Below are 144,179 nucleotides of genomic sequence, written 5' to 3' on the forward strand. Positions count from 1 at the left end.
AGGGAGAAGCCACTGTGGAAAGGCTGAGTGGTCTGAGGTGGACAAACGTCTGAACAGAATGTGCAGTGTCTGCATTTCCAGGGAAGTGACTGAAATTAATGACATCCTTTGTGATATTTTTAGACATTCTCTAACCCCTTACTCTTGAGGACCAAATGATTAGTATATTAGAAATGATCATGATGGGAGAGCGCCAACAAGCAAAGCTGGCAGATGCTAAAATTGGAAGCATTGAAATGTTGATGAATGGTGAAAGATTTTAAAGGATTTGAAATTTTTGGATGAGTGTATTGGAAGTCTGACACACTGAAGTGATACCAAATGATTTTATTTACTGGCTCCATTCAAATGACTCAGCTGCATAAAATATTATCCTTGAAGAAGACAAGAGGCCCAGAGGCCCACTTCTACTGTAGTCACAGACTTGCAGAATAGAAAAAAATACAAAAAAAAAAAAAAAAAAAGGATTTGAAGGATTTGTACCAAAAATGAATTTGGACAGAATGTTTTACACAAAAAATTACATTTAGGCTTCAGACTGACTGGTATTTGTAGTAAATTGGTTAGAATTAGGTGATCTTTAAGGTCCCTTCCAACCCATATCATTCTATGTTTCTATGATAAATTGCCATCAAATTCTTTATCAGAAGGAAAGGTCAAGAAGCATATAAAACACTATGGTACTACATAACTCTGAGTCAGTCTTCTGGTAACACTAAAAAGGATTAAAAAGCAGGAAAATATTACATTTGAATACAGACACATATGAAGTCACATGATGTGAACTTCTTTTTTCCATGAAATAAAGCATATGTGCCTTATTACATATTGCTCTAGCCTTGCAGTCAGGCAGGACATCCCAACAGGCTACAAAAGCTGCATATAACTACAAGGTCTTTAATAATAAAGAAAAAACTGGCTTGCTGTGCTCTCACTCTGCACTTTCCATGCTTTTTCACTCCCCAGCTGTTGACTACTGAAAAGGGGAAGAAGAATTCAACCATTCCCTATTGTCTCCCTGTATGACTAGTGATAAACTGTCCAGCTTAAACAGCTTAAAGGTTTTTCTTTGGAGACTCTCACCACAGGACTGACTGCAGTCCTGCATTGATTTGGTGAACTCCTCACTTCAACCAGACTGAGGTCAGTGAAGAAGAGAAAAATGAGGCAACCACCTGCAGCTGAGCAGTCCTTTCCAAGGTGGCTGCTGTGGACTGAGACTGCCCTCATCACTGCTGGTAAACATAACAGCTCCATTCTACAATGCTATTTTTTTTCTGGGCCTCCCATAGAGAGTTTAACAATCTTAATGTTTTTTTTTTTTTTTCTAGATGTTTAAAGTGTTGTAAGTGTTGTAATAAGAGCTTCAGCAATACTACTCAATAGGTTGGTTTCTTTTCTTCTGATCTTATATAAAACTCAGTGTTTGAAACATATAATGTGAGATAGATCATTTAAAAATTTGATTGCTTTTATTTTGGTAAGATTATTCAGGGTTTATTTAGGCTTAGATGACAACAATATGCAGCCTGGCCAAGCATCTGTTTCACATAGCTAAATAGGAGATAGTCTTCCTCAGAAATCCTTTCTGACTGCAAACCAGTAAACACCTTCTAAAATATTAGCCAGAGTCTGTTGAAGGAAAAGGATGAAAGTGAGGAGAGAAAGGGGAAAAATCAGATTATCTATTTCAAGACATCAAATGAATCCATTGAAAGATGGAGATTTAGTTATAGAAGTACTGAAAATGTGTAAATGATGGTAACAAAACTGAATAGGAAACTTAACTTAGAATAAAACGAGCAGAACGAAGGTGGGAAATGAAGTCCAGGGTAGGAATTCACATGCAGAGATTTCACTGACGTAGTAAACACAGAAGGTCAGCAAAGGAAAAAAAAAAAAAAAGAAAAAAAAAAAAAAAAGAGTTTAATGACTTATGGAGAAGACAAACTTTTAAATTGAGAGAGGAGATTTAAGAACTTAGTGGCACAGCAAGAATATTGAAAAAAAAATAAATGTAAAAGGCTTGTTGGTCTCAGCACCCTTTCCTGGTAAGCAAAGTGGATGCTTGTTTAACTCCTGTCTCTGACTGCTTGTACTAAACAAAGACGTTAAGGGCCAGAGAAGGACAGTTGAGTCAGGTAGGAGAAATGCAGCCAAATGAGCTTTCAGTGTAAATGCCCTGAAATTTAGAGAAAAGAACAAGTTACATCAGAGAGGAATTTGAACTGATTTGTCATTTTTCTGAAGTTAGATAGCACTTTCTCCAGAATAAGGAAGAAACATAAAAATGTCAAGAGTCAAAAAAGCATCACAGTCTGGTGAATTGCTTTCAGAGGCCAGGGAAGAGCAAAGGTGATCAAATTATTCAAATGTCTTATGGATGGATTGGGGGATATTTGAAAGTTATTGGGCAGTAGAAGGTAGACAGCTGCAATGGCCATGTCTCAGGGGAGAAGAAAAGGTCAGTGAATAGGAAATGGAATTTGCCAGAATAACCCTTGTAAGCCCTTTGTACAGGATCACACCAAGAAGCTATTTAGCACCAAGAGCAAGCCATTGAAAAGCATCCCAGCACCTGTCTGCGCCATGAGGGAAGGCAAAGAGTCCAAGAGGTGTAAAGCTGGTGGGGCAGCCAAGAGTGTCATGAAAAGGAGAAAGGGGCTGCTGAACCAGTGAGTCAGGACTAGCTGGGATTTGAAAAGTATCACAAGCGTTGAACTCTGCAGATTCCTAGAGGTGGCAGACTCAAAAGGGTCATCCAGTGATGGTCACAATAAGCACACACACATTGTTGAAAAGGAGACTTCAGTAAATGGAAAGAAAAAGATAACTGAGGATCTTTGTTCTGCTTTATTTATTTAATTTTACTTTTTAAGGAAAATACTTGTATGTATGTAGTGGGTCCCCAGGGAAAGGAAAACTTGGAAGGTGTAGAGCTCACCTGCACTACTTGAAAAGACAATAAATATTGTCCCAAAACTACAAGTTCAAGTAACATTTTCAGTTGTTTTCAGTCACTTCACAGGAATATTTTGTGTCTACTGCACTAGACAAAAAGAATCTCTAAGGAAATCACTGCTCAATTGTATTTTTTTTTCCTCCACAGTCTTACAACTCTTATCCCTTCAGCATTCTTACCTGGATCCCCAGGACCAATTTTTCAGTTTCCATTTTTTTTTTTTTTTTATATTTCATTTTTTAAAGAAGTTGCTACAACTTTCAGTACTGGTCTCCTTGAGCCATGCCTGAATGTGAAGGCTATGCTCATTTCCAGGTATAAGAGGTGGTTTCCCTCTAACTTCTTTTACTTGTGCTGTTATCCCTCCTACAGTCATTTGTTTTGTACAGATGAAGCTGTAAAAAATTGAAATATCCTAAGAGATGCCAAATTTCACATGACATTTGGTTCCACCATTGTATTGAATACTCATGCCTGCAGCTTCATCGGGCTGCTCCTTTTGTGTATGAAAGTTGTCACTATTAAGACTTAGCAGATAACACTAGAAACACCCTCCTCTCCACTATAGCTTCTTGGTGAAATCTGCCATGTGGAGCTGTCTTTTCCCAGATCTCCTTATTATTTACTTTCTCATCCATCCCTACTGCTATGATAAGTCATCATTATTTGATGCTGTTCTCAGTTTCTATTCAGATTCCTCCTTGGATTTCTCAGCCCTAAAAAATCAGTTTTAAATCTCCTTCTCTGCCTCAAAGGACTAATAAATCTACTATTTCGTGTATTCTGGCTCTCATTTCTCCTCATGAGTTTTCTTGCTATTTTCTCTCCATTTTATACTTCCCATCAAACCCATTCTCATTTTGTTCTCTCTTTTGTCAACACGCCTTTCTTCCAGATTTCTTTCTTCGTTCTCTGCTCGCTTGGAAAAAAATCCTCTTCAAAACACACTTCTTCTGGTAAAGCTTTCAGTGTTAATGGCACCCAAATGCTAATCCCGACCACAAGACCATTTTGAGACTGGTCTGTAGTTTATTTGCTTGCTTTGTTTTGAAAAAACATGATTAATACTGAGAAAGATGTTCTATACAGCTCTCTGGCTGGATGCACAACCTGCTTCTCAGGCAAGCATCATGAGAGTAGCTACAGACACTGCTTGCACCTGTGGAAGCAGAGGCTGTTGGCAGTAATTAATTCACTGTAGGATGATGAACTTTTTGATCTATAGTACAGATTCTCAAGCAGCCCGAAAAGAAAAAGTACTGGTGCCAAATTGTTTTAGGAGTTCACAGTCAATTGCATCCCGTTATGCTCCGAATCATTTGTAAATAAACGCGTTGGCAAAGAAGCTGCTAAGACTGTTAAGTGGAATATTACAGTCTTCACACTACTCTGTTCCTTGCTGTTTCTAAGACTTGTAAATGACCTTTGGAGTTAGCACTGTGTTTTTGCAAGCATAGAAGTCAAGAAGTGACTTTTTAGTCATTGCTATGACAATCATATCACTTAATCAAGTGATAATCAAGTCACTTCTTGACTTCTATTTAGACTATCATAATGATGATAAAGCCTTAAGCAAAACCCATTGAAGACTGTGGGAAGACTTCAATGGACTGTGCATTGGGCAGTAAGTATGGTACCCCCCGTGGTTGCCTTGTGTTACAGTCTGCAGGATAGGCTTCAAGAAGATTTACTGAATCCAACTTAGCTTGCTTCCTGGAAACTACATTTTTGATATGTTTAAAGTACACCAGCCATTTCATTCAATGTAGCTGGATGTATTTGTAAATTTAATCTGAAAAGGAATAAATCTTGGATAATCTTCAAACCCCGAGATTGTCTAAATAAGGAAAGGATTGAAAAGAAAGGAAAACACCAGGAAAGTAATGGATTGAGAGCTTCCTGGAGACGAGAAGCAGGTATAGCCAAATGCTGGAGTCAGGGATTATTTAAAATTCCTTTGACCAGTGTACTTCTTTGTGAAATGGATCAAATACTGTTTCTATTAGATGACAGGAGTTCATTTCCTTTCCTTAGATAAACACTTTAAGGTGCCAGACTCCTCTGTGAGATGATAAATGACTTCCTAGACGTCATCATAAAGGAAGTTGTTCCTTATAACTGTTCTAAATCTGTTACATATCAAATTTCCTGTGCATGGCTGCCACTCTGCAATGCTTTCCAAACTGTATTTCACAAATTCTCAGTATGTCTTAAAACATCAAGACACACACTTTCCAGCTCCGTCTTTGGCACTGTTCACAAAACACAGGAGGTCATGGGTTGGATTTGTAAGTTAGTAAAACACATCCTGCCTACCTTGAATTACAAAAAATATACAACTTGGATGAGTGATTTATGAATTTGTAATTACAGATGGGACTGTTCTATTTCAGTTCAGCCTGGTAAAGCTGAGAACAGCTGAAATTTGCTTTTTTCTGTGATAGGAAATTCAAAAAGAGGGTTATTGTCTTGTTTATTTTGGAAAATTTGGATTGTGGTTTACATGTCATACTGGAAAAAACAATAGAATCCAAGAAAAAGGAAATTTTCCAGTTGTACTCCTGTAATTTCAGATCACCTCATAGGCTGGTAAATATCATGTCAGGTCTTTTGGTTCTTCATCCATTTCTTTTGCCAATAAACTGTTAAAATAAAGTTCTTTTTTTTTTTTTTTAATAGCACTTGACATTTGAGAAGGGTTCATTGTCAGAGCATTTGTTGCAGCTCAATTAGTCTGCATGTTATCAGATTCATGTCTTCATTGTCATAAGAGAAAGTGGCAGAGTCAGGAAAGTAGAGAAATTTTTGCAAGATCACTGACTTCCTCTTCATGTATCGTATTTACAATAAGCAGAATGCAAAATACCTGATGACTATCTCATTTTATTTTTTAACCAGCAGATGCTCTTTATGTTAAATTTGAGGCATGTGTCTGTGGAAAGTTATTTTTAATTAAATAACTTCTATGCATTCCTATTCTTGAGGTTTAAGAAAGACACTTGCTTCATGGGTATTCCAGCCTGCTTTTTCCTGTCGCTAAAGCTGTGTGCTTGGCAATGCTCTCTGGTGTTCCTTGGGCTTGAAGGTGGGCTTCAGTAGTCTTCCATTTCCTTCACCAAAAAGCCCATAAGTGTACACTCGTCAAGCATTTCTATGTTATGTCTTCTTTCATCTAGCAAAATAGTCTCGTTTTCTGCTCTTGATCTGATTCTGTAATACTGTCATTGAACAGCACACATCTTTAGGATAGCTTTCTGGACTGATGTGTTCACATGCATTTAGGTGAAACCACTATGAGATAAGCATGTAGTAACCTGAGGCCTGGGAGCAGTCTCATCAAAGTTAGAAACTGTAATTACTTGATTTGCATAAATGTTGGGAGAACGTTACAGAGGAACATAGCTGGAATAGAAAGAAATGAGGGGGGGATAGAGGAATGGAAAATAAATAAATACATTTTTTTTTGGCATGTGTATTTGTATTATTACTTCTGTTTTAGCTTTGAAGCTCTCTGGGACATAATCACTCTACTGCTCTGTCTTTCCGTGACAAATCCAAAGGTCTTAGAAAACAATTGTATAAGTTATTCTGGGCTGATGTTTATTAAGCAACATTTTCAATCACTAGATAAATTAAACCCCAAGCTGGTATGACCAGGAAAAAAATGAGCAAAGTAAAATGTGGATTAGCATCATAAAAAATCTAGCAGTAATGTGATCTGCCCTCGGCTATTATAAAATTATCATTAAAAAGGAGGGCTGAAAACCACCACTGTTTGAATTAAAATAATACAATCAAAACACTTGTTTTTGTACTGTAGAGATCAGAATATTTTAATGTAAGATATATAGTTTTGATATGTGTGGGTACGCAGTTTATCTATCCTTATATTCTGCAGCATTTTGAAGTGCACTCAGAAGATGTTCCTCAAATTCTAAAATTATTGGCCTCATTTCCAAATGCAATGAGTGGAGAAGAAGTAATAAGGAAATCCATATTTAAGCCACTTGTACTGCTGTACCTGGCAGCACTAGAAGTCCTGTCTTTCTTTTCTTTCACTTCCTTTCACTCACCACTGCACTCCAAAATTTCAAAAGGTAACTACCATGTGACCTTATTCAGAAAAAGAAATGAAGCTCTTTTGCCAGTAATATTTTTTTTCTGAAGCTGAGCACTGCACTGGGGTTTGGACAGCAGAATGTTTGATCTTAGCAGGAGTTGTGTAGCCACAGCTACTCCTTGTAAGATACATGCAGAAGCAATGTCAGAGGGGAGTCACAAGCTCCTGCTTTATCTCCAGCCTAATATAGATGAAAACAGCTTCAGCACTTTCACGTCTTCCAGCTCAAAAAGACACAGTTATTTTCTGCACCATCTCTGTTCTTGATACCATAGATGTCTACAACATCAGTTTGTTGTTCTTATTTTTCACATCACTTACAAAGCCTAAAAAATGTCAGGGTGTCAGAGAGCTGGGATCAGGACACAATGAGTGATACTATTTCCTCCATTTTCATTCTGAATGTTCCATATTTGAGTATGCTCTTGTCTTTTATACTTAGATTATAGGTGTCCAGAGACAGGGGCCAGCTTTCTGGACTGTGTGGCACAACGGGTTGGTGACTCAAGGTAATATCTTCTTAGGTATGTGGTAATAAAAATTATACATAAGAAAGTAAATAATAGCAGTGGTCACATCTCCAAGAGTTTTTTCTTAAAAGAGGGGAGGTGTGTGTGCTACTCTATGTCCTCAAATGTAGTGGGAGAAGCAAAACATAAGCACAAAAACAAACATAATTGCTTTACAGGGGGGTGATATAAGTGTCTGTGCTGCTGCTTTTTTTCTTTTGAGTAGAAGAGAAACTTCCGACTGCTGTGGGTGCCAATATGGGAAAGTATGAGGTGAGTGCATGACATCACACCACAATATGGCCAAGGATCCAAATTATTTATTTTTATTTGCATCCTTATAACATCTTTTATCCTGCACCAAAGATTCCTGTAATCAGGAATTGTAGCTCAGGGCTCTGAGTACAGAAAATACAAAAAAGGCCATCCTTTTCCCAAGAAGCTATCAAAGAAATCTATCCCTCACGTGACCTCACTTGGGAGACTGGATGTGTTCCAGCACAGGGGAGATCTCTGAATCTAAAATGTATATAAACAGAAGTACACATACCCAGTAGCAATACAGATCTTAAAAAACATCGGGACATTGTCTTTACAAGAACAGTTGAGGAGCAGGGCAGTTTATCATGGCTCCCTACCTAATATGGGAAGCAGTGAGCAGCAGCAGCACTTGCTAGGAGGCAACACGACTTGCTGGAGCCTTGGTCTGTGTGATAGAGCACCACATATGCTGACATCTGTGGGGCTAAGAGACTACCTCTTAACACATCTGATCTGATAGAACATGTTTGTAAATATGTTTAATTTTCAGTGTGGGAGTTATGGTCTCGTATTTATGATAGTAAAATCTCTTCTGGCATTTCGAAACATCACCAACGCGTCTGCCCTGAAAGGCATCAAGATATCTCTCAGTGCCCTGAGAGGGATTAAATACAAACGTCTGTTGACACGTCTGCTGCCATGAAAAATTCAGCTGGGCTTGTACCTTGAGTTCTTATGTGCCCCAAAAGAAAATCTACCTCAGCCTTAAGCCATATACTTATGCAGTACCCAATGGGATGTAAAAACATAATGCTTAGAACTAAGAATAAACTGCATTTTCAGCTGACTTTATTAATTGACAGATCTATACTGTAAAATGTATCACAGATTTTCCATTTGAAAAATGATGTAGATAATGGGTGAATACTAGCACTAATTGTACCTTGTTATGTTTGGGAAAACTAAAAAATGATTGAAAGAGCAGCCAAGAAAAGCTGAGAAATCACTAACACAATGGATTTAATGATCTGATAAGGCATATATAAAACTCTCTGTTTGTAACTAGAAGACACCTATCATGGTTTTGATTTGTTGCCAAAAGGAGTAAAATTTATAATGAAGAAAATACAAAAGCAATGAAGAATGTAATTTATCTTCTTCACGATCACTTTCCTGAAATAAAATAACTTGTGATATACATATATACGAGTTTCAAAGCAAAAAGAAACTCATACATTGATTTGAATATTACTGTATCGAGAAAAATGAATGGAAATATTTTTCCATATGTGTTAGGGTTATAAATTGCATAATTTAAATTTGATTAAAATCTTATGATGGAAAATAGAAATGGTTACATAACTTAAGCAGCAGGGGCTAAAAAACAAGAATATCAACAGAAATTGATTTATTTATTTCACCATGGCAGAGATGAATGACCCCATGAATTCTACCTCTCATTCTTCTACTTCAGCTTCACGGGTTACAATGTTCACAAAGAGTTTTACAAAACAAACAAACAATCAAAAACAAACAAATAAAACAGGAAAACAAAAACAAAAATATGCCTAAACCCATTGTTTCTCCAGGTGGCATTTTCTATCCCAGTTTTGTGGAATGTCCTTTTGATTGGATATTATTTGTATTCTTTATGCTCTTTAACTTATTGCCCTGCAAATAGAGAAGAAATGGTAACATTTGGAAATCATTTTGTGAAATTAATTTTGTGCCAACTGAGCAGCCATATTTAATACATTTTTATCTTCTTTTGTTTCTTTTCATATCAAATCCTAGAAGCTCTCTGTAGACCCTGTCACTATGCCAGGGAAAACATAATTTTTCTGGTTTATTGCTATTAGGATTTTTTCTTTTATTTTATGTCTTGTTTTATGCATTGTTGTAACATGATTTGTGGTTGGGTTATTTACAACTGTTGTTGTAAATATGCAGCTGTGCAGCGGCAGTCCTTTTCACAAATAGGCACAGATCAGATCTGGACTTCCACTTTTTGGTCACAAGCTGATGTTCTACTGCTACAGTTAACTGATGGGCACATCCCCTACTAAAAAAACACAACATTATATCAGGCTATTTGGATGGTAGACTGGCTGTCATCAGGCTTTCTTGACAATACTAAAATTATTTTCCAGTTCTCCTTTCCACAAAAACAGGACTTAGAAGTGTGGGTAATGGTAAACCAAATTATCTTTTGCTGCTGAGTTGGTTCAAAATGGTGTTTGAAGCCTCTGAGCAGTGTCCAGAGTAAGGGCTGGAGGAATGGAGGAAAGAGTACTTCAGGTGTGTTTCTGTTCTCTAAAAAGGAACAGAAGTGTGCCCAGGATCAGGTTTAGTGATGATCGAAAGCAGCTGGGCTATCAGGTCACAGTGTGTGTGGTAAGTGTGACAGATGCTTGCCAGGGAATGAGCCCAGACTGTGAAATCTCCAGGCCAAGAGAATTTTAAGAGCCCAGGGTCCATGTGCTGCTGTCCATACACATGAGCTCAGTGCATGCTCATGGGAGGGAGCTTTAAAGGGCTATTCATGTGTCTTATGTGGAAAAAAAAAACACTTTGTGTGTTTCCGTGTACACTTCTCAGTACTTTAAAAGAAAGTTCAAGGTGTGCTTTTCAGAAACATTCATTAGTTGACTCATTCAACTAATGTTGACTTGATCTAACATTTCTATATTAAATACAATTCTAGCAGTTGTACCAAACATTGCATATGTCTGAAAGGATATTAAATAGTAATATTGGGAAAAGGAAGATTGTCCGCTCTTCTTCCTCTTCCAAAGTCTTCGGTTGATTTACTGCTTTTTGTAGTGCTGAATGTAAATAGTGTCACAGCAAATAAGTGTTTAGTGTCTGTGGAGTTTATTCTATTGGTCTATTTAGGTTCTTAAGTCTGAATTATAATGCATATAAATTAGTAGGCAGTGAGTGTTGTTTAATTATCTAGAAGCCTTGTCATTGACAAAGTGACCCAGGCTGACTTTCTTGCCAGGAAGAATTGAAGTTGTTATGCTAAACTCTGGACAATTTGGTGTAAATATTTACCCACCCAATAAAGAGGTGCTAAAACTAATTCAGCCTCAGGATGTTAACTCCTGGAGATCACACAAGTTCCCATAGGAAGACAAGCTCATGTTACACAGGGAAACCTCAGATCTTGCTATAGTAAATGAACAGTTGCTCTAACAAGGTGATGATAAAGAGAAGTTTGGACTTGATCATAAGCATGCCTGAGAAAAATTATATACACACAGAGAGGGATCCACCTCACATATGGTGCCCGTCACTGTGTGCTGTCTGACAGGGTGTTTTTTTTCAGTTCTGAGGGTGAAGGTCAATGCAAAGACATAGATCTTGATGCCTACAGTCATCCAGTGCCATCTGAGATGCTCTGAAGTATTCTGCCTGGCCTCCACCCAGCAATCCAGGAGGGTCCCATAAGTCTTCTGGCATGTGGGTACCTTGCTTGGGCCAGGGTGTGTCAAACGGAATGAGACAATGGTGTGAAAGCAACTGAATCAAACCCTTATCTTCATTAAGTCAGAATGATAAATGTCTGTGCAAGGCCTGCAGTTTTGGTCACAGTTTCTGTCAAGACTGAGGTAGCATGTAGCTGGTGATTTTTGTATTAGCAGCTTGTTTCCATATTCCTTCTGTGAGGGACAAACTGCCACATTATTTGACAAGACGAGGAATTTGTATCCTCTTTTTCTTCTGAGATGTGAACAAGGTTTGCTGCTCAGGACAGTGTCAGATTCGGTGGCTTCACATTGCTGCCAGAGAACTCAAAGCACTTCCCTCTGGATGTCCATCATCCGTGATCACGGGATGAACCAAACTGTCTCCCCGAATGAGATAGTCACTGTTTGAACAGCACACTTTTGGACTGAAAAAGCTAACTTTACAGCCTGTGGACAGTAGGACATTTATTTCTGGGCTCCCCGCCCATTTGCTCCTGACCCGGGAGTGACCAGGCATTGCCCTTTGAAGCTGCCTCAGGCCAGTTCCCGGGCTCTGCCGCACAGCACACAGCAGCCAAGTGCTCACAGGCCCACAGGGCTGCTTCTGGATAAGGCTCTTTGAACTTTACACACCAGGCACTTGACTCCCAGGGCCACCATCTGCAACATCCCAGGCAACTCTGCTCCCTTTGAGGCAGAAGTACTACAAAGTCAGGGTCATCTATGTCCCTCAGGGGAGGAGACAGCTGCTGCATTTGGTTTCCATCTGCCTCTTGCCCCTTCTGGTCAGTGAACTCTGCAGAGATGTGGCTGTTATGTGTGGCCTTCCCAAAAATGTTTTCCCACAAACATAGTGTAAAGGACTCCTGCTCACTCCCTGTTATCACCCCCTGCCGCCTCCAAGGGCAGGTCGCACACTGCTGGCTCACACTCCTGAGCATCACATGAAGGATAAGAGGACCACAGGGTTTGCTGTGGCTGGAGTTTCTGTAGAGGCATCATCTTTAGTCAGTGAGCAAGGACTGCTAGTAATGTGAAATATTTTGTAGAAAACTAAAAGGGAATGACGACTATTTTGGCAGCTCTAGGTAGGCAAGCATATTGTTCTCTGTTCTGCCCTCAGTGCCCACAAACAGGATGGTGGGGCTGTAGGATAATTCAGGCCAGAAGGCACCCCAGGAGGTCTCCAGTCCAAGCTCCTGCTCAAAATAGGGTCAAGCTATGAGGTCGAACCTAGTTGGTCAGGGCTTTATCCAGTTGGGTCTTGAAAACCCCTCTGGGCAACATGTTCATCTTCACTTCCACCCATTATCACCTATGCTAGACAGATTAAAGCCAGTACGCATACATCTGTCTATGCTGAACTCACACCTTCCTTTAGAAGCACAGGCTTGTACTGAAAGTTTTTTGTTTTGTTTTGTTTTGTTAAAGAAACTGGGAAACAGAGAAATTTGTTTTCCCTCCAAAAAATTTAAAATTTTCTCTATACATTTGCTGTCCACTGGAAACCAGGCACCAATGTTGTCACGATCATAAAGAAGAGCACATTTTCTCTTCTTTTTTTGGGAAAGAATGTTGACAGAATTGAGGTAGATCTGCTGGGCTTAAGTTCTTCCCAACTTCTTCCAAGAAATGAAGTTTCAAGATTCCAATTTCATCTTTCCAAAACAGATATATTTGCAGAGAATTAAAGCAAGCCCTTTTCTGGGATATTTGTTAGAAGCCAGTACTAATCTGAAAAAGAAATGGTCTGACAATGACTATGTATACACATATTTGGAATGCCAGAAACTGTTTTGCATATATTTAAAAACACTTGGATAAGAAGATTAGTAACTCTGTATGCCCCAGCAGTGCCACTTGCTGATCATAAAAAGCAGAAGTGTCTGTTTGATTTTCAGATAAATAAAACAACAAATAATAGCAAAGGAACAGGAATGGATTTTTTTACCTATGTTAGGAAAATATGCTTATGCTTTTCTTGATTTATTTTTTGACTGTCCTAATGTGGAAGTGGAAGTTAAGAATGAGGAATGTACCCAATGGTAATTTGCTTTCAGGGGTTAATTTTACTCCTTCATTCTTCACGACATAAAAATGTACTTTTACAAGACATCAAAATCATAAATTGACATCACTAGAGACAAGTTCATTTATATCTCCAGAGAATCTGGCTCCACATGTCTCAGATTAGAGCTTTCATTCTGTGACTCTCTCTCTCCTTTTTGCCTCGCTGTTATCTCCCTTGCTGTCTCTTGTCGGCTGCAGAAGAGAAACCAATGGCTCCGACCACCCACAGTGCATACTTAGCAGCTGGAAAACATAGGTGCCAAGAACCAAAATGCTTTTTCTCCAGCAGTGGCATCTCCCACGACTGGTCCTTTGGTTGGCATTAAGAACCAGGTTTGATGACAGCCAGGAAATTTCTTTTAAAATGCAGAAGGATAACATCCTTGTAATGTTTCCCTCAGTCTGAGTGCTTCCTCTTGGGAATTTGCTCCTCTGTTGTATGTACGAGAAGAGGTTCTTATCGGGGTGTTTGTAGGGGGATGTTCTCTGTTCAAGGCCCTGAAGACTTGGATTGAATATTCTCAGTACTTTATGGGAAAACAGCCATGGCCCACCTTGGCTTTTATGGGAGAAAAGGAATGTGAATCAAAAATTAAATTCACATAACTTTGTGGGTGGCCTTCTCTGCTATGCAGAATATCTTTGTGTATGCTCATGTCTGCTGTGACTTTGAGAAAAGAGCCTTTTACTTGTATAGCAACAAACTGTCATAAGCCAGAGTGTTTACGTTCCTAAGTACTATATCATATTTCCTGACTAAGTTAATGAAACAAATTAGACAAAACTCCATACAGATTCCTCTATTCAAGGAAAACTTTGCAAATTCTTACAGGTCCAAGTTACAGTGGTAGCTAAGCATGCTGAGCTTTATTTTGTATTTTCTAAAAATCATAAGCCAACGTGCTTACTCTTGACTTCTGTATCTCAAGAAATGGAGGATTAGTTTATAACACTATTTACAGCTACATGCCACTTCTTTTAATTGTTCAAATGTTACAGTTTTCACCGTGACCCAGTGGACTGGTCAACTTCATGGGGATCTGACATATTTATGACTTAAGAAAATATATATTACAGGGTACTCTGAACACACATTTTCCTGACTTGAGTCATTAAGCAAATGAAGACTTTAATTCATTCAATGAGAAAGTCATAGATATATAAACGTTTGCCATGCTGGATTGTTAATGTGGTGTTCTCCAAAGACATATCATCAGGTTTTAGAAACACCCAGTTTATAGTCAGTGAAACATGTGAGCTCATTCATAGTAAATCACAGAAGCATAGAATGGTTTGTTTTGAAAGGGACTTTAAAGATCATCTAATTCCAACCCCCCTGCCATTTACAGGGGCATCTTGTACTAGACCAGGATGCCCAATGCCCCATCCAAGATGACTTTGAACACTTCCAGGGATAGGGCATCCACAGCTTCTCTGGGCAACCTGTGCCAGTGCATCACTGCTGTCTGAGTGAAGAATTTCTTCCTAATATCTAATCTAAATCTATTCTTTGTTGTTGTTGTTTTTTAAAACCTTTGCTACTTGTCATATCACTATACTCCCTGACACAGAGTCCCTCTCCAGCTTTTCTGTAGGCCCCTCTTAGGTGCTAGAAGGACACTCAGTATAAGGTGTCCCCAGAGCTTTCTCTTCTCCAGGCTGAACAACCCCAGCTCTCCTAACCTGTCCCCATAGAAGAAGTGCTGCAGTCTTTGTGGCCCTCCTCTGGACTCATTCTAATAGTTCTATGTCCTAATTGTGCTGGGGACCCCAGAGCTGAACATAGCACTCTGTCACAAGAGCAGAGTAGAGGGGGAGAATCACCTCCCTCGACCTGCTGGCCACACTTCTGATGCAGCCCAGGATGCAAACAGGCTGCAAAAATTAGTAAATGGGGCTACACTTCTTCATTTACATATTATTTTTCTGATTAGTTTTGAAACACAAGAGAAATGATGGAATACCCATATCTACACCTAAAGAAAAATGTTTTCCTGAAATACAAGTGGATATTGAATTTCAGTCTGGTATTGCATACACAGTTGTAATGAAGATTTAAACTGGTTACATATTTACTTTCTGAGGAAAGTCATTATACTTCTGAGCAAATGTTATTTAGGAGATACTTATGCATTTACCTAACTATGCTCATGCAGTAAATACTTTCTCCAGAAAGGGAGTTCAGGAGGTTTTTCACCCATGCAGTCCCATTGACTCCAGTGGAACAGGTCATACGAGTAATAACCCTAGAGTATAAAGGCAGTTCAGAAACTGTCCTTTTGCTATCTCGCTTCTTTGGTTGTTCATTTAAGAGTTTTGCATTCATACGCATTTTCTACGGTTAGCTAATTTCAAAACTAAAACTATGTATAAAATTAAGACTATTTGATAAATTATTTATGTAGACTATGAATAATAAGTGATGATATTCTTAAATAAATACTTAAGTAAACCAGGTCTGGGAAAATTTTATATTTTAATACTTAGATATTAAAATAAAGATTTTTTTTTTAACTTTCTGATCAGCACAATGATGGCTTATGCCAGCTTTTTGCTGATGTTTTATTTTTGAATATATTTATAATATAATTTACTTAAAATAAATTGAAATTTGCCAATTTTCCAGTCTTCCTCTAACCTCTTTAAACTTTTTCTAACAAATAATTACAATAATACTGAAAATGTGTTTAAAATATTTACCAATATATAATGACAGGAACTATCATGTCACTTCAAAATATTCCTCCAGATTCATGCTGCATCTAACAAAAAGAAACAATTGGATTCTAAACTATGCATATTTTTAAGGGTTTACTCTTAGTATCCATTTTTAGAAATACAGAACAATTCCTTCAGCTTTTTAAATAGCTGAGACTTAATGTGCCATAAAAACATACTGTAAATATTTCTGTTGCTGTAATGGTGTCTCAGTTACCACAAAGAGTTGCTAGGATATTATCTGTGTCAGGAAGTTTGTTGTGCCTTCATGAAGGAAAACCAACAGTCATTTTGATACATTATGCAAATATTGTCCTGTTTTCTCAACAGATTCCTTTGGAGCAATCAAAAAACTCCCAGGCTCCAAGCAGCATTCATCTAGATTGCTGTATTCTGCTGTTAGTATCCATGCAAGTAACACTTCCCCTCTTTCTTGTTTTTTAATGCTTGCAGTAGTAAACAAACTTGTACTTGATTGAATTCAGTGCTAGAGATAATAGCGCAAATGTACCTGTTAAAAGCATTTTCCATTTCAGAAACAGGGGAAACATTTAAAATATTATGAAGAAATCACGTTTGTTACCAAAAATATTATTTGGAAAGAACACTTAAACTAAGATCTCTGTTTAACAGATGGTTATCAAGTATGTTATATTTGATGGAAATGAGTATACACAGTAAAGTGCTGAAGTTAATAATTACAAAAGATAAACATGGTTGTAAAACTTTTGCTGACCCCTATGTACATGATATCCTGAATGAGTCCATGATAGGATTTAATGTTTTTGAAGTGCTTGTAATAAAAAGAGGAAGTTGAATTTTTCTTTAATACACATAATTTCCTCTTTAGTTGTCTTTGAAGTTCCCAAGTTTTCTTTTATTAGGTCTGCAGCAAATCACTTTAGCCTAGCTTAACTTCAGGCAGGGCAGAACTTTGCTGTGTTGTGCTCAAGCATTGGAGAGTGACAACCAGAAAGCGAAGCAGCTATGAACAGAAAATTAAGTTCCCTGAACTGGATTTTGCTGCTTATTTAGGTGTTATTCTAAATAGTCCCTTTACTTGCTCAGTCATTTCTGTTCATTAATTAGTTCGCTGTTTACAACTATTTGAATAATGACTGAAGGAAAGTTAAGTAGAGGCCTTCAAATTATGGTTATTGTCCTCTTTAACTGGAGACAGCCAGGTTAGTCTTCCATTAAAGCTATATGACAAAATGTGGCCCAAATTTTAACTGAATGTACTTATATTTTGTGGATCTCAGCAAGCCTTTAGGTTCATGTTAATTGTTTGCATGCCTGTGCACAGCTTGGTGTTTGTCAGAAGCAAAGGCTGTAAGTGGCACAAGAACATTTAGTGCAGTGTTTCTGACCCAGCTGTGTGAGGAAATGTCAGTATGATGGGAAGGTCTCCTGGGATCCACAGTGTGAATTCCAGGCAAAAGTTATTCAAACAAGTATGAAGTGAATGATGCTAGATCTATTTAAGTTTGTCTTATTACTAATGTGTTTTATGTTGGCAATTTTTGTGTAGATTCAAAGAATGGAAAGGATGAAAGGAAGTATTTTTCTGAGATAATCAAAATGGAAGCCGTGGTAAATCTGTTTTTATTCAGCAATGCATCTAAGTTTGAGCAAGGCACAATAGACTCTTTATAGTTGTTCTTTATAGAAAGAGAATTATAAAGAGGAATTAGACATCTTCACAGGGCTTTAGTGACATGCTTAATTGGAAAGCTTCAGTAGTAAGCTAGGAAAATCACAGCCCTATATCCCAAGTACATGTCCTAAATGCTTTTCAGTTTAGTGTCAGGTGTAGAAAGTTATTCCCATCTGTTGGTATTATGTGACTAATACTGATTGGTCAATCAGAATTAGCCAGGATTTAAAACCTCTGTGCGGGCTATGTTTCAGTAATGAAGGCAGAACATTGTGAGAGGGCTGAGGAGTTCTGCCGGATTGTCAAAAAACAAACTCAAGAGTTTTGATATGGTCAGCAGTAGGTCCTGAGGAAAGCTGTGTGAATCCTGTAGGGCTTTTGAAACTTGCTCAAGTTTGGATGAAGTTTGTGCTAAGTTGGACTGCAGAAACAGCAATCATGAAGGTACAAAAATGCCTTCTCCTTGTAACACATGATACTTATCTTTTATCAGCCTGTATGCCCTCCTGCAGGTATCCTGAGTTTGGGGTGCTGTTCCCTGGTGCAGCTGTGGCCCTGCTATGCCATAGGAATTCCAGAATGTAGATCTACTTGTTGGAGTGATGTAGGTGGTGGTGGTAAAAAGAAGTGAATGAAAGCATCCTTGAGCATGAAATAATCTATTTCATCAAAGGGAAAATGCTTTAAAAGAAAATCTAAGGTGAGAACATGTGAGTACCTGGAAGTGCCAGGATTTGGCCTGCTAAAGGCATGAACATTCAGTCATGCACGTGTGTAGGTAGCTGTATGCTATACTCTATCAGTAAAATGGTCTATTGACTCAATATACTAGCTGAGCCTATGAAAAGTTTTGAGAATGCACAGTTTACTGGCTTTTTTAATACCTTTTAGTTAATCCATGCTACAGGAGCAATTCTGTAGGGTTTTTAATGTATCTACAAAAAACTGAAAATCACAAATACTACTTGAATAGTAATAGTGCCAAGAGACAGCCCAAACTAGAGAATAAGGCTTCCAGAAATCCTGACAGTTTAGCATAAATACCTAATGCTTAAAAGAATCAGTAGACTTAATTTTTTAGGAATAAACTCTTCATACTAAAAAGCATCTACATAAAGGTAACCCAAATACACCCAAAGGTATACAAATATTTTTTATCCATTTACATTGTCTAAAATAGCAGTTACACAGTAGCAGAGTGGGATAAAATGTGTATACTGCTGTTATTAAACAAAATGGCTTATCAAAGGAAGGGAAATAAAGTATATTTTTTTTTTTTGTATAATAGAGAAAAAACTAATACTTGTAAAGGAGTCTGGATACTGTATATGACAAGGGTGTACTTCATTATTGTAGCATAGCTTGCAATACATACTGTTTAATTTAGTTGAGAATGTGCAAGAACTAACATTTTCTAAGTCTACAAGTCTTTAAGAAAATTATTTCATTTGAGAACTGACTGTATTTTGAATGATTAAAGTGAAGCAGTGGTAACATCACATTTAACATTATTTTTAGGGAGTCTAAATATTTCATCATTATTAATTCCTGCATAATCTCTCATTTAATTTAAATGGCCAATTTTCCATTGCATAAGAAATGGAAAACAGAAATAACTTGGTTTTCTTCATCTTTCCTCATTTGTGATTCAGACAAATTCCCTCTCTCCATATAAATATATGTAAGGGAAAATAGCTCCAACCCAGTGATGTCTAATGAAATTTACTTGTACAACAGTCATGTACTTTATTACCAATGGATAGGGAAAACTGAGATATGGTATATACCTGGCTTTACAAGTAACCATGTAATGCCCAGAAAGTGAATCCAGCTTCTTCTGGTTCCTATTTCTACTGTCCTATACTTCTCAGCCAGGTACCTGATTATTAGTGACATGCCAGCTTGAACACTCAGCCTTCAGAAAGTCTGTCCAAGAATTACTTGGCTTAAAACAATTCCCAGCGACTCAGCAAAGGGAATCCTTCAGATTATTTAATAGACTAGATGAATCTTTTCCAATAAATAAGTTTATCCATTTGTATGTATGTTCCCCAGTTAAAAATCTTTGATAGAGATTTTGTTTGCATGTTTTCTTTGTGTCTGTGCATCAAGTCATCATACGAAGTTTAGAAATAGGTAATATGAAAGATTTTTAGGACATTTCATAGTAAGCAATGATTGAACCAAGATCTGTGTTTCACTTTAGTATCAGAGATATCTCATCCTTGCTAAATAAACTACAAAGCAGCCAAGAAACCAATCCTACTCCTGTGTGGTCATGCACCCTTTTATTTTAAGGCACCCCTTCCCCCCCAGTCATCTTCAGTGAACTGAGATTAGCACAAATATAGGTGCATTTCAGCTGTTTACCCTTTATCTGCTCTCAACAATTACAATATGCTAGCTGTGCTTATGCAATATTCCCCTTACAGAATCACAGAATTTCTAGGTTGGAAGAGACCTCAAGATCATCGAGTCCAACCTCTGACCTAACACTAACAGTCCCCACTAAACCATATCCCTAAGCTCTACATCTAAACGTCTTTTAAAGTCTTCCAGGGATGGTGACTCCACCACCTCCCTGGGCAGCTTGTTCCAGTGTCTTATATCAAAAAGCCTCAGTGTCTTTATTTTGGTTTAAAATTTATTAAATTTTGATCTTGCTAAAGCAGACAGTTAATTTTCCCATTACTTTAAAAGGCGGCCACAGGTGTCTCAATTTTTGGTGAGAAAAATTCACATTAAAATCAAATTAAACTCAGCTGTCTGCTGGGGGTGGAAAGACCTGACTGAACCTTTCTGTACTGAAGGTATGTTGATCCTTTCTGAAGGTGATCTGGCTGGTTGAAAGAGGGCATATTTACTTTGTCATACTAAAATATTTTATTTATTCTACTACAAAGTTTCTTCAATTTTAATAGTAAGTTTTATTTAAGGAAAAAAAAAAAGCCAAAAAGAATTTTAGTTTCCTTTTGGACCTGAAGACACCTGCCTTTCACAAAGTAGAAGGTAGGTAAGAATTCTCTGAGCAGAGAGGCTGTTAGGCTGGGTTAAGGATGGTTTTCTGAACATGTGGATTTCTTTTTTTTTACTGCCTGTAGTTTGGAGCAGTTACTGACTGTGAAGAATGAAAATGATAATGTAGAGCTGTATACATGTGAAATAAGTAAAACAAACATTTTTCTCTGTCAGCCTGTAGGCACCAAGTATTGTCTTGTAGGCTTTGGAAGAGTAGTTACTGGGCACCTCTAGGCAGTAACTGAAATAACTTTTTTCCTTTCTGAGGGTAAGTTTGCCCTAGTGTGTCTATTCCTGGTGTGACTCAGCTGAAAGCTGTAGACTCTTACCTAAGGAGTCTGTAGACTCTGTTTATGCCTTTGAATGTTTATGCATTAGTCCTCTAAGAGTGCAAATCCACTTGGAGAGCAAAGAGTGTCAGCAAATACTTTTGTTTGTTTTGCTATGGTGTCTGCAGCATAGTAAGAATGACAGTGGCTCATCAGATTTAAAAATTTCCAAAACACAGTTATATTCAGTCTTTTAAAATTAAATATGCGCATGTTCTCATTTCCTTAGGGAAATGCTTTTAAAAGGAGGCTTCTTTGCAGTGGGAAGAGAATGCTAATTTCTAAGGCACAGTAAATACTGAAGAGGGAACAGTAACTGCCACCTAAACTTCAAACTTAATATTCCTGTATAGCAATTTGATATTAGATTTATTAACATCCCAAATTCTGCTTATGAGCAGTAGGACTGACTGAGGGAAGTATGGGATTATTTTGGGAAAGACACAATGCTAGTATCTCATTCTGACTATATTATGTGTGCAACAATGATGCTTCCAACTTTAAGACTGAGTACAGGAATCCATTCTTGGGCAACTCTTCTGCTAATGCATTTTAACTTCATAAGGATTTCAGATTTGGGTTTTGGGAACTATTGACCTAGAATAGAAAATCCTTTGAACTGTAGTTGATTTAAAGTAGGAAAAAAAAAAAAAAAGAGAGAGAGAGAGGGAGAAAACATCTGAACTGTGTGAAGTTCAGATAGCAAAATATGAAAATATATTCAGCTCATCTAGTTCTGCAGTTTATGACTATCAGAAGATGCAGACTTACCAGGTAGTTTAGAGGAGTTAGTGAACCTCAAAATAATCTAAATTCAATTTTGAGTTCTAAACCTGATTTGTCTCCCAGTCTTGGAAGGTACAATCTGAGCAGAACAAGAATAGAAAAAGATACAGGCAGGGAGAAATACTGAAGGTCGTATATTACGTGAATAACAAACCACGTCCTCTGAGTGCTACCCTGCTCTCCCTTTCCCTGAAAATTTTGCTGTACTCTTAAGATCCCTTTGAGACACAGGATATGGAAACTCCCATGGACTTGCGCTCAGAGACAAGAATAAGAATCTTGAGTAGTTTGCGAACAAAAAGGCCAGACTTCTTTCTTAGCTTCATTCTAAATAATGATCACATTTTAAACCTACTTCATGCAAATTCAATTTCTTTAATTCAGGCCTAATCATGCTGTAATGAAAGCTTTTCAGATGCACTGTTTCCTGCAGTGTGGATGTTGTCATCTTCTGTTGATAGAACTCATGAAAATGAACATGCAATATTTTGATGCCTTTGGCTAAAGGTCTTAACGTTGTTTGTCTGTAGCTTGAATTGACTGGAAATGTTCCTGGGCTCTCAATTAACTACTGCATAGTAGCTGTTGTGACTAACATACGATAACATCCGTATCTAGGGTGATACAGGTGGTCCTCCCTGGTATGTGTGGTACAGCAAGAGTAAATTCACCTACGTAATCAGCAAAGCTACCTTGCACATCACACCAGTTCATGAAATGGTTTCTCAAGAGACTGGTGACCATCCTAATTGTCTTGACCTTCCAAAGTACAGGGAACATATCTTGAATGTTGATTTTGCTCTAATTTGCATTCGTAGCTCTGTGTGCTTCTATATGTATGTTTGTGAATGTGTGTGTATATTATACAATATACTGTTATACATTCTTTTCCCACTGGGAAGATGACGAGAGAACAAGTGTGTGACAGATGTTAATCATGTTGCTTAATTGCTGCTGAAAAGCATTTGGATAAAGCAGCAATGAATGGGGTACAAGAGCCTAGGGAAAAGATGCACTTCTGTGTTAGACCAGTCTATGATGTGCTAAACCCCGCTATTGCCACTGACTCACACTCCCAGGCAGAAGCTATCCAGGAGGAAAATGAGAAAGAAGAGACCTCAGAAGGAAATGTCAGGGTAGTCATTTTCTCATAGGACTCTTCTTGGCAGCTGGAGATAGTGACTCTATAATAACATGTTAGTCTTGAAGGGGGATTCCTCCAGAACGGAAATGTCCTTACAAGGACCATTGCCCTAACTGTATTCAAGCCTGTGGGAAACAGTTACCCTATGACGAGTTCTTCTAAACTAGATAGGATTTATATTTATTCTTAAATTATGGTTTATTTTTGGTAACTCCCCCACTGTGACTTGACATCCCAGAAACAAGACCCTTCAGATTCTCACAAGCCAGTAACACTGCTGACAAAACTTGTTCAGAGTTGTCTTTGTTAGCTCTACTCACTTAATAACTTTCCATTCTGCCGTTCCCTTCTGTTAATTCAGAAATGGCTGCTACATATATCAAAAAAGTTAAAACAGTCTTGTTGGAGATGTATTATCTAAATCAAGAGAAGCAAGGGAAAGAACTATCTGCTTACTCTGATTATATTTCTATTTTATGAGGCTTGGATTTTGCAGACTGAGACAGGTGTTGAGTAAAAGTATCCTGAAAGACAGGCCCAGATTGTGGATGTAATTCTGAGTGCACAATATAAGTTTTGGGGGTACTTGTTTTGCCTAGAAGCTTTTATTCACTCCCCCAAATTTCAATTGTAACTGTCCTTAGCAATGTGATGGTAATAGCTAATATTGTATGGAGCTGATTGCTATGTTTTTTCTTTCCTCTGCAGACCTTGCAATCACAGTTTGAGATCTAAGAATGAGATCAGATTAATTTCTAATTGCACACTTGCACAAGAAACAACAGATTTGCCAGTCTACCCAATGCCTTTAGTGATATTTCTTAATCTCATTGACCCCTGGAACTCTATTAATGCGAAGCATACTCATGTAATGGACCATTCTGCTGATTATGTATAATGTACAAGCAGATGCTAGCTCAATATTTCAGTTGTACTGCCTGTTCAGATTTGGCAGTAACAAGTGGTAAAATCTGCTGCTATTAGATGAAGAGTGATTCCAAGCACACAGTGAGAAGCTGACACTTTTCCAGGCATTTAAAACAGAAGCACAGTTTAATATTGTGTTCAGTACTTGCCCTATAACTCTTCCAGTTCCCACAGAAGGGTAGAAATTTGGTGACTCCTGGTGTTACATTTCTCACCAGACTCATTTGTTGTATACACTATTGGAAAAGCTGATAAATGAACAACTTGGGAGCCTTTTTTCTTTAACTGATGAAATGAAATTCTCTCCCAAGCAAGGGACATGCTGGGTTAGGTACTTCTCTGCACCTTCTTTGAGATCCAAGTAGGAACAAGAGTGATCCTCTGCCAGCCCTCTGCTAAGCAAAGGGAAGTACTCCAGGGAGATGCTTCATAAATGATGTGTTCTGATGCCTGTCCCAGTATGCAGGCCAGAGATTGCAAAGCCTTAGATAAGCAATTTGGATTCCATTGCAATCATAATAGACACACATCCTAGAGGAAAATGCTCCCACATCTCGAGTTTTGTGTCTGAATTCAGGTATTATTACTGTCCCTTATGTCTGAACTTAGTGCCGGCAGGACTAGCTCCTGTACTCTACCACCACAACAAATAATTGCATTTCAATGACCATATTTTTCAGAAACAAAACTGAAAATCTTTCTGAAATGAACCCAAACCATATGCTTTAATGCTTGCATTTGGTTTGGAATCTAGAGTTCAAATTCATACTAATAGCCAGGTAATCTTCAGGTTTATTGTTATAGACATGTTTTTGCATCCCTGTAAGCAAGAACAATTAAAGCAAGTTGAAATCACTGAACTCCCTTTGTTATTGGAATTGAAAGAAACAAAAAAAAAAACACCTTGTTGAATTTGAAATTTTCAAAAAGGGGAAAAAAGGGGGGAGAAGGGGGCATTTTACATCTAAGGACGCTTTTTTTTTCTAATCTTGAATTACTTGTCTGGTGATTATACAGGCATTTATAGAGCCGGGTGATGTCAACTATTAGCAACCTATTGACAAACTTGATCCTTTATGCAAAACAGCAAAAATAACTACAAGTTTCAATGGAAAGGCCTGAGTTTTTTACTTGGTCAGAGCATGCCAGAATGGTGATTCTCTAGATGGTCTCTGGCAAGATTCCAGATCTGTGTTTGTGTATGTTAAGCTCAGATGTCAGTGCCTTAATGCAGGGGTCTGGAGATGAACTTTGACAGTGTTTTTGTACAGGTACAGTCTCTGTTTTGAAATAAAATGCCTTATTGTCCTGTAAAATCCAGTGAGAATCATGCTAGAGAGTTCTTTTTGCTGCCCCTAAAATACTGTGCTTTGCATGAATCTTGAATGAGCAAGGTCTTATTGGGTGAATTCTTTCCTCAAGCTTCCACAATTGTTTTTCATTCCATTTTTACATTTATGGTATATTCATATAAAAATATTCATACATTTTGTTGTTTAACACTGCTAGAAACCAGACCTGACATCCAACACGTGGACAAGCACTGACACGTGTCTTGTGAGATCAGCTTCTTCCTTTTGAATAAATGCCATTAATGTGTTGGGAGTCACACAGTGATTCCTGTCTGAACACTGTAGAGCAGGACAGAACTTTTAAATGCTATATCTGTGCCTAGGCACAGATTGCAACAGATAACTAACCTAGAAAATGGGATGCAAACATCTTATACAGACTAGCCTAGTCACTGAAAATTGCCTAATCTGAGATTAATCGAAATCTTGGTTACAAAGCTTAAAAAAACTCAGGAAGGAATGCCTGTTGGACATAATACTGTCTAATTTCTCCTTTGCCAGCTGTGAAATTCATCTCCTTATTAAAAAAGTCAAAGCAAAGTTTATGGAATATGTTTGCATTTAAAGCTGTTTTTCTGTTCATTTTCAGATGCATTTGGAGACATGACTTGTTATAATACCACTTCCATTAAACATTGGAAGCTTGAATTTTTGGAGAAAAAAAAATCACACAAACATACTGCTCCTAATCCAAACAGAGGGGTTATGAACTGAACCTTCAAACAGAAACTTTCAATATTTGGCTTCTCAGCTCAGTAGCACCAATATAGCATGCCAACCATCATGTACTGTAATTAATAATTGTTGTAAAAAAAGGTCTTTAAGGCAGAATACCCACTGCATATAGCTTGACTGCTTTTTTAACCAAATAAGGTAATAGGGCATTTCACTGTTTATAATAGCTACATGAAATACGATGTTTCAAACTGTTAAAGAAAACACATTTAAACTTTTCCTGCCCATTTCCAAGTTTCTCTAACTTCTTAAAAAAACTGTCTACGAGACTCTGGCAGATTTATAGAAACCTCCATTTTTTACTTTTCAAAACACTTTAACAAAGCTTCAGAGATGAGCAACATATCACCCAAGTTCTGGCACTTATACAAGGATTGTACACACTGAAGTTCAGAAAGAGTAAACATGCAGAAATCAATTCCAGAGACTGACAGAAAGCGGAACTAATTAAAGAGGCCCAAGCAAAAGAGATCATTTTTGAAGACAAACAAGTCAATATTTATCACATAAATAAAGTCAGTGCTGCAGTGAATCCGGTGATATTTATAAATATACATCTGGCACAATAACATTTTAGTAATTATGAAATGACTGCTAATAAAATATGTGTAAATACTTGAGCCCTACAGTAGATGACTCTCAAACTACTTTAGGATCATATCAAAATTTAAACATTATATTATCTGACATCATCCCGAAGTTCCTTAATGACCAAACATTTGTTATTATTCCCACTTACCATTGTAACTTTATTGTCTTAACTGGAATTAATTTCATTATATCAGTGAAAGGAGACAGATTCAGGCCATGAACTCCTCATTAAATGTTTTCTTTTCCTATGTTTCCCTTACCCTGCAAGCCCAGTAGCTGTTTAACAGAGCTACTTTGGGCTCTCCTGGTTGTCATGCCAGTGCTATCTGGTGCTGATTACCCCTTCATTTTGCTGGAAGTGTTCTTGGCATCAGACCCAGGCCAAATCCCCAGGATTTTATTCTCTGCTACCAGTTCATATTATTTTCTGAACAGGAAATTTGTCAGGGGTTTTTCACTTTCACTGAGCAAGGTCAATGGAGTGCTTACAGGATGAAAGGGCGTCTTTTTCAATCATGACAGAAATCCCAAGAGGTATAATTTTTAAATCTTTGCATCGCTGAGGGTGATGCTGATATAGTTCTGGCAGCTCAGGTTGTTCCCATCAGCTGAATGTTTGATGTCCAATAGCAGCAAAGCCATGAACCCTCAGAATGGTGAAATTACCACTGGCCCATCCTTTTTTTTTTTTTTTTTTTTTCCACATACAGGTTCATTTAAGGCAAGGAGTACAAGTTTATTACTGTTTGAAGAGGAGGCAAATATTGTCTCTGTCACTGGAAATGGACTTCTGCACATTAGTGCCAAACACAGAGGGTGGGAAAGTGTGTGTGTATAGGGGAAGGGGAAATGTATGCTTGTGTATGACTTGCATGAGCTCTGTGTGTTTCTGTATTTACTTTTATTACCTTTCCCTGGTTCCCTGGTATATTTTGGAGTCCATTTTATTTGAGGTCTTTAAGTGCTTTTGACTTTTGCACGTATCAAATGCATTCAGGAAATGCTGATTCCTTTTAAACTACATCTCTAGAGCTCATGAGTAGAATTCAGGTCTGCAGGTCAAAGTTCCTTTTGCCATCAATACGAATTCAGCACGCAAAATGGGAAATCTGCAGCAAACCTCTAGAGTATAGGATTGGCAATGTTAAGGTACTTTGCTTTAGCAGCATTATCTTTATCACATCAACAGCATCTTTTCATTTGTTCGGTTGTCTTGGGTAGAAATTTAAATATAACAGAAAGAAAACTATGCTGTTGTTGTCATTTGACTTTATTTCTATTTGGTTAGTAACAGAATTTCTCATCTGCAGGAAAGCTCCATGCCCAAAAACTTGACATCCAAGATGTCAGAAGCATCAGTATTTACAGCAGGGCATTTTCTAACTTTTCTGACTGATTCCCATTTGGGCTCTAGTGCAACCTTTTCAGTTTTGTCCTGAATGGACAAGTAGAACTGCCTCCCACTCCAGACTATCACTAGCATATGTGCTGTCTGTGGTGAGATGGTTTCATCTGATTCAGATGAAAACGCACATGCACACACACAAATAAAATAATTAAAACAACAACAAGAAGAAACCACAACACTTTTTCTTTTTCCTTCAGCTGGTTTAGTTGAGTAGTTTCTCAAATGCTTGGGGAACTTAGTACAGGGGAAGAAGCAAGTGCAGCAATAAAAGGCCCAGAGTGTACAGACAAAGCCAGTGTTGCCACTGAGAAGTATCCATGTGGAGCCATAATCATGATATCATTTCAATATCATGTATGTCATGTATGGACTAACCTGCTTTCCTTAAACAATGTATTCAAACCTTCAAAGGGTTGATTCATATGCCTGAGGAAGATCTATTAAGTACTACACATGGATGAGAAACAGATGTTTTATGTGAATGTTAAAAATTCCAGGACAGCTTTTGCAATGACAGAGATTGCTCTGGTGTCCCTGGCTAGCTTCCCTGGTGTTGTCACATGTATTGTGTATTGTTTGGATATGCTGCAGAGATGGATGCTTCAGTCATGTTTAATGTAAGGCACCTTTCAAAGGTAGGATACACATGTAAAATATCCGTAGATACTAGAGGGAAAGAACATGAATGAAAGGAAAGCAAAAAGAATCAAATGTATTTATCTACAAGAAGAAGAGGAAGTAAATATGAAAACAACTGAAAGAATAATGACTTTTTAAAAGTGAGGAAAACACAAAGAAGTCAGTGAATATTGATTATCAAAGCCCCGAACAGAAGCTTCAGGTGATACTTAACTGGCAGTAGTAGTGAGTGAGATGACTGTCAAATATTCAAGCAACGTAACACAGGAACAGTTCTGTTTAAAGAGATGATATGGAGTTCAGCACAAGTAAAACTTGAGCTTTTGTTAGTCCAGGAATTAACACTGCTACTAGCAGTCACAGAAGAAGGAAAAGGGAAAGGGAAAAAAAAAAAAAAAAAAAAGTATCATAACCAGTTGGAGATGCACAGTGAATACACCGGTATTTTCAAAATTGAGTAAAAAAATAAATAAAAGGTGTGTGTGTGGGGGGGGGGGGGGGGGGGGTGGAGTTTGGCTTACACAACACTTGGACACTCCAAAACTGACCTGCTCCTCTCATTGTCTCCAACCTACCAACTGGTTCAGGTTAAGTGGCTGATGAAAAAGCCCCCTCTTGCACTCCTACAAAGTTTATTAAGCCTAAGACATCCCTGATTTAAGGGGCTGGTAAGAGCAGCTGGATGTTACTGTTCTAAAGTTGGGAAAACACAGCTTCAGTCTCAGGTTTGCTGGAGTGATGGTCTTTTTTTTTCCTAGTAACTGGGCCTGTTGTCAGTAATGTCCAGGGTAAACGTTTAGACATGAGAACTAAAACAGACAAGTTAGCTGACTCATATCCACAAGCAAGGTAGTTAATGGTGTGAAAAGGATTCACATCTCTTGACTCCCTCTTCTGTGTTTTATCCACAAAACCATTTTTAAGTCACAGGATACTTCTGAGTTTACAATGAATTTAAAGAATACATTACTACTTCTTTTCAGGACATCTATATTTACAAAGCCAAAAGAGCTTTCTCAATCTGGAAACCATTAATTAGCAGTTCCACCTACGTGAAGTAGGAAAGAAATAAGAAACAATATTTCCATATCTATAGAGTGGAGGTTATCAGGGCAAAGAAACCTGAGATGTGTGATTATGCTGCAGTCAAGTTTATACCTGTATGCAGTTAATGCAGAGGGAATTCTAGTAAAGATCCCCCTTGCCCAGCAGCACCCTGCCCCTGGCCTCCCCAGCCCTTCTGCCTCCGGTTCTGCACAGACACCTCTAGCTTGGTTTGGGGAGAGGTAATTTGTAAGAACCAGTTATTCCATCTGCAGATCTCATGAGTTGAAATCTGCTAATAAATCCATCTTAAATGTGGCAGCCAGATGAACATTGAGTGTGAGGAGGCAGTTTGTAAGCTATCTGAACAGAGAGAATGGGGAAAACAATTCTGTGCAGGTCCAAACATGGTGAATTATCAGGAAAATCTTAATAGAGAGATCTGTGTCATTGTAGAACCATTTTCCCAGGCAGAATAATAGAAGATTAAAACCTTCATGATTGGATCATCATCATATGAATGGTATGATTGTCCTAGGTATGGTATGACTACATTAATAGCCCATTTTAACTCTATACAGGATTGTGCAGGACTCAGCTGTGATTTAAAATGAGCAAAACCAGGTTGTTGCCTGAAAACAACATATTTCCTCCTTGTGACTGTTATCTGCTTAACTGAGGGTTCTGTCTAAGTGAGCTCGTACTTAAGGAAGTCTGCTTTGAGACCTCAAGTTCACCTGGAAAGTGTTAATTCCTTTGAAAACCAGTTCTACCTCTGTTTGTTTGGGCTGGGAAGAGGGAATGGCTAGCTGGATGATTACCTTGAGAATAACATATAAAATCCGGGAAGAATGTGAGTCTACGTAACAAAGCAGGAAACACCTAGGGAGGAAACCTGCAGTGTCTGAAGTCAAGAAAGAAAAAAATGAAAAAGTCAGAAAGAAAGGTACTCTGTCAGAACCATTCACTGAAGTCCCAGAAGAGCTGTGCACTAAAACATCATGTTCCTTTGAATTTAGCTATCTTTTATGAGCAACAGTTGAAAAATGAGTAGCAACTGATCTTTCACATATGTAACCTTACGACCTGACATGGGATATTTCAGTGGGGCTGGAAAGCACGGCAGAAATTCAGCAGTTTGAAACGTGAGCACTTGGATTTTAAATTGCCCTTTTGTCACATCACAGTTCTGCTCTCAGGATTTGCATCGTGTTGGGTCTCCAGCTCACCCTCTGCGTGGGGGTAAATTCCACTTTTTTTGTATGTGCAGATGTGTGTACTTCAACTGATGATATTATGCTACTTTATTCATATCTTAATTTGTATTTCAAGACCTCCTCTTTAGTCGTTTTTACTGAGCAAATACAAAGAAATCAAAAGGGGACTAGAAATTTGAATAATGCAAACATCATAGATATTTCAATATGCTAGTGGTTCTTTGGCTCAACTTTGCCTTTTTTGGGGGGTGGGGTGGGGCATATTCAGTATTTTTTTCTTCTTAGAAGCTGAGTTACCTCTTTGTAAGACGAAGGAAACAGTATTCCATTTTATGAGTGACCCATCTGTGGTGGGAAATAATCCACTGTCTAGCTAGGAAAAGAAATGAGGCAGCATAATATGCACATGCCAGGAATTTACTTTCCAAATCATTTCAGCTGAAGGAATGACAAAGTATTGCATTTCTTTCATTTAATTTCAAAATATATCTCATTTGAAAAAACAAAACAAAACAAAACAAAAAAAAAAAAAAACACTATCGAGTTGTAACAGTTTCCTTTAATTTACTGTATGTGAACAGTTTATTTCTTGCTCTACTAGCTTGTTGGTGCCCCCTTGTGTTTGAAAGAACATGATAAATATCTATTGTATTTGTCAGTCTTTTAAGACACAAGATTCCTCCTGAAGAAGAACTTAAATAACTATAACTGATCAAGGTATGGATACTAGTGCAGAAGAAAAACAAAACAAAACACAAACAAACAAACAAACAAAACCTTTCAATTCTTAGGAATTGAAAACAGACTTTTAGCTTGCATTTCTTTTTTCAGAATAATTTTTAGATATTTTCAGATGTTTCAAAACCACTGATAAAATAAAGATATTGATAAGTTTATAACAACTGTATTTTTAAAGTATTTAAACAAATGACCAAAAAAAATTGGGATTTTTTCTCTTTATTCTGTTAAGGTACATTGTTCTCATGTATACAATCAATGAATTAGTTGATACTCTTTATTATATGATGGTGAAAGACATCTGAGGACTTGTTTTCAGATGCCATTATTGTAAGGCATATGGGTTTTTCGGTGTGCAACAAGAAGAACAACCATGTCTTTCAGCCCCAGAATGAACACAGATGGATTCGGATCAGCAGGCATGCTGCCAAATACATGTTTTGCTGGGGTCCTGGTTAATGGCAGAAAATAGCATTCATCTAGTCTGTTGTGATTTAGGAGCATAGGATGAGGCACGTCAGCAAGCCAGGAGCCGGAAGAAAACTACCAGACTGTGGCATGAAGTTATTAGAAGAGCAGTGACCAGACACAGGGTAAGTGGGTGGCAACCATCCTAGCAGAGTACAAGAATCCAGAAAACTTGTGAGCTGTTGAAGGAAAATCCTGCGTTTTGAAAGGAAATATTCAAAAGCTGTTTTTGAGATGTTTATGAATCACCAGAAATTTTTGTACCTGCTTCCCATTTTGATCTACATAAGCAACGAACTTCCTAAAACCTCTCAAATTCAATTTTCACCTGTGGTCAGCATGAAGCTGCTGCGCTTTGAATTCCGGGGGGGACAGCTCACCTCTGAAAGAAAATGACTGCATCTGGTACCTCTAGGATTCCAACCCTGACAAAAATAGTATTGATCCATTAATTGCAGGCGGATTCTGTTTGACAGTCTTGAGAATGATCTACAAAAATTCTCAAATGACATATTAACTCTATTAACTCCTGAGTGGTGCAATTAAAGGGATTTATTAAGATTAGGTGGAGAAGGTAGCATTAAAGCCAGAGAAGTGGCCTGGACGTCACACCTACTCTGACAAGTGGCAACAGCTGATCGGTGATGTTCTACCTCAGCTTAGTCATGGTGAATGACGCCATGAGTGTACAAAGACTTACTTCTACCCATTCTCATCCAACCCTCTCCTCTTGTCAACCAGCCTAGCCCATACTTACTGGCTCCAGTGTCACTTTGGTTTTGCTGTCCCTTCCTGCTTTGCTGGACTTCCCACCCTGACTTATGCTGACGGTGTTTTGAGGAGTAGCAGTGGGAAAGCACCAGACCCAGCATCGCCCGTGTGCTCTTAACACACCGGTGTGTGCTGAGGGCTGTCAGAGATGCACTTTGTGTACAATAACAAGTGACGTGACTTTGTTTCTCTTAATTATCTGCCTGGACATAGACAAGCTATCTATATTTACAGATGTATTGCTGGAAAGGATGCTGTGTTCAGTCTGACCAGGAAACAATCACTGCCGCATTATTTTATTTATATGGATTTGAAGCACAACATAAAAATGTCCATATTCTTTCATGTATTCATTTATGTTCAAAACTATGTACATGAACATAAGCCAGTTCTCAAAGATCAACCAAAATTCACAACAACAAAATTGACAGCCATACCTAATTAACAAGGTAAGCACTCATCTACTGTGTGTGATGTTCTGTCTTGCTAAGATCTGCAAACCCTGCCCAGGATAAATACATGTGAAAAATACTCTTTTTAAAAGTTTTCCTATATATGTTTCTCTCAGTACCTGTACTGCAGAAACACAGAAGCTGGAGGCTGAAGAAGTGAGCACAACCATTTCTTTAACCAGCTCATCATCTTTGATTTTTTTCATGCAGGTCCTTGGATATCTGTGTTATGGAAAATACTGGTGAATCTCTGAATTTGCATTTGACTCACAGCCCTAGGCTGGACCCTGAGCATGTTGTTCTCCTGTTTCCAGGGAATCTTCAGAGGGCCTGGCTGAATTCATGATTCATGTGTTTAAAACACAAGTTCCTTGGAAATAGAATGAGGATATTAAAATAGATAACGTAACCAATTAAAACAACAACAGTAGCAAAAGCCTAGCAAACACCTGTGACCAGCAGTTGTAACTGAGTATATGTAAGTGCATAATTTAAATGTACAATTCAGTGATAGTCCTATGTGTAATTTCAGTGCTGATGAAAGGACCTTCTAAGATCTGTATGCTAGCTGGGAAATAATTGCTAGGCATAGACCAGTGAGACTTGTGCTAAGTAGTCAGATTCTGAAAAAGCAGCCATGTGACATCGAGGTGCTCAAGCGAGTCCAGAGAAGGGCGACGAAGCTGGTGAGGGGCCTGGAGAACAAGTCCTACGAGGAGCAGCTGAGGGAGCTGGGCTTGTTCAGCCTGGAGAAGAGGAGGCTCATGGGCAACCTTATTGCTCTCTACAGGTACCTTAAAGGAGGCTGTAGTGAGGTGGGGGTTGGCCTGTTCTCCCACGTGCCTGGTGACAGGACGAAGGGGAATGGGCTAAAGTTGCGCCAGGGGAGTTTTAGGTTAGATGTTAGGAAGAGCTTCTTTACTGAAAGGGTTGTGAGGCATTGGAACAGGCTGCCCAGGGAGGTGGTGGAGTCACCATCCCTGGAAGTCTTTAAAAGACGTTTAGATGTAGAGCTTAGGGATATGGTTTAGTGGGGACTGTTAGTGTTAGGTCAGAGGTTGGACTCGATGATCTTGAGGTCTTTTCCAACCTAGAAACTCTGTGATTCTGTGATAATGTTATCCAAATGTTGTATATGACCTGGTACTGTTATAATGGCTTTTAACTCATTCACGCAAGTCCTAACCTACTACTTTTTGTGAAGTATTGCTGTAAAATAATGGTCTTAAATTACCAGTTGCCACAGCATAAAACACTCTTGTGATGGGATCAGGTACACAGCAATGGCTGCAGCTGGGGCAGAGCTAACGGAGGCCCCAGCATCCTCCCAGCTGTGGCACCTGGGCTGGCTGCAGGAAGGGGAAGTTGGTCTGGGCTCCTGGCTGCCTGGGAGGTGAGTGCTGGGGGGCACAGATACCAGGACTATAGGGGCAATCGCTGTTCCTCCAGGGAGTAAGTGCCTCATGGAGTTGTGAGAGGAGCCCTGGGAGGGCAGGTGGCTGTGAGGAGGGGCTGGAAGCAGCAGCAGGTCCTTCTGGAAGCATTATCAGATCTCTGAGCTCTCATTGTTATAACATAATGACATAATGTCAAAAATGTGCCTTGTAGTGGGCCATCAGCCTATGCAGGGTACTACTTCTACTGCTTCTCTGCCCTGTAGATGTCTTGAATAACACAGGAGCTATGGTCTTCTAGTGTCCAAGCTACTTAAAGAGTGTTAGTTCGAATCATTGTTAAGTGTCTCATTGTATCTCAAAAGAAAAAAAAATACTTTGCTGCTTCCTCTACAGATGGTACAACTGTGGCAGGCTCACAGAAGTTGGAGTGGATCACAAATACTAAATGCATGTCAAGGGAGATGCTGGCTCCTATAAATGTAGAGTGACCTGTCGAGTCACAGGTAAATATGTCACCCTTCTTCCTCTGTATGATTCAAATGGCAGTTAAGCTATGAGACTCACTTCTAGGAAGCAATTTTCTACCTTTTTTTTTTAAACTTCGTTGCTTAAGACCAAAGATATTGAGGCAGGTCATAGCATGCAACTGCAGATTGCACAAAAACATTTTAGGCTGATTCTTTTGCTTTGGACTGTACACCACAAAAAGGAAAACAAGAAAGATCCATGAAAATTCTTCTTAATCTTCCTATATCAGTTACTTCAAGCTTCAGTTCAAGAAGGTAATCAATAGCTGCTGTTAACTGTTAGCCACAGAGATCAAAGAGAAGGGAATGTACATTTTCACGTCTATTGCAAATGGCTATGGATCGATGGACTTGTGCTACAGAGAAAGGGATGGAGATGAGAAACTGATGCAAGGATCATTATATGTACAGCACTAGATTCCCCGGAAGCTTAAAAAAGATGATGGAGATCTCATAAAAATGAACCAGGAAAACTCAGATCAGGAGTAGCTTGAGTCCATTTGAATCTCTCTTGGGATAGAGATGGACTGAACCCAAAGACAAAGGGTTAAAGAAAATGGAGTGGGCTCTGCTTCACTTCCCCACCCCTTCGGGCAGTGCAGCTGGGATAGTGCCACAGCTGTCATAATTTCCTTCCATCAGTAGCAAGGGGAGAATTTGAGACCAACTGTGACTCACATGGTCTGAATCAAATCTTTTCCCTTGCTGTTTCTGTGAACACGGTTTACAGCATCTTCTAATTTAATTTCAAAGTCCTGGCCAGGATCTTGGGTGGTGTTGCCTCCAACTGTAAATTGCAGAGGGAAGCAGTGGGAGGTTCCTCAAACTTTTGTAAAATGACACTTGGAAACTCCAGCAGCATTAATGGGAAAACCCTGCGTGTATCCATAATGGCTAAGAGCAACTAGTGAAAGCATTTCATGGGGAAATGGCAAAGGGAGTAGTTCTCACATGCAGAAGCAGGGTGTTTTGTCTAGAAGTTTTTTCTGCTCTTGTGCAGAAGAACTTAATTTTTCATTTTGCTCATATTGTCTAAAATTGCAGGAATCGGTCATCCCAAATGTATATTCTTGACTTAGGGAATGTGTGGGGACCCTGAATGTGCTTCTGCTGTTGGCATAGGCAAAAAGCTATGATGTAGTGGATGACTTCTGCTACAGACATATTGTTTAATTCAGTCCTTAAACTGCATTCAGATTTGACCATACATTTGGCATACTAGATGTTACCACTTACAAACTGTAATACTGTTCTCACTCACCTTTGGCAAAATGTTAAAACAAAAAGCCGGGAGTATTGAATATAACGTTTAATATAAACATGTACAGAAGCACTAGGAAGATTGAGGCATTGATAAAATAATGGTTTAGCAGTATTTGCTTAATTCCAACACAACTATGTCTGACTTAAACGAGATCATAACAAATTATTTGTGTTTTAGGTACATGAGCTCTATATAAAGGCAAAGCGTTACATAGACAAGAGACTTGCCATACTCTGTCAGATCCGAGGTCCATCCAGCCCAGGACCCAGTGTCTGTCAATGGTAAGTAGCACGGAAAGGAGATAAGAAACAGAACATCCTTCCCCACAAATGCCTTTCCAACAACCAGGGGCTTAAGAGCTTACACAGCTGAAAATTATATCCAGACTGCTTTGTACAGTAGACACCACTGAACCTATTTTTCATGAATGTTTCACATCCTTCAGAAAAGGAAAAAAAAAAAAAAAAGCTATGCTTCTGGCCACACTTGTACTGCATGAAAATCTCACAATGCTTGGCATCCATAGTTTTGCTGTATTTAATGTTATTGAATAATTTATGTAATAACACTATGCACTCAATATGTTAGATGGAAAAAATACTACCTCCTGATTGTCTTAACCTTGCCACCTGCTAATTTCTCTGGGTATGCCTTAGCTTTTATAGTATGACTCATCGTTCCCCCTTTTCCGCCTTGCCTGTGATTTTAGGGCTCTCCAGAACCTCATTCTCTACCACACCCACAGCACGTCCATTAACGTGTTTTTTTCTCTTGTACGTGTGGATGACGGGCAGGGATCATGCTGTGTAGGGTGCAAAAGGCAAGGGGCAAGGGTACGCTGGTGCAGGAGCTTTTTCCACCATCATGTGATTGTGCTCGCGCCGTTTCAGGCGGCTGCCAGGGATGTGGGCTCTTATCTCCGGGTGCTCCAGCCGAAAGGAGAGCTGGAGCATTTCCCTGCCTTCACTGCGCGCCCTGCAAAGGTGTAAGAGTACACAAAAATAGTTTGGAGGCAGAGAGGGGCTGGTGGGCTGCCATTTGGGCCGGCAGGGCTGGTGTTACGCACAAGCATTTCTCCAGTGAACAAGCACCCGGAGCCTTTGCTTGTCTCCGGATCACAGGAGGTGAGAACTGAATTATTATTGTTATGAAGGTACACAGTACATTCTGCAGGAGCAAACTATAAATATTTCCAGCAAATGCACTTACTATAGGTGTGGGTGCCAAGTAGCACTGTCTCCTTCCTAATTGTTAAGAAAGAATTTTTGTTTTACTGCATAGACAAGTAGATCCTCCGTCTCTTTGCCATCCTTCTCACAAGTATGTGTTGAGATGGCACAATGGGTTTATCACACGCTAAGGAAGAAAACTGTAGCTGGAGCCTCTGTCTCCTATCAGCCCAGCAGCCTATTTTAGCTCATGGGGCTCTTGAGAAGACAAATCGTGTTTCCTCTGCTCTCGCACACGGTCTGAGTGGTCCCACTGCTTGATTGTCACCTCCAGTGAAGGAGTGGTCCAACTGATGTCAGTCCAATGCCGACACCCCTGCGCTGCACAGGGAGGAGCCCAGGGATTCGTGGCAGGTCCATGACACAGTGTGTGGACATCTGGAGGAATGGACATTGGGCAGCCTCCATCCAAGGAGGCTTCCCCTTTCTCCTTGCAGCGTGTCCAGCCATGGGCTTCTCCAAAGCATTCAAAGGACCTGCTTGAGCTTCTCCATGGGAGTGGGAAGGAAAATTCTCTTGCCTGGTAGTACAGCTGGCTGTGGTGCAGCCTCTGCAACACATGGAAGTTGTCCCTTTCCATGCAAATCTGTGCCAGACCAGCCCAGGACCTTCTAAACTAAGGGCTGGCAATCACTGTGTTTTGATTTTCAGGATGCTTTTTAGACAGTAAATGATCATTAACACATAAACACCTGGAGTGAGGCAGTAGTGTTAGGTCTACTGCTTTTTTTTTTTTTTTCCTCCATGCATGTGGCTGAAGTATAAATTTAATTTCTGAAATGCTCCTTAAACCCTGTTACTAAATGAGGTCATTGATCAGCTGGTCTGCCTTTGGCTGGGCTTGCAGTGGAGAGTGGTGGGAAGAAAAGGCCACTTTCTGATGAGGATGCGGGCTCCATGACCAAAGCCTGCTGTGCCGGCCCTGAGGTGTGTGTCCAGGCTGGGTTCCTAGCCCAGCTGTAGCCAGTGGCTGCTGACAGAGCCTGGGATCATTGGGAGATAGGATGGTGGAATCCAGTATTGTTTCCAGCTTTCTTTGTGTTTCACGTTCATAAGACAAATATATATGTTGGGCTTGTGCCCACATTTGGTTCTGCTGCAAATCTCCATCCAAAATAAATTAATTGTAAGCAAAGGAAAAAGAGCACTCTCTCAAATGCCTTTGATCTCCAGTTAAGCAAGCCAGTAAGTGAGGCTTCATACAACACGATTCACTCATCTGCTCTTCTGCTAATAATAAAATGAGTAAAGCGCATTTTAAAAATAGTCTAAATCCATACTTTCTCAAAAAAGCACAAAAGTTAAGAAGGAGTAAAAAGATGTGAAATCTAGACTAAAAGCATCCTGGCTTGGCTTCAGAGCCTCTGGGGATTATAGCCCATGAAGAAGAAATCTATACATGTAAATTCCCTTGTTTATGTGTTTATCTCAGCGTGTTTTCTACCTGTCATGTCAAATCTCCAACATTCCCAGGAAAGATTATTTCACAACTTGAAAAATGCAGTCCCATGGAGATACTGGAGCTGCAACCTGCTACGTTTTGGGTAACAAAGGAGAGTAGAGAGTGGATCGAGGACTGCAGCCTGAGCAGGAGCTGTGTCCAGTCCCGGTTGTGCCTTGTGCAGCCCCCCAGGGGCTCCTTTCTCAGGAAGGCAAGAAGAGATTGCTCGGCCCCACAGGCCAGCACAGCTCTTTTGTAGCCTGGGTCAGAGAACCATCAGCAAGATGTGGCTCAGCCATGTCCCTTCTGGGGCTGCCTCAGCGAGCGGGAGCACAGCGCTGGTAGATGCCAAGGGGTTTGTGCCCTGGGAGATGAAGAAGTCTGGGATCTGGGATTTTTCCTGGTCTTGTGCAAATCCCGTGGCTATCCAGCCAGAGGTGTAAAAAGTGAGTGGCAGCTATTCTACACCCCGCACTTAAAAATAAATAAGTAAATAAATAAATGAAGAGTAGGAAGATGGTATTTTGTGAGGTCCCAAGTTTGCTGGTGTGTACTGTGATATTCCCAACGCCCCTTGCACGCTGGGTCTGGGGAGGGGAGGCAGCTGGATGCTGCCAGCAGGTGCTGTCCCCCCGAGAAAGGCGTCCCGTGCGGCTGTATGAGCACGGACAGACGGAGGTGAATGGCACCACACGTGGGGCAGTGGGAAGGGGCGCGGGAGCGAGCTGGGGAGAGACCCAGCTGTGCCTTGGGCGGGGGGAGACCTGTCAGCGCGGCAGCCCCAAATGACGGCATCTCTTTGGCAGGACACCGAGCCATACTTTTTCTCCCCCCCTTTTTTTTTCCTAACAGCAAAGCGCACGAGCTTTTACCACGGTAAGAAAGGGGCCGGGGTGGGTGTACCCAGCTCCGCTTCAGGCAGCGCAGGGGCGCGGGGCTCAGCCCCGGGGACTCCCCCAGCGCCGCGCCCGGGGCGCGCTGACCTTTGGCGGCCGCGCTGCCCCCGCCCGGCCGCAGCAGCAGCAGCAGCAGGAGCAGGAGCAGCAGGAGCACGACCGGCACCGGCAGCACCGCCAGCAGCTGCCGCCGTCGCTCCGGCGCCCGGTGCCCAAGGTCAGGGCGGCAGCGGCGGCCGCTCCGCAGGTAGGCGCGGAGCCCTGCGCGGGCGGAGCGGGGAGGCAGCAGAGCGGCGGCGGCGGTGTGAGGCGGGGTGCCGGAGGGCTGGAGGCCGGCCGGAGGGCTGGAGGGCCGGCTGGAGGGCCGGCCGGCTCCCTCCCCGCCGCTCCCACCCCGCGGAGGGCCGCGCCGCGCTCCCGCCGCCCGTATTTAAAGGCGGCCGGGGGGCGCTGCGCCCTGCGGTGCCGCTCGGCGGGGGAGCGAGCCCTGCCCGCAAAAAAAGAGAGGGAGGGGGGAGGAAAGGGGGGAAAAAAAAAATAGAGGGAGGAGGAGGAGGAAGAAGAGGAGGGAGCCTGGGAAGTTGAGTTTGGTACCAAGCGGCAGCTGGGCTGCGGGGCTCGGCGGGCGATGGATAAGGATGAGATCCACCTGCGCAGGCTGCCGGCCGCCGCGCCCTGGGGACCACGTAAGTCCGCGGCGGGGACGGGGTGTAGGGAACCCGGGGGGCCGTGGGGAACGGGACGCCCCGCTGCCCATCTCTCGACAGCCTTTCGGAGGGGAGCGGGGGTTACAAATCCCGGAGTAACCTCAGCCAAGTAGCAGGGAAGTAAGATAGCTGTCTCCCCGCCCCGACCCCCGAAAGCGTAGAACAGCATAAAGTCCCCTTTACCTACATTCATGTAGCAATTAAAAGCTCATCTGGCCCCGGGATGCCAGTCTAATTATGAAAAACTGCTGGGATGCGAAGTAGATGAGATAAATCCTCGATTTGATGATTGCTCTTAATTCACACTGTGCCGTGGAAGACCGGCAAAGAAAGGTCTTAACCAACTGAAACGGGTCTGTCTCAGGTTGTCAGTAATGTTTTTACAGAACTGGCTAAATCGTGTATCTCTATCATTAACTAATGTGTGCAGCAAAATAAATTATATATATTGGAAAGGGAAAATACATTCCTTGGCTGAGAAGTTACAGAATGTTTAGAGCCAAAGAGCAGATCGTTTAAATGGTAGGGGGTGGGAATTTCCTTGGCTTCCCTCTAGAAATAAATCACAGCTCGGTGTCTGCGTGCATGCATGTGCACCCACATATGCATTTATATAAAATCTTCACGCACACGGACTGTGTATATAAAATCTTCACGTGCATTGGAACACAGATTTTTACAAGCGCTATTTACTGAACACATTTTTCTACTAGTTTAGAGACTATAAAACTAGAACTGAGATGCTAACCAGGAACATGCTGTAACACACTTGATTATCCAGCTGAATTGTATACAAATGAAGTAAATTTAGCATGGCACCATTTATAAATTCCATGCTTTACAATCAAAATTCCAAATCTAACTATTTGCAGCTAAGAATAGCACGGGGAGCCCTTTTCTTTACTCCCTCTTTTTTGGATTCCCATGAAAACCGTTATCCTAGAGTCTACTCATTAAATGGCCAAATATTTAACTGGACTTCAGCCCACTTCTAAAAGAAATGCTGTACACTCATCAAACCATAGGGTAGCCAGAGTGCTCAGAATGAAAAGAGAACTATTTCTTTAATGTCTGACATGAAACAGCTGGGTTTTGTATCTCTGTACCGGGGACGGGGCTTCTGACTGCCACTGCCTGTCCCATGTTAACTTATTAGTTAAATTAAGGAATTTGAACTCTTCAAAGCTGACCATAGGGTAGATTCTGAAATTGAGAGCCGGGAAAGCCCAAGGTGCTGAGGTGTTATCGCAGTACATTAAGGGAGGTATCAGCAAGAGGGCTGAAAGATAGAAATGGCACTAGAAAGCTCTACCATTACTCATGGGGCAGGTGGCAATTTATCATGAGGCAATCACGGCGATAGGACAGGAGTCCTGAGAAGTTGTTGGAGTGACGTTTTATCTGCGAGAAACTTTACAGAATGCTTTGCAGTGAAATTCTCTATTTAATTTACTGAATCACCTATTAGCAGCACAAACACTGTGTACCAGCTTCATTAGTAAGTTCAAGGAGCAGTTTTGTTCTCGGAAGCGTGTATTTGTTTTTCTGTTGATAACGTATCCAAAAAAGCTTGTTTGTAAAAGCCATTTATAAGATGAAACTCCTGTCTAATTACATAATGGATCCATGCATTGCAGTACAATCAATTAGTCCCAACTAGTTCTTGGGCAAATTTTGCATGTATTGCTGGAGAGGCATGTGGACACCCATCCTTGATGTTTTTACATGGTCTTTATACTCAGAAAGCCCTGCTGCAGACAGCTGAGGAAACCTGATGGAATGAGGAGCTGGGGAAAAGCTGGAGTCAGTGGGAGGGTGACAGAAGAGAGGAAGGTGGAGGGGAGTCCGTAGCCCCCTTTCTCCAGATAAATACTTGGAGTTAGCTGCAGCCAAAACACTGTTTTGCATTTCGCTAGCAATAATTGGCCACAGTAACCTTGGTACATTATTTTTGGCTCTATTGGTGGCATGAAAGGGCAGGTGTGCTTGGCTACATCCCTGCCCTATAGACCCAGACATCACTGTTGATGTCTCCCAGCTTATTTGATGCTAGTTCCTTCCTCACATCCTGTGTCAGGGAGTATGTGTGATGATGAAGGGGACAGGGTCAAAATTGGGGTGGGCTGGGGAAAGGTACTGACATGCTGGCTGCTGGAAGGGCCACGGACATAGCCTGGGACATAGCAGGGAGGGTGCGGAGGCGCTGGGACTGGTGCTCACGACGCAGTGTGGCATCAGCAGGCACATCTTCGCTCCCTGCATTTCAGCAGTTAAAAATTTCCCGAGTGAACACTTGATCCCTTTGAAAAACAATGGGATTTTTGATGTAGTCATGCGATTGTCCCAAAAAGTGAAGCATTTTCCTCTTTTTTTCTTCGTGAGACATCGCCTCTGAGCAGGGACTTCCAGCACAGCTCCATAGCTTCTCCTATGCATCGCCCAGCTTCCCGTGGTAGCACTGCAGCTATTTCCATTACCAGTGAAAATGATGAAGCATATTAAGCTAATAATTAATCAGAGATGACAAGGGACTAATAACCGTATTGATTTAATTAGGACTTCTTTTCCAGCTCTGTAACTCGCAGTCACGCACATCATTAACTTAATATTTTAATTTGTACTAATAACTTATTAATTTCTGTGGATGAGTGCAGGCGCTGGGGAGGTCACACTTGTGTGGTTGGGATGTGCAACGTGGTGCCAAAGTAGGGTGCCAAAACAGAAGGCAGGAGGGTGACCCTGGGAAGTAACAGTGTTTATTGGCATTGAGGAGGGAAAAATATCCCTTTTGACTTTAATTGTACCCTTTGGCTTTTGGTGATTTTGAGAAAAGGAAATGCTTGGGGACGTGCTGTGGTTGGAAAATCCGGTTTGCTTTAAATTAGCATCACTTTGGGGAGAGGGAAGAGCAGTGGGGACTGGCGGACAGGACAGATTTCAGGACTTTACTGTGTGAAAAGCTGAGGGCTGCTGAACTTTTTCATCTCTGCCCCCTGTTTTAGTGTTAGTGGGGATGCGCAGCACCCACTGGGGTACACTTGGCATCTTTCACAGTTGGGTCCCCAGCAAGCCACCCGCTGGCCCCCGCCTGGTCCAGGAGGCAGCACTAAATAGCCGGCTTTCCCCGCTGCCACACAGGGAGGGCTCCAGAGAGCCTTTGCAAGGGGCTCAGCACCCTGCTCCTGGTACTGAGGCTCCTGTCCATCCGTTCACCATGCTGTCAAAGGGCTGAGCCCTACGTGCTGGCTCCGTGTGCTGCAGTGGGGTGAGGAGATCTGGGCAGGCACTGAGAGGCTTCAGAGAAGGGGCTGCTCAAAGCACCCAGCCCCATCCTTCGGCATGGCACTGGGAGTCTGGAGCACTTCACTTCACGTAGTTCGGTCACTGTACAGGTGAACCATCTGCCCGGTGAGCTCTGTGAACAGAAGCCACCACTTCTTTTCTTATTTCTTGGGATCACTGTCAAGGATTCTGATAAAGTACCTCTGCATACACCACAGTGTTTTAGTACATGAGCCCAGTTAGGGGTGAAATAGTTCTGCTTGCTTTCAGAGGTCACAGAGCAACTCCTCTGGGAACGGAGGGTGCTGGTAAGGGATTATTTGCCTTCCCAACCTCACCCACATTAGCTGCGAGGCTTCACATTACAGCAGGGCTCACAGCTCCCTCGCAGGTAGAGTCGACCCCCAGGAGTGGCAGCACAAGTGAGCAGCTTTGGGGACCGGGCAGCCTGCGTGCCGTGGTGGGACCCCTCACACCGCTAGGCTCAGCGGTGCAAAGTCACCCCATGCCAGCTGCTGGATCGAAGTCACGGAGCGGGGTGATGTCAGTGGTGGTGTGCAGCTTTTTTACAGTACTTTGAAGAGCAAAAAGGCAGCGGTGCCTTGGTTGTCACCAAGAGGTAATTTATGGCCCACGCAGGCCTGTTAGAGACCGCTGACCTGCCCTGCAGGCGCAGGAAGCAAATCTGCCCGCGCTGAGCTGCATTAGTCACAGCCCCCAGCCTGCATGCTGCCAAGGGAAGCAGATTTGTATTTATTTGGCTTAGCCTTTGGTTTCCTATCCCTCGCCCCTTTACTTCTGAGAGCAGTGCCGCATCCCGGTGGGAGGCAAGCCCGTCCCCGTGCCCCCTCGCCTTCCTCCAGCCGCTATCCGAGGACAGCTGAGCTCTATCTCCGATGGCATCCCTGCTCCTTGCTCACCCCATGTCCTGCTCTGCCACGCCAACTTGCTTTGCTGCCTGTGGTGGCTTGTCCTCAAAGCTGCGCTGCCCCCCCCTGCTGCCCCATGTGCCGCTGTTTTACCTCTTCTTCCAGCTCCCCCAGTTCCTCTCTCGGAGCCTTCTCCTGGCAGTCCGTTCTTCCAGACACTACAAAAACTATTTCCAGACTTGACCCGATGAAAAGATAGCAGTACCGCTAGATCCCATGCCATCTCCTTGCAGTATCTTTGCCTGCTTGTCTTATCTGCATACCTGATTTGTTCTTGGCAGCTCTGCGTCTGTGCTAGAGCCTGTTTGTGCGTTTTTTCTCCTATGAGAGGAATATTAATAATATACTTAATCACTGAATTTGTCCTCTCCGACTGCAGTCCAGAAGACGTAACCTCTTTTTTGGTGAACTGGCATGCACCTATGACTTTTTATTCATGATTGTAAGTGTTCTGAGGGAGTTTAAAAATATGAAATCTGTTATGAGAAGGTTAAGTACTTTACAGGCATTAACTGCTCTTTTTACATTTTATAAACTATTTAACTTATATCTTGGCATCAGTGGTTACAAGTTCTTGTAACAAGTTATGCTTCTGGTTCCTGGTCCTGCTGTCTCACCTCACCTGCTATTTGTATCCTGCTTAGGGGGAAACTTGATGGGTATACAGAGGAGAAAGAACTTTGTTTTCTAAACACATTGCAAATATTTGTTGCCTCTTGTACATCTTCATTGACGTCAGCTGATGTCCTGCTTGCAGAACAAACTTGGAATATGCAGTAGGCATCCGTGTGTTGATAAGGAAGGTTCACCATGGAAAACTGTCCAGGGAGAGAAAAACATGTTTTACAACACTCAGTTATTAAAAAAAAAAAAAAAAAAAAAAAAAAAAAGGGCAATTGAATTATGTTTCCAGTGCACATTCAGGATGCATTTTGAAAAAGTAAATAGGGAAAGTGAGCAGTTACTGACTTCAGCAACATCCTGGAGGTGAAAGTCATGAACATTGAGTCTTCTGAGCTCACTTGAGAATTCTTCTTTTGAAACATGATGCTGTGGGAGTTCGGTGGTTGCTCTAAAGAAGAGTAACAGGAGCCAAGGTGGAAGTTCTGGGGTGAAGGAAGCATCACTCAAAATTTTAGCTTTTTACTCTTTGGTGTAAAAAAAAGTGGCAGAAAGGGGTCCAGTGCAGTGTTAACAATCAAAGAAAAAAACCTGTGCTGTTATTTATGTCTGCTCATTTGTAGTATAGCATCTTGGCTGGCGATGTACCGCAAGATATGTCAATGAGTGTGCTTTGCGATTCTTCCCGGATTTTGGCAGGCAGGGATTCAAAATATGGTATGACTTTATGCTTCTGGTATGATTGCCCAGAAGAAATCTACTGCAGACTGCAAAAGATGGAAGCTTTTATGCAAATACCATTAAATTCATCTTGCTGTTTTGCCGCACTATTGTCTTGAAAAGGTTTTCTACTGATGTATGCATGCTATTTTGGCAACCCAGCAATAGGAGGATAAAGAAGGGTTGTGTGGGCGTACTGCATTTGCTGCTAGGTTTTTTGGAGTCAAGCATCCAGCTCCACATTAAAGCATATATTTGTTTTTGTGTAGTATTGGCATGGTTTACTTCTATGGAGAAACTGGCCCAAGGCTCAAGACCTATTCCCTTGTGTTTAATGCTGTTGATGGATGGCATGGGTATAGTAGTATGGGATGTACCAGAGGGTACCATGGTGTATCCAATGGGAATTAGCAGCTGTGGAGCCACTGGAAGGACAAGATGAACCAGACCATGTCTGAGCAGCCGTACTGTGTGTGGTGGAGGCGCCCATTCCCCAGGCTCGCTAGTGGAAACTACTACATGATTGTCTGTATCCTGTGTTCTCTGGCACTGGCACTGAGCCTGGTCTAAAGAAGGAAAATGTCTTTCTGTGTGTAGTCTGAACACTGGTATGTGGTCAGCAAACCTCATCCAGATGCTTGTATCTTGCTGCATACTTTTGAATGTTCTTTTTTTTGATGAATGGCAAGAACAGGTTTCTAAAAATAAATTAATGGTTTTCCCTTTTTACTTCCTGTGACTTAATATACTTTATTTATCTATATAGCTACTAGTCATCGTCATTCTTCAGCTCACAGGAGTATAAACAGAGATGAGCCTGCGACACAAATGAGGACATGGGGCTGGGTTTCCCAGGTTCCCAGCCAGGTGCAGGAGCTGCAGCTGCAGCCCGGGGACGGAGCGGGCTGGCTCCAGGCTGATGCCGCGGGGCTCTCACAGGAAGCCGGCAGCAGGGAGGTGAGACACTGCCTGAAGCAATAAAACCTGAGTGAAACTCCAGTTTATTCCCCCAGCACTGCCCCTGCTGTCGATCAGGCCGGCATCCAAACCAATGGTTACTTGTCACTTAATCAGCTTGAGCAACATACTTTACATTTAGTCTCCCAGGGCATGTATTCAATTCATCATGCTGCTGATACCGTGCCCCAAACAAATCATACATTTTCATCAAACAGATCTGAAAATCAATTAATGTTATTGGGGTTTTCGGGAAATTATCTTCTTTCTGTGGTGATTGCCTGCTAAAACTGAAGGCCGATCTGTGCTATAGTAACATAACACAGTAATTTTGTTTACTTGTGAGAAATTGCAGTATCTCACTACATATATACATGAACACTACTGTATATAAAACATGCTGAGCATCATCTTCCTTCCCAGAATGTAGTTTGGTTGTGCCTCTTTTTGTTGCAAAGCAGCACATCTGTACGTTAAATATGTGTTAAATGTTAAAGACACCTTGTGAGGTATACAGGACAACTTCAATCTGTGCTGTCTTGAAATTGTGTGAATACACGTACTGCAGTGTGTAGGTATGGCTAGTAGGACTGACTTGGTGTCCTGTGCAAGAAGTGCACTTGCTAGCAGGCAGAATAATGCAGGGTGAATATCAAAATATTCCACTTCTGTTCTCTTTTATCAGAATGACTGGTTGTACAGAGAATGTGAATCTAGTAATTGTTAATTTTCATTTCAAATGATTAAATACATTTAGTTTAGCTCTACTCAAAGTCCATGCAGCATATTGGGATGCAACATTTGACCTTCTATGTAGTAGAAAAGAACATTTACCCTCCTTCACTCCCCTGCTCTTCCCTTCCCCTCCCCCCCCCATGTATCTTTTCTGATCTTGCCAATACACGCGTTTTTGTGTGTTTTGTATGTCTGTATTGCTTCTTATGGGTAGTTTTGCTTCCTTCCCTTCTCTTCTCAGTAACCGTGCTTATCTAGCTTCACCCACTGCTGCCCTTGGAGTCGCTGTGGGACTGCTTGCTGAACATGAAAGCTTCTCTGGGAACTGTTATGTGGGATATTGCAAAAGCTTTCTGTGCATCTATCTTAACTGTTAATTAAAAGGACACAAAGCTTCAGAAAACAGCAAGCTTCCCCCTGGATCCATGTTTGCAGTTCCTCTGAGTTAAACCAAAGTGTTTCATAAGAAGACGGGAGTTCTGAGCAGCCTGGTCTATTGGAAGGTGTCCCTGGCCATGGCAGGGGGGTTGGAGCTGGCTCACCTTTTGGGTCTCGTCCAGCCCAAACCATTCTGTGATGCTGTCAGTACTGAGTCCAGAGTACACTGCTGCAAGGTCACAAGTTTCTAGGGATATGGGGATCAGAGCAGGGTTGTGTTTGTCAGCTCCTTGAGTCCACAAGTGAACAGTCTGCCAGGGTTTAGCATTGACACTGGTGGGGGCATGGATTTGAAGTGTTATTTTGAAGTGTTTGAAGTGTATATTTCTCTTTACAATTGCTGTCAATAACCCCTTTGGCAGATAGCTGAGACTGGCTAAAAGGCCAGAGAGAACAGCTTCAGGTACATTATGAGGACATACCTCAACTACAAGGACAACTACCGCAGGCTGGTATTTCAAATTCAGTCACTTTGTAGAAATATTTCATTCCGCGTGCCCCAAGACACAAGAGTACATTTGGGCTCTCAGAATAGGAACAGATCCTGTTTCTGAACAATTGTGAGGGAGGATGTTCAGCATGTCCTCCTTTAGCTCACATGGTAGGGAAGCCAGGCTGAGAGGCAAAGGCTGCACGCAGACACCCTGTCCTAGCACTTTTGTATGTCCTTTAGAAATGCAGAGTATTTCTTTACCCACTGATCTTAAAGGACTCCGTAACCTTCAGTGAGCCTTTGGGAGAGCCCATTGCCTCCTTTCTCATCACTTTCATTTGCTGTGGCAGAACTTTTGTTATATGCCAGGAAAGAGTATGTTGAATTTAGGGGTTTGGCAGGTAGCAAAAAACAAGAATAGTAATTTTAGTTCACTTGAAATGGACTCATATAAGAGAAGTAATGCTTGCCCAGGACACAGCCACATGTGTTGTGTGGGTGGGAGTGGGAGAAATGGAGCTGTGTGGGTCTGCCTGGATCAAACGGGATCAGATTGTCCTGGGTGCTCCTGTGCTAAGAACTGGATTTTAGTCTGTCGGGCCGTGCTTGGTCACTCAGCTGTTTGTTCTGCAGGGGGCTGCTGAATGTCAGCCTAGATAAAATAATTTAATTTTTAAACATAGAGTCTAGAGCTTTCCTTCAAGAATGAATGACTAAGAGTCTAAGGTCATTAGTGGCCAGAGAAACCATGCACACTGGTGGCATTCTTACATGGCCGTAATAGCCTGTCTGTTGTGTGCCGCAGTTACAGTATTATTAATTAAATATGAGCAATTTAAGTTTATCTGGCAATATAACTGAGTAGTTGGATAATAACAAAACCCACGTACTGATTACCAATGGAAGCAGAAACAGATTTCAGTTTAGATTTTAAACATCCTGGTATCATACCAGGGACATAGAAATCAAATCTGAGCCTTTTAAAGCTAATAGTTTCTAAATGGCAGATGAATTAATTTATTTTCTAAACTTTCTCCTTGTAGCATCTTGTTAACAAACTTCCAGTTAAAACAGCAAAACTCGTTTCCAAAACGAAATCTTTGTTGTCTTTATAATAGAAATTAATGAAAGCTTTTCCTTTTCTCTTTCTCTTCAGTATGTTTTCTCAGAATAGTTCATAGGGACTATATCCTGCAATTTGCTGTGCCCTCTGGCCCTCATCCAGTGAAGCACTTAAGCATACAAATAGCCCTGGTTTTGGTGGAAAGCAGGCAACTGAAAGACCCTCCTGCGTGTCCTGATGGCATCCGTGCCCCTGGATTTTTGAGGGAAATCTGCATTGTGCTTGCCACTCTGCATGGTGTTTTCTCCACCAACCAGTAGCAATATTTTATGATACAGTCCTGCCTCTTCATTGAGTCATCTCTCAAAGGGATTTTAATAATTACTTAGCTGAAGAAAGACATGGGAGATCTTCAAAGGTTGAGCACAGTGAAGCACAGGGCCCCTTGCCTCTCAGGGAGCTTCTCATGAGCTCTGCTCTAGGCCTTAGGGGCTTTGCTGTTCATCTTCATTTTGGAAAGGAGGAGGGGTAGTTGTGGAGTGCAGTATCTCACTTGTTATGGCAGTAAATCTTTAAAGTAAAATCCAGTCGAAGCAGTTCTTGGGAGCTTGCAATTGATTCCAGTCCAGCAATTACTCTGTATTGACTGGCTTGAGCACGCACTCTGTCAGCAGCAAGAGTTTTGTACAGACTCACTTGCGGGAAGCTTTCGCATTTTGCAGGTGGAAAATAAATTCAGGGACTATTTCAACCTCTGTGTGAACAACCAATTTATTTTTTTTATTTTTTAAAGAAAAGTCATTTAAGTCTCAGGCACTGTGTGAAGGGTGCGCAGAGGCTGTCATTTAGTAATTGAAGGAGGAAAATAATGATTTCTCATAGCTAGATAATTGTAGAGGAGGGGCCCTCCTCTTGAGTTTGGTATTGCTGTTGGACTAACGTGGGGAGCTAACTTCAGCTTTTAACAGGTTTGATACCGTTGCTCTTCTTACTGCTTTGCACTACATCCTTTTCCCAGCTGCTTTCCTTTTTACTCTTTTTATTTTTAAGATTCCAAAGGGGGAGAAAAGAGGTCACAGAAATGGAGACTGAACTGGGTAAAGAAAGTGTTTCAGATATCCACAGGCAGGAAATTTGAACTCCTCTGGAAGCTGAATGAGTTCTGGAGCAGTCTCGTTATTTTTATATATTTATTTCCCTGTTTGGCTGTTCAGCCTGCTTTTCCCACGTTATCATCAAAGTGGCCCCAGAAGGGACAGTTGTGAAACAGAAACTATCTATGAGTAGAGAAACAAAAACAGAGCTTTTGTTAAGCTACAGATGCCTCGGTTTTAGCAAAAACAAACAACTTTAATTGCTGTAAGTATTTGCAAATGCTGCTGCTCTCCTCTAGAAGTGTTTTAATATGGGGAAAGTGGGGAAAGGCAAGAAGAGATGTCAGGGACTGCTCTGTCTTGTTGAAACTTGGGTTCAGCCAGTGCACTGATGGTGGTTTCTCTCTCTCCCTACTCTCTGCCCTGGCCTGAATGCAGATAGGTTTGTTGCAGTGGAACTAAAAGAAAAAATAGTTTCTTCCCCTGGTTCACATGAACTGCTTTGAACTGGAACAGATGTGGATGTACAGAACTATCTGCTTACAGCAACTGTTCCATTTATAACCACAGATTTTCTATTCAGGTCTCTTTATCATTTTAATTTATTTTGTGTTTCCACATCCTTTTCCACAATAAAATATTCTTAACTAAATGGGTTTTCAGTTCACATCCAAAGCCCTTGCAAGCACTCTTCCTTGTGTGAACTTTCTATGCCAGTGTTATTCTTCCGTGACTTTTTGCTCATAATGTTGGCCTCTGGAGGCCAGGTCAAGTTTGGATTTGTGGTATTTGTAAGATGTGATTGAGATTACTGGTTTGTTACCAGATTAGGATAGAATCTGGAGTCTGATGTAATGGTGGTAAAAATCTCACAAAAGGTGTTTTTTTTTAATATCTAACTTTAACGTGACATTTCCATTAGGTTTCTGCTTTAGGTTTTCTATTAGATTTCTTTTTTTGAGCACAAAAGTGTGCGTGCAACCCAGACCAAAATTGTTTCAGTGAGTACAGATAAGAGATTCAAGTTCAACCACAAAAGTTCAGGCAATGGCATTGTTTTCATTTGGTGTTTCTCATGATCTCCTGCTTTGGAGCAAGTTCCTTCACTGTTCGATCTGATTAAGTGTTCAATAATTAATTCCCCATCCATTCCATCAAGTAAGGAGGGGAGCCCTGCAGTTCCCATTCACTGTGACCCAGGAACATGTCCTGAGATGGAGAAAAACTACGTAGCCACGGGCAAAATCAATAGTGAGATTTGGTTAAAACTAAGCGGTAATGCTTCTCAAGTTCTGCACTCAGTGGAGCAGACCATGTGGCCTTTATTACAAAATTAGGGATTCATTTTTTTAGAGTTACTTCAGCTTCTCTGTTCTCTAATTTTCTATGGAAACAATCGGTTGTTTGCGTATTGGAGACTGTACGTGTCAAGTTCTTTGTTTTAGTTTGACGGTTTCGGCCTTGACGCAGAAAACAAAAATTTCATCAAAGTCATGGAGGCAGATAGGATTTTAATCTAAACCATATTAAAAGCTGAAATTCTCCATGAGCACAGAGTTTTTTTTTCTAGCCATGAACTGAGTTCTGTGCTACCTTGGAGGATGCTGGAGGTTTTTCTTCGTAATCTGAAGACACTTTTCTCTTCTGGTTGACTCCATACCAGATGTGAAGCTGGATGGCATGGTCCCATGAAGCAATGTTTTGGTGCTTGGGTACTCTGAGGAGCTGTTGAGGAAGGCAGGGTGTCCTAGGCTATGGGTCTGTTACAGCAGTGGGTAAGAAGCATGTGGCTTTTGCCTGGTTACCTTTGCAGCACTTGAGTTGCATTAACTTAAACAGAAGCTGATGTGGTGTAGACAGGTTTCTCATGCTCACCTTGCGGTTGCTCAGCCTTGCTCACACTTCATGTGGTTTCTTCCAGTCTCAACTCTCCTTCCATCTATCCTTACGTTTTATTTCTGTTTGCATTCAAAAACCTACGTGTAATGGGGAGCATGAAGTGGGCTGTAGGCAGACCTGTTAGAGCTGTACTGTCCCCGGCATTTGTCTGCTGGGGACTTGGGAGCTGTGCATGGACGTGGGAATTATCCTCCATCAGTAGTGAAGGGTGTCCTTCTGTGGTCCTCTGATGGCACAGGGCTGCAGGGTCTGGTGGTGGGCCTTCTTGAGAAGAAATGAAGATAAGATCATGGTGATGTTGCATGCTATTCTTGTTTGTATGGGCAAAAGCTATGCGGTTTGGTTTGGTCCCATCTGTCCAATAGCTGTAGCTCGCTTTATTTACTTTTTTTTAATTTTCAAGTCTCTTCTAACAAAAAAAAATACAGCTCTTCAAATGCATGTATTTTTTTCATCTCTTTGAATGTTTTTGTTTATACAATGTATGGGCATCACATAGAAAACCCTTTCCATATTGCCCTCACAGCAGATCCTTCCTCCCGAAGCATCCTTGTGCCACCCTTTTGCAGCTTTAATGAGAATTAAAACTTCATGGGAATGTACCCATTCCACAACCACATCAAAGCTGTGGTTGAAGTCCAGTTTTCAAACAACCCTCAAAGTTGGCCAGGTCTGAATTTTCGGTTTTGATTTGATATGTTATACAGAGACCCTACTTGCAACATTCCGTGAGGGATGAGGAGCAGACACGAAGCTCCCAAAAGCTATTTGCTGTCTGGACTGAGGCAAGATCTTGTTTATCCATTCCTGTAACTTGTCCACATGGGTTGTTTTATCCCCTCTTTCACCAAAGCACCATGTAATTTGTCTGGTTTTAATATTGACCAGTAGTAATTTTTTAATGTGAAGAATGTGCAGTGAAGGAAGTCCAGTTTACAATTATTTGATAGATTGGTTCCATTTTTGTTTGCATCTGCTAGTTTTATTGACTCTGTTTTTAAGGAAAAATAATTATGTGGAGTCTGGTTTTAGTCGAGGGCTTTTCTGTTTTATGTGAGGAACAAAAACCTGCAGCATCAAAAGAATAAAATTAGGTGGGAAAAAAAGTGTTATTTTCCCTTCAACAAATAAATCAAGTGCTTCCACCATACAAGAACATACAGCAGTGTAACAAGTGTGGGCACTAAGGATAAGCAGACACATCAACAGAGGGAAATCTCTGACAAGTTTTAGGTATGTCACTTGGACATGGGATGTATCTTAGGAGACAGTCTGTCACTTTTATTCCCTAATAACTTTTGACAAGAGACAGATAATACCGCAGAGTTTATTTTAAGGTAGATTGTTTAATTTTGTGTCTGTTCTCTTTCTTTCCTCTGGATATTTTTCCTTTTTCATTAAAACACACATGCACACTAAACAACAAAAAAAACACCCCACCCTGGCTCTGTGAGCTCAGAGGCTGTACAATCTCTATCTGCAGGAGAGAGATGACATTCCTGACCTGTTCCTGAGGTTCACATAAAGGTTTTCCTTTTCTTGTCCTTTCTCTTTCCTTCTTCGGCCAGGTGAGTGTGGGGGTGAACACCCCTCTGCAGAGCTGTGCTGCTGGGACCAGCTGCAGCCCTCATGCTCCTGTGAGCCCCAAGCCATCCCTGAGCGGTTTTGTCTCGGCTCAGCAGGGTCCCAAACTGAGCGGTTGTTCCACGGTGGACCGGATGCTTAAAAACATAGATTATCCGAAGGGTGCTTATGAAAAGGAGACTTAAACATTCAAACTGAGTGCAGCCAGCACGTTGCCATCTGCCTATGTGGGGCTACTCCAGCCCCACGCACGGAGCACCCCAAGGGGCGCTGGGTGCCCTCATCCATCGCTTCCCACGGCCGCAGGGCGCCCGGGGGGCAGTGAGTCAGAGGCAGGGCCAGGCAGCTGTGCTGCAGCAGCAGCTCACTGCCCTGCTTGGATCGAGCACTCAGGACCAGAAGAAACCTAAGAGTCCTCTGGGGACCAACACAGGAATGTAAGGGCCATCCAGAGAGGCTGCACCTGGGAAGAAGGGTTTTGTTTCTTTGTTTTTTTTTTTTAAAGGTTTTGAAGTGGGTAAATGTGGATGATACTACTCTGTCTCTTCTAGGTTCCCGTCTTACACAGACTGATGTGTTATGCATCCATGGCACTGCAGGTAGTTAATTAATACTCACTGAATTTGAAGGCTGCAGAAACTGACGTGTTCCTGCAGGCTGGAGGTCCCCAGATGATGAACTTGGGCCATAACGGTTGTAACTGTAGTGTTTCTGAGCCAGTATATTAATCAAGTGTCTTGGTTCCCTTTGTGGCTTGAGAAGCAGGGCTCACACCAGCCTCTGCTCATCAGGGCCACATGGCCAGCCCCGGTGGATTTGCCTCTCACAGCTCTGCAGAGATTATACTCTGTTCTCACCATCCTTGTTGGTCTAGATGACCTTAAAGGTCCCTTCCAACACTAACCATTCCATGATCCTCTTGCAGAAGCAATTGATTGTTTCTGGCTCTGGGACGTGCAACCTTCTCCTGTCCTCGAGCTTGGTGGCATTATTGCTTTTGACACTAACTTACATAATATTCTTACAGTTTAAAAGAACTATCCCGTCATTCCTTGCTAGACACATGTAAAACTTAAACCCAACCAAAAAGTTGGGACAAAAGTAAACAGATAGGTGTGTAATGGGTAATTGCAGAAAGCTCATTTGTTATTTAAGGTAGTTCAAATGAACCAGGAAGGCTGCAAAGGCCTTCTAGCTTGAACAAGTGCTCTCCATTTGAGCCTATTGATGTTTTACAGCTTCACCAACATGGGGAGACAGGTGTCTTGTCTGTTGTCTTCATTTCTACCCCTTCTTTTTGTTTCACAGCTCTCTGTAGTATCTTCTCTAATAGCCTCCTGTAGTCCAGTTACCCCCATCCAAAAGGTGGATCATGCTACGTGAGCATCTAAAACCTGCTGCTGTACTAAACCTTTCCAAAAGCAGCGAGGAGAAGGTCATCATTGAAACTCACTTTACAGTGCTTTATGAGGGAAAACTTGTCGACTGTTCGCTTTTATTTTTCTAGTGGAGGGAAAAAGTCAAGTAAAGACCTGTCTGCAGCAAGTGTAACTGATAGTCACCAAAGCATGTGTTACAGTTTGGAAATGTCTGTGAGAGGCTGTCACTGAGAACGGGCCTAAAAGGGGAGCCTGAAAGAAAAATTAGAAAGAGGGTGGAATGTTATTAAAGCTATAATTATAAACATAGAAGGTGCCCTGATTTTTTATTTTATTTTATTTTTTCAAACTCCCCTGTGAGCAGGGCTTGCTGCCTGGGAGTCTGCAGCAGGGGATCCAAGAATTATTTGTTAGGGAAGAGAGGAAGATGCATGTTGTCTCACCAGATTTACACACTGAGATAATGAATTTGGACAATAAGAGTTATAAACTGTAGGATTTTGTAAACCCTCCTGTTAGTGTTTTCCATTGACTGAAGTTGAGTGAAAGCATGCAGGTAATAGAAGGAAACACCAGCTGCCCCTTCACTGGAAAGTGTTTGACTCCTGACTCGTCCTGAAATGAGAAATCCTTCTTCTGCTCCCTGCGTCACATAGCGTGTGAACATGTTCTGTCATCCAGGATGTGGATGCAAATGTTTTGGAAAGGGCTTTAGAAAAGTATTTCCACCTCTGTTTTCCTTGGTACCAGCTGCTGTTGCACCCTGAAAAGGAATATGAGAGCTGATTCCTTTGCCTCTTAAGGCAAGGGCATGTTAAACCAATGTTTGTGGTGGTATGTGTTCAAATTTCATGTGCCACTTGTTTGGGTGGCTTCAGAAACTTTGTGCATGCAGATTGGCAGAAAGGCTTCACCGAGGTCAAGGGATGGGCCCCAGCAGTCAGGAAGATGTCCCTGTGCCAGGAAAGGGCTTCACACAGACCTGCGCTGCATGCGATTGCCACCATATATACATCCTGCCATTGGGGCTGAGAGGCTGGACCTGTGATGTGACTTGAGTATTCCAACGTCAGTGCCAATCTTTGCACTTGCACAAACACACCCCTTCTCCAGGAGAAAGCTGGAGGGTGCAGGTGCCTCCATGTGAAGCAGAAGCAGCAGCGGGCTCGCAATGGTCGCTCCATGTAATAAAACACTTGGGCAGCACTGGTGTGCAGCAGCTGTTTCGAGAATAACATGATGGAAATGTGTGGGGACATTTTGGTGGCAATAAGCCCATGTGTGCTTGCAACTGAGAGTGCCCTATCTCCTCTTTGACACTCCACCCTGTGCCCTCGTTTCAAATGTCCTTAAGGTTGGCTACATTAAAGAGCACCGCTGGTTAATGTGCTTCACTTTTACAAGCTGCAGTTTGTGGAGCACGTATGTAACACAGGGCACGTGAGCGGTGCCGTTCAGAAGGCTGGGTCTGCTCACGTCCTGTGCTTGTCCCTCGGGCAGTTACGTGTCCACTTGGTCTCTGCTCAGCAGTGAAATTAAATCCTTTCTTGCGGATGGCTTTTGTGCTCACTTATTTAACTCAGTTGTTGTCTTAGAAAAACTTACGATATCTTTTTAGTTAAGTCAAAGGTGATGTTCTGGTGAAGGGTGTTAAAGAATAATTTAGTTGCTAGATGGGAGTATAATAACCTACATTTACAGGATATGTTTAAAGTAGCTCGCATGACTCCGAATTTCTGTCCTTTTGTGTTGTGGTGTTCCTCACCTTTGCTGTTACTGGAACATGGATGCTTTGGGAACGCTTTTTCAGCTTGGTCCTACAAGTTAGTTGTTAAAGAACCACAACTCTCCAGTCTGAGAGGTCTTCATGTAGCTTCAGCAAGGCAAATGGTCTGCTTAAACATGCCCAGGTTTGTGTTTTCCTTGATGAGGCTAGGTGTGCTTTGTCCTTAATTTTACTTACTTTCAGCTTTTGTATAAGGAAGGCCTTGTGGTCAAGTGGACAGAGCAGGAACCAGCAGTCTCATCTGGGTTGCACCCATGACACAAATTGCACTGAATCAACACGCATCTCAGCCGATCCATGCTGCAAACTGAACAGTTAAGGATGACTTCTGCAGAGTTTTGCATTTGGAGTGAGCTTACTTGAAGTGCAAGTGGTTTTAAAGCTGTTTGAACAGGGGGAGTCCTAACTGAAGAGGGCTTTTTTTATTTAATGTGTGTTTGTGTTCTGCTCCACCATGTATTTATTTTAAAATCTGGTTGTGCATCAACACATTCTCAATCTGAAATGTAGATCTCGGACTGAGATGTTTTAAATGTTTGAACTGAATCCAGTTTTAAAGTACCACAGTTATCTAAGAAGTACATCGAAATTTCCTTCAGTATTCATTTCTCATTATTATCTGTTCTGGAGTGCTGACTGTTTTTCAGTATAATTAGCCTATGTGTCACTGTAAGTTCTCTTTCTTATCTTGTATCAGATGTGCTGTCATGTTTACAGAGAAGAATATCATCCAGTATCTATGAAGCTAAGTTTTACTATGTCAAAAATGAACTTTTGCCCTGCTTCCATGATTTTAGATGTTGAATCTATGTACTATCAAGTCACACAAAGTACTGGTGCAATTTTATTTGAACATGTGCACATGTGGTTTGCGCTTCTATCAAATTCAGCAAAGCACCCAAATAAGAGCTAACAGTAGCTCTACTCTTTTTTGTCAAAATTAGGCTGACTGTAGCAGGACAGTTAGTAAAAGATCTGCACTAAAGCCTGCTGATATCGTACTGCCCAGAAAAAAAAAAAATAAAAAAATCTCTTTGAAAGACCTGATGTGAGTGTATTTTACAATTCTACATTTTGTGTTATGTGAATGTGGAGTTTTGGATCTGGTACTAGCAGCCTTACACTTTACATTGTTAAATTACAGACTTCTTGTTGCTTATATTCCTCCCATGGGTTGGGCTGAGAACCAGACAAGTGCAAACTATTCCATCTGGGTAGGAATAATTAGCAGATTAACTAGCAGTTCCTCAGAAAAAGGTTTAGGAGTCACAAACCAAATATAAATCCACATTTATTTTTTTATTTTTATGGGGGAGGAGATTGAATGATGTAGGCAAGAGATGATATAATTCTTCTGAGGGATGGAAAAGCATCAGCTGGAGTAATGTACACAGTTTGGGGCATCTTTTTGTGAAAAAAGTGTAGATCATACAGCCTAAAGCTGAGAGAAGAGCAGCAAAAATTAAAAAAACAAACAAAAAACAACAACAAACAACAACAATAAAATACATCTCAAAAGACAATAGTGCAAGAGCAGCATTTGCCACTGGTTGCACAAACTTCCATTTGGTTTTCTAGGTAGAATTGTTGTATGTAGGGGAATATTCATTATTCTTGTCCTATTCTGAGGTGCTGTATGTTAATGCTGACATTTGTTTGGAACTTGTAGGGAAAAGTCCATGTTACAGGAGGGGAAAGGAAGCAGTGGGAAACCTCTGTGCACACATGACGGCCTGCATGCCAGCTGCTTCAGGAACTCCTAGGTCATCATGTCCAAATCTTTGCTATTTCGGGCAACCACATCACAGAATCCCATTCATAAATTTCTCAAGTACCATTATAAAAATAGTTTGATTTTTTTTTTTTTTTTTTGCCTCCATTGCTCTGACTTGAACCTCATGCATGTTTGTGATTCAGAACCTCATCTCTGGACCATCTTTGAGTGTTTTAAACATTACTGTAGCCATACATGTACTTTATTTGTTCTTCATTTCTCTTTGGCTGCCTGACCATCTGGGGGGAAGGGGGAGGGAAATGAGGATGATGCATGGAATCCATCTAGATAGTTTTCTAGCTTAAAATATCCAACTTCTTTCATCATCTTCTGCAAAGACAAGCTTCTCCCTCCATCACTGCCACAACCTCCTCAGTCATTTTTGCATCCATTTAAATTTGAATTTGTGTTTCTGGAATAGGGGTGATGAGAGCTGCAAGCAGTATCCCAGAGGAACACTGCTGTTGCTCTTTCATCTTTAACAGAAATATTTCGTTCAATACAGTGCAAATTGTCATTTGCCTTTTTTTCTGAGCTGTGCCTCACAGAAGGATTAATTGTGCTGTGATTTACTAACTTATAAGGAAGGAGTCCCAAAGTATCTGCAGTGATAGACAGAGCTTCCATGTGATACCCCTGGAGAAGATTAGGAACAGCCTGTGGTTGAGCAGAATCCACATACCACTGTCCTGAGAACCCTGATGGATTTGTAAAGGAATTAGTCACAGGAAAGATATTTTTGTGGGTGTTCACTGAAACTAAGTCCTGTTGCTTTTGGGTGCTGGGTGACCAGGCAGTGGATGTGCAGTTTGATCACAAAGTGTTAGCCGTGGGTTGTTTTGACAGTGTTTGAATACATGCTATTCTATTCTGAGAGCACTCCTGTGACCACCAGATGTTCTCACCATCGTCTCCCAAGAACAATACAGAGGTGGCTGTGGGAGCAGAGGTGTATTGTGTCAGCAGTCTTACACCATCATGAGGAGTCTCAAGCCATCCAGCAACCTGAAGTTGCTCTTGTGGTAAAACCAATCCCTGCTTGGTTTACAAAGACAAATAGGTTTGGAAGGTTGTTTCCTGGTAGGTGAGAAAGGAGCTGATGTAGCAGATGAGATTTTCTAGAGACTGAGCAAGAAAAATCTGAATTGGTTTTTGGAGTTGAACATCATAAGGCCGCAGTATAAAGACTCAGAGGATTCACAGCTAAAAAACCTCACTTGTTTCAGTAGGGGGAATCACACATCTGTGTTGTGAACAGTAAGTTCAGTTTATGAGAGGAGATGTTCCTTATAGGAGGTTAGGCAAGAGATCAGATTTAGAAACCTGAAGAACTGCTTGATCATGTATAGCTTATCTCATAAGTGCTTGTATTTCATGCACTCTGAAAAGTTTAAAAATGCAGTGTCCCAATGGACCTGGATGCTACCAGCGTGCCTAGTTTGGACCCATTCAGTTCCTGATGAAGCAACAGGGCTCTGCTCCGAAGGGCAGAGTTTTAAGAGGTCATTGCTAGATGGAAATTTTTATTTGCTGAATTGAATCAATATTTTGCAATTTGTAAATTTTACAACTGTTTGATGTGGCTGGATTAATTACATACAAATGGGTATCTGCAAGAGAACATCTCCTTCCCTCTCTCTGTCTCCCCTCCCTCCCCCCAACCCCCCCCATTTTCCTAAGGCATACCTTCACTTTGGTTGTGCTGCTGTGAAGCATTTCCATATTTAAACAGTACTCCAGATTGTTTATTGAAGTGGGTAAGCGATATACCATCCAAACTTCTGGGAATTACACCACAAATTTCCAAAATAAACAGGCATAAGGAGAGAAGCCAAACGGGATACAAGTACTAAAAATCTTCAAGATTAGCAAGATATGCCCCTATCTGTCAAACAAGCAAGTAATTGTTTTGGTATGAGAAACAGCATTTCAGATACAGATTTTTCTATTGTTGGCTGATACTGGTGTTTGGCTTAAATCTTGTTTAAAATATCCCAGGCTGAATCCCTTCTAAGAGCCTAAGGCCTGATTAGCAAGTTTAGAGATTAGCTGAGGAAGCACTTGATATTTTCTTGTCCAAGGAGATCCTGATAGGGTGCTGTAAGACTTTCTGAATAGACTGGAGTAGGTGCAATGCAGCATTTACGCAATGAACATCATGTTCTGCAGTGACAACACTAGTCTGTAGATACATTCGTATGTGAGAGCTAGCACTCCACAGCTTTGGGTCTGGTCAAGTCATTCCTAAGTTTAACCTTGTTCCAATTTTCATTAGAATTAGAGCATCTAGCTTTCTATGTAACACAGTTTTGTTGCAGATTTTAAGCCTCTACTATTGCAGGGTATTAATCAGGAAGACTTTGTGTTCTCTGAAGTTTCCTTGAATCATCTTGTTGGACAGCATTGTCTGGAGTTGTCTTGTAGTGGCATTTACAGTCCTTCCTGTCTGCGGTCACTAGGGCATCACAGGCAAGAACCAGCCCTGCAGGTAGGCAAGGAATAATGAATATAAATTGTTGATCTGAGTTATAAATACTTCCTGGAAGAATGCAATTAGAGATGAATGATATCAGGAAAGAAGTCTTAATTTCATGTAAACAGAAGTCAGCCTCGTGTCAAAATTAGGTGAAGAAAATAGACTCTAAAACCTTACACGTGCTGTATTGCTGAAATATTTCTTCAGGTAAGTATGTGTAGCTATTGATAGAGGTACAGGCACTGTCCACTGTTTCAGAGCACTGATGTCCTAGATATACATGTATATTGGTGGTATGCAAAGCTCTTAAATTCTTTCTTCCTCTGTAGACTGCTGCTCAAGGAGTTTCTTGGAAGGATGTTACTCCTCAGGAAGATCTGACTTAGCTTTCTCTAACCAAGCCCCCTATGATTTCTACCATGTATGGTCTTTTAGAGGCTACAAAGACAGGGAAATCAGCAGCACACACATTTTGTCCCACGCATTGCTGCTGCTTTTTGATTGCTCCTGCACTGGCAGGAAAAGAATTTCCATCACTTGGAGGGTTGTCTTGTTTTTCATGGTCTTGGGGGCCAAATGGGCCCATATTCTGGTGTAAAATCTGTATGTCTTCTGAGGGCATCTAGTGTGCCTTGGTCTTGAGCTGGGATGAAGAGTGACTGTGAAAATAACAGTTTGTGCTTAACCACTTGGATTTTTTTTTCAACCGCTACAACTGGTTTAAATGTTTTAAATATCATATGACTCCCAAATTAATGCTTTGTGCAATAGCTGATCCAGCGTTATGACACCTGTTCCACTGTAACCACTGTTGCTCTATGCCATCACTTCATAGAATATTAGCCACTAGTAATAAAAAATAGCAACAGTTATGGGTTCCAGAAATCCAAGAGGTTAGTGAAACAAACATTTGAAGGACACTACTAGCGAGCTATCTCCATTAGATTTGAAATCAGTTAGAATTGCATCATGTTCATTTATATTTACTTAGTTGCCCTCTATTACTTTAAATACCAGTATTTACATAATTAGTGTGGTCAGGGAGAGGAACTTTTTTCCTCTTAATCAACAACAAATGCATTTCGGGTTTAAAAGCAGTTACTTCCCAGTCACTTCTACAGAGAATTAATAATTTCATTTAAAAAAATAAAAATTGAATATTCATGAGACTTGAAACCTCCCTGGCAAAAATACATCATGCTTTTTGTAAACTGGTTGAACTTATCAAACAACTTAGAGTATGTGTTATTAAAGAGTGATAAAGTTTACAAATAGCAATTTAGAATATATATTTTTAAAAGTTCACAGAATATTAGGTATGCTAAAGAATAGTTTCCAAATAAAATATTGTTCCAAATATTTTGTTAAAACAAGAACACTTTTTTATAAGGAATATTGTTTTTAAATGTTTCAATGCCTGAAGATAAGCAATATATTAAACTTTAATTCTGTTTTATTCCATTGTTTAGTTTTTTTCACTGATCTGATAAACATTTACCAGATAAACGAGCAGAACATTTTCCTTTTCTAAAAAAAAAAAAAACAGCAAGTGAATTGCTTTTCTGTAAACCAAAACAGAAAAACACAATAAAACTGCCTTACACTTATAAACTTAATCACACATCAGAGGAAAAGAAATTCCTCTTTTAAATTCTATAATGAAACCTTGGCCTTCTACAAATAATAAAGTTACAACATTGCTAATGTCTTTGTCAGGAAATATGAAAACAAATTATGTTTTCTCTCTTTCTCTATATCTGCCTTTATGCCAAATGCCGGCTCTTGGCAGGAGCTGCCATTTCATTTCTTACCCAGAGTAACTTCAGACAGACCATCACGGGCTATGGGGGTGTGATACGTTTTGTCTGCCTTGTGGTTATGTTTCACTAATGTCTCTTCTCTGAAGGCTTGTGGTGGTTCAAATACTTTTTGATCATTAATTTTGTTAGCTAGTCCTTGTTCTTTAACAAGGAGCAGTACATTTTATGTGCACAGTAAACATTGTTTGAATGCCTTGTGTCAGAGATGCAGAAATTAAATTTTAACATTTGTTGATGGAGCCTTACATTGTACCGTCCAGGAGAGACTCATACCGTTCCCTTTCTGAACCATAATAGGACAACTAAAATTTGGGAATCAACTGAATATTTGTTTACAAAAGAGAGGTACTGTTTGAAATTGTATCGGTTCCCGTTTCTGTTTGGGTGGGTCTAACCTTTATGGTGTTCAGAGCTGTTTCCTAAAGAAAAGAGGGTTTGTACACAGTTCTGAAGAAACAGGGTATGTCACGGGAAGACTGATGACTACCTGCTGGTTGTTGGTTGTTGACCCAGCTGTTGGTCTCTTTCTTTGCATAATTTCTCAAAGAACAATGAATAAGATAGAAACAGATCTCTCTTTTGCTATTTATCTCTCACTTCTTGAGATAAAGTACTGGACTACAGTTGCCCTTCATTAGTTCTGGTTTCATTACTGCATATTGTAAAGTGTGTGGCATTCAAACGGTTCTTTTTTTGGAGTGTGTCTCTTTGCTTCTGCCAAGATATCCTTGTTTATACACAGGTTGGACATAGTCTTTCAAAATATGTCTGTCTTAGGTTATGATATGAATTCATAGGGTTTTGTGTCTTTTTTGGGGGGTGGGGAGGAGGAGGGAGTGTTATGTGCCCATATAGCGGCCGTGGAATAGACTGCCTTCAAGCAGAAATATGCTTCTTCAAGGCACATATCTTTGATATGGATCCTCATCTCCCTTTGGAAAAGTACTGCTGCAGAACAAACAAATAAGAGTAAGCTGGGAATGAAACCTAAGATTTGGGATATTTTGGCCTAGCTGATTTGACCATCTGCAGCACTCACAGTTTCCTCCACACTCTTCTGACTCTGTTTCTTACCATTTTATAGTCAAAATGAATTTACTGGCAGTTTCCTCTTCTTCATTCTTCTGTAGCAAATGTAGATTGACTGGTGTCCCTTTAGGTTAGACTTTAATCAGTGTGTCTCCTGTTACAAAATCTACAGTGCGGTGTTTTACACTTAGATGGGGTATTGACTGCTTGTTTGATATAGACATGTAACAGATAGTAAAGACTGTCAAAAGCTTGTTAAGGGTGAAAAGGTTGTCAAAAGCTTGGTGAGTCTAGGCTTGGTGCTGCTGTCATTACCAGCTTCCCTGCTGATGGCTAAACTGCGAGGAATGTGTGTCTCTGCTCAAACATTTCAAGTGTGCCTTTCATCTGGGGGTCTCAACATGCCTTACCAAGGGCCCTGGCCCAATTCTTGCTCTTGCCGGCACCCAGGAGAAGCTGGCTTCACTCATGGGTTAGTTCTGTGCTCCAAGAATTTTGCAACCCAAGATGGGACCACCGGAAATCCTAAGCAGAAGTATCTTGCATTCCTGTAGCATGTCTGCATCCTCAGGCACTAGGCAAGCTAGCTGACTGGCATGTGGCATCTCCCTGGGATATCACCTTCTTTGTGGCAGCCACATCTCTGCTCTTTCTTAAAAGCATGAAAGAGACTGCCTGGTTGCATAGTCACTTCTTAGGTCGTGTGTCTCCGGCACGCCTAGGCTTGGTGGATTAAGACTGAGGAATACACAGAATGGCATTCTCTCAAATAGGCAAGAGTTAATAGAGCTTTTTCCCCCTCACTCATTCATGCTTACCTGCTCAGTGAGAGATAAAAACTATTTCAATTGCCAGTGAAATTTTGCAGTGTGTTATTGCACAGAAGTTCTTCTCTGCATCCTAGTTAAAACTGCAGCAGTTTGAAGAATACTTGCAAAAAGCTGAGTAGCATAGCTTCAGGCTTTGCCCATCTCAGGATTTTAGTTTGATTTCCTGTGGAAAGACACCTCAAATAGCACAGAACTGAAGGCTGCAGTGGACCTCGGTTAAAAATCGCTTACTACCATCTCACTATCAAATCAGCTCCACCTGTTTTGGCACACCCAAATAACATACATTAAGTGGAGCTCTGCCATGCAAAACCTGACCCCACCCAGGCTGACTCAGATGGAGAGTATTGGCTCTTTCACTGCAAGTGTAGGAGAGCTCCAGTTACTGAATGTAGTGACTGTAGTCAAAAACATCTTTATTGGACTAGCCAAAACCTTCCATAACATTTAGACTCATGATGAGGTTCAAGGAACTGTAGCATTTCAAGAGGTGTCCTGGATATTTCTGAATATCATAAAAGTTTGTGTCCTATAAGCCACATCATCTGCTGACGTGAGTCTAAGGCCTAAGTCTACGTTATCTGAACACCCTTGCGACTTTGATGAATAGAAATTTAAATGTAAGTGCCAATATTTCAAGATTAGAAAATAGAAACACTTTGGGTCACGAGCAGGTTTACCAGTTGGTATAGGCTATGACCTTGGTCCCAGACTGTCATGTATATCTCATATTTTAACAGTGAAACTTTGGATCGTCATTTTTGTATATTCAGTGTAATGAGCTATGTGTAATAGTCTGGTAAAGGAAAATATGTTTAATTCTTTAAATGTATTTAGATATCTTTAAAAGTGACAAGAGTTTAGATATACATTGTCCTAATGCTAACCAACACTCTTCTCACAGTATCTTCTCTAGTAATTGTTTCCTTTCATTCTACTGCTCCCTTTAGTAACACTTGCCTTCTGTTGGAACATACAAACAAAAATGATTAGCATCATAACCTTTCAAAATGTGCCTACCGGGATCCATAGGATAAAGATGCAGTCTTCCTTCCCTATCGCACCTGCCCGTTCTCATGAGATGCATAACGACACAACATTGCAAAGTGCATTCAAGGAAGTCAGCTGTAGGTGCATTGGAAGGCAGCTGTAACTTGTGTAAGAATGGTACAGCCTTCAGTTCCAGGGCATCTCAGTGAATCACACTGGTGCTTCTGTTCTCATTAAAACTAGTTGAAATGCAAAAAAAAATGTTGCAAGGATTATTCTGTACATGTATGAAAGTAACTAGGAGAAGAATTTTGCTTATTTTGTCTACTTTTCTGTAAAGTGCTATCAAATTACAGAAGTATGTAAATAATTTATAAAACTGTAATTATGAAGAACAGTCTGCAGTGGACTTGAAAGTGGTCTCAAATGCTACTTTTCTTGTAATAACAAAAGTAGCAAATCTGAAATATTTTTCCAGCGTCTGGTGGTAGAAGAGTAAGTGTGCTTGAATTTTCCTATTTTAGAAATATATCTGAGAAGAGATATATTTAATAAATAGTGCAATAACTGTTGGTAATTGGAGGAAAAAAAGTGCACTTTGTCTTACGCAGGGGATGTGGGGAGGAGGCTTTGCAGGTTGTTTTTTTTGTTTGTTTGTTTTTATGAAACGTGGGATTTTCCAGGGTCAACATAAATTGGTAGGATGAATTTCATTACTTGTGATAGAATTGATATTCACTGGTCTTTTATGTGCTGTTGAAAATTCCATTTCACCCCCAAATGTTCATTTCTACTATCAATACATATTTTAAGTAATGTGCTCTTCGTTTTCAGATTTCACAAGGGCAATGTCAGGTCAGAAGTGTACAAACCTAGGCCTGCATATTACAAAGAGGGTAAATTAATCTTTAAAAGCAAAAATAGAAGGGCAGAAATAGAAATGATGCCATAGTTGTCTGTCCTTCTAGCCACCTCTTAACATGTTGCTGATAATAATAGATCAATAACTTTAAAGCTGTGGACAGCCTTCCAGGAAAGCTCCAGCCCCACTCTGGAGACCCACTGTTGATATGTCTATACTGAGAAACATACCTAAGCTGATGTTTCAAATAATCCTGCCAGGATCTGACTTTTCTCCACCCATGTGACAGGGGTTGGTTTTCAGACTCCCAAATACTGGATATAAACAAAGTCTTTAAATGAGCTCCACAGTTCAGTGTAATTGGAAGTGCTAATGAAGTTGTCAGCTTCATATGTATGAAGATTGTTCTGCTTTAGAAGTATTTCTATTCTGCAAAGGAAACTCTTCTTGCAACCCTGTTTTTCTTATTTTTTTATTTTTTAAATGAATTGGATCATACCCTCTTCTCTGTTCGCTTCATTAAAGTAATGCTCTGTACAGACCCAGGCCACAGCCAAGTTTTAAAATAAATGCAGAAGCAAGGAGATGGGCAAGTTCCAGGGTGTCCTATTTAGCAGGCTGCCACAGAAGATGAAAGGGAGAGCGAGTCACGTCTCTGTGGGCAGGTCGAGAAGATGTCGACATCACCGAAAGCATTCATCTCATCCAAGGATAGGTCAGTTGCCGTTTACAGCAGTCCTTTGCCTGTTGAAGGTATTGGTGCAGCCTCCTGCACCTACAGACATGGTCCAGCCAGAGGCAGTAGCTGGTTGCCAGTGGCTGGAGATGCAAGGGAAGGTTTAAATCAGAGGGTCCCAGATGTGGATCTAATCAGTTCTCAACTCCCAGCCTTCGAACAGAACAAAAGTTCAGGACATGTACGAGTGCTCCTTGGAGAGCAAAGTGGTTCCTGACCGGGACATTGGTCTCCAGCCAGCGCCTCGTAAACAGGTGTCAGCCTCCCAAAAAAGAACTGCCCCTGTGCCAGCAGCGGGTATCCTCGCTGGCATGCTTGCAGCAGGATTTAGTGGGTCAGGAGGGGTGACCCATAGGTCAGAAATGAGACACACGGGTGGGATGGCATGTTTGAGGCTTCCTTGACATTTGCTTTGCCTTATTTTTTGTGAGGATGAAGCAGAGATTGCAGGCTCCAAATCTGGCAGGCAAAGCCTTTTAATGAATCAGGAGGGGGAAGGAAGGAGGAAGGGAGAATAATATGCGAGTCAGTTGTGGGATTTTTTTTTCCCTCCTTCCTAGCCCAAGTATTAACCTGTAGCTTTGAATTTGGACGATACAGGAAGTAAAGAAACGGGTAAGACTTTGCTAAAGGAGGATTCTGCTGCTAGGGGGCAATATATATTAAGCAAAAACATGCTGAAGAGTTTTCACTTTGTATCTGTTGAAGTTTAAAAAAAAATTATTCAGAAACTAAAAAAAAAACCCTGACAATTTGTTACATTAGTATTTCTTCTGCAGAAAAAGCATAGCATAAACAAAATATGCAGCCTATATATGTGTAGATGTGTGTGTTCTATTTTGTTTTAACATGCGTGTGTGTCTTCCTTAATGTGTCTTCTCCCCATCACAGTAGGATCACTGTCAATATCAGGGCATATGCACAGCATTTTTCCATCATAATTCATATGAAAGTAATGTCTTCAGTTTAAGGAATCTAAAAATAATGTGCTGGTGTTTCAGAACTCCTGTTGTGGCTCCTTTAAAATGACTAGTTCAAGGAACCTATCCTGAATAATTTTTGAATTTTCCTTCCTAATTCTGTCACTGTTTATATAAGGCAAAAAGATAACAATCTGGACATTAGAAAGTCTTAAATCACATGGTCTTACAACTGTCCTGCTTCTTCCTTGTTGAGAACAACTGGGACAGCTAGCTTAGATGTCTTTTATGACTTTTTTGTTCTAGCCACTTTATTAAACATACTCCCTAAAAAAAGAAAATAAGGATATGAGAAGCCAGTTTCAGCTACATTATGAGTTTCAGGCTGAGTAGTGAAATAGTTGCCTGGTTGTTTATATATGCTTATGCTTGTTTTAGAACGAGGGCAGGATGTTTCTATAAAACTACATGGTGTTAATGCAATTTTCCATTTATTTTAATGAAAAAAATCTTTTTTTCTTTTTTTTTTCTTTTTTTTTTTTTTTTTCCCAGAGAATATTTAGTAGTTGTAAGAGAGGATATTGAGAAGGTAGTCGATCAAGGCTGCAGCTAATAGTGGAAAAAAATCATCTATTTCTAGAGTGAATTATCAGTTCTTGTTCACTTAGTCACTAAAGTCCAATGAAGAAGCATTGTCTAGATATCTGCAGCTTGCAGCATAATGTGCCACATTACTGTGGTAGAAAATTTGTTATTAATTAGTGTTAATTTTTGCAAAACTTGAGAGGAGTTTGCTCATGGATGTTCTGCAGCTGAAGTTTGCACAAAGAAGCAGATGTTTGCGATTATTTTTTAGTAATCAAGTCTTGTTTCCAGTGTTCAGAGTGAAAGACTTATTGGAGGTTCAAGGGAAGAATTAGGTGGACCAAAGATGCAGGACATGCACAAGTCCACTGTCTTTTCTGATCGTGTTCACCAGCTTCTGTCCTCCTGCTTTCATCTTTGTGCTCCATACAAGTTTATCTACTTCAGCTGGACGTAGTGCTTGCTTACATTGTACTGGAAGCAGCATGGAGCCCGTTGTGTCCATTCTCCTGAACCACGTGTGAAAAATACGGTCAGCAGCAACAAATACAGGGATTACCCTTCAGTGCCTGTGGTAAGGAAAGGAAAAGTTCTATACATGTACACATGCACCATTGACCAAATACTTTCTCAAACTTGGTTCAGGGATAGATTGAAATTGGTATCAATTCTTATCAAAATAGCTTTTCAACATTCTGCTCCCGTACAGCATGTATGTGTTTGGAGACAGGCAAGGAATACTTTAAAATATTTCATTATGTAGTGTATACTTGGCAGGGTTTTCTGAGATTCATACCAAACATTAAGAAATGACAAAGCAATACATAACAAAGTGTAGGAGAAGCACTGAGTGGGTCTGATTTTATAACATTAGGGACTCCTGCTGTCTTGAAATCCTTGGGTTTCTAAACAATGTCAGCTGTGGAAAGGGGAGGGTAAATGGCTGGCTGGTTATAGGGCTATGCTGAAATATGTCAAATGGTTCTTCAGGTCTTTGCTGTAGAATTTTCTGGTTATTAAGTAGAAAAGAGTGGGTTAGTCAATGCTAGAAGGCTGCAAAGCTAACAATTTTCACAGTACTCCTCCTCTTTCAGCTCCCAGCAAATAGATTAAGATGTGACTGTAGCTGTATTACGATGTTAATATGCTTTGTGCTCTTCATATCATGTCTACTATCTTGCTCTAACTAATTATGAACATAAATTTATTTTTAGATTAAATTATTGTCCTTGTGTAATATGATCAATGCAAAATAGAGATTTATATGTCTTTAAAATATTCTGTTCCATACCAAAAGAGGTTTTGTATTCTGCAACAGAATGCTTTGACCTCTGCCAAATCAGCATATGTGAAATAGTTATAATCCCTGTGCGTTTGTAATTACCAAAGTGGTTTGGATGGCTTTACTTAGCATTAAATCCTGACATCATCTTTAAGTGCACAAATCAAACTTCTTGTAATTATGACGGTATCAATAAAGTTCTCACATTTTGCATCGTTTTTGAGTAGTCATAATAAAACAAAATTTTATGATTCATTGCCTACCTTAAGCACTTGTTCTTTCAGATATTGCCAGGCTACTGATGTGTAAACAGAAATGTAAATATATGCTTGCGGATGGGTGATTGTTTGGACTTGCACAATAGTACTGAATCACTAGAGCAGGTCTCCTTGCTCTGTACTGTAGACTTAACAAATGCAGTTGAGAAGTGCAAGAGAGCACAGGCTGCTCATTTGGGCTCATTGAAGCTTGTGGTTTTCCATTCTAAACATTTTTCATCCTAACTGTGATTTCTAAACTAGCACTTTTCAGTTCACCGGCCTATTATAAGGTAGGAAAAATGTTCAGATTCGTGAGTCAGTAATTGGTGCTTCTCTTCTAATGTTCCTTGCAGTCCACTTGAGTACCTGGGTTTTATTTTGTACTCGTGAGAGGAGGAGGAAGGAAAGAGGAGTTTTATAGCACTTGAGGTATTTTTTTCCTAGGTATTTTTCAGGCATACTTCCAAATATAAGCATAGGTTGTTATGTGTAAGAAGTTCCAAAAGTTGCTGTATTATTATATGAGTATTTTACAGCTATGGAACAAAGGCATGAATACATAGGATTCTGTGGCTGATCATGTATGTGTAAGTTCTTAAGTGTTCAGGGAGTCGGTGTGTGTATGCATGTATATGTTGGGAAAAACAGGGCATAGATGCATAGGGAATTGTTACAAACATGCTGGTTGCTCCCTAAAATATATAGCTTTTTGGATGCATTTCTGTATTGCTCCATTAAAAAAAATAAAAAGGTTATTTAACTATTATAAATTGTTATTCAAATGATTTGCTGAGTTTGAACATCCTGCCGAAAGATCACAAGGGGGGTGTCAGAATTAAAATTCCATGCCTGGTCCAGGAGTGATTTTCTCTATTTATGAAGTTACACGGAAAAAAACATGTGGGTGGCAGACATCAGATTTGTGTGCTGAAGTTTCTAAGAATGCCTCAGCCCTCCAAGGGAAACTGTGGAGCTTGTAGAAAGTCACTTAAGTCACTTGGGTAGCAGATTTCCCAATAAAAGGGGCTGAAATGAAGATCCACAAACTCGTGGGACTTGCAAATTCTAGAGAATTGGGTCTGACAGTGCCAGATAAGCATGACTTTCCTACCAAGAACACTTTCCTTGAAATGATAAGCCCCAAAAGCACCACACCTTCCTCCTCTGCTGCCGCAGGTGCTGTCCATACTAAGCCCTGTGTATCACTGAGAAGCACCTGGGCTGCAGATTGATGCAATGCCCAACCCCACAGTGTTAAAGTTGGTCAGGTCACACGAGGCCCTGTGCGGTCAAGCTGTGACTGTCTCCAGGGGTGGATAGAGATTTGCAGCTTTGCTGGGCACCTTCCCCATCATATTGTTGCCCTTATTGTTAAAAAATTAATGATTTTTTTTAACGTCCTGTCACAATGTCCCTTGTTGCAACTTGTGCACCTGTGCGAAGAATCTGGTCCTGCCATGCCTGTAACTGCTCAGTGGGTAGCTGAGGGCAGGAGTGGGGCCCTAACCCTTACCTTCTCTTCTTTGCACTGTATAAGTGCCTCTCCTCATATATTGAGGTCTTGACACCCCTGACCACTTTGGTGGCCTTCTACTGGACTTGCTCAAGCTTGTTAATGTCTTGTGCTGGGAAGCCAAAACTGGGCACAGCACTCAAGCTGTGGTCTGACAGGTACCAAACAGGAAAATCACTTCCCTGGACTTGCTGGCTTTGCTGTCCTACTAGTGCAGTCCAGTCTGCAGTTATCCCTCTCCCAGTTATCCCTCTCCACTGAAGGCCTGATGACTCACTTTGTACTCAGCTGCCAGTTCTGCAGAGCCACCTTTCATCCACTCAGCTCCTTGCATGGGACTGGTCTGTCCAAGCGCAGGGCTTCCCAGTTGACTTTGTTGAGCTTCATGAGGCTGCTCTCAGCCCATTTCTCTAGCCTGTTGAGACCCTGCTAAGTAGCAGCCCTACATTCCAGCTTACCAACCCTTCTCCTCAGTTCTATGTCATCTGCAAGCTTGCTGGGGCATGAGATCTTCCCTGTCTGTCCTTGTTATGTCATCCCTGAAGCTCCACCAAAACCAGACGGGTGGTTTGGTGAAGAGGAGTAGCATTCCTTTTAGGCTAAGAAATAGCTGGTTAAAATGTGATGTCTGTCTTCAGCTCTCCCTAAACTTAGTGGCAGCTCTAGGTATGAGGGGAATAGTTTTTCTAATAGGCTAAATCTGTGTAAGGCCTAAGGGCACTGTGTGTAATTTGTTCAGTTCCTGCAGATCCCTGTTCCAGAGATTGAGCTACAGTGAGACTGTTGCAGTCTAGCTGCTAGCTTGTGCTCCTCCGCATGTTTTTGTTTTTTTTGAGGGGGAAAGTTAATTTAGTATCCACTCAAGGCTAAATTCTAAAATTCCTGCTTTATCTCCACTCAGACAAGCAAATTCTGCTCCCAAACAGTTTGAAAAAATGCATAGTGCTGCAGTATTCTGGTTCAGCCTCAAATCTTAGAAAGCTCAGCCTTTTATTGAATGCAGAAATTCACACATGCAAGCAATGGTTTGTATTTCATTAATTATCTGGTTGCTTAGTTTGTACTTAAATTTTTATGTGAGATTCTTTAGCCCGTCTATATAGTTAAATACTAAACAGGAACAGTAAGAGTCTCTGGCAGGGCAAGAGGGAAGAAACCTGATATTCAGAAGACCCTTAAGACTCCTTAAATAGGAAAGGTTCAGCACATCCTATGCAGTACATAGGTACTTAAAGGGAAGCACACTTACTTTTTCAGCATAAACAAGTGAAGTTGCATATTGAACAAGAACATGCATACTGTAAAAGGGGGAAAACACCATGCTCCCTTATTCACCAGCTGATTCTCAGACTACTTTTCTTTTTCCCCCTTTTTCACTCTCTTGCCAAGAGAGAAAATCAAATCTTAGCGAGTCAAAGAGGCTGCGTGGTAACCTAATCATGGGACAGCACTGTGGCATAGGTGTAGGGGGAGCACTCCTGCTGAGGAGGAGGAGGTAGGGCTCAGGGCTGTGGGCTCGTTGAGACGGAGGTAAGGGGTGGGAGCCCCGCATGGAGGCTCATTGGCAGACAAGGGCAGGAACAGGATACGTTTCAGCTTGGGTGGCTCTGGGAGGAGCAAGTGTTGGGATTAAAGAGTCTTGATGAAGTTGTTCCTTTTCCTTGCAGACGGAGACAGTGAGTTTCATGGGGTGGATTTTCTGCCAGACGACCTCAGCGAGGCTCCAGACGAGACAGGAATGAGGGTGAACAAGAAATACTCCTGCCTACCTGCTGAGGAGAAGGGGATTCACATCATCAACATCCGAGCTATTGAGGATATAGGATATGACCAGCACGAAAGCACAGTGAGTAGAGGACTTGCCAGAAGTGTAACAGCTGGCATGCTACTCTTTACCTTATTTCCAAGTGTTTCCTTTCCCTGGAGGCTCTGCAGGTTTCTCCCTCTCCTTTCTGAGGTTTTGAGGAGGATTACTGTCAGCCACAGCACATGCTGATTTGGTGGGGTTTGTACTTTGGTGTGTGGGCTGAAGAAGGAAAGCAAGGGATCCTTTTTTTAACCTGTAGCCTAAAAAGGGGTTGGTTATTCTCAGAGTAAGTAATCTGGCACTAAGGCTGTGGTAACCTTTAAATCTCTTTGCCTGTATTGAGCAGAACAAAAAAGTGCCTAAAACTGCGTTGAAAAGCTATTGTTAGTAGCAGTAACCCTGAACAAATAGTCTGTAGCACGCAACAGAGGTTTTTCCATTGGACGGGTTTCTAGTGTCCTTAATTGTGCCTTAGTTAAATTCTTTATATCTTTATCAGCAGTTTAAAAGGAAGTTAGTAACATGAATACATAATAGGATTAGGAGCTGGCTATGTCATAAATGCACAAAAATAGGTTTATTCAGGTGAAGAAATTGAGGTGGAGTGAGCTATACAACAGATCTTGCTGGAGAAAGGTGCACCATAAAAAGCAATGCTTGATTCATTGTGCTTGTGCTTAATTAGGGTTTAGTGTGGTAGAATAATTGTGTCAAGGCGCACATACCCCTTCTGCTGGTTTAAAACTGAGATGCCCTTTCTGCACCTCGCTTGGAACTAGAGGCACACGGGCCATGCATGGTCTTGGCCAATGCATCTCTCTCCTTCAGTGCAGCAGCACTGCAAGAAAGGATGTGGCCTCCTGAGTGCTTTTCAGCATTAAGACCACATCCTTAAAAGACTCTATTTATTTCTTTAAATGAGGACCAACAGGCTCCTTTGGGTGCATCCCTTTTGTAGTGTGAGGTAACTATTCTTTTCATTAGTAAATGTATTGAGGCATTCGTATCCACAGTGCAGCAGGCTCACCCATACTACCAGCGAATCCCCAGGAGGGTCAGCTTTTCAACAACAAAGTTCAAAGAAATGGGAAGCAGCTCAATCAGATTCTGCACCATGGCCTGATCCCTTCCTGGTGGTGGTGGCAAAAAGAAACTAGTGAAATCGTCATTTTCAGTGCCACTTTCCTCAGCCTCCACCAGAAGGGCACTCCAGGGCACAAGGAGCAGTGGGCAGGGTGTGCTGAGCAGTCTGTATTGCCCTGAGCATCCAGAAACACCCAGCGCACTCACTGCTGTCACTTTCAGGAGCCATCTCCAGTCCTGCCTCTCTCCTGTATTTATTCCTCCCCAGACAGGCGGACAGATTGCTGCTGGCTGTCCCCAAAAAAGTCAGGCCAGTGAGGGTAGGAAGTGCTTGAGGTCTGAGTCTTTTCCTCATTTTATCTTCCTGCATTTACCTGGACATCTATGGGCTCAGCCCAATTTTTCAGTAAGTGATGTTTAGTTAATTGATACAATCAAGAAATCTTTAAAAAGTAATACAATTAGTTATCTTGAAAGAAAACCCAGTGCTCCTGTATCTTGTTTACAGCAATGATATTTTGAAGAGACTATCCTGAAAACATAGTTAGTTTATATTTCTTACTATTCTGTTCCTATAGAACATTGCATACCTGAGTTGCTGGCCACAAACACTCAGCTTGCTTTAAAAAAAATAATCTGGATTAATGCGTGCATGCCATTAATCATGAAGCAATCAGAAAGCAATAGTGATTAGTGATCTGTACTGCAGTTATGTTTAAGAACTAAACAGCAGTGTCTTGATGTGGCACAAACACAGGCAACTTTTCCACGCAGCTGGGGTCGAGTGGCAGAATAACATGGATCAGCCCTCCACAGCTCAGTCCCTTCAATGAGTATGTGGGATCTGCCAAGTAAGTGGCTGTTTGGATGAAGTTTCAGGTGTGTTGGCTGTGATGAGCTCACAGGCTGCTCTTTTTGTCTGTGGCTTAGAAGTTGGGCTTGAAGATAATTGGTTGCTTTGAAGATAATTGGTTGCAGATCTGTTACATTCACAGATTATGAAATACGCAAAAGGAGTGCACATCCCAAGCAGATTTTGACCAGTATGATTTGCAACTGAGAGCTGATTGCTGTCATTTGGAGCAGGAGTCCTTTCCCTGCATGAGGGTTAATGCTCTCCTGTAAAATTAGGAGCTTGAAAATGTCCCTGGTCCTTGGAAAGCCACTCCTGTGATTAGTGTTTTTTGTAAAAATACATGGCAATTGTGTTTTCACTTTTTAAATGATCCAAGGGTAGAATTATGCATGGGCATTATGCTGTTGCAAGCAGAAATTAATAATTGTTAGTACTTTGGTATGTTTCTACAGTTGTCTGGTGCAAATTTCAGAAAAATACCTGAAAATGGGGTTGTGTTTTGAGACTTAGATTTCTGGCGTCCCGCACCACTGCAGAGCAAATTTGCACAGTATTAATTCAGAGCAGGAATAAAGCCTTTGCCACCCGCGGACTGCAAAGTGGCATGGGTTTTATAAGCGGGGAGAAAGGTGATGAACTTGGTCACAACGAACTCGCTTCCCTGGCTGCAGTCCACGTGCATTGTTGGCTGTGCCTGGCGACCAGCTGGCTCCCTTCAGTCTGTATCTGGGATGATCTCTTTCTCAGATGATACAAACTCACAGAGATAGATAAGAGAAGTGAGAAGTGTTTGCACATGATATTAATCTGTTTGTCAGAACCGAAACACAGATGTCCTGGGTGGAAAAGGACAGATGATCTTAGTGGCAATTAACCCTCAACGGAGACAACCAAATCCACCCAGTAGCTAAATTATGAGCATGCTGGGAATTAGATTAAATCCCAGTCATTTTATCTATTTATTTCTGGCCAATGAAATCCCAGCTGGCTATCAGGAAAATTGCAAGTGTTAACTTGCAAAATTGTTTTGTGTAAGTAGCATGTGGGGGCTCCTCCTATAGGCTTGCTGTTTGAAGTTAAGTCCTTGCGTGCTCTGGGACGCTAGGAGGGGTGCTTGATATGAGGATGTGGTCTGCTTGGTGCCCATGTCAACTCTCTGATGATTATTCCTCTCCTCTCCTTCTCTCCACACCCCCTTTCCCTACTTCTAGGTGTTGAACTCCCTATCCAAAAATCCAGATGCTGACTGCAAATACGGACTTTACTTCAGAGATGGCAAGAGAAAGGTGGATTACATCCTAGTTTATCACTACAAGAAGTCCTCATCCGGGAGGGCACTCGCCAGGAGAACTCACCACAATGACACGAGTGCGCGAAGCACCAAGCAGGACCACCCGCTTCCTGGGAAGAGCGTGCAGCTGGAGATGGGGGAGAGCGAACCCCCTGCAGACTCCCATGAAGACGACAAGAGATTTCGGAGGGAGGAGTATGAGGGAAACCTTGTGGAGGCTGGCCTGGAACTGGAACATGATGAGGATGTAAGGAGCTGCGTAAAGATAAGGAGCATGACTGGTGGTCGAGTCCAGGGAGGTGCTGAGCTTGCCTTGGGCAGCACTCACTGTGGCGTGTGCTTTATTGCCACATAGCTTATGGATGTGTTACCATAGCTAGAGGCAAGGCTTAGATGTCTGTAAACACTAATCAGTGGTTGGTAGGTTGACAATATGCCATGGGTTGGATCCTCTGGTAATTCTGGTTCTGATGAGAAATACCTGATGCAGACAGTGAAATTTTTACACCTTCAGCCTTCAGGAGAATCACATTTGTGCGGGGAGTTCTGGTAAATGCACGTGGCTCCATGTTACGGTCTTGCTCTTTCCATTCTCAGCTGTGAACAGTACAGCTTGTAATGCCTTTCACCTGTACTCTGAAAACAGCATATTCTATTAAAAGACCATTAGACTACATAAAAAAATCATGTGTTTGAAGCACTGCCAGTGTGTGATTAGTAGAAATAGCCACAGCCATATTAATTTCAAAGAAAGCTATTACAATTAACTGATCCAACCAATAAGCCTGAAATTCCTGTGAGGGAGGGTGAACGTTCATGTTGGTTTTATTCACAGGATGTAAAAACTGAGGTTAAGCAGTTAGACCTGTGGTCAGAGAGTTAAATAAATAAATAAACCTGCCACATGCAATTCACAAATTCTAGGGAAGGGTGATGGCACAGCATGACAAATCTTCCTTTTCTCCATCCTCAGGTGAAAATACAGATTGCTTTCTGTTAGGTTGTTGTAGTGAACTGGAAACCTGCCTGTGCCAAGTCCTAGATACTGAAAATCCTAAGTGGGCTGGGAGGTCCCCTCCCATGACATGTAATATGATTTCAAACGAAGCAGAAGGCTTGGCATTCAAGCCAGGGCACCACGAAGAAGGAGAGCATGTATCTCTTGGTACAAGGTATCAGATCAGGAAACATATAGAAATGAAAGGGAAGGGGATTTACAGCAGCTTCCATATCCAGCACATCAGAGAAGGGGAAAACCTGCAGTCACCAGAGCTTAGCGAATGCCTGGGAGTTGTGTAGGTGGCCTTACTAACTGCAAAAAGAACAAGGGTTTTGTTCACAGATGATGTTTATTATGTCACTTAAATGCTCTTCTGTGAAATAAATTCAAGGATGGTTTGGAAGCGATGCCTAATTAGAAGGCTGGCAGTTAGTTATGCCCTCTGAGTAATTAATGGATTTCTAGAAGGCAGGTAGGGAATATAGCTGTGTGAAAGCCAGCTGTTAAAACTGCCTGAATGTGCAAAGCAGCAGCATTAGAAAGATTCATTAATGTTTCTTTCTCTTCTCCCCTGCTGGTTTGACATCATTTGTCCAGGGTCTTGGAGGTGGTTTCTTTGGTGGGACTGGCAGGCACCTGTGGATGCAGGGGTGGGCAAGAGCAAACCGCAGCTGGGGTAACTGCTGGGATCCACATGTACTGCTAGTGTCATCCCTGATACTTCTGTTGGTGGTGGTGGTCAATTTTTCCAACCAATTTTCCTAATTAAAACGGTTGGTGTTTTAACATAGATGTTGATGTCTGCATCTGCAGCCTCTGCTCTCTTTTCGTGCTGAAGCTGTGACCATTACATTACAACACACTCAAGAAATTGTAGCATTTGGCTGGGTGCCTGTGAATCAAATTTAACTGGCTTAGTCTGTATTTGTGTCATAGTCATTAGCTTTTATTTCCCAAACAGTTTTTATCTTCTTATCTGTTTAACCTAGTGGTGATTGTTCTAGAAGACAATAGCATTTCTGAGTCACGTTTTATATCGGCTCCGCACAGAGAGGTGCCCAGTGATTGTCCTGTTGTTAGAAACTGGTCGTCTCAAACAAATGAGGTTTACAGTGTTGGCTGTAATGGACTGTTCCTTAAATGTGGATGAAACACAAGGGGAAAAGTATTTAATTTCCTCTCAGTGGTAACCTTTTCTCTTGCTTTTCTTTTTTTTTTAAAGACGAAAATCCATGGGGTTGGATTTGTAAAAATACATGCACCGTGGAATGTATTGTGTCGAGAGGCAGAGTTTCTTAAGCTCAAGATGCCCACAAAGAAGGTAAGCCCCATTTTTCTTTTTCCTTCCCCCCAAGAAGGCATGGTTTAAACACATTCTCATCTTTGTGCACCTTATAAATGTAGACTTCTCTTCCCACAAGCATTTTTATAATAGTTTAATCTGCACAGCCCGGCAAAGAGGCTGGTATTCCCCTTGCATTTAACAGGAAAAGCAAGAGTCATGAACTTTCTTGCTTAACGCAACAGAAAGAATAAATGGAAGGAGGAATGGAAATCACAAATTCCTATCTCCTGCCTTTATCCGTGTACGATGTGAGTGATCTCATAGAGTCTCATCATCTCAGTGTGTTTTAAAAGAGGTTGCAATTGATAATGAAACTTACTTGGAGTTTTCTTTCTCACCTGAAGGGATGGGCTGCTAAAAAGTGAATGTAATACTCTGTGTGCAGCAGTCTCTCTGGGTTTAGGTGACTACTTACACATCATCAGTCATGTTTGCAGGAGTTGGGACTACTCTACCACAAAATAAATTACCTCTCAGAATAATTGAAATATCATTAGAGATATCATGGTGTATTTTCATTATGAGCTAAGTTCTAAATCACCCATGATAGATAGCTACCTGGTCAGCGCGCATAGCTTAGAGATAGATTAATATTTAAACATACTAAGTGCATGTCTGCATGTCGCAGACTGCAGCGGAAAGTCTGTAATGGAACAAGAGACAGTCTCAAAGCTCAGAATCACCTAGTACAAAACTAAAACTACACGTTTGGTTTGGATTTTTTGTTAATCCCCATTATTGCCTCACTTACCACCAGTTTTAATCAGAAGCATAATCAAATCAAAAGAGAACTGCAATGGACTTAGTGACTTCACTGTTGTGGAAGCAAAGTATCTTGAATATTCTTCATTTATAAAGAAGGTGGGAAGTCTTGGAAGCTGCAGGATATTGCTTCCTCTTCTTGCCTTGCTTTGACTTTTCCATCTATCTATGTGTTCTTAGATGTTTTCAAGAAGGTAAGCTGTACTCCTCGATAGTTTAGGCAGATGTAATTATCTAATTCATTTTTTAGTTTTTTACAGGTCTCTCTATGGATAACCAGAAAGCGATGACATTTTATTGTCTTTCTGTTTGCCCCTGCAGATGTATCAGATCAATCAGACCCATGGGCTTCTGAAAAAGATCAACTCTGTAATCCAGAAGATAACAGAGCCCATCCAGCCCAAAGTGGCCGAACACAAGCCGCAGACAGTGAAGCGCCTCTCTTACCCCTTCTCCAGGGAGAAGCAGCACTTGTAAGTGACCGTGTGGGGCCAGCAGGTTTAGGTTTTTCTGATAGCATCTGGAAAGGTGAAAAGAAAACAAATGCCGATGCTTTGTTAGTGATTACTGTAAAAAAAATTCCATCTTGCAGTAAATTTACTTTTTTTTTTTTCTGTGTGCAATCCCTGTGCATTTTAACTCTTGTTAAGATATATGTTACATATCTATATAAGCATATACTTAAACTTTTAGACTGCCAAACAAAACTTAGCGTGGTTTACAGTAGTCTTTTTCCGTTTAAAATAAAATGCTCAGTAAAATTTCTGGGCAGAGATATGGGTTGATAACAGTAAGGGTAACTCCATTCATCTGGTATTGGCAGCTCACTCATGTACTGCAAACCACGTCTTGACTTGTAAATGGTATGAAGCCAGTGGCAGCTCTGCCTTCGGTTTTAGATTGGTAAGAACAGCTGTAGACGTGGGTGGAGGAAAAAATCGCAAGGTGGGGCCCAGCTTAAGTTTTGGCTGCCCTGGATTGCTTTGCTGCTGCTCTTCCTTGGCCAGCATCCCGGAGGAGAAGCTTTGAAGACCATGTTTATGTGTGTGCCAGCTGGAACAAATACCAGTCCTAGAGCAGGATTTCTTCACTCTAGATATGTATATTTTTGTGTTTAATAAAGAGATGCAGAACACTAATGGAGTTCTGTATTAGATTCACATACCTGATGGTGGGGCTAGTCAATGTCTGTGACATTTGATGTCACAGATCAGACTTGCAGGAACTGTATTTATACAGGTATTGCACGTGGGATGTTCCTACAGAAAAGGAGCCCCATGGCTCAGAGAAAGCCCAAAAGATGGTACTTAGCTTGTGTTTGAAAGTGCCTTACGCTGCTTGCAATGGTGTTTTTTTTCAGTGAGGCCATCTGGGTATTTGCTGAATAAGGGAGCACAGAGTGCTCTTAGGGCTTTGCAGGTTCAGCCCAAATGTAAATTATTAGGAGAAACCCTAGACCAGTAGTAGGCAGGAATTCAACTATGATGAGCATTAACAGCCTTTCGTATGTGTGTGTGTGTAAAAACCTATAAATATATAAAATGAGTGAAACATATAACAGCCTCTCTAAAATGTGAGAGTTATGTTTGACTTTCTTTTAATGAGGTTTCTACAAGCTATCTTTAATGTTAGCTATGAGAGGTCCCCAGGAGAAAATATAATATTGAAGGGGTCAGCAAGAACAGGAAATTACTGGCTTTTTTTTTTTTTAAACTAATGGGCTTCCTTCTAATCTTTTAACAGATTTGATTTGTCTGACAGAGATTCCTTCTTTGACAGCAAAACAAGAAGTACTATAGTAAGTACTGTATGTAAATAATTTATGGTGGATAGTGCCTCGGTCCTGGTGTTAAGAGCCCCTTTGCCAGCTTTGGGGCAAAGCCTACTGCAAGTCTGTCTGTCTGTACCAAATGCCAGGGAACGCCTGTGACATCAATTATTTAACCAATAAATTAAGCATTTCCAGCTTTAGCTTGTACGATGAATAGCATTTGATGCTAACAGGTTGCTACCTTTAGACAGTAATTTGGATCTTCTTTTTGGTTCAAGGTGAATGCAGGACATGGTTTCCTAGTAGCCATATAACCAGAAAGGAACAGATTTAGACTCTGCCACTGGTTAGCCAACTGGACCTCTGTGTCTCATTTCCCTTTCCCTAACCATACATTTTTGTGCTGTAACTATACAAGCTTCTGTAGATCCCTTATGGAAATGAAGCCTAATGCAGGAATAAGATAGTGCAAGCTACATCCGAGTATTTCCTTGTGACTCATAGAACATAAAATAGAAAGGGGAGAGGGTGCAGTCTCCTCTATAGCCACTGAAGGGGAATTTAAATGGAAAGTCCACATGGTATCCAGGGCAGTCAGAAGGACCGTGCCATGCAGCATTTGCTGCAGCACTTCTTCAAAGTACAGTGCAGACTCCTTGCCCCCATTCAGGGCTGCTAATCTGCCCACTGGAATGTGACCATAAGCATACTTTTATCTTGTATTTAACGTTAGCCTTTTGGATGCCAAGTGGTTTTGAAAAGAGCTTATATCACGTTATAGCTGCCCTTTATTGCTGCGGTGATAAGGGGCGTAAGATATCTGACTTTCCCTTTCTACCATGAAATTCCAGTATGCAGTCCCCTGGGATGCAGTGCCCCTGCAGCCTGGTGTGCAGAGATTTATCTGAGCACAGGTTGCGAGGGCTTGGGGAGTCTGACCAAGGCAGGCAGATGCAGCAACACAGAAATGGAAAGGAAAATATGATAATCAAATTTTATTTGCAAAAACCCATTTCATTTGAGATTGGGGAGAAAAATACATAGTTTTTGTTTTCAGACTTTCTTGGTGTGTTTACGCATAGAGTTAAAAAAAAAAACTTTTAGGTTCAGGTAAGAAACTTAAGGGAGCAGGTGAAGAGTTAAAATTCATGACAAAAATGCCTGAGAAAGGCAGCCAGCCAAAATGACCCTGTAGAACAAGGTGAGCCAGAGGGTCAGCCTTGGTGGCTAACGCGGCAATGGGCTGAAGCAAGCAAAGCTAATGGCAGAGGCTGGGAGGAAGAGGAGGATGGGATGTTTTTTTTAAAACCACTCAAGAAACGCTGGGCATATAACAATAATGCTGATAGTATGTTGCTTTGGTTGAAATCCCTGCAAATAACCTGGTAATAAAAGACATATTGAGCAGTGCCCGGCATCATCTTATCCTGCATGCATTTCTCTTTGTATTCTTGTTTCTTAAAGTTCCCTGCTGCCTTTCCCATATGTATTTTTAAACCACAGTGCAAATATTGACCCTCCCGCCTACTGCAAAATGAACAGGAATCCAGTCACTCCCTGTGAGGCTTTGATGAATAGAAACTAAGCCAAGGACCTTTTACTTACTAAAATAAAATAAAATAAAAACTATGTTATATAACTGGCAGTCTCTCTGTGACAGCCCTTCAGCTGGCTGGAGCTGAAAGACAGCACCGGGCAGAGGAGCAGCCTCGTGTGCCCTCCATAAACCTCCATGGCAGGCAGTGGCTGTGTTGCTTGCCCCTCCTGAGCTATGTGAAGCCCTGGACATCCCTGGGACAGTGGCCACGGGTCCCCAGGCAGGTCAGACAGTGGGCAGGATATGCCTCTGCTCCTGCTGAAAAGTCCGAGGTTGCCCTCCGCTGCCGTCCCAGCCTCGCGCCAACGTGCAAAGGTTATTTAACAATAAATGAAAATAAATTGTAAAGCAAATACACCTGTTTTGCCACCAAGATCTGAAGTTTTAAGGTCAAGCTGTTTTGTTTGGCCTGGTTTCTGATAAGCTGCCGCGTGCCGTGCAAGCACCACGGGGCCAGAGGGTGGGCAGCGAGGGCACAGCCAGGTGCAGCGCGGGCGGCGAGGGAAGGTGGTCAACATGAGGGGGAACAGCTGTTCTGTGGCAGAAGTGCTTAAATGTGATCCCCTTCCCCTCAAATCAACAGCAGTCATAGTAACTGGCTAGCGAGCTCAGCCCTCATCTCTTGTACATGTAGCTGTGTAAGGAAATCTTTAACTCTGCTGTCCTCAATGCCACCACTTTTATTACAGAATGGTGACCTCATCCGCATCTCGGTTTTGCCAATACTTATGTTTGAGCTGTGCACAGAAAGATTATGCTTTTCGCTGGCCATATCCGAAGTAACCCTTTCCTTTCTTTTACTTTGCTTCTGTAGGTTTATGAAATATTGAAAAGAACGACATGTACCAAAGCAAAATATAGCATGGGTAAGGAATTTTATTTAGGTTTAAGATCGATATCATTTTCAGGTATTGAAAATAATTGCGTGCTGTAACTGGATGTGGCGTTTAGGTTTTTCCTCTGCTCTCTGATTTGATGTATATAGATATAATTATTTTATTTGGAAATTTAATGTAATTAATGTAGCTATTCATATTTTTTTCAAATGTGAATATATAGATTCAATTATAAATTAAATGATAGGTGACCATATGGCCCCTACAGATGTTAGTTATGTTCTTTATGGCAGGGATGGAAGATGATCTGATGCCATGGGAACATGTGCTCTGCATTGGTTCAGTTTTTCACTCTTGCCAGTGGATGAGAGCATCACTGTGCACTTCCAAAACTGCTGTGAGAGTCTGTGGGCTGCTCTGCTCCCTTTAAGTGGTGACCTCAAATTTTTATGGTGGGATGGCTTTTCAATGACTTGAGTGAAATGCTCTTAACTGGTGACAGCCCAAAGCACTGTCGTAAGTGGAAGATTAATCCCATGGCCAAGGGCTGTGGTGTGCACTGGAAGCTGACCCTTCCCTTGGTCCTCAAAACAGCCGCTGCAGATGAAGTTTATTCTGCCACAACCAGTGGTTTTAGGATTTCAGCCCTAGGGATGGTGTTCTAAGAACTAAATTCCTAATACAGGTAAATACGAATTCAAATATTGTGAGGCAGAGGTTTATACTTGACTGGGGGACCAAAGGTAAGAAGTGGTTGGTACACCAAGTTATATAAGGTGGAAGGCTGAATTCCTTCAGATGACCAAAAGAAACATATGTGGATAAGAAAAATGCATGAACATGGGAGAAGGTGTTTGATAACTGTTGGAATCTGTTATAACATTTATTTGTCTATAAGCAGTTAAGTAAAACAACGAGAACTTGAATTACAGGTAGTTCTGTTCAATGTTGACCCATCAGCCATTTAGAAGTCCATCAAATAATAGAAGAATAATTATGCCAGAAATGATTTCCCTGCTTTGACTTTTCTGTTGAAGTGAGAACATACAATGTACAATTGTTGAGTCCTTATATACACTAAATTTACTTGGTGTTCAGCCAATATTAACAGAAGTTCTGTTTCCCTTTAGCATGGGAAATCCAAATTCATCTGTGACTTTCAGGACTCTTTTTTGAGTCTGATGTCAGATCATTTTTGTTGGAAATTATGTTTTTGCACTCTTGAAAGGGGAAGATCATATAGCTCAGTTTGAATTCTTGCCTTAGAGTTGGTTGCTCACTTGATTTTTTTTCCTTTTTTTTTTTTTTTATTTTTTGGGGGGTCCAAAAATGGGAAACACATTAGAGATGGTTTGAAAAGGCAGAGGAAGGTAAAGTGTTAGGATTCCTGGATTGTTCTTCTTCCATAGACTGGCAAGGTCACAAAGTATACCTAATAAAAATGTCATTAGCCTGGCATGTCCGAGGGTATAATCAGCATAACTCAATCAGGTCCTTTGTGTTACAGCACTGGAATGCTGGGTTACAACCCAGCAAAGGTTGCAAATGGATTTGAGCAAACACAGATAATGCTGCAACACTTCTGTCCAGCAGGAAAAAGGCAGCAGCACAGCAAACACTGCAGTCTTTGTTATTTATTTTGCAAATTTGTGAAAATGTGAACGTATCATAGTTGCTAAATGCTGATATGTTGAAGTATATTGTGTAGCTATTTGGAAGCACAGCCTTGGAAGGATAACTCATCTGTTCCCTAGTTGTTTCTGCCAGAAGCGTGGAGATATTTGCAGAAAATTCATAGCACTGTATAATATTAAATAGCACTTTGAAAAAATAATGATACAGCATACCGAGCACTGCTGGAGCAGTTCCTGCAGCAGGTGCTCAGTAAAAATATGAGTGAATATGAAAATATTAGTGAGCTTGAAAAATTCTTCTTTCAAGAACAATTGAAAATGTTTCCTGAACCTGCAGTGATCTGCTTCCTGGTTCATGCTCACTGTCCCACACTCGTGGTAGCAATGTACAGACAGGCAGCATGGAGCACACTGTAGCACATAATTTTTCTTTGTTTGAAGTCCTTTGAAATTCTCCACAATGCCAGATTTTCTTTTTAGTTAGCCTTGCACAAAGAGAACTGCTTGGCTTTGCACTGACTGACCTGAACAGGCTGTGACTCCATACTCCAAACCAGTTAGTCGGATGACCAACCTATCTTCACAGATAACGCATTCAGACACGGGTACTGCTCCATCACTGGGAGTAGCTATATGAATGCCAGCAGAGGCAGCAGCTTGTGAGAGGCTGTGCCCTACAGCCCTCAGAGGTCCAGGTCTGGCCAGGCGACTTCTGGGAGAGGTGCACCATGGACATGCCCTTGGCCCCGTGCCTTCTCCCATCCTTCTGTTGCTGTTGTGCTCTGGCTCTGGTGAAGGAGCGGAGCGGGACCTTAGAGTCCCACATGCCACATATGGTGTGTAGATGAAGCATTAACTGCTTTTAGGCTCATGCATGTAACTAATAAACGGATGTGTAAACAGGGAAAGGAGAGGGAAGAAAGAAGGAAACTACCCTTTTAAATAAAAGACGAAAATGTGGTAAATATGGTAAGTATTACGCCAAGGTCTTTGCAAAGGCTTTCCCTACAATTTCTCTAATCAATCTGAAATCTAAATTCAAAACTCTGTGTGTATGGCAAGTGCGTATGCGTGTTCCCGTATGCCATCAATTCCAGTTGTATTCTTCTTGTGATCGAGCCTTCTGCTACACACTTTCAAATCTGCAGGCTTGCCCTTAAATCAAACTGACTTTTCAGAAAATGCAGTTTATTATAATGACTAATTTCAAGTCATTGGCTTCTAATTCTTGATTCTCAAATATATATATGACTTCTTCTTGCTCTCTGCAGTTTTCCGTTTCATAAAATGAGTTATGTTTAATAACCTATATGATTAAAAATGAAAGTACATGAAAAGGAATGAGATGACAGAAGAATCATTATCTGAGCAGATGACTGTTATTTTGAGGGAAACCTCCAGGAAGGATGATGAAGTGAGACTGTCTGGCCTTGAAATTGTAAATAACTATTATGTCTTTATTTTTCAAGGGATCACCAGCCTGCTTGCCAATGGAGTTTACAGTGCCGCATATCCTTTGCATGATGTAAGTGATCTTGGAATATATTTTACATGTCTACTGTCTGACACAAATAGTCCTTATTGTGTTATGTATTAATGGCATCATCCCAAACAATGGTGCTCAGGACCCTGACTTCCTGCTTGCTTGTAGGATGGATGACACTAGTAACCTCTGCAGGTTGCTTCCTTCAGTGTGGTCGCTTTTAATGAATTCTCTGCCTCTGTCCTACTTTTGATGATCATAGATGATGTCTTAAAATGATATTAGAAGAGTTGCTTTGGTGGCTTGGGAAATGGAATGGTTCTGTTACTTTCTGGCCTGCTCCCAAGGTCTCTGGCATCATTGCTGAGATGCATATGTATTCCTGGGGCACCAAGGGGCTCACTCCCATATCTAAACCTCCCTGGCATTCCCCTCAGGAGAGGCTGAGAGAGCTGGGACTGTTCAGCCTGGAGAGGAAAAGGTACAGGGGGATCTTATCAATGTCTATAAATACCTGAAGGAAGGGTGCAAAGAAGGCAGAACCAGGCTCTTTTCAGCAGTGCCCAGTGCCAGGACCAGAGGCAGCGGGCACAAAATGGGACACAGGAGGTTCTGTCTGAGCACCAGGGAGCACTGCTATGCTCTGTGGGTGACAGAGCAGTTGCACAGGTTGTTCAGAGAGGTGGTGGCATCTCCTCCTTGGAGATCTTCAAAAGCCACCTGGAAATGGTCCTGGGCACCCTGCTCTGGGTGTCCCTGCTTGAGCAGGGGACTTAGACCAGTGACCCCCAGAGGTCCCTGCCAACCTCAGCCATCCTGTGATTCCCTGAGTGGGAGGCATGCAACAGCTGGGTGCTGGTGTCACCTTAACTTGGGGGGTTCACAGCACAGCTAGAACTGACAAACACACAGCCTTGCAAAAAAGGCCTGGCAGATGTCAAGGGGACATTGCAGAAATACTGCTTGTGATGTGCTGGCTGTGTAAGCATCCAGAGAGTACTGAGCCCAGTGCAGATTTCCCCATGGGGAATGTGCAGATGAAGCGTGCCATCCTAGTTTTCTGCCCTGCTCATTTTGTCTTGAGTGTTTTATTTCTGGGTAACAGTGATCACAACAGGCTCGTCATCTGTCCGATGCTTATCACAAACATCAGGCACTTGCAAGCTACAGTGATATCACTTAGAAATCCAAAAAGGTTAAATAAACTTCTCTGCATGTACTGGCCCCACATCTTTAGACAGCTACTGATAGGCTCTGTTGTAAGTAATTTATTTGTTGTCTTCATTTACTCCTTTATCATATTTAAAAATAGCTCCATATTAAAACCTCAGATCTAATCAGCCCTGAGTGTTTGGAGAGTCTGGATACAGATCAGCTCTCTCAGCTGCTCTCTCCTCTGTCAAGTGGACTGAGATGAACCCCAAACACCGTGGAAATACCACATCCTTTCCCTTGACATTTTTAGGCCACCTTTATCACTTATTCATTCCTTTTATCCCGGTGACAGACATCATTACTCTTTCTTAATGTGCCCAACGACAGGAGACAAAGTGTGCTATGACAAATGAACTCCTAAAATACAGCATTATTTTACAGATTGCATTTCTGGTTTCGATGCATTAAGTGAGCAGGATACACAGGCACTGCAGGAGGCATAGCAGCTCTGGGTGCAACTCTCTGAATGACACAAGTTTTCTTTTTTTTTAAAGGGTGACTATGAAGGTGAAAACGTCGAACCCAATGACAGAAAAGTAAGTGGATGTAACAGGGTTTAACAGGTTTTTGCCAGAGTCGCAGCCTGAAGTCACCCACTGGGATCTGGGCATTGCCAGGATTTCACACAAAATACCATGAAAATGCCACGCAGTAGAAGTACATAAATACTTCCTAACGTTTCAGTCTGCCTTAATGTGGAGCACGATGTGGCTATGTATAAAGTACCAGGTTGGTGGTAATGCATTACTTGCTGTGTTGGCAAGTATTGACAGCATTTAGACGTGGATCCTAAAGTTGGGGTGATGTAATGTCAGGCCTGCACTGACGAGAATATGCTCAGCCATCTTCTGATATCCATACCTGAAACAAACCCTGCTTCATGCCACAGTGACCTGTGCAAAAAGCATTGCAGTCTCTGGTGAGTTAATGTGCTGCTGCTCTGGACAGAGGGAGGGGACCACCCAAAACATGAGTGTGATGGTGATGGCTATTGGGAAGGGTAAAGAATGGCGCATTCCTGATAAATTCTCATTTGCATCTAAGTTTTACTGTGGAGTTAAGCCAGAGATGGTCTTATGGTTGTATGCTGATGCCCTGTATCACTTTCCACATAAGTCTGTGGCTTAAATTGTTTTTAGTGTCTGTATACTCAAAAACATTTGTTTAGGAACAATTCTGAGGGAATACTTCTCATCAGAAAATGCAATTTTTTTCTACACTGTGCAGAAATGTCAGCTTCTTAAATTCAGAATGGAAGTGCTGCATACTTGTGACCACACTTCTCTAAAGCAAATTCTCATTTTCAGTGTGGCAGATGAGAGCTTAAGTCCACTCATAACCTCCCCGCTTCCAGGAAGAGTTTCTGAATTTGGTGCCACATACATTGGGCTTCCAGACTAGCAGCACCACCACCTTGCCTTTGCCTTTCTGACTTGTTTCATGATCACATCCCCAGAAAGATTCTGTGGAAAAGTGTGGCTCAGGGCATGGGAGGAGCAGATCTCAGGCCCTCAAGGGTGGCCATATGAAAATAGGTACCCAAAATTAGAGGTCTGCTGGGCCTCAATGTGCAAGTGTCTCACCAAGGGACAGCTGCTGTTGATTCCCTCCCTCCCACCCATCCACCCCCATTGATTTGTGTTAAAAATACCACATGGTTGTCATGTCATCATTGAGCAATACATCTCTCAAACAAAACCAGGATGAAAGTCCGCATTTTGTAAAGCGTCTGGATTATTATCTTTACTACTAACCTCACAAATGCACTTATTTCACAAGTCCACTGTCTGTTTTGAAATGTTTACCTTTGCTTCGGCTTCCAGTTCCTTCAAATAATACTTTGGTGTGCTTTGGCATGTCTCTTCTGCTTTCTTGAAGTTTTCTTTAATCTAATCCAGTGCTAGGCCAGGTTGTGCTTTTTTTACAACAGAATTAAATTTGAGCATAGAAATGAAGTAAATATTTAGGACTAGCAAACTGATCTTCTATTATCATGTCTTTGAAGCTGTGCTTTGAATAACAGGCTGATAAATGTCAGGATAAATGAGATAATTCATTTGTACTTTAAATGTAAATTTTGTTTGAAGTGCCGTACAAAAGTGAAAAATGACACTGATGCAAAATCTCCTCAGTTTAGTGTTACCTGATAGGTTTGACCAGTGTATCTCACTGAGGAATTATCTTGTTTCCAGCACCGACTTAGCTTATTAAAAGGAAGTGAAAAAATAATAAAAAGAAATATCTCTGCTCATACGCATGAATGTTGAGGTGCCTGAATCATTGCATGTTTCCTAGGCAGAGGCAGCCAACCTTAAATTTTTGGAAACATGGTTGAAAGAAACCTAGAACAGAATTCAAATCACACTTGCGAGAATGTTGATATTTAATAGAAGTCTGCCTTTCAGGTTTCAGTTTCTGCCCTTGTGGTTGTAAGGAAACTAATAAAGATGAATTATTTTGGGCAAGGAGGGGAAGATCCGCAGTCCACCTGTATTTTTGACATCACATTCCCATAGAAGGAAGGCTGTATTTTGGAATGATTTGAAGGTGTGGTACTGCTGTTTAGCTTGGAAGGTTTGTATTTATAAATTGGCAGAAGAATGGCAGACCTGGTCTAGAAACCGTGCTGGCTGTGTGATAGTGCTAGAGGGGGTCTGTGTGTGGCAGAGGCTGGAGCACCAGCCTGCCTGACCTTGCTTTGCTGTGCATCACTGAAGGAGCACAGCCACATATGCCAAGCTTCTCCCTGCTGCAATAACATAGCGTATGGACTTGAGCAGTGGCATCCTGCTTGGGCTGGTCTCCTAAGAAGTGGTCTCAGAAATTACCATCCGAGCATCTCCTTGAAATATTAGTAATTAGTTCAGGAACCTCATGCTCCATAGCTCTTGTAACTGGGTTGAAGTAAGGAAAGTAGAGAAGATGTGAATTCACAAGCAGATGGTGAGAGGCCAGTACCCTCGTCCCAGGGAAGGTGATGGCAACAGGTGGCCAATGAGCACAGTTATTTCATCCACTATTTTTTGGACACACACACAGATTTCTTGTTCACTCTGATAATTGAACTATATTTTAAAAATCAGATCATAGATATGCTATTTCTGTGTTTTAGAAAGTAAAGGATAAGTTGAAGATCTTGTAGGAAACTATTTTTTGTGAGGGATTTAATTTTATAAATCACTAGTGGGGAATCATTGTTTTCCTTGGCTTATATTCCAACCAGAAGAATGGGTGGAAATCATCACATTCTTCTAGTTTAAAGCGGAACTCCTATTAAATGGAGCCTTCCAGGCACCTCTGTGCAGTTCCTCTTGATGAATGCTGAATATTCACGCTATGAAAACAAACCCACTTATGCTAGTTTTCTCCATCTTGTAACTCAAAGCATGCTCATCTTTTGTGTCTATTCTGCTAGAGTCTTTCTGCAGATCATAAAATCAGGACTGCTCTCCCCATCTCTGCTGTAGTTATCCATCAATCCCATTGCTGAAGAGCCTTTTAATGTACTAGAATTCATCACTGCGTTATAGCATGCCAGATCACCGAATTTGTATTTAATGCTTAATGCAGACTGTGTGTATTGGCAGATCTGAGTTATGTTTTGAAATTGAAGAAAGGTGAGACCGGATCACAGCATGAGCACTGCAAAGGAGAAGTAAGCCATGTATGTGTTGCTTCTGTTTTGACCTTCTTTTCTCTTTTACAGCTGCTGTGCGAGGAGTGGGCAAGCTATGGAGTCTTCTATAAATACCAGCCCATTGACCTGGTGAGGTGAGAGCTCAGCCCCAAGGTCGGGTTCCCGCGCCGCAGCCCTTCCCACCCATGCTCTGCAGCACGTGCAGGTCCCTCGGTGCCCGTCCTCCTGAGGATGGACGACTGTGAGCTTGCAGTGCTGTGCCCAGGAATAGTCCCACATCTGCACCTCTGGCTAGCCTGGTGGAAACAAGGAGAGCAGGGCTGGGTCGGAGGAAGTTTGTGCAGGGCTTCAGCGCTCTCAATGAGTTTTTTTTGCTCTGGGTGAGAGTAGAGACTCTATGGAGCAACTAAGTTACAGAAAATGCAGGGCTTTTGTAAGATGAATAGCTCTCAGGAGGTCCAAAGATACCAGTTTACACGGCAGAAAGACGGGAAAAAAATGACCAGTTGGACTGACTGGCTTTCATGGTGCCTGCATCACTGGATTAACTCCAAGCATCATGAGAAAGAGAGTCCTCTGAGGGGAAAACATTCCCACAGGTCATCGGATCTTACTTTCTCCATGCTAAATCCAGCTGTGATTCATAATTTTATCCATGATATATTTTAAGAAATAGGAAATATTTTTTTTCTCTCTCTCTCTCTTTAAATCTTTAATGTCTTTCAGAAAATACTTTGGAGAGAAGATTGGACTATATTTTGCCTGGCTGGGAGTTTATACACAAATGCTTATTCCAGCTTCCATTGTAGGAATTATTGTTTTCCTATATGGCTGTGCAACTGTGGATGAGAATATACCAAGGTAAAAACGAACAAAGAGGAAAAAAACAGATTTGTCTTCCTTTGTATGCTTCATCTTTTGGGAGGTGTGCTTGAGGTGAGGGCAAGTTCCCCAGGCCAGGGGAGCCTACAGTCTCATCAATTCCTGTTTCCAATAAGCAATATGGAGACTTACCAACAGCTGAGCACAGGCACCAGAAATAAAGTGTATTTTAAAATCATTAGCAATTATTGTTAATATTATTTGTTGAGTTGCATTGATGTACTAAAAATAATTCTTGGCTGTTTGCTCAGGTATTTTTTTTTCTAACTCAGATCATTATGTTAAAACAAACCAACAAAATGCTGCTAATGATAGTTTTTAGTGCTTTCCATCTTAAAATGCTGACAAGTGTGCTGTGTGGCATGAAGATAAATAAAGAATATACACGTCTAAACTAAGCAATTGTGGTCAGATTAACAAAATCTTGATGTCATACTATTTTTAAATTTTACTATGATTTGTATCATAATAATTTTTAAAGCCTTATGATTTTGCATTATGCATCATCAGCTGTGTATGAAAATTACATACTTTGTGCAGCAACCATAAGCAGTGATTAACAAAGCAGATTAATAGATATAAAAAATATAGTTATTATTTTGTTTGTTAATATTCCTTTGTACTTTTTCCAACTGTGGAAGAAAGTCAAGGAGAGCGTCACTATTGCTATTTCAGAGATGGAGTGCAGAGAGGTTAAATTCATTAACTCATCTCTTAATACTCAACGTTTCCCTTGTTACCTTATCTATTACTGTCGTTAGTATTTTAAAACAATAGTTATTTATTTATTTTTTATGTTTTTAGCTTTAAGTTTCTGTAATAAAAAGCATAGACCTTTATGCATCTATTTCAGCCCCTGTATCAGTGTAGGTTACGGACAGAGCTACTCACTGGGCCAGGAGAGAGAATCACTACAAGAGTAGCATTTAATGGTCCTACAGATCAGAAATAGATGCTGTGCCAAAGAGAATGGCCCACCAAAAAATATTGTCAGAGCATGGAAGATGAGCTGTACTGACCTTGCTTTTCACACGTGTTGTTTCCTTGCAGTATGGAAATGTGTGACCAGAGAAACAATATCACCATGTGTCCCTTGTGTGACAGAACATGCAGTTACTGGAAGATGAGCTCTGCTTGTGCAACTGCTCGTGCAAGTCATCTTTTTGATAACCCTGCAACTGTCTTCTTCTCAGTCTTCATGGCTCTCTGGGGTAAGAAGATAAATGCCTTGATGTTAAGTTTTTAATTATTTAAAACACAACAGGAAGAAACAGGAGAGATAAAGTGGTATATTTGTACCCAGACAGTTAATTATATAAAGAACACTCCCCCCCCAACATGAAACTGTCACCCCAAAATTTATATTCTGGACTGAAAGCTAAAATTCAAAAAGTTGCTCAAGATGAATATCAAATGAGATTGTTAAGCATCTGTCATAAAACTGCAGCATGGTATGTCAAAATTTCATTAACTGGATTGCATAGCTTGCCAAAAAAAAATCTATTTGCAGAGCCAGCTTCCACTTTAGAACATTACAGAAGAAATGTATTGATGTACTTTGGGGTTGAGGGGAGGGCTCCGCAGGGAAGTGTAATGGCCTTTAAACATCTCCGGACAAACCAAGATTGATTCCTGAGTGTGCTCTGAGAAGCAATTAAGTTTATCAGCAAGCAGACATCACGCGTGTGGACCGGCAACAGTGTTATAGGTATTTTTTCTGATGCTGACTGGCCCTGTATTTGAGCCAGTCACTTAACCTTTCTTTTCTCATCTGGGGAACTTATTTAAAAGCATTGTGAACCCTTTGTGAGAGTGATTCAAGGGTGGTTAAGAGGGTTGTGTGAGCCATGGTCATCCCTGCTGCGAGGCCATGGGGCCTGTTTAGATAAATGGGAACTGTTGGGTGCAGAACACGTGGTTTTAACTGGGAGCCCTATACAGAGATGTGGTTGAGTCACCATCCCTGGAGGTCTTTGAAAGATATTTAGATGTAGAGCTTAGTGATATGGTTTAGTGGAGGACTGGTTAGTGTTAGGTCAGAGGTTGGGCTAGGTGATCTTGGAGGTCTCTTCCAACCAAGACAATTCTGTGATTCTGTGAGATGCTGCAAGAGAACAGGGGTGTGCACTTTACTCCCCTCAGCTATGAAGTTCAACAGCCACGTGTTCCCAGTGTTGGTGAGGGGCACAGGACATTAGCCCCTCCTGTCAACCTTGTTGTGAGCTACCCAAGAAACTGTTCTGGGTGATATTTAATCCTAAAAACCCAATATGGATTTTTATTTGTTCTAGTATGTAATGAACCATTTTTTACATTCGCACTCACTGGAACTGATTTCAGCATACATCAGTGTAAGTCCACTTACTAAGAGCTCATTGTCGATGACTGCAAGGAAAAGGACAGTGCTGCAGATAGATTGAAGGGGCAGTGGAGTGTTGGGAGTGCAACAGGTTGAGAGGGAAAGCTGGAGAGTTGGGGAGGTTGAACTGAACTACTTTACAGCAGGGAGGAGTGACTGTGATCTTCAGGATCATCTGGGCGTGTAACATACAGGGAGAAATGTGATACACCCCAAAGCAGGGTGCCATGTCAGAGGCTTTAAATAGTCTGATGTTGTCATGTGGAGAGTCAAGTATCAGTTTCGGTCTCTTTCGTTTACTGTTATCGTGACCCACGCACAGTTCTTGGCACATAATGCTCTATTATCCAAAGAGTGAGGCTGTCTACCTCCCTTTCTTTAGCAAAAAGCTGTGGGTCCCTCCATCCATTTTTAACCTTCCTGGGCAAAGGCAGGAATATTGGCAGAAACCAGTTTCTGTGCTCTGTACAAAGTGGGGCTTAATATCAGAGATAGTGTTGGAGTGGAGTGTGCAACTTCCTGAGTTGTTCTGGGTCAGCATAACATTTTATTTCAGAGTAATACCATGTAAAATAAATGTTTGTTTTTTCAAAAATGTCATTTTGAATCAGGAAGTCTGAACTTTTTCCACAAGGTTATGAATTTGCATTACTGCAGTTTCTAAAGGATTTGTCAAAGTATTTTTTTTTTTAAATGAAAGGAACACTTTTTTTAGAAAATAATTTCAACAGAAATTGTCTGTAAGTGTAGGTACACACATAGTCTTCAGTGCCATCCATTTGTGAGCACCTCTGCCTGTAAGGAGAAGCTTTATTAGGCTGATGTGCAGCTGAAGAACTGAGGCAGAGGGAAGCTAACTGACCTGCTCAGGTGACACAGGGTCTCCTTAGCATAGCAAAAGAGAAATTATTTCAAGTTTGGAGGTATCCCTCTGAGCAATCACTTAGCCAAGCTTTCTTTCTGTGGTGTTATTACAACAATCCGGAGAACTCTACTTGTGGGAGTTACAGCAGCTACAGCACTGAGCTGGACTTCTGTCACAGATTCAGCATTAAATATTGACCATAGCACAGTGCTGCTCCCCAAAATAGCAGGCTCTCCTTGGCCCAGCCATGAATCTTACCTTGTTCTGAGGGATACTGGCTTTTTTCCAAAGGAGTAAACCTGAAGCTGTGGTCTGAAATGTCATGAAAAATCTGAGAAAATAAGAGTATCTGGATGGTAACCTTTGGGAACTGTTGAGCTCCATTTCTGCTGGTGGGCCCAGATGAAATATGAAAATGCAAATATGCCTGGTGAAGAGGCAGTGCTCTGCTACTGCATCCTACATGGCACGTGCACCCACTGCTTTTGAAATGAGCTGGCTGCGTTTCAGATGCAGTGTTTTCATTTTGCATCGTTGCAAGGCAGTGCCATGAAATGATTCCTAGTAGCACTAAGAAATGATGCATTACTCGTTTTCCATATTCCTGACTGTGGATGGAAACGGCAAATCCCAGGGCAGGAGCTGCAGCAGCATGGGATGGGGAGGGAGCCCTGCGACCATGACGTGGTCTCTCTTAAGAGATACTTACGTTGATACAGATTTACAGGAAGCATATGGCTTGTGCAGGGACTCAGTTGTAAGTTTGGCAGGTGGGAGTTTCACTTAGAAGATGAATGAGTGTCATGACCATAGCCAGGCTCCAGTCACGAGGGTGTCCTTTCCTCTGTATTCAACCTTCTTGCCCTCTCCCTGCCTCTGTTTTTCCTGAGTGTGGGGGGTGAATGTTTCTGAGCACATCTGTTAATGCTCACTGTGGGAAGCTCCCCTGGGAACACCACTTCTGGGTAGACTTGCCTCTTTCATAATCACTTATTTATTATACGGTACTGGTGTATTCCCAGCATCTAAATATGTCCTCTGAGAACTTGTTCTGTCTCAGAGGCAGATAGACTGATATAGACCAGGATCTTTTACTGTGACTCAAGAACTGCATTAATGAGGTTTCTTTTCTGGAATTCTTCCCCATCAAAAAGAAAATTCTAGTTCTTCTAATGATAAAAATATATACATATATTAAAGGCTTCTTTAACAGCCTGCCCACCTGCAGCTTTTACACTGGCATGAATATTTTGGTTTGGGTGTGATTATAAGAGCTAACAGTACTATTATGACTACTAGATGGATGGAATTATAATACGAAAATGGTTTATTTTGATATCTTTGAGGGAATAACTATATCAACAGTACTAGGCTAGTTAAATCAGTCATATTTTGTAGAGATGGAACACAGATTTGTTTGGGCTTACAGACAGAATTGCATACAGATGAAGACAAGCAGTATCATTAGTCACACACAAATATTTAAATAAGTTTAGGTGTCTGACTTGCTTAGACCCCTTAAAAAATTGCATGCATCGTTCTGCATGTAGCCACGTGGGTACAGCGAATGCCCTTTCTTTTAGCTCATGTAGAAAAGTTGGCTGCTAGCACCGATTACCGGCATTTCCCAGGCAGACGTTACCGCTGAAGGAGCGAGCAGCCACAGAGGAGTCAGGCCGGCTGGGTGTGCTGTGTAATGCTGCACCTGCTGGGACCTCCTGGTGGCAACAGGGAGTGTGCCCACAGGCATCTTCCTGGCAGGTGCAGCTTCAAGGCATGTCCCCGAGGCTGACACGACTTCCGAAGCTTTTTGTGAAACGCCCAAATAATTGTCAACCTGTCATTTCAGCTGCTACCTTTATGGAACACTGGAAGAGAAAGCAGATGCGCCTCAACTACAGGTGGGACCTGACTGGGTTTGAAGAGGAGGAGGTTTGTCCCTTCCTTTCTGACTTTCTGCTTTCTGCCGCGGCATTACAAGTCCCTCCTTGCCCTGAGCCGCCAGACATTGGCTCATGGGGTGCTTAAAAGACAGGAAAATCCCATGCATGAACTGTTTGAGGTTTTTATAGCACGGGTATGACTAGTACGTATTGTTGCCATAGGAACATAATTGTATAGCTACAAAATCTGTTGGTGTTTTTTTTTTTTTTTTTTGTGAATGTGCAGCCAGGTCACACCTAGCAGCGAATGCATGGAATATATGGCTCACATGTTACTCCTTGCCTGGTGTCAGGGTGCTAACAACCACAGACCTTGTTCATCTCACAGGGCTGTAAATCAGAAGCGAATGTATGGAACTTGATAGCTACAGCATTGTGTAAAATAAAATAAAATAAAATGGCACTGAAAAATTCCTATTAACTTTAGCGATGCAGGATCAAGCTCTGACTTGGCAAATACCTGAGAAAATACTGCCAGATATGTGGACTTTGGACACTGGGAAGAACATAAATGTTGAGGCATATTTTTTTTCATATACCAAAAAAAAAAAAAAAATCCTTACCCAGGTTTATAATAAATACACTAAATAGCTTGAAAGGGGAAAGGGTCAAATTTGTATGAAAAAGGATATTAAAAAATCATTGAAGTTCTAGAAGGAAAGGAGAGACAATGCTCACACCTTTTTGTTTCTAATATCACACTTTACAAAAAGTGCTCACCTGCCCCACTCCCAGCACAGTGACAGCTGAGGCAGTCTCGGGTACAGGTTGGGGTCATGGGTCTCCCGTGTCACCCCACTGCTCTTGGCATGTGGCATGGTGGCTGCAGCACCCCAGCTGGCACAGAGCCGCTGCCCAGCTGCCCGCATGTCCAGATATTTTGCTGTTGTTGTTTTTAAGAGGAGCATGGCTGCACTTGTCATATCACAAGCTGTCCTGAGTAGGTACACAACAAATATTGTTCCCTTGTAACAAAAACCTCGTGGGCTTTACAGGGTGCCATGCAGCTTGCTGAGCCTTGGGCAGTTATTGCTTCCTTCACGCCCAAAATGTTTCTGCTTGAATTATCTCCTCTTAATATATTAAGTCCTCCTTAATATATTTAGGCATACTACGCAAGCAGCCTCTGTGCCATGCACTTTGCTAGAGCATACCTAGCTGGGAGAGAATACGGGGTTTTATTTTCTGGATACTATACTGCCCTTTTATTTTTGGCAACTTGCTGTTAGTCTACATGAAAGGAGAAAGGATTAACTGTATCTTTCCGACAGCTATCTCCTTCATGTTCGGGTTCATAGCTCTACAGCCTAAAACCTTGTGTAACCAAAGGCAGCAGCTGTTTAAAAAAAAAAAAAAAAAGTATATTTTATTCTTTGTTTTGTATAGGTAATTCTAGATAATACAGTCATGAGGTAAAGAGCCAGGGTCTTAAGTGATACACTAAAATAAAAAGTGTTTCATCTTCCGGTGTTTTTTAGGGACACCTCTATCATACAGTATGAACAGTGATGTTAACGGATATCGTAGAACATGTGTGGACTGATTTTCTCTGTTAGTGTCTGCCATCCACTGCACTTATTATTGTTTCATGTAATTTTAAAAATATAAATCCAAGATAATCTGCAACAGTTTAGTAATCAAATTTTTGTTTTCTTTTTTTTTTTATTTTTATTTTTTTTTCTGGTTTCCTGAAGGAGGCAGTCAAGGTTTGGAAAACATCTTTTTTTTTTTTTATTGCTCCTGCCTTTTTTATTACATGTCCACCGATGAATGCCATCTTTTAATCTCCACCTCTTCTTTTTCGAGCATCAAATTTTCCAATTTTCCTTAAAACTCCCACTGATTGCTTTTCCTTTACATCCTCCCCCTCTCCACTTGTTTGGACTTTTTTCAGATCTGTTCTGTTTTCCATCCAATGCATAACTGTGAATTCTGCATCTTTCATGAATGCATAATTATTTTGAATTCTGAAGCTGTGAATCTTTCTAAATCTTTTGGCTGTCTCTTACTTTTGAGCATTTCCTACACCCTCTCCTGCAATGCACATGGGTAATTGTGTGGATTTTGTCAAAGACAGGATTAGGGGAAGGCCCCAGCTGACGGTTTTCTGGGATCCCAAAGCAACGTGTTTTTTATATTTACAGCAAATAAGTGTTTCCTTCAAGAGTTGAGTGTCACTGAAATTACAGTTAATGCAAAATCTAATTTTTATGAGAAAGGCAGATCAAGAATATCCAAGCATAATGTCAAGTGGTTTGAACCTGCCTGCAGGATGTGCTGGATAATCTTAGGTATTAAATTTAAATGTATGTAGGGCTTCCGCTGGGTGTCTGATAGCAAATCACTCTACGTTTGCTGCTGTAGTACTGCGAATGATATGGTATTTGACATTTTGTTAAATGTACAGTTGACCATAAATTGACATAAATGATGTATTGAGTGAGTTAGAAACTTGGAGTTTATCAGGAAATTGACCTGCAAATGATTCGTGTGATACAGAAAACAGATGACTGCTTTTTATTAAATGTGACTTATTTTACAGGATCATCCAAGAGCAGAATATGAAGCAAAGGTTTTAGAAAAATCACTAAGAAAAGAACACAAACATAAAGAGGTATGGTAAAAATATTAATTTATTTCACCTTTAAAAAAAAAAAAATAACACGTTGAAAAAGAAGGTCATTTATAGTAGGTGCTGACCCAAGACTATGGGAAAAAGAATGGAAATGGGTTAAAAAAAAAAAAAAAAAAAAAAAGAGAGAGACACTGCATAATGTGTTGTTTAAATTCCAGTTGTTTTCAGTCCTGGCATACATGTGGTACTTTGTCCATTTTCTTACTCAAGACCTGATTAAGTCTAGAGATGTCCTCAATGATATTGTCAGATACAGAGGTGTGGTTTAAGAAAGCTCATCAAGTCTGATGGAAGGGGTGTTCCTGTTGGGCTAACAAATCAAGTTTGAGGGAAAAAAATATAGCAAAACATCTTGTTCTGTGCTATTATAAGTAAAGCATCTCAGGAGAGGTTCTCTGTCATGCCAGCAGGTTAACCCATGGGGCCAAAAATCTGTGCTGCTTTACATATTGAGGTTTTGGCTGTGCTGGGTGGCCTGTGGTGGTGTCGTGGTTGTCCCAGGGAGCCCTAACACCTGCTTTTGCCTTTTTGCTGGGAGCATAGATCAAGCACTGGGCACTGCTTTAACACAGCTGTAGAAGATGAGCGTCCTGCTGCTGAGCTGGGTCTGACTTTTTATGCTTAGGTCTTGGGACTGTTTTGTAAAATATTTTATAAAATATTACTAGAGCATAATTAAGAACACTAACACCAGTTTTCTTGCCCAATTCCAGCTTTGATAATAACTTTCTGCCTTTTAAAAGCATAACTTCCATTATATTTCACCGGGTAAGGTATCGCTCACTTCTGCTTTTAACTTGCTCTTTCCGGGGATATGATAAAGGTGCTGCTGGTCCCAGGAGCACACACGTCTCACCCTCAGCCAGTGCAGTTCCTTTGACCAGTTTGAGTACTGCTGGGCCCCCTTTTCAGGATGCCACAAGGCTGATGCCAATACCGTCTAGCTACTTTAGGCATTGCATTTTGCAAGTCACTCGGTGCATTGTGGAATACCAGACTTGCAGCACGTTAAAATCCCTTACAGGACAAAAAGAATTTGGGTTGCTGCTCTCTTATATAAACAAGGTTTGAACACAGACTTTGTTGTATACTAAAAATTTGCAGCTTGCTGTGCCTTTTGGTGTATTAAGAATTCAGTTCTTAAATGTAGAAGGTTGGGATACTCAAACAAATAATGAATGGTAACCTCAAAATATCAGCGTATGAAAGCTGAGCAATAAAGGGAGTTTTTTTTTTTAAACTTGACTATTTATAACTTTTTGGGCTGTGTTCAATTTGGATGTTACTAATTTGGGAAACGTGAGAAAAGGAGTTTTTCTGAAAGACTTAGTAATTATCTTTCATTCGGATCTAGAGTGTTCAAGTTCAAATTCAACATCAGATTTCTGAGTTGTCATACAACTTAAAGGAAAACTGTCTAAAGCCAACCCAGAAATTGCTTGTATTTTTTTCAAAAGAAGTCTGATTGAAAAAATATGTATACACTTTTTAAGGAATGACCAAAGTGTTCCTCCTTTACCCATCATAAAGGAACAAGAATGGCACAATCCTAAATTAAAAACAGGAAATTCTTTGCAGGACAGTTTGACCTATTCCAAGATTTGGGGCAACAGTTTGTCTTCTGTTGTTATTTTTTATTAACCTAAAGCCGTAGTGCACAGCATTGAGCAAACTAACAGAATATTGACTTATGGCTGAAATGCTGGGTATGTGGAGTCAGTAGAGAGTATATAGATTAATTTATCATCACTTTGTAATGCTATGTTGCCCAATCCTTTTTTGTTTTCTTTGATTGCCATCAGAAGCATCGGTATTTTCCAGAAGAGGCAGCAAACAAATGGAGACAAAGAGTTAAGACAGTCATGGCTGGGGTGAAATTGGTTCTTTTTATTCAAACTTAGGAGGAAACTCAAATTATGAGTAATTATGGAAGACACAAATCAATTGTTTTTGGCTGTTGAACCCTTGTTTAATATTCACATTCAGTTTTGGGTTTCTTCCCCTTCCTTGTTTCTTCAGCACTCTTTTAGCCAATGTTTCTTGCATCTGGAATGGCACTGCATGGCTAATCTTAGGTGTACATGCTGGATTGATGTTATGTTTTGCAGTCGAGCATGGCCTGTGTGTTGGAAGAGCTGCTTGCACTTCCCTGAGGCAACGTGCATGTGATAAAAATAGGATTTTGAGTAATATTTTTATGTTCATTATAACATGTGCGTCATCTTCAGTAATGCTACTTTGTTGTTTATTTTCTGGTGTTTAGAAACAATTCCCGGCATGAGAGTTCAGGAAAGACTCTAGATGAGCAATACTGCTCTAAATGAAATCTTAATTCCCCAAATTCAGTGTGGTAGAGTCACTGGATGGTTGACTGGGTTTAGGATAGCCTACAAACTGTTACTACACAGGTGTATCTTAACTCCCATTGACATGGTCCAGCGCATACCATGTGGGTAGTCAGGTAGTCAAAACTTACTCCCATTGAAGCAGTTTGAAGGGGATTGCACTGCAAAACAAGGTCTTCCATCAACTGTACACTCATCCTGAAGTTTTTTGATTTCAGTGGCACCAGTTGTGTAATTGCCAAGCTGCAAATACTGACTGGGGTGGGACAAGGGAAGAAGAGGAAGAATTTTTCCAGGGAAAGCAAAATAAAATATTTAACAGTGGGAGAGATCTTACTTCATGGTTTATGACAGGCTATTTGCATGTTTCCTTCAAAAAGTATACAGAAAAATCTGTTTTATTTATACTTGCAGTGCAGGCTCTTGACAAATTTGAACCTAGATTTCGAGTAAACAATTTGCCTGTGTGGAATTGTAACTGTAAACACTGTGTCTTTGCATCTGCTAACTGGGTGTGTGTTTGTTAGCCTTTTGTTCCCCTCTGTGTTTTTGTCACATGTACAAAATCACGTGCTTCATCTTTAGTAAATGTGCCTTTTTCCCCCAAAAAATTTAGACAGATAAAGAAAAGCTGACATGGAAGGATCGTTTTCCAGCCTATTTGACCAATTTTGTTGGCATTATCTTCATGGTAAGCATCATCTGGGGAAAACCTGAAACTTATGTTACTGAATGACTGTATAGAACAGAAGTAATATACTGTGACAGATTTATCAAATTGCCATAGTTTGCAATGACTTTTTCCCAGTTAAAAAATTAAAATGTTTTATTAGTTTTATGATGTAAAAACTTTTAAAGAAATTGGAATACTACTTTGCCATCTCATTCCAGTAAAGAATAAGCACACCTGAACATGGCAATGGAAAAATGAGGGCACAGAAATGGAGGTTACCACCATCACTGATGGGACAAAGCTTAAAACATATGCAGAGTGCTCTTGAGAAGTACTCAGGAAGTAGAGAATGACATAATTCTTATGCCAAACATTTTTGAAAGAATTGATGTGGAAATTACAATCCTTTTTGCCAACATTTTTAATTATATCAAATTTGGGATTCTACCATACAACAGGAGAATTGCAAACAGAATATTTAATTTGAAAAAAAATAAATGAAGAAAAGGAGGAAAAATAATTATTAGAACAGTCTTTTTTTTCCATTTGCTTATAAAACATCAACATATAAAATAAACTTTGAAGGAAATAATTCCAGATGTAGATCACAATGGCAGCTGGATAAAAAGGATTAAGCCCTTTCCAAAGGTATAAAACCCCATGTTAACTTTGTTCATGTGTTTTTGGGGGATTGTGATGATCAAATTACTAGCAAAAAAGGATCTGTTCTACAGTTGATCACAGTGACTGGGAGCCTTAATGCAGAATTTGGTGGGCTTGGGATGTGGCCCAGAGATCACATTTTTTAAGGTCACAGCTAAGTCCCATGCGAAGTATTTATAGTTAAATCTCTGATAAGAGGCTGTGCTGCTCTTACTTGCAGGTGGGGCTGACATTTGCTATAGTGTTTGGAGTCATAATATACAGAATCTCCACTGCAGCAGCACTGGCAATCAGCTCAACTCCGTCAGGCCGGTCCAGCGTCCGGGTCACTGTCACTGCCACTGCTGTCATCATCAATTTGGTTGTCATCATCATCCTGGATGAAGTATACGGCTGCATAGCAAGGTGGCTAACTCAGATCGGTAGGTGCAGATCAAGTGGTATTTGTTGGAGCAATTATAAATGAGAGTACCAAAAGGACTGTCTTTCATTATTAACTTCAAAATGGTGAGCAAACCCAGGAAATTCAAATGGGTGGCTAGAAGTCTCAGCAGTAACTTACAAATATCAAAGTGCACGTGGATTCAGCTTTATTTTTAAAGTCTATCTTTCAGCAGTGATGGTACTAATCACTTACCAGTTATGTGCGACAGGGATACAGCAGAGGTTCCTGTACCTGTTCTTGACCTTGACTTGTCTATATCAGAAAATTACTGCTTTCATTTTCTGCCATTGTTTACTTGACATAAGAGATGTAAAACTATAGAGATGGAAAACTGTAAGAGGAAAAAAAAAGTACAGAAAAAAAAAATCCCCAAAACATCAGAATCATCAGTGATGAAAGGTCCAGAAATCTTTTCAGTTCAGTCAGTTCTTGTCCACTCTGCAAATGATTGTCATGGAGATCTGCCAGATGTGGAGTGACACTGGAGTTGCTGCTGTAATGGAGCTGAACAATAGGATCCTCAGCAGATTTACCACTGACCTCTGTGAGGCCATGTTACTTTACCTCTCTGCAAATACGTACCTCTGTTTAAAGGGTGGCTGAAAATGTTGTCCAAAGTCCACATTTTTAACACATTGAAATGTTCCAGATAAGAATAAATCCTCAATGTTTCTTACCCATGTCCCGTTGGTTCCAGAGGTGCCAAAAACTGACAAGAATTTTGAAGAGCGTCTGATTTTTAAGGCTTTCCTTCTGAAATTTGTCAATGCTTACACACCCATCTTCTATGTCGCTTTTTTCAAAGGCCGGTGAGTAACGTAAAATGCTGTTCGGTGTTTCAGTTTGTTTCTTGAGACGGTGGTAGTGGTGTTAAGCCACACCTGGGTGATAAAGAAGAAACCTTGAGATGGGTGACAGTAGACTCCATGGGGCATGGTCTGGCTAATGCAACAGAAATGAGGTTGAGTTCCCATATGTAGTCCAAGCCAGATTCTGGCTCCGGAGTGATTTCTGAGTGATAGGATGGTGCTTGGGCATATTCCTAAGGATCGTGGAGCATGCAGCTAGCCTGGGAAACTGGGCTGAGGTTGACAGCTAGTGGTCAGCCTGGGCAGCTTACTACCTCTGCTCTTCTAAGCATGCCCCAATAATTTATTTCCCAGCTGTTCTTTCCCATCCATCTTATTTTATTTTATTTTTCAGTTTGGGATTTTTTTCCTGGTTTTTGCACCTTAGAGGATTTCTTTCAAGATGTGCCTATACTATGTAGGGCACATGGCTTGCAGTTTTTACTAAGTTGCTTACTCAATAAACAGGACTTAGTCTTTAAAACAAAACAAAACAAAAACACAGCAAACTTCCAAGTTAATTGCTCACCTTCCCTTTTTCAGGGCTAAGTATTAGGTGATTCCACCCAGAGGTACAGAATTTCACATAAATGGCTTTAGGAATCAAGTACTAAAAGAATAAAATCTGTATGAACTTTATATTTCTACCCATTGTGTCCTAGATTTGTTGGACGTCCAGGAGACTACGTTTACATTTTCCATTCTTTCCGAATGGAAGAGGTAATTGCATTTTACCATGCCTGTGCTCATAGCACATGTGAGCACCCTCTTCCCCTGTTGGCAAGGTGCAGCAAATGTCCTGACTTCCCTTTCCTCTGTCCGCTGCAGTGCGCACCAGGCGGTTGCCTGATGGAGCTGTGCATACAGCTCAGTATCATCATGTTGGGCAAGCAGCTGATTCAGAACAATTTATTTGAGATTGGCATCCCGTAAGTAGTAAATTTTTTTCTCAAACACGTGGTTTTTATGATGTGTACAACACACTGTGTATTAATGGCCCCTTGATATGAAGATGGTACCTGCAAAACCCTTGCAGTGAGCCTCTGTCTGCCGTATAGCAAATACTTCATCCTTGCTGTTTTGCAGATGCACCAATGTCACTGCAATTACATCCAGCAATGCGTGTGTCTGAAAAGAGTTAGGAAATCTACAGTTTTCCTACTTGCTAGTAGTAGGTATAATTCTGAACATGTGATTCAACCATAACCATGTTTCACTGATACTTCCTTTTAGCATATCATGGCACTCATGCAGTTTTTATGAAAGTAGATACGGAGCTCAGTGTACTTGTCACTCCTTATCCATCTGAAAAATAGGCATTGTGACCAAAGTGGCGTGCTAACTGGATCACTTCCACTTCCCTCAGGAAAATGAAGAAATTTATACGATACATGAAACTAAAGCGCCGGCGTTCCTTAGACCATGAGGAGCACGTCAAAAAAAAGCAGCGCTATGAAGTGGACTACAACCTGGAGCCTTTCGCTGGACTTACCCCTGAATATATGGAAATGAGTGAGTGAGGTGGAAAGAAGGCATTTCAGGCAGAATTATTCTGACTAAATGGGTTGGAGAGCTGAGGTTTTCAAACTGTAGATTTGGAAGACAGTGGATATGGTGCAGAATTTAATCATTAAAGTGTATAGTCTAAGAATGTAGAATATTTCAGCCAGTCAAGGGCTACTTCAGAGGTGACTTAGGCTATCTGGTGAACATGATCTTTATCTCTAGCACATATTTTAGGTACTTTTTTTTGAGCTATGTGATATGTTACTGTCAAGTTTTAAATACAAATGATAAATAGAGTAAACCTGAGATTGTGAGCCAGATTGCATCACACCATTACACCCTACAAGGGGAAAAAGTTATTTAATTTAATTTAATTCAGATTTGACAGTTCCCACTGTATATTCCCACACCAGATTGTTTCTGTTTTGTAAAATCTGGACTTAGTCTTCTCAGAGATGTGCCTGTAGACCAGGTTGTACTTGACATATTACATAGATTGTGTTGCAAGTAATGTATCATCTTGAGTGATTGATATGGCATTTAAGTGCTGGATGTCAGGTCTGCATTATTGAGGTCCTAAGACTACATTTCTTTTCCGCCATGCCATCTTGAAAAAGCAGAGAAGACTGCTCCATATAACGTGGTTTGTGATACTATCCAAGGTTCCTGAAGGGTCAGTCCTAGAGGAGCAATCTTGTTTAGTGTTTTCAGGAATGACTAGGCAAAAATATTGGAAAAGAATAATGAAATACACTAATACCCAAAGTGGGCGTGCCTGGCAAATACAGAGGTGAATTAGAATATCTTGGTGTCCAGAGTGGTTGAAACAGATTGAAATTTAGTACTGCAAACTGCAAGGCTATGTTACCAGCAGCTAACAATTAGAAAACGTGCAGTTAGTGAGTTCAGGAGGGTAAGTAGCAGAAGAAGAAAGATATGACTAAAGCAGTAATGGAATGAGTATGACATGAGCATGATTAGTCCTGCTGCAGCTGGTGGCACAGTGTTCCCTTGCCCCTGCACTGCCAGAGGCGCATAGGGGCTGTGCCAGCATTGCCCACAGGGAAGCTGTGTTAGGAGCTTCCCTGTCTTTCTGGTCACTTTTCAGGTCTTGCCTCACCAGTCCCGGCTTTTGCAGGAGGGACAGCTGGCCCTTAAGTGCCTGAATGGAGCAGCAGCTAGGCAAAAGTGCCTCATGCAGAAAATGTAATCTAGTCTCCCAGCAAGTGTCATTTTGCTAGAATTTGTGGGAATGGCACTGACATGATGCATTTGACAAATACAGACCAAATCCATTGAAATTCTCCCTTTTTTTTTTTCTTCTCAGTTATTCAGTTTGGATTTGTAACCTTGTTTGTTGCATCCTTCCCACTGGCGCCTCTGTTTGCTTTGTTGAACAACATCATTGAAATCCGTTTAGATGCAAAAAAATTTGTTACAGAGCTGAGGAGACCGGTAGCAGTCAGAGCGAAGGATATAGGTAAGTGCGCATTGCTGCAGTGACTCCCTGCTTGTTTGTTCCTGGATTGATGGCAGGATATTATTATGCTGAGTTAGTCTCATTAACAGGAAGACATTTATAGGACAATTCAAAACATTAGACTGTGGCTTAACTGTGAACTGTCATAACTTATCAAGACTTTACTTTCAAAATAGAAAGACCAGTGATTTAAATTCAGATTAATATTTTATTAGGTAAATATCATTTTTCAAATCAAAGTGATCAATACAATAGTGAAATATCTTGCATGGTTCTGCACACCAGCTGTTCTTCTTAGCAGTGCAGTTTTCTTGCAGAAGCAAAAATTTCTGCATTTAAAAGCTCTGGACTGGGCTGGAGAAATACACAGGGGAAAGAGAGAAGGTGTCTGTGGGTAAACACGGCTCTTTGTCCCCACTCAAATGACATTTATCTCTTGAAGCTGGAAAGCTGTGGGTGAGGCCAGCCAGAAGCTGGCTTTGCAGTCACAAGACAGCAGCAGACCAGTCCTCCCCTTCCCTCAAAACCTATATATATATATATGTATATATATATATATATATATATACATATATATATATTAAATAAAAAAAAAAAGTGTTTAAGTATAGCTCTGGAAGACGGAGTTGGGCTCACTTTGCTTACAGGTCTTTTAATTAATCTCTTATAAATTTCTATTTTTTATTTCATGTATAACTCAAGTTTGGCACGGTCCTAGCACTGTTAACTGAAAATGTAATTTATCTAAGTTTAATGACTAGCACAATATTCATAAGTTTGTTTACTCCCTTAGGAATCTGGTATAATATCCTCCGGGGTATAGGAAAGCTTGCTGTCATAATAAATGTAAGTAATTCTGCACAAATGCAATTTTACTTCAGTAGGCTGGCTTTTCCATTTGGCTCCATTAGTTTAATTTCAGCTTAAATCCCTCAAATTCAGTGAAAGTATATGATTTAGAAATTTGCTAAAATATTAGAGAATCAGATCCAGTGTTTACTTTAAGGTTGTGACAGTTTTGCTCTTACTCAGCTCTGAAAATCAATGAAGATATTTTTGGTTAATTCCACATTGAATGTCCTATCCCTTAGAAAATTTTGAGACCACCTTAATATCAGCATTTCTTGCAGCATCTTGATTCATCAGAAAAGTTGTATTTTGTGGCTATAAGAACAGATTCTCTCTTGCTTTCCTTCCATTATATTCATTTCTATTATCCTAGATAAATATACATCTACTTTCATCATCCTCATTGCACCATGCCTGGGGAAAGTTGAAAAATAAAGAATGGCAAGCTGAAAACATGTTTGTAATAGCAGCCACTCAGGGCTTATCACCATGTGTGGACGTGCCCTCTCATTTTCTCCATATTGTCCAGAGTGGAAATCCCTTAGCTTTGCCAGCAGGTGTTTGGTCTTCTACGGCCAAACCATTCTGGTGGTTATTTAGGATGCTGCCTTACTTGTCTTTACCATTTCTCCTCTTTTCCTTTGGAAATAATTTCTCTATTTTTCTCTTTTCTTCCTTGTAATCTCTCTTCATCATTATCCAGTGTTATTTTCTCTTTGATCTATGTACTATCCCTCATAAAATTAGTAAAACATTTTGTACTGTTTGTTCCACGTGTGCATGAGACTTATACCAATGAGAATGTTTCACAGTAATGATAAACGAGAACAGCTAGAGTTGTGAACAAATCCTCTGACTTGGCTGTTCTGCTTTTTGTGTATGACATCTTTGTAAAACCTTTTTAAATAACCAAACATGGAACTTTTGTGACCATAAAATAAAACTGTCTCGGTCTGCTCATCTTTTTAACTTGGTAGAGCTAAAGAACACACAGTTAATGGGCTTTGGCAATGCAATGAGAATTTAAAGATTCAACTGACTATAAGTTGTTTGCAGAAAAGCAAAACAGACCACGTAAATCAATCATTTAGGCTTTATACAATGTGTGAGGGTCAAGTTGTGGTTGGGGCGCAGGGAAACAGCAGATTATTTTGCTTTTCTCTGATGCTGGGGGTGCGACAGCTTCATGCTCCAGAGAGTTCAGGTTGTTACCACATAGAAATCTGGGTCAACATGAAACTGCTCCATGTCGTGTCCTGCAGCTCAAAATTGTCAACAGTAAATACCACCTTGTTACTGCAGTAAATACTCCGTTTTTAGGGACCTGTGGGCTGCACTCCCCCTTTTGTGTTCTGCAGCATCCCCTATCTGACCATCCTGATTTGTGCAAGCTGTGTGGGCAAGAGATACTTGAGTGTATTATTAACTTAAACAGTGCCTGAATATTGCGCTCATTCTCTACTCTTATGGCTTAGGCATTTGTGATCTCATTCACATCCGACTTCATTCCACGCCTCGTGTACCTGTATATGTACAGTGAGAATGGCACCATGCATGGCTTCGTGAACCATACACTATCCTCTTTTAATGTCAGCGATTTTCAAGCAGGAACAGCTCCAAATGACCCCATGGATCTTGGCTACGAGGTTCAGATATGCAGGTACTCTCTTGAATGATAACTAATTTTAAGTGTTTTCCCAGCTGGTTAAGAACATGACAAATTCTTACGTTCCTGGGGTAGACCTTGGTCCCTTGTACTTTCAGTACCTTTTGAGCACCTTGGTGGTGTTTTCTATCAGGTAGAGCTATTGCTTTACAGATTAAGCAATCATAAACCCTGCATATGAAGTACTGCTTATTTTGGGAAATAAAGAGTAGCATTATTAAATTCAGTGTTTATCAGTGTAAAGATTTTTACAATTATGTATTCTCTTTTCCAGGAAAGGAGATAAATAACTATAACCAGTTAAATGATACTTTAAGGGAACAAAATAGTATTTGTCTGATGTTATGGTGTTGTATGCTACTGATACAATGATTGTGACTTCATAGTATACCACCTCTTCTCCAATTTCTGTAGAAATTCCTGATGACAATAACAGCAGCCTTATCTGCACTGGAACTTAAGACCCACTTAAAGTGTGATTGTACAGGAAATGTGTCTGCCTGTAACAATTTCTACATATTATTTTAATTGTCAAAGACAAATTATTGTTTGCATATTTCAGTTTATCAAGTAATCTAAGTCAGTACTGAAATGCATGCTTTGCCCGGGCCTTCATAGATACACATCATCTTCAAAGCAAATGTTTTCAAGCTTATAACTGGGGACCAAAGCCAAATGTAACAGTGGAAGCACTTGGAACAGCAAAACCCAAAAGACTAAATAATACAGGGAAATGGGGGCAAGAAGGGGAAGAAGAGAACAAGGGTGGAAGAGACACACCAACAGAGAAAAAGATAAAAAAAAAAAAAAAAAAAAAAAAAAAAAAAAAAAGATTATTAGGTACACATACACTGAAAAATTACACAGACTGACCAAGAAACAGAACACCTCTATAGTTGTATTACTTTAAAATTTATATTTCTTAGAAATTGTCATAGTGCAAGCTTGATAGGCTGAAATTACTGCTAAGCTGAAAAATCACTCTGAGGTAAAAGACAAAAACAACCAAAATTGTACATGTATTAGCTTTGTTTGCTTTTAATTTCTCCTGATTTCCTTCTCATGATCTTTGGACAGAGGATAAATTAGGTTGGCAAACATGCTTCTAGCACAAAACTTACAGAAGGGAAGTGTTAGTGGCAAAGTCCTTTGTTAAAACAGCAGCTTTATCTGCATTCTAGTCACAGCCTTTCCTCTTCCCATTTCATCATTTCTCCCATATTCCAGAGAGTTTTAGATCATTTGAAAATATGAAGCCCAAATTCTTGCAAAGTACTGACAGGATGCTGTGGTTTATATGTAATAGTTGTTGTTGGTGGTGGTTTTGGTCCCATTCCTAACAGGTTATTGTTGATTAGCTCACAGATTTTCCGGAAGCCACAGCTAAGGCAAAATTCTCATATTTTCTCTATACAGCAGAATTTGGTGGTGGTCTTTTGTGAGTCATAAACTATGCAGAACACCATATAGCATAGCATACATTATGAACCTGAATCTGTTAGTCTGAAAAATATGTTAATTTATTTTCATTGAAAGTTGATTTTAAAACCAAGAAACAATTTGAGTTGTGTAGTTCACTCCATCTTTATGCAGAGTTTATATTATCTGTATTAATCAGAGAATATTAAGATTGCAGACCTTTAATTTTGGCTAAAACTTGAAGGCTGTGGGAAGCTTTCAGCTGTAACTTATTTGTGAGAGGTTAGTATAGAGCAATGCTGTAATAGCAAACTCACTTTTAGATGGTTTGATCTACTGTTCAATCATTTGGTGTTAATTCCTCATTGTGCTAAAATGTTTGAATGACATCACTATCTACTGAGTCTTGTTTTGCAGATACAAAGATTACCGAGAACCCCCCTGGTCTGAAAACAAATATGACATTTCAAAGGATTTCTGGGCTGTCCTAGCTGCAAGATTAGCATTTGTGATAGTTTTCCAGGTATGTTATACTGCATGCACTTTTTATATGAAAAAGTTACCATATCTCTTCAGCTAACTAGAGCAAGCCACCTTTGGAAATAAGTTACTAGGCCGAAGAAAGTATCTTCTTTCACAGCTCTTTCCTGCAAAATCAAAGGAATTTGCCCATTCTTGTTTACCTTCCTGCTGCTTCCCATACAATCCAGATGTATCCCCAGTGAATTACTTTGTCCCCAGTGATTCCCTGAACTGGTTTGATCCAGAAGCAACTTAATGACTTTAGTGAGTAGGAAAGCACAAGACTGATGCTAATTAGGTCCCACCAGTTTCTCCAGTAAGACATCAACATGTATAGTGAAGAAGCATAAATTTATTCCAAAATAATGTCTAGACCTAGCCCAGAAGTGGAATTTCTAAATTTTTCCAATTGTATTTTATCTCACCTCTGAACAAGAAGGCAAAATCTTGCAGTTATTTACTGTGACATTGTTCAGTCACAACAGTGATGCTAGTTATTGTGATACAGATGTTTAATTGTGTCTTATGTAAACAACTTATTTCAAAACTTTTATTCCTTTTTCAACAAAATACATATTTTTATTTAAAACACTTCCCCTTCATGAAACCGAGATTTTAAATCAGAAACATTTAATTGGAATGTTGTTTTTTTTTTTGCCAGCTTTCATTTTACCACTTGCTATGTGCTTCTGCCTTGCTGATGTTAATCTTTATTTATCAGTTACAGTACTTCCTTTTGATTTCCAAATAGCTATGATAGTATTTGTACTTAAATCATAGAGATCTGTGCCTGCCATTTTTGTCTACTTCTAGTATGAACAGGAAGTCGAGGTAAATTTGGCTCAGTATCACATTTGTGACATGCATTTGAGCCCAACTCAAATATTGTCTTTTCTTCATTCTCTTCTTCTCAAATACACTGAAAATGGCCCCTTTCCCTACAGTCATCCTTGCATTTGACCTTGCTGATGTTTTCTCACAATTTACTTTTCAGAACTTGGTCATGTTTATGAGTGACTTTGTTGACTGGATTATCCCAGACATTCCCAAGGACATTAGTCAGCAGATTCATAAAGAGAAGGTTCTCATGGTCGAGGTCTTCATGAGAGAAGAGCAAGGGAAGCTGCAAATGCTGGAAACCTGGAAAGACAAGGACAAGAAAAAAGGTGAAAACTGTAACAATCACAGCCCCAGACTCTCCGGGAGCCACAGTGGGAGCTTGTCCTCCTGCCACTCGTATCCTGTTGACGTATAGAAGAGGAGGCAGTTGAGCATGTTGGGGCATTCCACTGGTACATAAGCCATCACATAAAGGGCAGGACTTGACAAATGGACAACCTGGTGCATGTTGAAGGATGTGCTGCCATTTTACTCCCATTTTTGTGAGAAATGCTTTTCTTACAAATGGGGAGGACCATGATCTATTTCTGATAATATGTTGTGTTTTTTTTCTTTTTTCTTTGCACAAGCAGTAATGCAGGGAATTTTTGTATGTCATCATTAGATAACACTATAGACATTGATGTGCATTAATAAATGCGCTTAGTACTTAGTACATCTTGACAGAGATATTCTCTAACAATTTGAACTTAGACAATTACTTAAAATTGACCTTTAATTATTTAATAATAATACTACTAATTTAAAATATTTTTGGAGCCCTTGGCTTGCAGGTCTGTGGGACAACTTTGTATGCAAAATCAGCTTTAGAGTGTGCCCTAGTATTCCTTTTGGCAGGAGAGGAACCATGCAAAGTTTACCAGACTTACTTGCTTTCAAAGATATGTTTTAGCTCTGCCAGCAGACATCTATAAACCTGCAGGTCTGAAACAAAGCTCCCACTGAGCTTTAGAGTCAAAGACATGCCTGAGGCACGTGTGGCATTCTGCTGCATGCCTGACACCTCCACTGAGCACTGCTCTCTTCACAAGCATCAGGAAAGTGGATCTGGAAGAGTCCTTCTTACCAATGAACAACCGATGTGGTGGAAGCTACCTTGGTGCCCCAGACTGCATCATGTGTGTTTGAGCTGTCCCCCAGAGGCTCCTAGCTCATAGCAAGGTGGCAGCAGCACAATCTGGGAGATCTTCCCAGCAGGTTGATTACCATAGAGTATTTTGGTAAATGCCCTGAATTAATGAGCACATGTAGAGCTACAGTGAGTCACACTGCCCTGCCTAGCACTCAGACACCATTCTTGCTGAGGAGAGTCCCTTTTCCTGTTGTTTTAGCACATCCCTTTCTTAGCCAGGTTTTTCTCTGTAGCCCTCTATGCTCTGCAGGAGAAGGGAGTTTGCGCGCATCTTTCACAGCCAGTTTACCCTGCAGACTTTGTACTGCTGAATGGCATTTCCCAGAGGCTATGCCAGAGGAGTAAATCCAAAACATGTACCACTTACTGTCTTTAATGGAAGTTTTGCCTGCAATGGGGCTACAGGACCAGACCTTCAGTTAGTTACAGGACTTTTCTTTTGTCTTAAAATACCCTATCTTTTATATAAAGAGCTTCCTTAAAGTACAAGTCTAAAATCGTTACTTAAGAAGCCTATCTAAATCCCATCAGTTCAACTCTTTTTAAATATAGTACATTTTAATTTTGCTTTGTCAAATGATAAACTGCACTTACAAATAATATTGGTGCAATTAACCTAATTTCTTTTATCGCTTTGTCTTGTCCATGGCACTTGCATTACGAATATAAAACTGAATAAAATAAAATGTAAAGATTTCTTTAAAGTCTAACTACTGTATGGTTTGTTACAAAACCAAACGACGTCAAGACTGTTTTCAGCTACTTGTTTCTTTTTCTTTTTTTTTCCTTTGCCAAACTAATTTAAAGATTAATACTAGAACTAAAAAAAAAAAAAAGAAGCCATATCTAGCTTTTGATATATTTATTTGTTTTAAAGTATGTGATAAACTTGATATTTTTCTGTAGTCTGTCCAAAGAAGATACCAGAAAAGATATTATGTGGAAGAAAGAAAATGGTATTAACCAAATATTCTTGAAACTTATTTAAAATATTGATTCAACCAAAGATTTTTATTAATAAAGGGCTTATATTTTGTTAAATCTTGTTTCTGTTGTATTTTGACTTGCAGGAATGTCACTATTTTTAAAATTTGTAATTTATGGTATCTTACAACTACAGGGCCAAATCCTGCCTGGTATATTCACACAATAAGCATTGTTCCTGGCAGTAAGCATTTACAAGATCAGACCCATGGACTGCAGTAGAAATATGAGTGCAAATAAATTAGGTAAATCCTGTTGAAGAAGTGTTCTTTTTCTTATCGTATGGTAGCCCAAAAGATCCAGAAGAAACCCAAACATGAACTACCTATTCTGAAGAGACATCATAGGGAACTTCCTCTAGGGGAATTTCATCTGTAAATACTTATCTGAAAGTGTTCCCAGCTTAATACTGACATTCCTGTAAATGGTAGAGCTTTATCCTGAACACATACTTATCAGAATTTTTCATTGTTTGCTGAAATCATGAAATAGTAACAGTGGCTTATACTTTCTTTTGTACAGTAAATTGTTTGAAATGGAATTTTGTATATAAAAACTGTATTACTACTTAGATAACTATAAAACTCTTTCATGGAATCATTTTTTAAGAAAAGTAAATATCTACTAAATCTCTTTTAGTTCGTTTTTTTCTTTTTCTTTTTTTTTTGTTTGTTTGTTTGAACATTTATTTGAAATAAACTTAAATCTGCTAGAGCTTCTTCTGTGGGACAGCTTCTGTTCCCAATCCTCTTTGTACTCTGTGTGCAACTATGAGTACTATTAGACTGGAGAAATACAGTAACTTACGTTATAGTTTGCCTAAAACTGGATCTTTGATGCCTTTTGCAGTCAGTGCTCCTTGTGTACTCAGCCAACAGAGATCAGAATAGAAATGGGTTTATTATTATTTGATTTTTATCAGGTATTAACTACTTGATTTATAGACATCTTACTAACAACTCAGATTTCAAATCCTGTGTTGTAGTTGCTCTAGATTTGAGGGATCAAGTGGGATCAAATAACACTTTGAGATTCGATGCATCCCACCTTAGATGTTTCCATCTCCATGAGCACAAAGGGGGATTTGGCTTCTAGCACAAATATAGATGGTGCATACTCTCAACACTCAGTGAAGAATTATATCCTGGGAGCTTTCATTTTCTTTTTACTTTGGTCTTAGGTATTTAGCTGAATATGGTGTGTAAGAGTATTCACAAAGACATTTGAAGTAGGTTTATAACAAGGAAGAATACTGCTTGGTTTGTCTGTTTAGAATGAAAAATGTATTCATTACAAGGAGAAAAAAAAAAAAAAAAAGTATGAATGGTAAAACTAAAGTAACAAAACTCAGTGATTCCCTTGACCACACACTGCTGAATGACAACCCTGAAGTGTCACAGCACAGGAAGCAGAAAAGCTGCACCAAGTTTTTCACATTTTTATTGTACTTTGAGACCTGTACAAGCATACAAGCAGAGTTGGACACAGAGCCTGGCTTGTACTTTCCTTTTTTTTTTTTTTTTGAACTGTTGTTAGAAGGCTAAGAGTGAATCTTCATGCCAATTTTTCCTTTCTTACTAGAAAATATTAATACCTCTAGCTGTAATTGAATGTAATTTAGAAGGTGGGAATTCTCTTTGGAGATAATGTCAATGAAAATCTTCCTAGACTACTCTCAAGATCTTTCAGCTGTTAAATTGTAGGAGCTAGGTACAACGTATCAGACAAAATACTTCCTTTGGAGTGTGAGTAATCTCTGTTCAGTCAGTTTATGTCATGCTTGGATTTGTTTGCTATCCAAACAAAGGTAAGACTTTAGTTTTCTACAAAAGATGAGTCATTGAGTTAAGCAATAATCCATATCAAACACAAAATTCTGCACCAAAATACTTTTCATCATTCTGTGTAACTTTTGTAGGAGCGGGTAAATCACTGCCTATTTGGAAATGGGTTTGGTTTTCTCAGTTCTTAAAGACAAATCTATCAAGTTGAGTTCATGAGATATAAGGCAATATCTTCCATAAAGAGATTTGCGCTGTTGTGTTACTTTTCATGAAAGTATTTTTTTTCATATTTGTGATGCAAGCAGAAACAAGCTTTGTTATTACCAATAGCAAATTTGAGTAAAAATTATGCGGGAGGGCAAGAAAAATAGGGAATGGAAAGTAACCAAGAATTAACTGAAAACAGCAGTTTTCATGGTGACTTGCAGCTACCATCATATGGGACAGGCTTGAAGAAAGATAGTGATATTGTATCCATCTCGTCAGTGGAATTCAGTATTGATTTGATGACATCTCCGTGACTTGTATGCAACCTGTTTTTGACATGCTTCTAACAAAAAAGTTGTAAGTACAAAACCCCATATCCCAGCTCCCTTGCTTCCTTCATTAAATAAATAAATAAATATTAAACAGGGAAATAATTATAGTGGTTTACTTAATTATAGAGTGGAGGTCTTCATGAGAAGATGCAGATACAGACAATAGTAGGAAATATTACAGTTGGAAGTGGCTATGTAGAATATTTTTTTTCAACCATTGGTAAAATACAATGTTTGCTTTTTGCTACCCAAAGTTTGCAGAAAAGGCAGAATTTCAGTTGGTACATCTGAGGAAATCACATGCACCCTATTGTGTTGACAGTACAAGTCTGAATCTTCTGAATTTCGATGTCATTGTGTTTCTAAGAGACTGTATTACAAATATTTTGCAGTCTTAAATAGCTTAAGGGTGAATAAGTCTCAAGTCAAGGCACAGATACATTTCTATTTTTAAACCCTCAGTGCTCTCTGGTGCTGAGCTGTTAATGATCACTTTGGCTGTTCTGATTCCCAATAAAAGATAATGAAACAATTTACTATTCATCTTGTTTCCTCAGGAGTCCAAACTCTCCTAAGTTTTGTAGATCACTTTAGCACGTTTATATTTTCCTATGAAGTTTTCAAAGTAAACAATTGTTTTTCCTTTTGCAACTGAAGAAAACATATCCTAAAATTTATGTGGATTCCATTCAAGCTGTTTCAATTCTTTTCACACACAAGTACAATTTATTCCATGACCAAATACATTATGCCATTTTTAGTACAGCACAGAAAAAATATTGTTCCTTTTTTTTCCCCCTTCTTTTTTTAGCTGAACAGGCCTTCCTGAAGAAAAAACTATCAAAGTGGCTTTTTAATTTTAAGCTCTTCCTTAATTTTTAATGCCATGCATGCAGCCTTATTCAAGGCCACTTGAAGCCAAGGAAAATGTTTTCTTTGACTCCCTTTGACTTCAGTATACTCCATGTGAGATTAAGCATGGCTTATTGAATGATTGGTTCCACTTGAAATAAAAATTCTTAGTACTCACTCTATGGTACTATCATAACCCAGAGGGTCAGCTAAAGCCAAAATATATTGATGCACATGAGTTGTGTAAGCAGTAGAGTTCTACATACCGTTGTGTTAGTTTCCAAAAGGAAAGGGGCTCCGAAAATATAAGGCATTGTATGGTCATGTTAACTTAGCTAGTTATACAAGTATGAAGGTTTTTGAGGCCACAGCCTTCATCTTGCTTAGTACCACATGTATGAGAAAATTTGTGCCAAAATGGGAAATGTAATAATAAAGATTCTTATGAGAAAAAGAATCCAAACATAAAGTATTGTGCAGATAAGTTTAAAAGCTTAACAAAACCCATTTTTCAGAGCAAGAGTTAAAATTGTATAGTGAAGCCAACTTTCTTAGAATGGAAGAGAAGATTATTCCATATTTTTACTTCTAAATGAAAGAAGAATAGCCATCTTTCCTAGCTGAAGTTTAGATGCTGGGGAAAAGTGGCAGATAGGGAAGCGAGGAAGAAAAGACTTGATTGATGTTTTTAAATCCAAGCGAGTTGCAGATCAGTTATGGAGGTTGTATTTCTGAAACGAGGATTGCTTCCTAAGGCAAGTCCGTCTTGTATGTAGGTTATCAGGGAATCCTTTGCCAGTCTTTTCTGAGCAATGTACAGTCACATTGTGCCAAGCAGTGCAGTACTGTTGATCTTATGTTCAGGTGAAATTTGGAAGGTGATGAGAAATGGAACACAAACACAGTAAGAATGGGGAGACCTCTCAGGCTTCAGTGAAACCTTGGTGACTGTGTTCTCCACTGACTGTATTGTATTGCAAATAACACTGAGAGACTTGGCAATTGAAAATAAGCAGGTGCAGTGAAACAAGTGGTTTTCACTGAGAGCATGCCAGACAACTTTTCTGCTCAAAAAAGCATCTCTTTTCAGGAGCCTAGAAAGAGAGACGATCACCCAAATAGCACCATCTTTCATTTTGTTTGCAGATTAATCCCAGATTTGGCACACCAGTTTTGAGTCCTTAGTGTTAGACCAGAGCAATCATTGTGTTTCTCACATGTTCCTCTAAGAACACATTTATTTTTAACATTGCTCAGAATGATTTATGAACTCTCATGCCATTTCCAGCATTGAAGTCAGACCCCAGTTACTGCAGCCCCTTCAGCAGCTAAGTCTCTCAAGCCTCACAGACAACGTGCAGATGAGTGGCTTCTGCTTGTGCCGACAGCCTTGAGCCAAGCTGGCAGCATTGCATCATTGCTTTGCTGTGCTCACAGGTATGAAATTGCCATCTGTTCTGGTAGGAGCGTATAATTAGCTGAGCTGCTCACATTTATTAATGTATTAATCTTCCAAACATATCTGTACATAAAGAAATATAATTACTCACAAGTAATTAACCATCAAGTGGGAAAGTAATAAATCTCAGCAGACTAGCCTGCTCCAGGTTTACTGATAAGAAAGGCTTCGTCCAGTGGAGAAATTGAGCTTTCAGGCCTGTCTGAAGCTTAAAGGTTGAGAAAGTTGGTTAGAGGCCAAAGTTTCTCTCAAAGTGTGGGTTCCTAAAGAACAAATTTCATTCAATTTAAAATTGGGACACCTGCCTTTTATTGATTAGATCGCATATCAGGGAGTTGGAGGCCTGAAGTATAAGCCGTTTTTACCTTGAAAGAGTTCAAAATCATGTTTCCCTGCAGTGACTTTTCCTAGAGTGAAGATCAAATTACAGAGTGATCCTCACCTACTGCTCTCCTTCCTCTGCTGAGCCCCTGTGCCACCAAGAAAGCACAAATCTTCAGGTCACAAAGAGACTATGTGCATAACGAAGTGGCTCTGCAAGCTGGTGGACTCCAGGCTATGTTCCTACAAGTGGTCAGGTATTTTACTTTACATAAGTGTTGTTGGGAAAGAGAGGGACTTGTAACAGGGAAAGGAACGATAGAAGTCCTTAGAGTAAACGGATGTAAATTTTAGCTGCATCTTCTTCCTGGCTTCAGGGAATGAAAGAAGTAAAGCTGAGAGCCCCAAAATTTTACTGAATCTCTCCATTTCTATCTTTTTGAATTCTACTTTTGAAATCAAATTTCTCCACATCTTTACAATGTGTTTCTTTTAGATCTGACCAAAGAGAGTTGGAGAGCTAAGCTGGTAGTCATCTCTGGGGCATTTTGTGGGGCTTAATCTAATCCAGGATCAGATACTTGGTAAAGATGTAATAAGTGCAACTTCTGCTTAAAAAAAAATCACTCAAACACTGGTGAAAAACAACAAATGTGTATGTGTATATGTGAGAGAGAGTGTGAACATGGGTTTGATCTCACATTGCAGGTCACTTTATTATGGTTGTGCCTCTGAAAAAGAGCTTTTCAGGAAAATAAGAAAATGCAGTATACACATTTTAAGGGTAGGCAGACAAAGCTGTGGTATGTGCAACTTTTATTTCTTTATATACCGTAATGTATACTGACTGTAGGTGAAGTATATACATAAATACACATACCTGTGTATTGTATGATATTAATCTGTTCTCTCCGCATGCTATGTTCCTTTATAGACTTTCCATTTCTAGGAAAAAACAACAATTTTCCATTGTGTTTGTGTATGAAAATTAATTCCAAATTGTGGGTTACGCCTAACTTGGATGTGGTTGTGCCTACAATGCTGAGGACTAGCTCAAATTGACGTGTTTATTTAGGGAACAGAAAATAATCCTTTTTACTCCCCCTCTCCTAAGAATCAAGGGAGGGGCATGATGAAACCAGATTTGCTTTCTTATTTATTATTTCTAAATTCCTGTGAGTAACTAACCTAGTCATATCCTGTGTCACTTAATGGCTGCATAAAACTATTCACGTTTTAAAAGGAAATGACTGATCCAGATAATAAACGCACTGTGTTCGAGCAGACAAGGCACTCCCTCTTTAATCGGATTTGAAAAAAATCTTGCACCTTCCAACTTCAATGACGGTGAGATAATGACTCAGACGGAAAACACTGTATTGGCACATTCTTGAAGGGAAGAACCCAAACTCACCAATCTTTCTTTCAGTTGGTAGTTCTGTTGCCAGTCATGGTATTTAAGGTAATACTTGTTTTTAAGAAATGTATCCCCCTCTTGGTTTGTTGCAGTCAACATAGGGAGCTCACAAAATGCGAGTTTTACACATTCAAGCAAGTGTGACCAGGCTCATTCTTTTATTTTTATTCAGGTGAAATTTTAGTAACTCTGAAAGAAATTTTCTGGTTTGTGAACAGGCAGGATGGATACAGAAACCTGTATGGGAAAAAGGTTGCATTTTTCATGACACTTTCTGCAGTCAATATGCAGAATAACAATGAGTAGCTCCAATTCAGAAGAGATTAAAGGAGGAATATTCACAGACAAAAACTGTGCAGTGCTGTACTCAATAAGGAAGGGGGAAGAACCCCCTTTCCTTAAGGGGAAGGATGAAATCCTAGGACTGTTTGCGTGCTTATAAGAGATACTTCCAAGTGGTGCAATCTAGTGAAAAATGGATTGATTTTCTCTAAAGTAGTTAATTTTAAACTAAGCTAACATGATACTCAGAATGTTGTACTTTCCAAAGCAAAAGAGACCAAAGACAAATTCCTCCATTTATTTTATATCCACGAAAATAAATCTTAACATGGTATTTACCTTTTAATGCTATTATTGGACTTGGGAACCTGCAATACAGTAGCCCAGGAGTGTAAAGAACAAATGTATACACTCTTCTGAAATTAATTAATATTATTTTAGGAGTCTGGTAATCAGAACTGCTGGATTATTTCCCCGGATTCATAGCAACCTCCGGATCATACCTTAATTTCATTTGCTTCATTCTCAGTCAGTCACGGAGCACACCACTGCACAATGGAGCAGTCTCCAGTAGATACAAGGTAGGTACGAGAGTCATTGGCTCTGAGCTAGTGTTGGACACACAAATGACTTAAGTACAGTGGCTCTTCACCACTCTAATGGAGATATTTTGCCTTCAGACCCACACTAATATCTCTGCACTGCACTGCGGAAGACAGGCATGTGAACAGGCTTTGGCATAGATTAACACGAGCTTTGGCATTTCTGTATCATATTCTGCTATAGGTTCATCTTCATGAGGAAGTTGCTCAAAATACCTACCTCCCATAGCTATTCTATGCTGCTGAGGTAACGCTCTGAGCATGGGCACTTCCAGTGTTGTACAGGTAAGCTTAGTCTAGTTCCCCAAAAGAGATATAACAATAATTCACTACTATTCAGACAAGTGTTTTTTTTTGTTTGTTTGTTTGTTTAATTATTATTATTAATTCCTCCCTGGCTTATTTTACAATTACCTTCCTGTGTAGACAACCCTCATTTTCTGTTTTCTCTGTTCTGTTTTTCAAAGTGCTAAATTAATGTTACATAGCCTAAATAATAAATAGAGTTTAGAGGAATGAAACATTCTAGTCTAATATATACACATAGTTTTATTGACATGTGAAATGTTTGTCTGAATGATTTCATACTTACACAGTAAGATGAAAAGTCCCTACAAAAATAGGTAAAAAGTCAAGTCAGAGATTTTTAGTTGGAGAAAACAAACAAAAGTCTAGGATTTACCCTTCCCCTAAAGTTAAACTAATGTCTTCTGCCAACAATAACATAAAAGAATTATATCAACAGAATTATATCAACACTTCTTCTATTTCAATATTAAGTTCAAGCATCTGTTAACAACTTATTGCTTGTTGTTGTTGTTACTTGGCCAGATCTTCTATCTGTATACAACCTATTCATGCTGGAGTTCACTTTCTGTTCAATACTTATTTGCTTTTCCCACAGTCTGCTTCTGATTTTCTCTCCTTCAACCTACAGTAATTTGACATTTCCTATAGTCCCTTTTATCATGGGCAGTTTTCTCCTAGAATTCTAAGTCTCTTCACAAACAGTTTCTGTACTAGAGAGCATTTCCTTCTAAGTGAGACAGTATAGCAACAAAGAGGTAATCTCTGACAAGGAAATATGGACAGTTCAATTCATTCACCGTAAATATATATATATATATTTTTTTTCTTTGCTGGAAACATGTTTTATGATTTTGCAGACAATAGATGTGAGGCATGGAATAGGTTGGTTAAGAAATTTAAGGGAAGTCAGTTTATTTACCACAGAGTAAAAAACAACCAAATATAAAAATAAATAAATAAATAATAATAAAATATAAAATATACAAAAAAATAAAATCAATGCCTAATTAAATTAGTAGGGAGTGCTTTGCATTTTTTTATTACTGCTCTTAACCTGAAAACAATAAAGAGAAACTGAGATGCTCTTAAGTCCCTTGAGAGATAATGGAGGTTATAATAAAAGAAGCGTGCAAATGACTGAACCTCAAGAGATAGACAGTTTCTCAGTACTGAGACAAGATTAAATATATCTAGTCTACACCAAGAAGTTTGTCCAACCTGTTTTTCAATACTGTCCGGGATGAGAATTTAAAATTCTCCCTGGGTTGTTACTGAATTGTCTGTTATGTTAGGAAAGTTACCAAAGCTGCTTCATTCATAAAGAGGGTATCACCTAAGTACTCTGATTTCTGTGGATGCAGGCAACTAGGAACTGCATCCCACCACATTTTTCATTACCTAGTCAAAAAAGCTAGGGTGCTCCCCTCTCTAGCAGCAGGGCTTTTCAAAGCACCATGCCATCCACCTGTAAGGTATCCAGCAGAACATAGATTTATCTTACAATGATGGAATGCTTTGGATTTTGATGCCACGCCCACCATATGGATATTCACCTTTTTGCTTCCATTTGCTAAAAAATGAAACAAATATGCCTTTGGCAATTCTACCTCACCCCCGACAGTCATCCCAGACAATCTAGCAAGTACCTACAAGCAGCTTGTAAACAGCAGTAGAACATCAAGCTTTCCTTAATTAGATTACAGTTTTCAGATCTGAAAACACCTGTTGACCATCTTGTCATCCTGTTTATTATTCAAATCAATTACAATATCAGTAATAGTCCTTCACAAGTCTGTAAAGATATAGTCGAGATCCATGGAGACTTTCACATCCCTCTGCTCTGAAAAAACAGATTGTAGGAATTCCTACAGAAGCACATCGTTTGCATCTTACAGGCCCAGGAGCTGAGCTTTGCTCTGATGGGACAGGACTGACCTGATAGCAGTGACATAAAGTCCAAACTTACCAAAGCTAAGCAAAATACATACAAAGCAGCAGGTATGTAGCTAAAAACAAAAGCAAAGCAATAAATAAAAAAGTAAATAAATAGAACACTGGAAACTGTACCTCTGTGTGTAACCCTTGCTGTGGACCTCAAAAAGGAGAGTAATTTCTTTGAATATCTGTGCTACTATCTCTGATTTGACCACACTATTTAGTGTGCTGAAATAGCTATGTTGCAACCAGCACCCAAAATAGCTGGTTTAAAAGTAGTTCTTCTGTGTCAACAGTACACTACATGCACATCCCTTGTTACAGAAGAGGGACTGGCTGAAAAGAGAGGGCAAGCTATTAATATTTACAGAAAGCTATTTGTCATATCAAGAATAAGTTGCTTGACAGTACTATTACTGAGAAAACAGAGTCATCAAAGCTGGACTCAAACACTCATACACTTGGTAATGAGCACTAATAGCAAATCAGATTACATTGGATCAGATTAGAGCTCCTGGAGAAACTGTCAAACATTTCCACAGCTGTGTAGAAGATTACACTGATTCCAGAATAAAGAAGAAGGGCAACCAAAAATTTAATTTGCCTTGGCTGGAAAGCACAAAGCATCTTCCAAAAATTCTACGCAAATTGCTGTAAATCACCTACAGTCAGGACAGCCACAAACATTTTGTCACAACATTCTTACTCTTCAAGACATGTAGACTAACTCACTGCTTTTTAAAGCAGTTTAATAAATCGTGAATACTTGCAAGCAACCCGAGAGTTGTCAGCTACTCGACACATATTCACACACTGTGGCTGTGCACAGCCCCTGAGAAAGGCAGCCCCATGCTTTGCTGCTTCACTTCCACACTCCCTAAATGTGTGTTTGTTCCTGTATGTCCTGGTGACCGACACCTTTCTGAAGAATCGGCAGAAATGAATCATTTTGTTCTCGTTGTCCTGCTCTTTCAGTGGAAATCAAGTCAAAAAGCTCAGCACTGAGCACTCCAAAGCCTCGAGCTCCCTCTGCAGCATTTTGGAAGGAATCGTCTTGCCTCAAGGAACCTATAAATTACGTGGTGAGGAACTGGATCATTCATAGCACTCAATTTCTGGGAAAATCGCACTGAAATCCGAGCTGGTCTACTAAATCATTTGTATTAAATTTTATTCTAATGTGGAACCGTTATGATCTGTTGACCCTGGCAAATATTTTCTTTGCTGACCCTGCCCCAAACCACTTTCAAAGGAAATAACTGGAGGAAAGCACATTCCTTTGGTATTTTCATCTGTGAATGTGTAGAGTTAACAGGCCAGATTCAGATATAACAAAAGGGGCCACTAAATCACTATGCCAGACATTAGAAGTGAATTTAAAAGCATTTAAGTGGTGATTTATATCTTAACTAAATGGTGATTTATATCTTTTAGTTCCATGTTTGTTATTAATTTAGACTTCCTGAGAATTACATTGATACATAGGATTACTTTCACACATCTTCCTACAGCAGTGCTGAATGTGACCACTAAGTTCATACAAACCCCAGCTGATGCTTGTCAAGTGACAGAGAAAAAGGAATAAATTATGCTGATTTAGACATCCTTCATGTAGACTTGTCTCTGAATTTGGCCTGCTAATATCACCAGGCACAAGCTAGGTGCCAAGTGATTTGGTTCCACCTCACACTTTGTTTTGAAGTTATTTTTCTTGGCAATATTAAAATGAGATTTTAAACTGAATTTTATACTTTTTATGCTGTTATTAGGATTTATATCTGCTTTCTAAGTTAATTCACACACTGCAACTCTATTTCTTCTTGGCATCATACTACACTTTTTTATTCATGCTCATTCCTCCACATTAAAGAATCTTCAGGACTGCAGAGAGAAAATACAACCCTCAATACAGGAACAGCTCATCCTAGTTTATGTGACCCTGCAACAAGTTAATTCCCTCCAATTTGCAACAATTAGGGACTCAAAAAAAAATAATATCTGCTTTAAACTTGTTTAGTCCACAAATGGCTTTCATCCATGTAGCTAGTTCCACTTACTGGCTTTCTTGATCATGGACAAGACTGGCTCTGTGTAACAGACCGAAACAGGATGCTGAAAATCTAGCAATTTTATCTAAGGAGGGCTTGTGCCTGTGGGAGTTTTAGAAATGTTTTGGGAGTAGGAGTTGTTCCTCAAGTTGGAATGTGAGACTGGAGAAGGAGATGTGGAAAATGATAACTCCCAAGTTCGTGTATCTGAGACTGCAATCTCTTTATGGCATGGACCAAAGTTCTGTTTGTGTGTTGCAACAATAATAAATTAAAGGATGCACTGGGAACAACTTAGTAATGGGATAGTTTCGGGAATAATCCAAAGGTAGTTCAGGACTTTCCTTGTTCCTATCTATGCTGTGCAGTAAGCCTCTGTGGTTGCTCTGAACTTTGGAGACCTACAAAACAATGTCATGAACTTGAACTTTCCCTTTCAAGAAAAGTTCACAACCTTTCACCTTCTAAAAAATTGGCTTTAAGACATGGAGACTTAAAATTTGCCCTACTTCAGTTTTAAAGGTCAGAAGTTATTTCATGTCACAATTAACCTTTGTGAGCAACAAGGCCCACATGCCAAGTCCGGTGTTTCTCGGTTAAGGCTTGGGTCTCTGGGGGTAGCAGAGGCAGTGCGTGGAGGGCAGAGGCTGCTTTCCCTGGTGGCTGCCAGAGATGCCATGGCAATAGCAGTGTCTCTTTGGGAAAGGGTCTCTGATGCTGCATTTCTTGGTCTGTCAAGTCCGTTCATCAATAATTGCCCTCCTTTCCCCCATCTGCAAAAAGAAAAAGAAAAAAGCTTCCAAAATAACCCGTGTAGATTTAGGTGGTAGGTAAAAAAAAATAAGTAAATAAGTGATAACTCTCACGAAAAGGCTAACAGTTCTGTATTTAATGGGGAATCTACAGATCCCCCAACCTGGGCACAAACACATTACGATTACAGCTTAACCGAAACCAGGACGCAAGGAGCTGGCTCTACTTGTGCAGCAGGCGGCGGGCAGCGTCAAACCTGGCTCCAAGCACACATTTTTAATTCAGTACCACATAACAAGGCAGTTAATCTCCGAGGTATTTAGAGCACTGTGCGGCTCCTAATAACAGACCAGCTGGCAGCGAGCACGGCGACCAGCGTTTCGGTGCTGTCAGCGCCTCGGGCACTACCGGGTGGCAGGGAGCTCAGCAGGCTGCTGCCTGCCTCTGACACCTCAGCGGGGCGACTCGGCAGCAGGAGCCGCAGCCCAAACACCCCACACGGAGACTGCTGACACCCGTGGGCTGAGGTGTCCGGGCACCCGCAGGCGATGGGGGCGCTTCCTCGTAATTTTTTATTTTAAAACACGCGGGGCCCTTTGCTGCCAGACGCCGCCAGCAGCGCCCGCCCGAGGGGCGGAACCGCGCGGCACCAAGGCGGCGGCCGCCATCTTCTAGGGCTGACAGGGAGCCCGCTGCTGCCATCTCGTGGCTGCCGGCGGCCGGGAGCAGGGCCGGGGCAGCAGCGCTCCGCCGTCGCGGCGGGGCGGGGGCTGGGCTTTGCTTTGCTTCGCTTCGTTTCGTTTCGTTTCGTTTCGTTTCATTTCTCGTCCCTGCAGTGCCGCGGAGCCGCTCAGCGGAAACAGGAACGAAAGCCGCCCGCGGAGGCGGGACTCCGCCAGCCTTCCCCTGCCGCCCGTGTCTCGCCCGGCGCCGGCCCCCCTCTAGGCCTCGGCACCATGGACCCGTTTCTGACCCTGCTGCATTCCTTTTCCTCGAGCCTGTCGGCCGCGGAGCTGCGAGAACTGAAATTCCTCTGCCGGGAAAAGATTGGGAAGAGGAAGCTCGAGTCTGTCCAAAGCGGCACGGAGCTCTTCAACTTCCTCCTCGAGCAGCAGGTGATATCAAGCCACGATGTGGACTTTCTCAAAACGATGCTGAAGGCCATTAAAAGAGAAGATTTGGTTACGCGGCTAGAGCATTTTGTAGAGGAAGGAGAAGCTAATGTGCCTGAAGATCAACCAGACGTGAATGAGAAACGTAGGTGGATTTTCTTATTATTTTTATTTTTTCCAAAATAATCACAATAAGTACATACACATCCTCAAGACATGGGTCTGCTTGGAGCACGGTTGCCTGCTGTGGATGAATCCGCTGCTAACAGTGCTTCTGCTACTTAATTGCTCCACAGGACAGCGTTATGTCCTGCAAGAGTACCATGAGGGCAGCATATGCTGCAAACAGCCTGCTGGAGTGGAAATTACTTCTGTTACGCCTGATGGTCACTTGGATGTTTGCTATATACTTGGACCTCCCGGTATATGCAGTGGCTTTTCAGACATGATGTGGCATACAGCGTGTGTAATACAGCAAAAGTAGTAGCATTTTGCTTAACAAAAATCTTATCTAATGTTACTTTTGGAAATCCATCATTAACATTGTTTTTGCTATTTCAGGTCTGCAGAAGGTAGCTATTGAAGTCATATGTGAAAATGTTGGGAGAGAATGGAAAATGCTGATGCGGAAACTTGGCTTTTCTGAAGTGAAAATGGACAGAATAATAGCAGCCAATCCCCTTAATTTGAAGGAACAATTGGTTCAGTCACTTCGAGAGTGGCAGAAATGGAAGGGGAAGGATGCAAAGGTGACTGACTTAATAAAAGGTCTTCGAGACTGTAACATGAACTTGGTGGCAGACCTAGTTGAACAGAAGCTCGTGCAACTGAACATTGAAGCCAAATGAAATCAGTGTAAAAACTCATTCACATCTGTGATGTGAAAGTAAAAAAGCAGAAGTGCCTTCCCATGTTCAAAACCAAAATCACTGTCATTGGTTCTGTTAATTCTGCAATTCATTCATGTGCCTTAAATTAATAGCTTAATTTGTGGTCAGATTAAGACTAACATAAAAAAAATCATTTCGTGTAGTGCTTTGCAGCTGATGCTTCCCTTTAAGTGATATTAACATTCAGAATAACTAAATTACCCTGTGTAAAAATTCTTACACTTTAGTTCAGCCTCTCACCTGAAAATATTACTAGCTTTATTGCAAGTACTTCTCAGATAACATCTCTGTGAATGCATCCATGGAACACTTGTGAGGGAGCTGTAATCTAAAACTTGATAGCTTTTGTTTGTTTGTTTTTGTTTTGTTTGTTTGTTTGTTTTTAAAGTGGCCTGTTTTTAGTGTGAAAGGGGTAAGGAGGTAGAGCTCTTTGCTGTGTAGCGGTTCTGTTTGTTTTAGGTGGCATAAGATAATATCGTCCATAATCTGTTGAATACCTTTGCTATCAGTAGAAGGATACTAAGAAGACTGTAACCTCACTCTGTAAGATGGCAGTGCAAAAGGCGTAATAACTATTTTAGTGATGCTTTTTTTGGCAGAAAATATGCCCAGTTTGAAAATGAACATGTTGAAATCAACTGTCTGTATCAAGTGCCTTCATACACAGAATCAGAATGGCAGAGGTTGGAAGGGACCTACAGAGGTCACCTTATCCAGCTCTTTTGCTCAAGCAGCAGCACCACCTAGAGCAGGTTGCCCAGGACCTTGAAAATGTCCAAGAAGGGAGGCTCCTCAGCCTCTCTGGGCAACCTGTGCCAGTGCTCTGTCACCTGCAGCAAATAAAAATCTTAAAGTGCTTCCTGATATTTAGATGGAAAACTTCACCCTGAAGGAAATGTTCTCCTGAAAGTACCAAAGAAATTTTAAACATCTCACAAATGTTTACAACAGACTTTTTTTTTTTTTTTTAATGCTTTGAATGTTTTAAGATTCTTCACATCAAGTCATCTTGAAGTAGGATTGTTAACTGCAAATATCTTTCTAACTACATAGATAGATACCTGAAGGGAGAGGCTTTGTTTTTGCTACTGTACCTGTGTGACTTAGCCCCTTTCAAGTTCTCATTACACGGTGCTATTATTATGAAGGCTGGGCATCAGAATGTAATACATCACTACTCTTTCTGACACTCACAATTTTCAAGTTTTTCTTGAATTTGGGGATTCTAGCGTAGAAGGGAAGCTGCTGAAATGTGAACTTAACTTTTTATTAGAGTTTTTTATTGAAAAATGCATGTGAGAATCATTTTAATTCTAGTGTGCTCACTGTCAGTGATGATATACAAGCAAAGGAGCAATGGGTAACACAAGTTTCCATGTCTGTTTTTTTGGCATGTGCAGTTCTTTAAGTACTCCTTCAATACTTTGTCAGCATCAGTTGTCAATTCCTAAGTTGTGGTAGGAGATGAAATGCTGCACTTCAATTAGATGACTAGCTCAAAAGTTTTAGTGACTGCTAATAGGCTTGGTCTTTGTTCTACAGTATTTAAATAAAATTTTCAGACTTTTTTCTTCCAGCATCTAAGCTATCTTTCTGAGCAGAATGGAAGATAAATTAGCAAAATGAGTTATGTTTGTGATGAAGCAGCTCTGCAACAGTTCCAAGTTCAATCTGTCCAGTGTTTTCCTTACCTACTTGTCGTAAGTTTTCTGGTTCACAGAAGATAAACATAGCAGGAATATTAAAAACTATACTGCCTACTACATAGTATCAGGATGTTTTAAGAATCAATAGGAACAGCTGTTTTAGCCAAGTGCTCATCTGCAAGAAATGTTCTGCCTCAAGATGCAAAAGTCAAGGATTTGTACATAATGGATGTTTGAAAACAAAGACCTAGACTGCAGCCATCTCTTAGTACTTCAGGACCAATTAAAAACTATTTTTATTAAAGATTGAAAAGGTTATTGTGAGAGGAACAAAATCAAGTGGAACAAAAACTTTTTATTGGGAGGGAGTGTAATTCATAAAGAAATGCGTTATTATCTGGTCAGCAATCTTTATTTTCAAAATCACTATTTTGGACTCACTTTTATAGCGAGAATTAAAGTTTTATACTGTATAATTTTGTGCATATTTCATTAAAACTATTTCTTTAAATTAAATGGAACTGTTTCTTTGTTTTATAGAATTGCTGTCTATGAAAGGGATCTCTAATTAGGAGAAAATAAATGCTAAGGACACTTATAAAGAAAGGAGTGGTGCTAACCAGGCCTTCTATTACCATGTCACTCTCGGAACATCAAAAAGGAGAAGGGGAGAAAAAGGAGAAAAAAAATATTAATAAATGCAGGAATAGCTTTCGAATGGTGTTGCTTGGGAAAAATTTTCTGCCAGCCCTTAGGAGCTTAAAATTGAGCGTGATGTATGCATGGGAGACAGGCCTTCCGTGAATAACTGTATTAAAATTGTTTTCATTATTTTTCTCCACTAGTCATGCTCTGGTAAGGGTGTTGTAGTTGTTTTATAATTAATTAAAATTACACTTTATGCCTCTTTTCTAAACCTGCAGGGTTCTACAGGATGTGTTCAGAAGTTAAATTGATAGACTCTTTGGTGTTCCCTGAAGTCTGTGCTAGCACTAGAGTGTTAGTGTGTACTTAAAACTCTGAATGCATAGGGCACATGACTTTGCCCATTTTATCAAATTCTTTCTCCAATACTCTGCAATAATGTCTGCCTGCATATCTGCTTTTTTTTTTTTTTTTTTTCCTGATTTCTCTTGAGAGCCTTTGTTTCCTCATAGCCTTCAAAAGACAGCACATCAAAACATGCTGACAATGAAAACTACTCTCTCAGGAGAACTCTTATTTTGGTGGATTGTTTTTTTGGGTACATTTGCAATCTCTGAGTACTTGCTTGCTATTTCCCATGATGCTTGAAAATATCACTAATTATATACTGCACATTGTGATGGCATTTTTTTTCAGAAGTCGCTTATTTTCATGACAGAAGTAAAAGAAATTTTCTAGACTTTTAATTAAAATTACTCATACAAATTGGTTGCTGTGAATATTTTGAATGCAATGTTTTATATTCCTTCTTCTCCGTTCCCAAAACACAGGCAGCTGTACTTCCTCCAGCTTTTGTTTCAGTCCTAAAGTAATTGGCTACTTTATGAAATCTAATTGCTTTGTTTAATTGTCTAGCACAAAAAACTGAGTAATGCATGCTGTATCTGTATCTGTATCTCAGACCTCTCTCTAGCACTCAGCATGTCCTTAATTCAGACTCTGGCTGAGTGGTTTTCAATTTGAATTTAATTTCTAATCGCTGTCTTTGTCTCTTCCATAATTACTAAAAGTTAGTTTGCACTATTCTTCCAGTCCCCTGCATAGATCACCTATGTTCTTAAAATATGTTCTAGCATGGAAAACACGTTTCCAAGTTGTTCTCCCCCTTTGATTTATTACTTCTTTCCTCTGCCAATGTTTTTATCGCAAGTTTTAAGGCTGCACTGGTAGAATTGCAGAAACTAGTTCAGTGCCTCAACTGTATACCATGAGAATAGGAATTACGGGTGTCAGATGAGAGATGTGGGGTTTTGATGTCTGCAAGCAATGAAAGTTCAAGGACTTTGGAAGAATCTTTGTCTTTATAACAATTTTCCTAGCCAAGGATTACTTAATGTTGAGAGGGTATGTTGCAATGGGTTCTGGGAACTGTAGGTTTAGAAGAAAGGAAGCACAGCTTTGCTCAGCTGCCAGGAAAGTTCAGAATGAAAAGACAGGCTCATGGGGGGGCGGATCTCTGTGGAATAAACTCACGGGCACTCTTAATAAGTGCATTGGCGTAAGTTTCTTCCGCAGAACTATTTCTCCCACTGTTTCTTCTCAAGAACGTTATTCATGATTTCTTGAAATAGTTGGGTTAAAAATAACAGACATCTGTTCTCGTAAAATTTTATGTAATACACATTATTTTACTATGTTAAGTTGGTATTGCTGGTTGAGTTTAAAGTCAGCAGTTCCTGTGACTGGATAAGCATTGGAGGTTGAGATTTTTTTCATTGTTATCCAAATAGGCCATGTGCACAGTCCTAGTTGTTGATGGTGACACAGTTTTCCTTTCTTTCAGCTTGGAGTTTATCAAAGGGAAGGGTTTCTCTGTTTCTCGCAGCTTACAATATTCTGGACAGCTTTCAGTCTACAGAATAACCAGCTGTTGTAGCAAAGTTAAGGTCTTGGAAAGCATTCTCCAAGACTCTGAAGAGATCAGTATATAAAAATATATCTATAAAGCCCTTCCTGAGGACTACATTTCTAATACAGCATAATATGTACTTTTGCTAAGAAGAGCAGCTTAATTTCAACTTTGTATGTCTCAGGTCTCAAGAAGTTGTGAAACTGGCATTTTTACTTCATGGCATTCAAGTCTTCAGGACCAGGCTGTTCTGCTGTGTAAAACTTCGGGGGGATAAATATGGAGCATCGTCATGGAGATGTATAAAGCCTTAAACAGGACTTTCCTGGTGTTGGCTACACATTTACAGGTGACCACTTGTACAGAACTTTTATGCAAAGCAATAACCTTGCAATTAAAAATGCTCTCAATTTTTATAATGTTTGCATTTCTGCTTCTTAATTCCGTAATTCCTAATGATCTCAGCAGCACTATTAGCTTTAGAAAATAATTTTCAGAATTTAATGTCAGTACTTCTTATTATGATCTAACATCTTATATGACTTTAAAACTTTTTCTGTGAGTATACACACACAACCTGGGGCAAAGATTTGCCCGAAGTGGTATACGGGGACCACATTTCAATACACAAGTGAGTAAGTGATTTTTTTTGCAAACCTGGTACCAGATATGTGTACAGTGAACATATAAACTAAGGAGGGTTTTGTATAAAAATTAAGCTACTATTATTCTCATTAACCTTTTGAATTTTTGATTATTAATGGTTTTTCTTTTAGTTCTACTCAATAAGAACCTCATTTTTTTTCCCATTCTTTTTCAGAACTTGTATTTTTTTTTTTTATGAAATAGGATCCCACACCTATATCCATCTGTTAAATAAAAAAGAAGTTAGTATCTGAACAACAGAGCTAAATGCTTATCTTTTTTTTCCCAACCAGTAGTCTCCCTGAGAGGCACTTCCTGTAGTTTCTAGGCATATTGCCAAATTTTGAAAAAAAATACAGGGCAAATGGGAATGAAAAGGGTGCAGCACCTGGCAGGTCTGGGCTATGGTTTCTGGGATCTAACTCCTGTATTTTTCTTGATGCCCTGCTAAGTGGGGGCAGAATTTAGTCACGACTTCCTGGCTGTAAAGTCCCTGGTGTGTGAAACCCTGGTTGGCTGGAATTGCCCTCAAAGCCATTATTCCAATGGCAACTGCTTTGTGCTGGAGTGCACTGGGCATGTGGCTGCAGCATGCTACCACCTTCTGGCTATCCCAGCTAGCTGAATAATGTTTGGAAGCTGTTACTAATTGAGAGACTTGCTGCCATCTCCAGTTATTGACCATGTCAATAATCCCAGCTCCAAGTGCAGGAACATAAAGCAGAATTCCTGACTTAATTTTCTCCCTTTGCTGCCTCACTGGAACAAGACACATGAGAGAGCATGGGCCTAGGATTAAGGAATTGACTTTTGACATTTTTCTAAACACCAGCTGAGCATATGGTGCTTCCATTTCTATATCTAACTTGGGCTGTAAAATTCAGACTTGTGTGTCTAACTGCATGTTTGTGCATGAAGTAACTAATATGTATGCAGATGAATTAAAACTAATGAGAGCTAAAAACAACAAAGCATACATTTCTAGCTAACGGCTACTTGCAGCCCTGTTATATGCTACCTCAATAAGTGGACTTGATTATATATATTTTTCTTTATAACATTTTCACAAAAAAGAAGTCACTTTGCTAAAGAATGTCATGTCTCCATATGTGAAACGTGTGATTCATTACATCAAAATGGTAAATGTCACACCTGGCCTGTGAATGTCAAGGGATATTAAATGTTATAGTATGTTATAGATAACTATCTGTAAGCCCTTTTGTTCTATACAGTGTTTTTTTTTTTTTCCTTTCATTTCCTGGAACTTTATTGTTACTAGCACTCCAGCCCTGACTCACTCCGAGCTTTTACTCACACGACTGAATGAGACCACTGAGGTGAGCCAGAATTTGAACCCGGTAGTTCAGGGTTGGCAGTGTATTATGCTAGTCTAACATGAGTACCTGACTGTGAATAGGAGACACCTGCAAACGGTGGATTTGGCTGTAAGAGTGATGCTGTAGATGAGGCCCTCCTTTCCATCCTGGTTCGGCATGGCAGGATGGTGTCCAGCTGCTTCTGTGCCTCCCACCTCCTGCGCTAGCCAAGATCCCAAACAGCCCCTGAGCTCTTCATCCGTGTAGGTAACTGATGCCATGCTCCCTGCAGCCTCAGTGGGTAACTAGAAGCAGCTGGAGCATGGCATTGTACACTCTGGCCATCATTTTCTCCCTAGGAATGCCTCCTACTTTCTCCTCACGTTGCTTAAAGTGGGAACAGGTGCAGGGATCTTTGTCAGGGTGAAAGATCATCAGCCCTGGGAATTCCTGATTCTCGAGTAGTCATTCCTTCTGGATAAGCTACTAAGTAGTGTGAGAAGAGCAGGTCATTCTGGAGACTGAAAGCCTGAGACAGATTTCACCTCTCTCTTCTCTGTCATGTGAATTAAGGCTTGCAGAAGCATCTAGGCCAACAGCCTCAAAGTAGATTCCACTGCAAAAACAGCTGGAATGCTCACCTATTTTTAGTGTCAATCAACACCTTTGAAAGCTCTGACTTCTCTTTCACACATAATGTAATGTAATACCATTGCTAATGCATTTCCTAGATTAGTATTCTTACAGCTTTGTAGAGGATTATTGTTATTAGGGATGTATTTAGGTCGGCCTGCATTTTAAGGGGGACTGTTTTAGTAACCAGAGACTCCAGCCCTGCAGAGCCCTGCCTCCTGTGCAGGACTTGCCTGCGAGGTGAGATGTCTGCTGCTCGGGTTTGAGCTGTGGGGAGCTCAATTTGTTTTATGAGGTCTGAGAACTTCCCATGGGCTAATTCAGGTGAATTAGAGAAAGAATTATGGAGAAATTAGATCACAGTTTCTTTTGCTTAAATGGCACCTAAAGTGCCTCATGGGCACTATTCTATTTTCTCCTTTAAAAGGTTACTTTCATCCCTTATCTCCCTCCCGCAAACTCATACCTCCCTGCCTCCCCCCCCCCCCCCCCCCCCCACACACACACACACCATTAAATGTTGAATAATTATAACACAGAGGCCTGGGGGAGGACAAACACTGGTTTTCTTGGTGGTTTGAAGACGACTTTGACATTGCTTGAATCATCCCTAGTTATTCAGACAGCCTGATCCAGTGGTTTTCAATGTTTTCAGATAGGATAACAACAGACTCAAGTAGGGGAAAATGGGCACCAGTAGAAATGCCACGGTACCTGCAAGCAGGTCAGGGAATATCCTGTTTTTTTGAAATGTTATCACATCACATGTTACAGCAGCATTGGCAGCTTCCTGTTTTTCCATGCAAAGAGAATCAATGGGCTGTTGCTGGCTGAGAAATGCTGCCAGCTTCTTTTGGTCATGTGTTTTGGTATTAGAGGTGCCGTTCTTGAAAACAGGCAAAACAGTTTCTAATAATGCAACCAAACTGAGCCATAGGAGCTGAAAACAAAACTCTGTGCACTGATAAACCTTGTGAAGAACTACCTGGTGTATGTGTATGTAGGCTTTTCTGCTGTGTTTTGGCTACATACTGATATAGGTAAGAGATGCTGTCTCTATGAGCACTTAAAATTGGCAGTCCCTTCCCTGTTGCAGCTACCATACACCTTGACCTTTCTGCAGAAGGTATGATAAAATAACCCGATCTGGCAAAGTATCACTGCATTTGTTACCTGAAACTTTAAACTGGCACTGTAGATTTTGGTTGGTATGAAATTTGACGGATCTTGTTACAGCATAAATTTGGTATTGAAGAATGTTTTTGGTTGGATAACTTCTACTGAATATTCCCCTTCCTAGCTGATCTATAGCAGGTAAGTGCAGTACATAACTGCCAACTTTTCATGCAGGGAACATAACTGTTTGTACATGGCTTAAAGATACATTACAATCCAACTTGTGCTGGGCTATCTTGGTGAAAGAAAATTGTATGATTTATCATGAGACAAAGAAAGTGTTAGACACGAAAATGTTGTGCCTCCCCAATCCTGATATGCTTGTGTATGTGTATATATACATCTCCATGTATATATGTGTATATATAGCATGTGTATGCATATGCATGCATGCACACACCCTTAAATAAAGTTATTTGATACAATCTGGAAAACAAGACTTTCCTGACAGGGCTATTTCTCAATACTGTTTCTCAGACTTATGTCTACCACTTTTAAGCTGTATACTACTTCTGCTAGAAACAACTGTGTTGTATTTTTGGGCCAACGCTAAATATGAAGTACAAATGCAGGGCAAGCTGCTGCATCTTCAAGATTAGGCAGAGCAAAAGTGATTTTAAAACAGTTTCATTCTCACAGATTTAAATGCAAAAGTTGGCTTAATTCCTAGTATACATTAGAGCAGTGATTGTTTACTGTTATGTTCAGCATTTTCCCTCAGTGTAATACTTTAGGCCAATAGAAATTTGTGATGCTGACATTAACCCTCTGTTCTTCCCCCCCGTTACTCTTGCTCTTGCAGGCAGCAGCTGTAGACACTAGAGAAATTCTTCAGTAAGCACTGCGCATTTTAGAAGCAGCATACATGACCAAAGTGAACAGAAAAATCCCTCCTTCTCCTTCTGCACACTTTAAATTGGGTTGTCCATGGCACACGTGCCGTTCACCCCTGAGCTGCAAGCAGCGCAGCTCAGCAGCAGTGCCGCTTCACAGCCTGTCAGTAAATGATTAAGGCAGAAGATAGGTGAGTCTCAGCCACTTCAGTCTTTGGATTCACTGATAAAGAGTACAAAGAACAATTTAGCACCAAGTTCCTTGATGGATTTTGTGATGAGGGCAACAGTTCACTGAACTGAAACTGCCAAACTATTCTCATCTTGTCTAGACTTAATATTTTGTGTTGGTATATGAAGAAATGTTAACAATTCCCGGAAGTTTTAGGCAGTATCTTCTAAAATTGTTTAAGGGACAAAAGGGGGTTATGTTTATTTGGATTTGCAAGAGGATCTGACCTGTGCTTGGAGTGCTGGCTGGCTGACTGTGTGCAATGCACAAAAGCAAAGAGCAACGTTCTCTACCTCCTTGCACACATGCTCAGGTGTGTTGTGGCAGCTTAACTTACAGACCGAAGCTAGAACCTGTTCGTAGGTAAATATTTATGTTGACTCTTTTAAACGTGAATTACAATACAAACATATGGTATGGTCAAAGTGTCTTTAATATGAACTGTGTTCAGGAGAACAAGAAATTTAGCTCTGAAATAAATAATTTCCCCTGCTTGTTACAGCATAGATGAGCTATGTCAGGGCTGCTGTTTTTTCTATTATGAGTTATTCCTAATTATGTCTTACCCAGGATGGCTTTCAGCCATTTCCTACATGTTTTTTATTATTCTCCCTTTGTTTAAGGATTAACTAATTGATGTGGCTTAGAGACAAGACAATGACAGGGCTTTTTCAGCTTTTGTCCAACTTCCTAAAAATAATGATCTTTTAACCAAGAGCTGAGAGAGGGTTACATTTCATATCTTTTCCTCTTATTTATTTTGCAAGCTACACACCATGTAATCTTTCAGCAGCTAGATTGCAAGTGCCTTTTTACCTAATAAATGTTATTAATTAATTATTTGATAAAAGCTGTGTAAATAGCTCTACACAAAGGAACACTCAGGCAAACAGAAGAAGGCAAAATGAAAACCGAGTGACTAAGAGTATTATCTGACAAAACATGGGGGCAAATCTTTTGTTGGTAGCTAAGGTGAGTCAAGAGACTACCCATTAAGACCTTGAAGGCAACTGACTGCACGCTGCATCAGACCTCAGGTGCAGATAAATGCACTCTGGTAAGATGCCTGAACTGAAGGGAGTGACCCACAGAGACCAACTAGTCAAGGACCACATTCTGTTTCTATAAACTCCGACTGCAGTTAGAGCAGGCAAAACTGTTCATATCAGGGTGTGTGTGGCAGGAGCCCAGTTTCACTGTTATCCCAATATCACCGTTGCCAGCTCCACAGGATGCTGCTCAGCAGGGAGTTTGGTACACACCACTGATGTCTACACCCCTGTACCGTGCCTACTGCTGTATGCATACAGCCTTATCTGGGACATAGCACTTTGTCTTTGGGACAGACAGAAAGCTATATTATGCCAATATCAAATCAGAGGTTATTATAATTAATTATGGCAAAATTAGCTTCAGTTTCCTATGTAAGAGTTGCTCACCAGAACAGAGAATGGACTCGTTAAGTAAAAAGTTACCTATGAAAACCAAGGAGCATACTACCAGTGGTCCAAAATGTGCAGGTCCCGTAGCCATCTGAAGCTGCAATTGCTTTGCTCCGTTCTTAACAGCCTCACTGTGAGGCCCTGTAGAGTCTCCTCCCCACTGCACACCTCACCCAGGTCGTGTTGTGCATACTCTGGGTTTATGTTGCTCAAAATCGTGGCATTTCTTCAAAAGAAAAGGATGAGAGCCACTTGCAACTATTTTAGCTTATATATTGACAGGCACGTGCCATCTTTCATTTATTTGCTAATTAACTTAAACATCAGACATACAGTTTATGGTGCTGGTACACCACCAGACAGTATGGACAGACCAATATAGAAGCAAGCAGGGAAGGAATTTATGTTAAAAACACAATGAAAAAAATTCAGAAGCGAAGCACCATTTACTGTATTTCCATTATTTTTTCTCACTATTTATTTCAAATTGACTTGAGCACTGTTCCCAAAGGTCTTGTTTTGTTCCACTGGCAAAAGTAGAGCTGCTTTTTCTAAAATATTGTCTGTTTTCCCTGAAGGTTCTCTTCTGACTCTGATTCCTTTTAAATGTCATTCTGCTGCTTAAGGCTACTAGTAGGTGGTCTGAGCTGAATGTTTACTATTATATGGCTTATACCTATACTTATTTTCCATGTCAGATTCTGACCTAGTAACCTTCTTCCCCAAATGCTAAAGGTGAAATTTAGTTTTAAATGACTTGGCTGGCTAGGCAGAGTTGCTGTTAATCAGAACAGAAAAATAAGGTTGGGAAATGAACTTTCTTCAATAGCAGTTTTATATACCATACCTATTGGCAGATAATTGAATCTGAGCCTTGGGATCACCTTGAAAATGTAGATATTTCAGGGCAAAACAGCTTGGTGCCATTGTAAATTTCCATAGCTGTTACTGTTTCTGTCTGTTGCAGTTTTCTTTGTGAATTCATTTTGAGGCTGTGTTGTTTTTTACTCACTGTCTCAGCCAATTAATTCTAGCAAATGAATATTTTTAGTAAACATTTTGAAGACTGCAGGGAATTATGAAATGGTGAAAATAAACATTTAACTCCTGTGTATATAAACTGATGATTCACTGAAAACATTGTTTACATTTCCATTTGCCTATAAGCTGAAGCTGGTTGCACAGATAAGTTTTGTCTGGTCTATACACATACCATTTGTGAATAATACCTTACAAACTTTATTACCTTCACATACACAGGTGAATGTTTCAATTCAGTGTGCATGTGAAGAATGAAGATAGTGATTGCTGCGTGCAGTTTCATGCAGGCAGTGTGCACATATGAAAGGTATGTTGGCAACTTGAAATCTAGTCAGTTAAGGATTAGAAAGAGGCTTAAGTACTATACAAGATCTCTGTATTTGTTTTTTAAATGCTTTTATCTACTTTACTACAATATGGAGGGTAATAATAGAAGATGCTGAGTACATAGGAATCATGGTCCAGTTTGTTTAGTGCCCACTCCAAAGCCACTTGAAGCACTAGGAGCCTTTGCATAGCAGACAAACTGAAAAGATTTTTTTTTTTTCCTTTCAAATTCTAACTTACAGGAGCAGAAGTGTTAGCTTACATGCAAATCCTTTTTACTCTAGTCAGACTATTTATAAAACTGTTTGCATACATTATTAAAATAATATAATCTTTTAAATATTTTGTGTCTCCTAACAGGTCTCAAAATATTTAAAAGCTGAAGCCTCAATTTTGAAATGATTTTCATAGAAATCAACTCCCATTCTTCCTTGGAGTCTTCAGAAATAAACAGCTGAGATGCCACATGTATAGAGCTCACCCTGAGAGCAGTGCATGGGTATACACAGTATTTTGGATTTAAAAAAAAAAAAAAAGCATTGTTCTTTTTTTTTTTTTTTTTGGTAATTGAGTTTGTATATATCCTGAGAGATTGCCATGGCTCTGAATTTGTTATGCCCTGGTCTTGCAAATATTATCATTTAATTCCAAACCAGTTAAAATTAGCAAGTCAGGTAGGCAAGCCTTAGGCTGCTAAATCCAAAGCAACAAAACCAAAAGCTGCACTGCTTATTCTGATGGACATTCACAT

The 144,179-nt window shown here is 40.4% G+C and overlaps 2 protein-coding genes and 1 long non-coding RNA gene across 8 annotated transcripts; all 3 read left to right on the top strand.

The window, feature by feature from the left end:
• Window positions 1–34,720: 34,720 nt before the first annotated feature.
• On the top strand, window positions 34,721–38,495 carry LOC137857722 (uncharacterized). 2 transcript variants are annotated; one of them, XR_011097253.1, is made up of 4 exons: window positions 34,721–34,782; window positions 35,180–35,289; window positions 36,755–36,858; window positions 38,081–38,495. It is a non-coding gene; the product is annotated as an uncharacterized lncRNA (long non-coding RNA). The 2 variants fall into 2 exon arrangements; XR_011097252.1 differs by having other exon boundaries at window positions 36,755–38,495.
• A 1,741-nt stretch (window positions 38,496–40,236) lies between these two features.
• On the top strand, window positions 40,237–117,913 carry ANO1 (anoctamin 1). 5 transcript variants are annotated; one of them, XM_068684583.1, is made up of 27 exons: window positions 40,237–40,390; window positions 74,515–74,693; window positions 77,805–78,131; window positions 80,107–80,205; window positions 81,313–81,464; window positions 82,735–82,789; window positions 85,174–85,225; window positions 87,733–87,798; window positions 88,299–88,354; window positions 90,022–90,063; window positions 93,234–93,298; window positions 93,891–94,025; window positions 95,097–95,257; window positions 99,120–99,202; window positions 100,908–100,919; window positions 101,756–101,827; window positions 104,810–104,884; window positions 105,750–105,951; window positions 106,672–106,783; window positions 107,485–107,542; window positions 107,651–107,751; window positions 108,189–108,334; window positions 109,656–109,808; window positions 110,602–110,654; window positions 112,133–112,317; window positions 114,160–114,265; window positions 115,259–117,913. In XM_068684583.1, the coding sequence occupies exons 2-27, from the start codon at window positions 74,586–74,588 to the stop codon at window positions 115,517–115,519; spliced, it is 2,937 nt and encodes a 978-aa protein (XP_068540684.1). In that variant the 5' UTR covers window positions 40,237–40,390; window positions 74,515–74,585; the 3' UTR covers window positions 115,520–117,913. The 5 variants fall into 5 exon arrangements, with proteins under 5 accessions (XP_068540684.1, XP_068540686.1, XP_068540687.1 ...); XM_068684588.1 differs by lacking the exon at window positions 40,237–40,390 and adding an exon at window positions 40,535–40,829; XM_068684585.1 differs by lacking the exon at window positions 100,908–100,919.
• A 12,295-nt stretch (window positions 117,914–130,208) lies between these two features.
• FADD (Fas associated via death domain) lies at window positions 130,209–133,497 on the top strand. Its single transcript, XM_068684589.1, has 2 exons — window positions 130,209–130,838; window positions 131,255–133,497. The coding sequence occupies exons 1-2, from the start codon at window positions 130,538–130,540 to the stop codon at window positions 131,539–131,541; spliced, it is 588 nt and encodes a 195-aa protein (XP_068540690.1). The 5' UTR covers window positions 130,209–130,537; the 3' UTR covers window positions 131,542–133,497.
• The last annotated feature ends 10,682 nt before the right edge of the window (window positions 133,498–144,179 follow it).

This window comes from Anas acuta, chromosome 5, assembly GCF_963932015.1.
Source record: "Anas acuta chromosome 5, bAnaAcu1.1, whole genome shotgun sequence".
Taxonomy (NCBI): Eukaryota; Metazoa; Chordata; class Aves; order Anseriformes; family Anatidae; genus Anas; species Anas acuta.

What these genes read in the sequence shown, in the direction of transcription:
- ANO1 (XM_068684588.1), top strand. Translation starts at nt 40,772, where the DNA reads ATGGATAAGGATGAGATCCACCTGCGCAGGCTGCCGGCCGCCGCGCCC. An exon ending in TCGAACCCAATGACAGAAAA is followed by an intron (nt 90,064 to 93,233) that starts GTAAGTGGATGT and finishes TCTCTTTTACAG; the next exon opens with CTGCTGTGCGAGGAGTGGGC. An exon ending in CAGCCCATTGACCTGGTGAG is followed by an intron (nt 93,299 to 93,890) that starts GTGAGAGCTCAG and finishes AATGTCTTTCAG; the next exon opens with AAAATACTTTGGAGAGAAGA.
- FADD (XM_068684589.1), top strand. Translation starts at nt 130,538, where the DNA reads ATGGACCCGTTTCTGACCCTGCTGCATTCCTTTTCCTCGAGCCTGTCG. An exon ending in ACCAGACGTGAATGAGAAAC is followed by an intron (nt 130,839 to 131,254) that starts GTAGGTGGATTT and finishes TTGCTATTTCAG; the next exon opens with GTCTGCAGAAGGTAGCTATT.